General features: G+C 60.9%; 2 protein-coding genes across 2 annotated transcripts in view; both read left to right on the forward strand.

Moving 5' to 3' along the window:
• Window positions 1-38,616: 38,616 nt before the first annotated feature.
• Window positions 38,617-111,792, forward strand: SCARA5 (scavenger receptor class A member 5). The gene is made up of 8 exons (XM_044450306.1): window positions 38,617-38,734; window positions 54,141-54,263; window positions 82,759-83,430; window positions 89,097-89,177; window positions 94,768-94,866; window positions 104,940-104,990; window positions 109,747-109,944; window positions 111,656-111,792. Exons 1-8 carry the CDS (start codon window positions 38,617-38,619, stop codon window positions 111,790-111,792), a joined length of 1,479 nt encoding a protein of 492 aa, XP_044306241.1.
• Window positions 111,793-132,041: 20,249 nt separating this feature from the next.
• DRC1 (dynein regulatory complex subunit 1) overlaps window positions 132,042-138,772 on the forward strand; it is a 31,719-nt gene continuing 24,988 nt past the window's right edge. Inside the window, exons 1-5 of the mRNA XM_044450307.1 lie at window positions 132,042-132,205; window positions 132,757-132,844; window positions 134,021-134,133; window positions 135,764-135,947; window positions 137,653-137,790. Coding sequence (XP_044306242.1) covers window positions 132,042-132,205; window positions 132,757-132,844; window positions 134,021-134,133; window positions 135,764-135,947; window positions 137,653-137,790 — 687 coding nt within the window. The remainder of the gene's footprint in view (window positions 132,206-132,756; window positions 132,845-134,020; window positions 134,134-135,763; window positions 135,948-137,652; window positions 137,791-138,772) is intronic.

Below are 138,772 nucleotides of genomic sequence, written 5' to 3' on the forward strand. Positions count from 1 at the left end.
CCAGCCTCTCTCAGAAACGCCTGGGGAAACCCAGAATGAATGTTTCGCGACATGGGGACACGAAGGGAGGAGTGCAGGGCCCCCCATCAAACAATACTTCTTGCCTGTGACTCATCAGGATGCGAAACCAAGACGGACCAGGCCGGGCAGCCAGGCAAAATGCAGAGGCGTTGCTCTTGGGAGCCTTCTCCTGGCCGGCCACGTCTGGATGCGCACTGAGGGGAACCGGTGCAGGGAAGGCAGGGGCACTGCGGCACGCATGAACTGCGCGTGCCGCATGGGCCTTGGCCGGCCGTGGGAAGCGCACGTCGGGGCACAGCGCCAGAGCCACAGGTGCGGAACCCTCCCTGTGCGTGCAGCTCTGGGCCCTGTGCGCAGTGGCCCGGCCAGGCATCGCGGGCAGCTGTGAACCGGGCAGGTGCGGAAAGCGACTCTGTAGCACACCTTCCCCAAGCCCTGTGTGCGGGATGTGTGGGAATTAGAAACAGCACGTCAGAAGGGGGCCTCCTGGGCCATCTAGTCTGACCCCCAGGAATTCAGCTCCCATCTTCCCCAGTGCCATGAAGAGGGCAGTAGGTGAGCAGGGTCACTGTAGGATGAAGGATTTTCATACCTCTGAGCATCTGGTCTGATCTTTCCAGCAACTTGCCTTGGTCTCCCTGCAGCAAACACTGAGGGCCACACGTGCCCCAGGGTCCCCCCTCCCATGGCAAAGGGAGCTCTTCCTTGTCCCATGGGGAGGTTTCCCACCCAGGGCTCATTTTCCCCAGGGCTGCGGGGGAAGAGCCGTGGGTGAAAAGGCCTGCAGTCCTTCCACAAGGCCCACTCTGCAGGGTCGCTGTTTTGCTGAGGACCAAGCAGAGGAGCAGCTGCAGTGGGGGAGATGCTTTTTGCGCCATCTGGAGAGCAAGTGCCGGGCACAGGACGTCACGCACATCCCTTCCACAAGACCCCGCTGAGCAGACTCACCTGCGGCAGCACACCGCCCGGTATCTGCATGGACGCGCCACCTCCCGTTCACCCCTCCTGCAGCGGCCACGTCTGCAGGTGTAGCCAGCATACCTGCATCCCCGGTTTGGCTGGCTGAAAGCTGCGCAAACGGCAAGGCACAGGTGAGGGACAGAAAACGTCCCACAGCAGCAAGCCTGTCCCACTGTCCCAAGAGAGGCCCCGGCCTCTGCTGCTCCCCAGGACTGGCCCTCCCAGTGAGAGATTACTGGGGACCCCCTCTGTGGGTAGGGACACCGTACCCCCCACACCACCCCGTCTTGGCCTGGCAAAGTGGGGGAGCCGCGTGTCCTGCGGGAGGGGAGGCCCGGACGCCCACCTGGGGCCGCCAGCAGCAGCACGAGCCACGCAGAGCAGAGCAGGAGGAAGAGCTTCATGGCGGAATCTTCGGGTGGCCGGAGGGCGAGACGGCGAGGCTCTGGATGGGCAGGGCGGCAGCCCTTTTTATCGGAGTGCGGGGCTGATGAAATCTCACAGGAGGCCCGTGCCGCTGGGTGGGCGTGTGCTGCAGCCTCCTGAGGGCACGGCTGGCGAATGGCCAACTGCCAGGCTCGTCTCAGCGTGATGCGGCCCTCGCCCGCTCCCCTTGGCTCCCCAGGCGCCAGCCGGGCACTCAGGCGGCTTCTCCGTCCTCGCCCTCACCACGGTCTTGTGAGGTGGGCAGTCCTCAGGAAGAGCCCCTTCGGCCGTCTTCCCCCCCCCCCCCCACGCGTGTCTTCTCCGGATTCTGTCATGGGGTTTGCGGGCTCGGGGCTTCTGCAGGGGCTTCTTGGCACCCGGGCCACCAATCGCCACCCCCACCCCGATCCGGCTTTGGGGTGGAAAGCAGTGAGGTGGACCAGAGCCCCTTCACGGCCAAGAGGCACAGACGTCACAGGTGCCTCATAAGAGACGGAGAAAGATTGAAATCAAGATAACGGCCTTTGAAGCCGACTGCGGAGCCAGAAACCTGAACAATTCTTTCCTGCGAGACGAAGGCGGGGCGCTGGGGGCAGGAGCTCACTGTGGCGGGACGGAGAGCTCCATCCCCTGCGGGGCTCCCAGAATCCTCGCCCCAGTGCTGTGGGGCGTCCGGCAGTCCCCTGGAATTGGCACGCTGCTGCGAAAGGCTTGCCCGGACGGTGGCCCAGCAGCTGCGCCCGGTGTGTGGACAGCGCCAGGAGAGGCTGTGACTGCACTGACTTCTCTTTTCTGGCTGCCAGTGAAATTCCTGGCTCAGGTGCAGCATTAGGACAGGTGCCCAAAGGCCTCGGTGACACAGAACCCGGCACTTCAAGGAGCACCTGTCCCAGCACTGCCCAGACTGGGCCTCCGACCTGCCGGAGGGGGAGGGGGTTTTGCGGAGTGTGTCCCGTGGGTCGACCGCGTGTGGTCAGGCCATGCCCGTGGTGGTCGCTCAAAAGCTCTTCTGGATGAAATTTGTCTGCACCCACAAGGGTGTCATAGCAGCTGAACTGTGGTTGAGTTCTGCAGGCTCCAGGGACACAGGCAAGTGTGAGGTTGTTGACCAGTTGAGTGATTGTGTTGAGCTTTTGTCTTCTCTTTTGGTACATTTTTGTGGTATATTAGTGTTACCATTACTATTAGATCAGTATTACTATTTTTATTTATTTATGTATTTATTAAAACATTTTTATGCCACCCCATTCGCCGAAGCCTCGGGGCGGCTTACAACAATAAATTAAAACATCATAAATAACATTTTAAAATATATACATTAAAATAAGATACATATATACAATATAAAATTACTGTTTTACTGTTACTGTTCTGCCCAATACCTGAAGTTGCTTGGGTTACAGCCGAGGGTACTTAGAGAGTTGGCCGGGGTTCTCTCACGCCCGCTGGCATCCATTTTTGAGGCCTCGTGGAGAAGGGGTGAAGTTCCAGAGGACTGGAGGGTGGCATCAGTGGTCCCAATTTTCAAAAAGGGTAGTAGGAGGGACATGGGGAATTATAGACCGGTTAGCCTTGCGTCAATTGTAGGAAAAACAGTGGAAAGGCTCATAATAGAGAGAGATCTAGTGATGCTAGATAGGGAAGGGAGGCTGACAGCCACACAACACGGCTTCCGCAGAAACAGGTCCTGCCAGACAAACCTTGTGGGATTCTATGACAAGGTTTCGAGGTGGCTAGACAGAGGGGATGCAGTGGATGATGGTTTACCTGGATTTCAGCAAGGCCTTTGACAAAGTGCCCCATGATATCCTGGTGGAGAAAGTTTTGGGATGCACCAAAGCACTGTCCGATGGATTAGTCCCATTTTAGTATCATCTGTGAATCTGACCAGCAGACCGTTCACCCCTTCTTCCAGATCATTGCTGAAAAGGTTAAACAGGATCGGCCCCAGGACTGAGCCCTGGGGGACCCCGCTTGTCACTGGCCACCATCCCGATGATTCCCCACTAATGGCTACCCTCTGCTTTCGGTCAGTCAACCATGCCCTAATCCACCGGACAGTGCTTTGGTGTATCCCAAAACTCCCCAGTTTCTCCACCCAGAGCCCCTCCTGATCGCTCCGTTTCTATCTGTCTATTTCCCCCCACACTGCCCTCTGGATTGTGGGGGCTGGCAGTTTGGATCAATCACAGGGATCCCCCCAACATGCCGGCCTGGCCTGGCCGCAGGGGACCCCAGGGCTGGGGGCTGCAGGCTGGATGCTTGGTGGCCGAGGGCAGATGGGACAGAGGGAGGGACCCATCCAGAGCATGGGGTGCTCCTGGTGAGGGTTACACAGAGCTATGGGGGCCACCTGGGGTGCCCCACAACAGAGGTGGCCGTGTGCCGCCGGCCTTGAGGGGATGGAGGTGCACTGCCTGCCTGCTGGGCAGACAGGTGGGGCCGAGCAGAGCGTCTCCCTCCCTCGGGGGTCCCAGCCGCTCCTGGCGGTCCACGTGGGGATGATGGACGTGGCCAAGATCACCAGGGACTTTGAAGCTCTGGGAAAGAAGATCAGGCCCCGAAAGGCCCAAGCGGCCTTTTCTCCTGTAAGACTTTAAACTAAGCCGGGGCGGGGGAGGGTCTTTCAGGTCCCCCAGAAACTTGTCCTTATTGGAAAAGCAGCCGGCCGCCTGTTTCCTCCCTGCCCCGGCCCTCTGCTTCCCAGACGTGCCCCCACACCGGTGTGGATGCAGCCACACAGGCCAGACCGGTTAGTTGAGGCCAGTCTAGAGTCCACTTTCCGGAAGGTTCCTCCGAGTACGGCTGAGCCCCGGTCTTTCCTTTCTGGGGGTGCCTTGCGTGTTGTAATGCCAATGGGGTGAAGGAAGCCGGGGCACCCTTCTGCACTGGCGTGCAGAGCTGGCCCCATCCCCTCTCCAACGTGCCCCAGACCGTTGGGGGCAGCCTGAGGAGGCCCCTCCGTGCTGGCTGCAACGGGCCTCCGGAGTGCCAGCAGCGAGACCAGCGCTGGGAGGCTGCAAGATCCCATGGTCTCCCTGATGAGGAAAGGGAGGGAAACCAGCAGGAATTTGGCGAAATGCCTCCACACCCAGAAGCGCCTCCCTGGGCCTGCCCTGGGCATGCGGCCGACCCACATGTGTGAGGAGGGCCTGCACTGCAGCATCCCTGGAAGTCTGTTTGTCCAGCGCTGGTGCCCGCGAGGCGAGCATCTTTGGCTCTGAAGCCTCACTCCTGACTCACCTTGGATGCTCTCGGGGTGGCCCCTTATCTTGGGCGACGAGTCTGCAGCTCCCCCTTTCTTTTCCTCTCCCTGGCAGGAGCTAAGTGAGCCAGGCTTCGGCAGCAGCATCCGGGCACCCGGGACCAGGAGAGGCACGGGAACCGCCTCTCTTGGGGCATGCAGGAGACCCGCGCCAGGCCAGACCTGCATCTCCGTCCTCCACCCAGCCTGAATGGCAGGCATCCCCTGTGTGAACGCTCCCTTTGGGCTGGGGGCCCTGAATTTTCCTTTCAATAAAGTCAAGGCTGCTGCACTGTTTGGTCCATATGGAACTGGCTGCAGCTCAAGCACGCCTCACGTTCAGCCTCGGGAATCTCCCAAGGTTGGGCAGGGGAGGGACCTCAGCGGAGACCCCGGGTATCTGGAGGGTGTCCCCCAACAGGGCAAGCCCCAGAGCTCTTGCAGGGCACTGCAGTCCACATGCCTTTGGAGCGATTCCAGGTGCAGGATGGCTCAGCATCCAAGTTCGGGGGCGGAGGAAGCAAGCCAAGCCGAGCCCCCAGATTATTTTTGTCCTCTCCAAAGTGAAGGAGAGAGCCAGAATTCCCTTGGGAAACGTGGGACTAGATGAGCGTTTCCCAACAGGTTGCCTTCCAGATCAGTTGGACTACATCTTCCACCATTCCCACCCCTGTGGATGATGGGGGCTGTAGTCCAGCAATATGGCTAGTGCTCCCGCCCACCCCACACCTTGCTGGGGGCGCAGCCGCCGTGTGTCCCCCCGGGGACTCCGCTTGGTGGGCACGTGGTCTGCACTCAGTTGGGTGCTTCACTGCACAGCCGTGGCTCCACCGTGGCGCTTCCCTCCCCAGGGCAGCGGCCCCCAGCCAGGGTGGCTGCAGTGAGCAGACATCAGCCAGCTGAAGCCGCATCAGACAGCTGGGGCCTGGGGGCCTGCCGGGCGGCTTGACCCCTGGGCCGCCCGGGGTGGGGGCTGGCCTTCATGTCCCGAGACCGTGGGCAGGAACAGCGGTGCAGTGTGCAGGCACATCGGCCAGAGGGAGCCACCCCTGCTCTGTGGGGCCACCAGGGACCCCCCTCCCCTGGGCCTGCCTGCACGCCGCCCTGGCGGTGGGAGCCGCAGCTGTTCTGGGGCTGCGCAGGGCCCCCCACCCTCCCCGCCATGGGCAGGCTTCCCAGGGCTGCCGCTCGGTCTGGAGGGACAGCGGAAGGGGGAGGATCAGCGTCCCCCACCCTGCCCTCTGGATAGGGGGCTTTGGACCAGAGCGGGAACTGGCAACACCCAGTGCGAAGGCATCTGAGGCCCCCGCAGCAACGCCTCTGCCAGGGTCGCCTGCATCTCGGCGGTGTGGTGGCGCCAGCGCCGGCCTTGGGGGGGGGGAGATCCAGGCTCCAGTCCCCCCTCAGCTGCAGCACGTGGGCTGGCCCTTGCCACGGCTCGCACGATGGCGCCGCACGGGGAGCACTGGGCACGGATTGGGAGGAGTGGGTCCCGGCGCCCATGAGGCGCTCTGGGTGGGCTGGCACCCGCCCTGCAAGACTGCCATGAGGACCAGGAAGGGGAGGCCGCCTGAGTGGCCAGCTGGCCCCGGGGGGGGGGGGGGGGCGGGTGCAGGCGGGACGTGCGCTTGCAGGGGCGTGTGGGCGAGGGCCGCATGGCGCTGCGATGAGCCTGGCCGTTGGCTGCTCTCCGTCCCTGTGCTCCGGAGGCCGCACCACACTTCCTTCCAACGACATGGGAAACCCGCAGGATTTCCACACCCCGCACCCCAATAAGAACGGGCTGCCTCCCTGCCCCATCCAGAGCCTCGCCGTCTCCTCCTCCGGCCGCCAGAAGACTCTGGGAGACACGCTCCGCCATGAAGCTCTTCCTCCTGCTCGGCTCCGCGTGGCTCGTGCTGCTGCTGGCGGTCCCAGGTGGGTGTCCGGGGCTCCCCTCCCGCTAGACGCGCGGCTCCCCCCCTTTGCCAGGGCAAGACAGGCGGCGGGGGGGTTGCGTCCCTGGCCACAGAGGGGTCCCTGCGAATCTCGCCCTGAGAAGGCCTGCTCTGGGGAGCAGCAGGGGCCCCGGCCACGCGCCTCGTCCGTCAGCCTCTCCCGGGGCCTGCTCCGTGCATGCTTTCTCTGGCTCAGCTGTGCCGCCTCTTTTGCGCAGCTTCCAGCCACCTCTACCTGCCATGTAACGTCGTCCACAAGTGCAGGCCTGTCCGCTGCTTTTGGAATGAGGAGCGAGATTTCCTTCCGTGCCCCGCTGGACAGGTGTGCTGCCGCAGGTGAGTCCGCTCACGGGCGTCTCGTGGAAGGAACGTATGTGATCGCGTGTGCACGGCCGTGTGCGGGTCGGCTGCCGCGGAAGCGCTGCCTGGAGGCGCCACTGGGCCCCCTCCTCCCGCGCCGGCCTCCTGACGCGCCCCCCCCCCCGCGGTCTCCTTCAGGCGGACGTGGAAGGGATGAAGCTCCGACGAGTGCCGCCTCCGCCCGAGGAGACGCGTTTCGCCCGGGACCCGTGCCAAGCCGCGCGGCTTTCCTGCAAGAAGGATCCGGGCCCGCCGCCGAAGACCCCCCTGCAAATGCCCCTCCCCAGCGGGACCCCGCGCACCTTTACACGGAAGTAGACCTCCCTGCCTGCGGTGGGGCTTCCTCCCGCGTGAGCGTGCCGGGGATCCCCTCCCTCGACCTCCTCCTGAAACCTTCGCGCTGCCCGCTAATAAAAGCAAGCAAGGAAACCGTGGAGTCGGCGCTTTGTGTGCGGGGGGAGGGGGGAGGGGGGACGGGGGAGGAGGGGGTGGGGGGTCTCTTGCCCGCCAGGCCTCCCCCAGTGGCCAAGGCGGCTTGGGGTCTAGTCTTTTTTGCTCATAGCCATTGGCCACCCGGGCCATGCGCCTCCCCAGATGGTGCGGAGGACGCGGAAGGGGAAGCGCCTGACCGCACAGCTGGCTCCCGCGGGCCGAGGGGGTGCAGGTGGGCCAGGAGCTGGCTGGGGCGAGCGGGCAAGGGACACATCGCGCTGAGACGAGCCGGCCGTTGGCCGTTAGCTGCCCGTGCCCTCCGGAGGTTGCAGCACGCTTCCTGCCAACGACGCGGGCACCCTGCCCGATTTCCGCAGCCACACACCTCAGAACAACGGGCGGCCTCCCTGCCCATCCAGTGCCCCACCATCCTTTCCTCCAGGCGCCAGCAGACTCTGGGAGACACGCTCCGCCATGAAGCTCTTCCTCCTGCTCTGCTCCGCGTGGCTGGTGCTGCTGCTGGCGGCCCCAGGGGGGCGTCCGGGGCTCCCCTCCCGCAGGACGTGCGGCTCCCTCCCTTTGCCAGGGCAAAATTGGGGGGAGGGGTACTGCGTCCCTGACCACGAAGGAAGCCCCCATTAACCCCACGCTGGCCAGCAGCGACAGCCAGGCCCAGACTGGGAGGCGTCTCTGTGTGGGTCCGACCTGCTTCCTCCCCACGGCTGGGCCTTCTCTCTTGCGCAGCTTCCGGCCAGTCGCTCCAGCTGTGTGGGGGCCCCCGCCACATATGCAGGGGGGGGCTGCCTGTGGGACGAGGTCCCGCTTCCGTATCGATGCCCGTTGAGGGTGCAGTGCTGCTGCAGGTGAGTCGCCCATGGGGGTCTCGGGGAAGGAGTGTGCGTGACGCTGCGCGCCCGGCCGTTCCTCTCCACAGGACGCGAACTGCTTCCCTCCCGTGGCAGCCCCTCCGCTCCCTTCTGCCTGGTCCTTGCAAAACAGCGGCCCTGCGGGGTGGGCCTTCCGCAGGGCCACAGGGCTGCTCTTGCGCCTCCGGCCTGAGGAAAATGCCCCCGGGTGGGAAACCTCCCCAAGGGGCAAGGAAGAGCTCCCTCTGCCGCGGAGGGGCCCTGGGGCAAGTCGGCCCACCAGGGGTCAACAGCGCCCCCAGAGTCCAGTGCAAGTGGCCGGAAGGACCAGGCCAGGTGCTCAGGGGTGCGAAGATCCTCCCCCTGCAAGCCCCCCCCGGAGCGCTCTGCACGGGGATGGGGATGATGGGAGTTCCGTTCCCACACGTCCAGCACCCAGGGCTTGGGGAAGGTGTGCCACCGCCTCGCTCCACGCCCGCGCCGCTCACGGCTGCCTGCAATGCCCGGCCGGGCCACTGGGGGCGCCGTGCGGCCAACGCGCGGAGAGAACTCTGCACGCGCGGCTTGGGCGCCCCGTTCCCGCCATGCGGCTCCCACGGCCGGCCGAGGCCGATGGGACATGCACTCTGCTGGCTGCCGGTCTGCCCTTCCCTGCACTGGTTCCCTTCACTGTGTAGTCAGACGCGGCTGACAGGCAGAGGGGTCCTAAGGGGAACGTCTCCAGAGGAGAACCCCCGCCCCCGCTTCCCCTGGTTGCTCCACCTTGTTCTCCCTGCGCTGATAACTCTGCAAGTTGCCACGCAACCGAGATCGCGTGATGGGGCCGCCTGCCGTGCTCCCTCTGAGTCGCCAGTGTCGATGCTGGGTTTCCTCAGGCGTTTCTGGGCGAGGAGCACAGAGGCCTCGGTGCAACACGGCGCGAGAGGAGCCGGTTCCAGCGTGGCGGTCCCGTGGAGCCGTGCGCCTTTCGGCAGAAAAAGATCCAGGCCTGGAGCCGAAGACCATCTGCCATTGCCTCTTCCCCGCAGAACTCAGCATGCCTTTACACGGAAGTAGACCTCCCTGTCTGTGGTGGGGCTTCCTCCCACGTGAGCGCGCGGGGATCCCCTCCCTCGACCTCTGTGCTAAAATGCTTTGTGCTGCCCGCTATTAAAAGCCAGCAAGCAAAACCATGAAGTTGGTGCTTTGTGTGAAGGGGGAGGCAGAAGGACCGTCCCAGTGGCCCCCTTCCCAGGGCGCGTCCTCCTTTTCAGGGGGAAAAAAAGGATCCTCACAATTCAGGCATGGCAGATTCCAAACCTGACCGAGTAAGTCATTTCCTTGCAATGTTTTCTCCTTTCCTGATGCATGGACCCAACAGAGCCATGCATATCCCTTTGGAATGGGCGCAGTCCTTCCCGTAGACGCTTGGCTCAAGAATGCGGACCGGGATCCCCGGATTCCGTCCGTTTCCAGGGAAGCGGAGGCACAGCCTCGCAGAACAAGGCTGGTGCAGTGAAGGGCAGAGAGCCTACCAGGCCCCCACAGGGATATCAGACGTCTGCGGGCAGCCTTGCCAACCGGTGCCCCCGTTGGGGTGCCTCAGCAGCATCCACGAGGCGGCACGACCGGGTTCCGTCAAGAAGGAACCCTGCAGCCTTGAACCTAAGCGGTTCGTTGAAACACAGAAGCATCACGACATAGAAACAGAGTGAGCCATAAGGGGTCTCCAGGGCCATCTAGTCTGACCCCCAGCTGCAGCCGACTCAGCTCACAACACGCCCACCAGCCTATCTTTGAACCCTGTCCCCAGTGGGGCCTCAGCCGCCTCCCGTGGGAGCCCGTTCCACACCCTCAGTAGTCCAGCAATATGGCTAGTGCTCCCGCCCAGCCCACACCGCCAGCTCTCAGCCGCAGGCCATTCCGGCGCGCCCTGGCCCTTGGTGTTCACGGCTGGGAGCATGACGGGGTCTCTTCCCGAGTCATGAATGCGGAGGAGGAGGCGCCAGCGACGCGGCCGGGCACTGGCGCCCCCCGTCCTCCCCAGGGGCTCTGCCCAGCCGCGCACCTTCGGGCGAGAGGCAGCCCTGCCAGCCAGGGGCCTCCTGCCAGCCGCACAGAGGCCTGGGCACCATTGCTGGGAAGAAGCAGGCAGCTGGGGGCATGTGCTGACGCTGCAGGTGGGGGCAGAGCGAGTTTGCTGGGAAACGGGGTCCCCTTTCCTGTTGGGTGTGGAGAAGGACAGAGGGCAGGGGGAGACAGGGCGGGGAGGACGGCGGATCCAAGGGCAAGGGAGCGTGGGCCGATTTCTGATCCATGGCCTCTGTGACAGGCTGTATCGATAAGTGGCACCGATCCTGCACTCTGCTGCATTGTGCACGTGCCCCCTGCTTGCCTGGGACTGGGCCAGTCCCCCCCCCCACCCCAGTGCCTTCCCTTGGCACTGCATCTAAGGCAAACAGCAGGAAGGAGCCGCAGGGCCGGAGAGGGGCTGCCCGCAGGCACCCTTCCCGTGCCCGATGGCCACACAGGGCGAACTGAGCTTCTGCGTGAGCTGCAGCCCACGCTGCAATCTCTCCTCCAGACATCGAGAACTTCTGCTCAAAGGTCAGCGGCGGAGCGTCCCCCCCACCCCCCGCGAGAGGCAGCCTGCACCCCATGCCTTTCTCTGCACTCCGCGGAGACATCCTGGCTTGGCAATCCCAAACCATGTGGACGAGGGCGGGATTGCTTCTCATTCTTTCGTTCTTTTTTATGCTACATTATTTATGTAATGCCTGCACAGGGCAGGGTGGACAATGAGACACTGATTGGGGGAAAAGGTAAGGACAATGGGGAAGTGCAAAATCATAATACAGACACATCGAGAAATCATTAGGGACATCAGGAAAAACTTCACGACATTTCAAAGGCTGGAATAAGAGATAAATAAAACAATCAGGAGTTACAGAATTCCAGCAGGTTACAGTGTTTGCTTTTTACAGTCAGAGATACAAAATTCCTTAAGGCAAAGCATGAGCTGGCCTGGTACTTTTGCATTGCAAAGGAAGTACATCTTGGAACTGTTTCCGTTTTGCTGACAGCATATCACAAGACCTGTGTGCATTCCAACAGATTAGAGAAAGAGACTATGTGTGGATTGGAGCTTGCAGAATTGTGTTAATTCTGTTTTCAGCTGGGGCTGGGCCATCAGAAGCTATCTGAGAGCAGGTAAATCATTTGCCTATCTGTGGCTGTTTTTTCTTTCCCTGGAGAAGCCACTGGAAAGGAAAAACGATGCAGAATGGAGCAGAGGGAGGAAGGGAAACATTAGAATATAGTTTGAATGTTTAAGTTTAATGTTGAGTATAAAAAGTATACCCTTTATGAGGGCATCTGCAACAAAAGAGAGACAGGCAGCCCCAGCAGGTAATTTTACATTAAAGAGTCTTTATTGTAGGTGCACACGAGCAATAGAGAAAGAACCCATCTCCAGTCAGGTCCAGGCAGGACCATCACACACCGTGTCTGATCTTTAGCTTTTTGCAGTGATTAATAGCAGAAAAACATCACAGCAGAAAGTATTCAGGGTCTTTTGTACATGTTTACCGAGACCTACACTTCTGGTGTCAAAGCATCTGCCTCCAGACTCACCTTTACCAATTACGTCCTTCCTGGCGGAGGTTTATTTTACATTTTTGGCCCTCTTGGGTCTCTCCGACAGAACATGACGCAACTGAACCTTGTTGTGCGATCATCAGGATGTTTGTGTTCTTCATTGTGGTGCTTTGAGTGGGACCTGGGTGTGCTGTGGGACAGATCGAGGAGAGCCGCTTCAGCTCGAGGAGGCGGTCCTTTGCTTCTCCAGACTGGGGGCTGGGGGTTTCCTCCCTGATCTTTTGTGCAGGCAGGAAGTGCAATGCCTAACTGAAGGGGTGAGTTAGCCAAGCGGTGGCCACCGCCAGGCCTGGGACGAGACCTGTGGCTTGCCGCCGCTTTCCTCACAGGGACTCGCAGGCGTTGCTCCATCTTGCCCAGGGGCCAGCTAACGACGGGCAGAAAAGCCAAGGGGGCGGGTTCCACCGCATGCTTCCCTAAATGAGCCCGAGACCCTCCCCTTGGCGAGGCAGCCGCACCAGGCTCTGCTCTCCAGGGGACGGGCTTCCCGAAAGTGGCGGGAGACGCAGGGATGGCCAGTCCGCAAAGAATCCCCCACCCCCGGGCCGGGCACAAACCTTCCCGCCAAGGCACGTTCAGGCTCAGTGCCGCCAGGGCAGATCCATCGCTCATCCAGAGCTCCAGGCAGGCAGAGGCCTCGTACACGGGCAAGCTCTCCGGGGGGGGGGGGGATGCAGAGGCAGGGTAGAAAGGGGGAGGCAAGGCTCAGTGGCACGAGAGATCAGGCCAGGGAGGCATGGCTGGGGGAGCCGGGGAGTGAGATCTGGGGCCCAGGGCGGGATGTCCTTCAGTGCCTGGCAGGTCTTAGGGGAAGCCACACTTGGCCAAGTCTCCCAGGCCCCTCCCAGGTGCCTGGAGGACGAACGTCTCGCGAGGAGCCCTTCACCCGCGAGGGGCATGCTGTCCCACGGGGTGCATCTGGTGTCTTGCGGGTGCCGAGCTTTTGGTCCCTCAGCACGCCTCCCAGGAGGGGTCCCGTCCCCCTTTGGCAGAGATGGGCCAATGGAGGAGTCCCTGGGTCACCCCTCCTCCCCCTGCACTGCCCCATGCATAGGGGCATTTTGGGCCGGAGGGCAGAAAGGGGCGAGTGCAAGGAACCCCCAACGCCCTGGCCTGGCCTGGCCTGGCCGCAGAGAAGCCCCATGCAGGGGGCTGCAGGCTGAATGAGCCGTGGGGCCAGGGCGGGGGCACTCTGGGGCACATGGCGACATCCGGTGGGAAGACAGTTTTTGCCCACCGCTCTTCCACTGCAGTCCTGGAGAAAATGCCCCTGGGTGGGAAACCTGCCCAAGGGGCAAGGAAGGGCTCCCTCTGCCGCGGAGGGGCCCTGGGGCAAGCCGGCCCACCAGGGGTCAACAGCCCCCGCCCCCCCGGAGTCCAGTGCAAGTGGCCGGAAGGACCAGGCCAGGCGCTCAGGGGTGCGAAGATCCTCCCCCTGCAAGCCCCCCCCCGGTGCGCTCCGCACGGGGATGGGGATGATGGGAGTTCCGTTCCCACACCTCCAGCACCCAGGGCTCGGGGAAGGTGTGCCACCGCCTCACTCCACGCCCGCGCAGCTCACTGCTGCCTGCAATTCCCGGCCGGGCCACTGGGGGCGCCGTGCGGCCAACAGACAGAGAGAACTCTGCACACGCGGCTTGGGCGCCCCGTTCCCGCCGTGCGGTTCCCACGGCCGGCCGAGGCGGATTGCTAGGGTCTGGCCAGCCCTGCTTCGCCCACCACGACCAGGGAAGCCCCTCTCCTGGAGAGCAGAGCCAGGTGCCACTGCCCCTGCAAGAGGGGGGCTGGGACCCCCGACCCCGGAAATGGCTTTTTTGCCCTTCTTCGGGGGACACCGGGGTCTGAGGCTGCCTGAGAAGGTCTGATGTCGCGGGGGGTGGGGTATCCCAGGCCCGCTGCTCCCTGCGGCTCCGCTCCGGTTGTATGCGGCAGCGCCTCCTTTCCCCTGAAATGGACCGAATCCGTGGATCCTGGTCCGGATAACTGGGCAGGCTCCGCACGGCAATGCCCGCACCCGTTCCAAAGGGAAGTGCAGGTCTCTGTTGGGTCCATGTATCGGGAAAGGAGGAAGCAGAGCAGGGAAACGACCAACTCTGTCAGTTTTGGGATCTGCCCTGCCCGAATTGTGAGGATCTTCTTTAGTTCCTTGAAAGGAGGACGCGCCCTGGGAAGGGGGCCATTGGGACGGTCCTTCTGCCTCCCCCTCCGCACACAAAGCGCTGACTCCACGGTTTCCTTGCTAGCTTTTATTAGCGGGCAGCACGAAGCGTTTCAGGAGGAGGTCGAGGGAGGGGATCCCCGGCATGCTCACGCGGGAGTGAGCCCCACTGCAGACAATGAGATTTACTCCAGTGTAAAGGTGTGCAGGGTTCTGCTAGGGAGAGGCAATTGCAGGAAGGCATCAGGCGTGGAGCGTTCATCCGAGGGAGGGTGCGCGGTTTGGCTGGGCTCCAGGGCCCTGAGCGGATCCGCCGCCACCCGTGCCAGCCACTCTCCACTGAAACCTGAGGAAAACCAGAATGAATATTTCGAGACGGGTACACAGAGGGGGGGCCGCAGGGGCCCCCATCCAACAGTATTTGATGCAATCCGATGGGCTGCATTATCGGGATGGGAAAAGCAGAGGGAGCTCACGGGGCTGCTGGGAACATGGGGCTCCTCCGCGCAGGCCTTACTCTCCGGGGCGCTCTCCTCGCCAGCTGCGTCTGAACACGCAGGGAAGGGAGCCGGTGCAGCGGAGGGAAGGCACCTGGCCGGAACAAAGCACCCAAGCCACGCATGCAGAATTTCCCCCATCCATGTGGCTGGAGGGGGGGGCATGGTGTGGCTGAGCCCTGCAGCCCCCCCTCCACCCAGCCCTGCGCTTTGCTGCCCCTGGACAGCTGGCCTTGCACACGGCCTCGGAGGAGTGGCGGATCCTCCCCGGAGGCTGGACCAGACCAGCCACGGCAGGAAGGATCATGCCCGGTGCAGGGGCGGTGGATTCTTCGAGGGCAGGAGATCCCTGCTTCTCCCCTGCACAGGAGCCAGGCTCAGGGAGCCAAGGTTCAGTTTGGATGCCAGGCAGCACTTCCTGACAGTCAGGACCCCCAGGGTGTGGAATGGGCTTCCTCGGGAGGTGGGTGAGGCCCCATCAGTGAGGGTGTTCAAGGACAGGCTGGACGTGCACATGGTGGGCTTGTCATGAGCGAAGCTGGCTGGAGCTGGGGTCAGACTAGATGGCCTGGGAGGCCCCTTCTGACTCGCTCTGTTTCTAGGGTTAGCACCCCTAGGATATGGCATGAGCTTCCAGGGGAGGCTGAGGCCCCATCAGTGAGGGAGATCAAGGAAAGATCGGACAAGCCCATGTTGGGGATTACCTTAGCAGATCTGGCTGGAGCTGGGGGTCAGACTAGATGGCCCTGGAGACCCCTTCTCATTTGCTTTGTTTCTGAGTTTCTGTGTTTCTGTGAGACATGCCAGCCACTGAAGAACATCCTGACCCCGGCCCCAAATTTCACTCCCCAGCTCCCCCAGCCATGCCTCCTTGGCCTGATCTCTTGCGCCGCTGAGCCCTGCCCCCCTCATCCGACCCACCCCCTGGACAGTGAGCCCGTACACATGGCCTCTGAGGAGGGATGGATCTGCCCCAGAGGCCAGTCCAGGCCGAACCTGAAGGGGCCGCGGAGGGGAGGTTTGTGCCAGGCGCATGTGCGCTGGATTCTTTGGGGACAGGAGATCCCTGCTTCTCCCACCACTTCTGGGAGCCCCGTCCCCTGGAAAGCGGAGCCTGGGGTGGCTGCCTCGCCAAGGGGGGTCCCAGGCTGGTCTGGGGAAACACGGGGCTGGGACCCCCCTCCACCTGGCTTCTCTGCTCTTCTTAAGGGGACACTGAGGGCCGAGGCTGCCCGCAAACGGCTGATATGGCTGTGGGGTGCATTGGGGTCTCTCTGCTGCTCCGCTCTTGTTGCACGAAGCGGTGCCTCAGTGTCCCTGAAAATGAATGCAAGCAACGGATCCCCGTCGGGATCCTTGGGCAGGCTCCACACGGGAATGCCTGCACCCGTTCCCAGGGGATGTGCAGGTCTCTGTCAGTTCCGTGGATCAGGAGAGTGGACAAGGGAGCGAGAAAATGCCTGAATCCGTCAGCTTTGGGCTCTGCCAAACCTGACTTGTGAGGAGCTCCGCTCTTCCTGAGAAGGAGGAAGCGCCCTGGGAAGTGGGCGCAGGGTCGGTCCCCTCCCCCCCGCCACACACACACACAAAGCACCACCACTGCTGCTTGCTTGCTTTATTAGCGGGCAGCGCGAAGCGTTTCAGGAGGAGGGCGAGGGATGGGGCCCCTGGCACGCGCAGGCGAGAGGACGCCCACCGCAGGCAGGGAGGTCTACTTCCGAGTAAAGGTGTGAAAGGATGACTTGAAACCAGGGAGTGGCAAGACTTAAAGAGTAACAAAGAAAATTACTTAGCCCAAGCGGGGTGGGGGGAATCAATCGCACAAGGTGTGAGAGAACAGGCACACAGGCAGGACGGCCAGATAATGACTTCCTGTTTATGGACAAGCTTGGCAGGACGAAATGAGCCTATCGCAGCCCACCGGGGACAGGGCTGGATTGGGGCCGGTACTGGAGCAGCGCGGAGCAGGCGTGCGCAAAATCGCAAACTCCCGGTACCCCAGCCAACGAGGGGAAAGGAGGAGAGAGAAACGGCTGGGAGCGGGGCATCACATGGGATGTGGACATTTATCTATTCACTTATCTCTCCAAAACTTTTATATGCTGTCACCACCTGCCTCGGCATCTCGGGACGGCTAACAAACATACAATTGAAACAATAACTTGGCCCCAGAGCGCCCCCCCCCCGCCCCCGCTGCAGAGAGAGGTCTTTCTCATGCTTTGGGAAAAAGCCTCAGGAAACCCGGATCCAACCCAAGGTTCCCACGCAGGGCTCCTTTCCCCCAGGAATTCCGTGGCAGAGCGGTGGGGGGCAACTGTGGGGTCCTGCGCAACGCCCCCTCCCCCCCCCCCGGGCAGGGCCGTTCCTTTGCTGAGGACAACGCGGAAGCGAGCAGAGGGGAGGGGCTGCAGCGGGAGGGGCACGTTCTGCGTCACCTGGCCAGAGACTGCCCCACACGCAACATCTCGCGCATGCGTCCCGAGCGGACTCACCTCTGGCAGCACTTCTGCCGGAATGGGCAGCGCTGGCGGACCCACCGTTCATTTGGCAGACAGCTGGTATATCTGCATGTGAAATCAAGGCCCCAGCATTGCCTGGACGGCAGGCAGGAAGCTGCACAGGAGAGACGGCACAGCTGAGCGGGAGGAGCCGCTCTGGAGCAGCAGGGCTGTCCCTCGCGGGAAACAGGGAAACAGCGCGAGCCAGAGGGGCCTCCTGGGCATCTAGTCTGACCCCCAGCTCCAGACGGCTCCGCTCACGGCATGCCCACCAAGGTCCCCAGCAGACCCAGTGGGTGAGACCCGGCCTCTGCTGCTCCCCATGAACCTCATCCTTCCCAGCATGAGATTAACGGGGGTTCCCTCCATGGCCAGGGGCACAGTGCCCCCTATGCCACCCCATCTTGCCCTGGCAAAGGGGGGGAGCCGCGCGTCTAGCGGGAGGGGAGCCCCGGACACCCACCTGGGGCCACCAGCAGCAGCACGAGCCACGCCGAGCAGAGCAGGAGGAAGAGCTTCATGGCGGAGCGTGTCCCCCAGAGTCTTCTGGCGGCTGGAGGAGGAGGAGATGGCGAGGCTCTGGATGGGCAGGGAGGCAGCCTGTGCGGGGTGTGGAAATCTGGCAGGCGGCCCATGTCGTTGGCGGGATGTGTGCTGCAACCTCCTGAGGACCGTTGGCCGGGCTCTTCCCAGCATGAAGAGGCCCCCACCCCCTCGCTCCTGCCAGCTCTTGGCCCCACCTGCCCCCTTGCCCCCCAGCAGCCAAGCGGTGGCCCGGCGGCCTCCTCCTTCCTCGTCCAACTGGTGACCTTGGGAGGTGGGTGGCCAGGTAGCCAGAGGGCTTCATGGGCACCCGACCCCACCCCTCGGGGCCCACATCCGTCCCTCCACACGCAGGGCCATCACTCGAGCTGCGCCAAGAGCCGTGTCGCGACAGGCGAGGAGCAGCTCCGCCGCAGGGCCCCAAACCGGGCCTCCCCTGCTCCTTCCCCCATCGAGTGGCGACCACACGTCTTCCGGTTGTGGGGCACGCGGGCAGCTTCCACGGGTCCATCTCTTCCTCGCCAGGACAGCCCCATGCAGTGGGGGGGGGGGCAAGGGCGAGTGGCTGCCCGCAACCCCTGCAGGGAGCCCCACGACCGGGGGGGGGGGGACTGGGGCCCGGATCCCCCCCCCCCCCCCCCACCATGCCACCACGACAAGGGCAACCCTGGCAGAGACATTGTTGGGAGGGGGCTGCCCTGTCTCCCTGCTTCATGCTGTCAATTGCCCCAGAGCATGACCCCACCTGGACGAGTGCCCTCCCCCCTCCCACCCGCCCTTGCCCCACTCAGCCTGCAGCCCCCCACCTGGCCCTCCTCTGCAGCCAGGCCAGGCCAGGCCAGAATGTTGGGGGCTCCCTGTGGTCACGCCCACCTGCCCTGTGGCCAGATCCCCTCCCCGTCCAGAGGGCAGTGCAGGGGGAGACGGAAACAGAGAAACGGAGCGAGTCAGAAGGGGCCTCCCAGGCCGTCTAGTCTGACCCCCGGCTCCAGCCTCCTCTGGCCCGGCTCCCCCTGCCCTTCCGCCGGGACGAGGGGGCTTTGGGCCAGTGGGACAGGGGTTTGGGGGGTGGGCAGAGGAAGTGGCATTCAGCCAGGCAGGGAGATCCGGGCTCAGCCGAGTAGCGCCTGACGGGGTTTGAGGGCAGTCACTTGCCCAAGCACAGGGGAATCCTGGCAAGGATAAGACAGAGCCGTGGGGGCCGCCCGGGGTGCCCCACACCTGGGAAGCACACGGGGTCTGCACACTACGTGGGAAGGGGAGGCGAAGGCTGGCTTGATGCCCTGGGGCTGAGCTGCTCCCCTCCCGCTCGTGGCCGTGGCTCCTGGGGTGGCTTGGAAGAGGGCCCTGCGCGTGGCCCGGGAGGGCCAAGCGCTCGGCACCCAGGAAGCCCAAGGGGGGCCTGGCCCCCCGCCCCGCTGGATCGCCACGAGGCCAGGAAGGGAAACGGCTTGACCACTGCAGGCTCCGGCGAGCGAGGGGGCACGTGGGACAGGGCCCTGCAGGAGCAGGTGGGCAACGCCACATCGCGCTGGGACGAGCCTGCCATCGGCCGTCACCCCCCGTGCCCTCCAGAGGTTGCGGCACACATCCTGCCAGGGACGGGGGCAACCCGCAGGATTTCCACACCCCACACACCAACAGGAACGGGCTGCCTCCCTGCCCATCCAGAGCCTCGCCGTCTCCTCCTCCGGCCGCCAGAAGACTCTGGGAGACACGCTCCGCCATGAAGCTCTTCCTCCTGCTCTGCTCGGCGTGGCTCGTGCTGCTGCTGGCGGTCCCAGGTGGGCGTCCAGGGCTCCCCTCCCGCAGGACACACGGCTCCCTCCCTTTGCCAGGGCAAGACGGGGTGGTGTGGGGGGCGCTGTGCCCCTGGCCACGGAGGGAACCCCCGTTAATCTCATGCTGGGAAGGATGAGGTTCATGGGGGGCAGCAGAGGCCGGGTCTCACCCACTGGGGTCTGATGGGGACCTTGGTGGGCATGTTGTGAGTGGAGCCGGCTGGAGCCGGGGGTCAGACCAGATGCCCAGGAGGCCCCAGGAGAGGCTGGGGCAGGAGCTGGGGCTTCCTCATGCGGGGCAGCTCCACAGCCGTTCCTCTCGTGCCGCTGTGCCTTCTCTTCTGTGCAGCTCTCAGCCAGCGCTTCCTGGGCTGCGCGGCCTTTGGCCACCTCTGCAGACCTGGCCAGTGCCTGCGGAACGAATGGCAGGTTTTCTTCGCATGCCCCTTTCGGCAGGTGTGCTGCAGCAGGTGAGTCTTCCCATGGGGCTCTCCTGCAGCAAATGCAGGTCCTACCATGTGCCTGACCGTTGTCCTACTGATGACTCAAGTGGCGTCCCCACCGCTGTTGCAGCTGCTCTTCTTGCTTCTGCTTGGTCCTGAGCAAAACAGTGACCCTGCAGGGTGGACCTTCTGCAGGAGCACAGAACTTTTTGCTCATCTTGCTCACACTGCAACCCAGGGGAAAATGACCCCCAGGTGGGAAACCTCCCTGTGGCACAAGGAAGAGCTCTCTCTGCAGCAAGAGGGGCCTTTGGGCCAGGCAGAAACCGCACAGGGTCAGGTTTGTTGCCGGGAGAGAAATAGGAGTCCCCAGAAAGACAGAGACGCAGGGTGCCAAAATTCTTCGTCTGACAAGGACCCGCTGCACCTGGAGCCCTCTCCACAGGGCTGGTGAAGGTGGGGATTGCATTCCCACAGCTCCAGCACCCAGGGCTTGGGGAAGGTGTGCTGCAGAGCCAGCTTCCTCGCCCGCACTGCTCACAGCTGCCTGCGATGCCTGGCCAGGCCACTGGGGGCGCCGTGCGGTCCCCTATCTGCCCAGACGGGGCACACCCTGCATACGTTGACACTTTGCTTCCGCCATGGGGTTCCCAGGGCTGGCCACGGCTGATGGGACATGCACTCTGCCGTGTTCCACGTTGCCCTTCCCTCCCTGGCACCGGTTCCCTTCACAAGCAGAAAGGTCTGAAGAGCAGTGCCTGGCAGGGGGGGCCCCGCTCTGCCCAGAAGCCCTGCGTGCTCCGCCTTGCTTTTCCCGCCTCGATAACACCGCCAGCCCCACTGCGAGAGACACCGCTTGATGGGGCCCCTGCAGGCCCTCCCTGGGTACGCCTCCTCACGGGAGGCTCTTTCTGCGTTTCCCCAGGCACCTCTGAGCGAGGCTGGCCGTGGGCGACGCCTCGCGGCGGGAGCCTGCTTCGCGCGGAACCCCTGCCGGGCCGTACGCCCTTCCTCGGAAGAACGGATCCGGGCCTGCCGCCGAAGACCCCCCTGCAACCGCCTCTTCCCAGCAGAACCCTGCGCACCTTTGCACGGAAGCAGACCTCCCTGCCTGCGGTGGGGCTTCCTTCCGCGGGATCCCCTCCCTCGCCCTCCTCCTGAAATGCCTCGCGCTGCCCGCTAATAAAAGCCAGCAAAGAAACCGTGGGGTCGGTGCCGTGTGTGCAGAAGGACCGCCACAGGGGCCGGCTTCCCTGGGCCCTTCCTCTTTTTCAGGAAGAAGAGGAGATCCTGGCCGTTCACGCCTGGCAAATCCCCAAACTGGCAGATTCAGTTAAGTCCTTCTTTGACCCTCTTTCCTGATGCACAAGCCACATTCCCTTTGGAACGGATGCAGGAATTCCTGCACGAAGCCTGCCCAAGTATCCAGGCGAGGATCTGTTGAGTCCGTTCGTTTTCAGGGAAACTGAGGCACCACTTCGCGCAATGCGAGTGGGGCCGCCGTGAGCAGAGAGACCACAATGCACCCCACAGCCATGTCAGACGTTTCCTGCCAGCCCCAGCCCTCCCTGTCCCCTCCGGAAGAGCAGCGCATCTCCCCGTGTTTCCCGGACGAGCCCGGGAGCCCCCGTCCCTTGGCAAGGCAGCTGCAGCAGGCTCCGCTCTCCGGGGACGGGCTTCCCGTGGCAGCGGGAGAAGCAGGGATGGCCAGTCTCCAAGGAATCCGGGGCCCATTTGCCAGAAATGCACCGTCCTACCACGGCGCGCCCAGGCTAAGTCTGGACCGGCCTCTGGGGCGGATCCATCACTCGTCCGGAGGCCAAGGCAGGTGGGCACGAGCCCAGCGGGAGCGTCGCGCGAGGGACGCTGGGCTCGTGGCACAAGAGACTGGCCAAGCAGGCACGGCCGGGGGAGCAAGACCCGGGGGAGGGCCAGGAAGTCCCCCAGCGGCTGGCAGGTCTCAGCAGGAGCCCTACTTGGCCACGTCTCCCTGGCCAGACCTGGGCAGATGCCTGGAGGACGGACCCCTCGCGAGGGGCCACCCATCCCATCAGGGGGCGGCAGGCTGTCTCTTGGGGGACAGCGTTGTCCTGGCCAGGTTGAGGCGGGGCCATGGAGGCGTCCTGGGGTGCCCCACAAGGGGAAAACCCTGTGATGCCCCCCAGCTGAGCTGCTCCTCTCCCGCTCGGGGGGTGGCTCTTGGCGTGGCTCGGAGGGTGGCCCTGCACGTGGAGAGCAGGACGTGGACGGGGAGGAGCGGGTGCCGGCATGCATGAAGCCCCCTGGGCAGCCGGCCCCCCACCTTGCTCGATCGATCGCCGTGCAGGCAAGGAGCCTGGAGAAGCCCCGTGTCTTCGGGTCAGGCGGGGTGGGGGGGCCGGGAGCGAGCGGGAGGGGGACACATCGCGCTGAGACAAGCCTGGCAGCTGGCCAGCCACCAACCGAGCCATATGGAGGTTGCAGCTCACTCCCCTCCAGCATCACCCATCCTGGAGGATTTCACCAATCAGAACGGTGAAATCGTGCACCCCGATAAGAACGGGCTGCCTCCCTGCCCATCCAGAGCCTCGCCGTCTCCTCCTCCGGCCGCCAGAAGACTCTGGGGGACACGCTCCGCCAAGAAGCTCTTCCTCCCGCTCGGCTCTGCGTGGCTCGTGCTGCTGCTGGCGGCCCCAGGGGGGCGTCCAGGGGGTGTCCGGGGCTCCCCTCCCGCAAGATGTGTGGCTCCCCCCCTTTGCCAGGGCAAGATGGGGTGGCGTGGGGGGTGCTGTGCCCTGGCCACGGAGGGAACCCCCGTTAATCCCTCGCTGGGAAGGGCAGTCCGGGGGAGCAGCAGAGGCGGGGCCTCTCTTGGGGGGCTTCTCCTCGTGGGACAAGCTTGCTGCTCTGGAATGTCGTCCCTCCCTCAGCTGCGCCTTCCCTTTCGTGCAGCTTCCAGCCAACGAGACTGGCCATGCGGGGGCGCGAGCCCCCGCTGCAGACGTGGCTCTTGCCCCAAAATGGGCTGCCTCTGCAGGTGTGCTGCCAGAGGTTAGTCTGCTCAGGGGACGCATCTCCGTGAGATCGTGCGCTGGGCAATCGCTGCCCAGGTGACGCAGAACGTGCCCCTCCCGCCGCAGCCCCTCTTCCGCGTTGTCCTTAGCAAAGGAGCGACCTGCGGGGGGGGGGGCGCAGGACCCCAGGGTTGTCCCCCACCGCTCTGCCACGGAATTCCTGGGGGAAAGGAGTCCAGCGTGGGAACCTTGGGTTGGGTTCGGGTTTCGTGAGGCTTTTCCCCAAGGCACGAGGAAGGGGGGGGTGGGGGGGGACTCTGGCGCCAAGTCGAAGCTGCGCAGGGCCACTGGAGCCCCCAGAGTGCTTGTGCAGGAATCGAAACAGGAAGCATCAGGAAGTCGAGGCAGAAACGGCCGGATGCGCAGAGGTGCTAAAGTCCTTCTTCCTGCAATGACCCTCCCCCCCAGTGCCCTCTTCCTTGGGCTGGGGATGATGGGAATTGCATGCTCACAGGTCCAGCACACAGGCTGGGGAAGGGGTGCTATGGAGCCCCCTTCCTCACCTGCACAGTCCACGGACGCCTGCAATGGGCGGCCGGGACTCGGAGGCGCCACGTGGACCCCAGCCGCGCACGCGGAGAGAACTCTGCACGCGTCCTGGGGCACTGCGTTCCTGCCGTGTGCCGTGCGCATGTCCCATCAGCCGGCCAAGGCTGATGGAACATGCATCCTGCAGGAATGCCGCTCTGCCCTTCCCCTCCCTAAACCGGCTCCCTTCCCTGGGTCTTCAGACGCGGCTCCCAAGGAGAAGCTCCGGAGAGCAACGCCTCTGCAGAGGAGCCCCGCTTGGCCCCGAGGCCCTGCTCGCTCCGCCTTCTTTTTCCCACCCGGACAACGCGGCCAGTCGTACCGCAGCAAACGTGGCTTGGGAGGGCCCCCCGCCCCCCCTTTGCGTACCCGCGCCCTGAGATACTCGTTCAGGGCTGCCGCGGGCGCCTCTGAGAGGGGCCGGCCGTGGGTGACGGCGGCGCGCAGGGGGAGCCCCGCTTTGCCCGGAGGCCCTGCCAAGCCGCCTGCACAGGCCCCTCCCCAGCGGGACCCCGCGCACCTTTACACGGGAGTAGACCTCCCTGCCTGCGGTGGGGCGTCCTCCCGCGTGAGCGTGCGGGGATCCCCTCCCTCGACCTCCTCCTGAAACGCGTCGCGCTGCCCGCTAATAATAGCAAGCAAGGAAACCGTGGAGTCGGCGCTTTGTGTGCGGGGGGAGGCGGGAGGACCGACACAAGGACCGGCTTCAAAAGGGGCTTCCTCCTTCTGAGGAAGAAACGGAGCTCCTCACAATTCAGGTGTGGCAGAGCCCAAAACTGACGGATTCAGGCATTTTCTCGCTCCGTTGTCCCCTCTCCTGATCCAGGAACCGACAGAGACCTGCACATCCCCTGGGAACGGGTGCAGGCATTCCCGTGCGGAGCCTGCCCAAGGATCCCGACGGGGATCCGTTGCTTGCATTCATTTTCAGGGACACTGAGGCACCGCTTCGTGCAACAGGAGCGGAGCAGCAGAGAGCAGAGAGACCCCAATGCACCCCACAGCCATATCAGCCGTTTGCGGGCAGCCTCGGCCCTCAGTGTCCCCTTAAGAAGAGCAGAGAAGCCAGGTGGAGGGGGGTCCCAGCCCCGTGTTTCCCCAGACCAGCCTGGGACCCCCCTTGGCGAGGCAGCTGCACCAGGCTCCGCTCTCCAGGGGACGGGGCTCCCAGAAGCGGTGGGAGAAGCAGGGATCCCCCGTCCCGGAAGAATCCAGCGCCCGTGCGCCTGGCACAAACCTCCCCTCCGTGGCCCCTTCAGGTTTGGCCTGGACTGGCCTCTGGGCAGATCTGTCGCTCAGCCTGAGGTCAAGGCGGGCAGGGGCCACGTGCCGGGGCAAACGTTCTTGGGGCGCAGAACACGGGCAGGCTCAGGGTTCAGCTGCACGAGAGATCAGACTAGGGAGGTGGTGGTGTGGAAGCCTGAGAGTGGGATTTGGCGCCGGGTTCACGAAGTACTTCCGTGGCTGCCAGGCCCCCTGTGAATGCTGACATATCAAAAGATCGAAACATACGACATATGGAAAAAAAACCCATGCGAAGGGGCCTCCCGGGCCCTGGCTCCAGCCGCTCCATTCATGCCCCCCCCCAACACGCGGCTGTGGAATCTTGCCTGGAGTGCCCTCCCTGAGGGGCTGCATCCCCTCCTGTGGACGGCCGTTCCGTGTCATAGGGGTCCTAACCATTGGGAAGGACTTCCTGGCATCCAGCCTGAGGTCTGCTCCTTGAGCTTTGCCCCAGTGGAGCACGTCCTGCCCTGGCCTGCAGCGAAGAGCAAGTCCCAGCCCTCCTCCGCCTGACTCCACCTCACATACCTGTAAGTCTCACAGCTCAGGGAACTGAGGTTCAACTTGGGTGCCAGGAAGCACTTCCTGACAGTCAGGACCGCCAGGGTGTGGAATGGGCTTCCTCGGGAGGTGGTCGAGGCCCCATCGGTGCGGGTGTTCAAGGATAGGCTGGACGTCCACATGGAGGGCATGTCATGAGCGGAGCCGGCTGGAGCTGGAGGTCAGACTAGATGGCCTGGGAGACCCCTCCTGACTTGCACCCTTTCCATGTTTCTGTGTTTCTAAAAGACCCCTTCGCCATCTCCTCTTCTCCCGGCTGAAGGGACCCCTCCATCTCTCCTCATACCAACCCTCCCAAACGGGCTCCTGTTCCAGCGGCTCTGTGGTAAACCAGTTCTAACCAGGCTGAGTTTCTCGTATGATGTGGAGCGCAGAACTGCACGCAGAACTCCAGTTGTGGGCACCCCAGAGTCACGCAGAGCGGGATCGGCAGCTCCACTTTCTGCAGGCCAAGCCTCTGGCTATATACCCAGGGGCGGCATTCGTCTCCCGGACTGCGGCGTCGCACTGCTGGCTCATGGTCAGCCTGCCAGCAGCAAGGACCCCGAGGTCCCGTTCACACGTGCCGCTTGGTCACAGGCCGTGCTGGAATCGGGGCCACCCACATCCACTGCACCCCTCACGGCCCTGCCCTGGCATCCCACGAGGTTCCCTGGGCAGGGCAGCCTCATCCCAGCCAGGCCCAGGGGCAGGGCAGCCCACCCTGGAGGACGGGCGTCTGTAGAGGAGCCCCTCGCCCGCAAGGGCCCTTCTGCCCCAGCAGACTGCACCTGGGTGTCTCCTGGGCGACTGCAGGTTCCGGTCCCCCAGCTCACCTCTCAGGAGGGGTCCAAGCCTCTTCTGGCAGTGACCGGCCCAGGGACTGTCCTTGGGACACCCCGACCTCCTGCCCTTCCGCCAGGACAAGGGGGCTTTGTGCCAGAGGGCCAGAAGGGAATGGTCGCAGGGAGCCCCCACTTTCCTGGCCTGGCCTGGCCTGGCCACAGGGGAGCCCCGGGTGGGGGGCTGCAGGCAGGATGGTCACTGGGGCAAGGGCGGGTGGCCAGGGGAAGGGCACTCACCCCGGCGGGACCCTGCTCTGGGGCAAGTGGCCACATGCAGCGCGAAGACAGTTGAGGCCCCCCAGCAACGCCTCTGCCAGGGTCGCCCTCGTGGCAGTGGCATGGGGGTGCCAGCGCCAGCCTGGGGAGGCAGGAGATCCGGGCTCCAGGCCCCGCTTGGTTATGGAGCTCCCCACATGGTTTGGGGGCAGTCACTGGCCCGGGGCCCCCATGGCACAGCGCAGTCCTGGCCAGGTTAAGGTGGCGCCGTGGAGGCGTCCTGGGGTGCCCCACAATGGGAAAACCCTGTGATGCCCCCCAGCTGAGCTGCTCCTCTCCTGCTCGGGGGGTGGCTCTTGGCGTGGCTCGGAGGGTGGCCCAGCACGTGGACTGGTGGACGTGGACGGGGAGGAGCAGGGTCCCGGTGCCCATGAAGCCCCCTGGGCAGCCGGCCCCCCCACCTTGCTCGCTCGATCGCCATGCAGGCAAGGAACCTGGAGAAGCCCCACGTCTTGGGGTCAGGTGGGTCAGGGGGGCCAGGAGCGAGCGGGAGGGGGACACATCGCACTGGGCTGAGAGCGGCAGTTGGCCGTTAGCCGCCTGTCCTCCGGAGGTTGCAGCACACATCCTTCCAACGACACGGGCCACCCGCAAGATTTCAACAGGCCCGCAGGTCAATAAAAAGGGCTGCCTCCCTGCCCCGTCCAGAGCCTCCCCGTCTCCTCCTCCGGCCGCCAGAAGACTCTGGGAGACACGCTCCGCCATGAAGCTCTTCCTCCTGCTCTGCTCTGTGTGGCTCGTGCTGCTGCTGGCGGTCCCAGGTGGGCGTCCGGGGCTCCCCTCCCGCAAGACGTGTGGCCCCCCCCCTTTGTCAGGGGAAGACCTGGGGGGGGGGGAGGCGCTGTGCCCCTGGCCACAGAGGGGTCCCCGTTAATCTCTCGCTGGGAGGGCCGGCCCTGGGAGCAGCAGAGGGGGGCCCGCCTGGGGAGCCTCTCCAAGCCGGACTGACTTGCTGCCAGGGAAGGTTTTCTCTCCCTCAGCGGTTCCTTCTCTTTCGCGCAGCCTTCAGCCAGGCACGGGGGCCCTGCTATCTGCACGGCCACACCTGCCGATCGGGCCACTGCCGGCGGGGCGAGCTGCAGGTGCAGTACACCTGCCGATACCCGCTGGTGTGCTGCCGCTGGTGAGTCTGCCCACGGGGGTCTCGTGGAAGGAATGTGCGTGACTTCCTGCGCCCGGCGATTCCTCGACAAGGGACTCGAACTGCATCCCTCCCATTGCAGCTGCTCTGCTCCCTGTTCTTGGTCCTTAGCAAAACACCAACCCTGCAGGGTGGGCCTTCTGCAGGAACGCAGGGCTTTTTGCCCACCGCTCTTCCACTGGAGTCCTGGGGAAAATGCCCCCGGGTGGGAAACCTCCCCAAGGGGCAAGGAAGGGCTCCCTCTGCCGCGGGAGGGGCCCTGGGGCAAGTCGGCCCACCAGGGGTCAACAGCCCCCCGGAGTCGAGTGCAAGCGGCCGGAAGGACCAGGCCAGGCGCTCAGGGGTGCGAAGACCCTTCCCCTTACAACCACCATCCCCACTGGGGCGCTCTGCATGGGGATGATGGGAGTTCCGTTCAAACATGTCCCGCACACAGGGCTTGGGGAAGGTGTGCTACAGAAGCGCCTTGCTCAGGTGTGCAGCGCACAGCTGCCTGCGATGCCCGGCCAGGCCACTGGGGGCGCCATGTGGCCCTCCAGTGGCACGCGCAGGGAGCACTCTGCACGCATGGTGTCGGCACTCTGTTCCCACCTGTGGCTCCCATATCCGGCCCGCCAAGGCCAACGGGGCACGTGGGATGCAGGCTGCCGCTGGGCCCTCCCTTCCCTGCACCGGCTCCCTTCCCTGCACCGGCTCCCTTCCCTGCGTGTTCCGATGCGGCTGACGAGGAGAGTGCCCTGGAGAGTAAGGCCTGCACGGAGGAGCCCCATGTTCCCAGCAGCCCCGTGAGCTCCCTCTGCTTTTCCCATCCCGATAATGCCGCCCATCGTGCTGCAACGAATACTGTGTGTTGAGGGCCCCTCTGCCCTCCCCCCGTTTGTGCACCCACGACCTGAAACATTCGTTCCGGCTTTCCTCAGGCGTTCCTGAGAGAGGCTGGGTGAGGGCGACTGCGGGGCCGCTGGGTGCTTGCCTTGTCGGAGGAGCCCCGCCTCACCTGTCCTCGGAAGAACGGATCTGGGCCTGCTGCTGAAGACCCCCCTGCAAACACCTCTTCCCAGCCAAATCCTGCATGCCTTTACATGGAAGTAGATCCCCCTGTCTGTGGTGGGGCTTCCTCCCACGTGAGATTGCAGGGATCCCCTCCCTCGATCCTCCTCCTGAAACGCTTCGCGCTGCCCGCTAATAAAAGCAAGCAAGGAAACCGTGGAGTTTGTGTGTGGGGGGAGGTGGGAGGACCGTCCCAAGGGCCCCCTTCCCAGGGCGCGTCCTCCTTTTCAGAAAGAAACGGAACTCCTCACAATTCAGGTGTGGCAGAGCCCAGAACTGTCAGATTCAGTCATTTTCTTGCTATGTTGTCCCCTCTCCTGATACATGGAACCGACAGAGACACACCTGTCCCTTTGGATCTGTAGATTCGGTCCATTCTCAGGGAAACTGAGGCACCGCTTCATACAACCGGAGTGGAGCAGCACAGAGCAGAGGGCCGGGGAGACACACCAGAGCAGCATCGTCCTGGGCAGCCTCAGACCTCAGCGTCACCTTAAGAAGAGCAGGAAAGCCGGGGGGGGGGGTTGTTTCCAGCCCCATGTTGCCCCAGACATGCCCGGGACACTCCCTTGCTGAGGCAGCTGCTCCAGGCTCTGCCCTCCAGGAGACGGGATTCCCAGTAGCGGTGGGAGAAGTTGGGATGGCCGGTCCTCACAGAATCCACCGCCCATTTGCCAGGCACGAACTGACCTGTCGCGGCTTGTCCAGGCCCAGTCTGGTGAGGCCTCTGGCGCAGATCCATCGCTCATCTAGAGGCCAATGCAAAGGCACAGAAACATAGAAGCAGAGCGAGTCTGAAGGGGTCTCCCGGGCCATCTAGTCTGACCCCCGGCTCCAGCAGGCTCCGCTCACGACATGCTCACCATGTGGACGTCCAGCTTGAACACCCGCACCGATGGGGCCTCAACGACCTCCCTGGAAGCCCATTCCACCCCCTTGGGGTTCTAACCATCAGAAGTACTTCCTGGCATCCAATTTGAACCATGGATCCTTGAGCTTGGCATGGGAGAACAGGTCCCCACCTTTTCTACATATCTTCTCAACAAGAAGCTTGAAAGGAAGCTGTTCAGACAAAATTGTTAAGTGCTTCTTGTTGTTGATGTTGTTAGTCGCAAAGTCGTGTCTGACCCATCGCGACCCCATGGACAACACTCCCCCAGGCCTTCCTGTCCTCCACCGTCCCCTGGAGTCCACCTAGGCTCATGCCGACTGCCCCAGTGACTCCATCCAGCCACCTCATCCTCCGCTGTCCCCTTCTTCTTTTGCCATAAATTGTTCCCAGCATCAGGCTCTTCTCCAAGGAGTCCTTCCTTCTCATCAGGTGGCCAAAGTATTTGAGTCTTTGTTAAGCGCTAGGCCAGAAAATATTGTTGTTAGTCACAAAGTCATGCCTGACCCATCACAACCCATGGACAGTGGGGTTTTCATGGCAAGAGTCCTGGAGTGGGTTGCCATTTCCTTCTCCAGTGGATCACGTTTTGTCAGAGCCCTCTGCTGTGACCTGTCTGTCCTGGGTGGCCCAGCACGGCAGAGCTCATGGCTTCCTTGCGCCACACAAGCCCCTTCGCCACGGCAAGGCAGTGATCCATGGAGGGGCAGAAAATATTACTGCCTTCTAAAGCAGAACTTACCAAAAAGCAAAAAGGATCACAGAGCACATCCATCAGACACCCATTAGGATGTGTCCTGACCTCCACTGCAGAGGAAAAAAGGTCATGACCCACCTCTGTGTGACACCCCCTCACATTCCTGCATGTCGCCAGCAGATCCCCTCTGAGTCTCCTCTTCTCCAGGCTGAAGAGACCCAGTTCCCTCAGTCTCGCCTCATACGGCATCCCCTGCAAACCGGCCACCAACCTTGTGGCCCTGCGCTGCACTGACTCCAACCTGGCTATATCCTTCCTGTAATGAGGGGCCCAAAACTGAGCACAATACTCCGGTTGCGGGCACACCAGAGTCGTGTAGAGTGGCAGTGATACCTCTCTCGATCCAGAAGCCACACTTCTGGCTATGCAACCAAGGGTGGCGTTCGCCCTCTTGACCACCGCGTCACACGGCTGACTCAAGTTCAGCCTGCAGTCAACCAGTATCCCAAGATCCCTTTCACAAGTGCTGCTCTCCAGCCACTTGTCCCCTAACCTGTGCTTATGACGCCCATTCCTATGCCCCAAGTGCAAGACCTTGCTCTTACCCACATGGAACGCCATCCTGTTGTCTCCTGCCTACTTCCATAGCCTGTCCAGATCCTTTTGGATCCAGAGTACCTGCTCCTAAGGTCCTGAGGTGGCTGGATGGAGGGGATGCGGTGGACGTGGTTTACCTGGATTTCAGTGAGGCCTTTGACAAGGAGCACTTGTGAAGGGGATCGTGGGGCATGTGTTTGTTTATTTATTTGGAACACTCGTATGCCGCCCCATTCGCAAAAGCCTTGGGGTGGCTTCCAGTACAAATAAATAACTATACAATTACATTAAAAACCTGGAGACATCCAGCTTAGATATAAAATCAATAAATACATTCAACAATTAAAATAACATTTTAAAAAAAAAAAGGTCTTGGCCTGGTGCCAAAAAACAAATAAGAACGGCGCCAGGCGGACCTCTCTGGGGAGCGCATTCCATAAGCGGGGCGCCACCACAGAGAAGGCCCTCCTTCTCTGTCAATGGCGGGCTGACCGTGAGCCAGCAGTGTGTTGTGGTGGCTGAGAAGGCAAACGCCACCCTTGCATGTCTAGCCAGAAGCGTGGCTTCCAGACCTCGGGATCCATTGGCCCCGCTCTGCCTGACTGGTGCGCCCACACCTGGAGTTGTGTGTCCCTGTCTGGGCTGCCCATTGGAGCGGAGACAGAGCCAGGTTAGAATCGGTTCAGCACAGGGCCGCAAGAACAGCACATAGGCTGGGAAGGATGACATATGAGCAGAGATAGAGGGGGCTGGGTCTCTTCAGCAGGGAGAAGAGGAGACCCCGAGGGGATGATCCCGCACAGGCCATGTGAGGGGAGGCCATGTGGGGGAGGGCCGCGAGCTGATGTTCCCGGCAGTGGAGGGCGGGATGCATTCCAGTGGGGCAAGGCTCAAGCAACAGGCTTCAGCTGGGATGGCAGGAAGTCCATCCTGAGGGTTAGGACCCCTAGAATATGGAATGGGCTTCCAAGGAAGGTGGTTAAGGCCCCATCAATGAGGGCAATCAAGGAAAGATTATTTCACACCAAAATGCTTCTACCTGCGACAAGTTATCCAGGTGTGTTCTAACGATCCTTCCTCCCCCTCCCTAAAGAGATTCCTCAGACAGCCTTGTCGTGTACATTTCCAAGCACCCCCACCTCACCCAGGTTGCTCTTCTCTACTTTATTTATTTAAAACATTTTTATGCTGCCCCCATCGCAACAAAGCCCCGGGGCGGCTCACAACAAAAACAAAGTTATACAATAAAAATATTAAAACCCGGTGCATCTCGGCTTAAATTTTTTTAAAATCCTACAAATAGCCAATAAATTAACACTTAAAATAAGTTTTAAATAAAAAGGTCTTGGCCTGGCGCCGAAAAACAAATAACGACGGCGCCAGGCGGACCTCTCTGGGGAGCGCATTCCATAGGTGGGGCGCCACCGCAGAGAAGGCCCTCCTCCGGGTCCTCACCCTCCTAATATCCTTCACGGAGGGCTCCCGGAGAAGGGCATCTGTTGCTGATCTCAAGGGACAGGAGGGCATATATGGACGCAGGCGCTCCTTTAGATACCCAGGGCCCAAGCCGTTGAGGGCTTTGTAGGTCATCACCAACCTATGGTCTAACCACTTTTATTGTTCTCCTGCATAAAACGGGATACCCAGAACTAGTCACAGGGTTCGGAAAAATGTCTAGGGACTGCAGGATACAAAAGAACCGTGGCAGGAAGGTCCCTAGTCGCAAGGGTGGGCTAGACATACACACGGCGGGCAGAACCAGGGCCGTGATTCTGGCACTTGCCCAGCAGAGGGCGCCCTGGAGCTGCCCAGATCCTGGCGCTTGGTCTGGTACCAGAGGAAGAGAACCGCTGCCGTCATTGTCGCATTTCACTTGGCGGCATCTGCTCGCCTTCTCTACGGGCAAAGGCAGCTGGCGCGGCATGATTTCGTTTTATTCTCGCCGTCCTTCGGCGCTGCGGCTCGAGGGAGTCCCAAACGCGGGAGGGCGCGTGCCCAGAGCCAGGGCGCAGCCCCTGCCTGCAAGGCTGCTTCATCAGGCTTCGCGAACTGGGGAGGCACGAGCGCGGGAGCCCCGGCAGGGCAGGGGGCGCAGAAGCGCCATCCACGCGCTTGCAAACGGCGGCTGCGCCTGAGGCGCTGGAGGAGGGTCCCCCGAGGCCCAGAGCCCCAGATTCCCCAGCTGCGGCCCCGGGGGACTCCCCAGTTTTCACGTTTAGTTTCGTGCTCGACTTTTATTGTGCAATCGCTCTTGCCTCATTCACAGAATTTTGCGGGGGGGGGTTACCTCAGATGACACTGTCCTCCATTGTAGCCCCCCTGTGCCCCCCCTCCATCTTTCTTCCTATCAGGAAAAACCCCATTAAGGAAGAAAGGCTGAAGGGGCGCAGCGCAAAGACTCTTCTGATCGCTAGCACTTGCGAGCCCTCGCCCAAGAGCCCCTCCGGAGGGGCCGTCCCGAACCTGGCTGCCCGGCCGGCTGGGGATGCTGGGTGGGAAAAGACGCCCCGGGGCGCCCGCTCCTAGGACGCCGTCCTTGCGCGGCTGCTGCGCGGCACCTCTCGCCAGCTGTTCGCCAGGACACACCTCGCCCCCCCCCCGGACCCCCTGACGCTGCTGCGCTGCCTCCGCGAAGGGGGGCGGGAGGCCGCGCCTCCGGGGCGCCGCCACCAGGGGGCGCGCCGCTCCTCCCCGCGCGGGCCGCGCTTTCCCGAGCAACTTTTAAAGGCGCCCCGCAACTTCTGCGGGCACAAGCGCCGCGCCGCGGAGGAGCCGCCGACTGCCCCGAGCGCCGCCCGCCGTGCCGGAGGGAGCTGCCCCGGGCGCCCGGCCCGCGGTCCCCAGCAAGGCGGCCGGACCCTCCCCGGCGCCCGGTTGCGCATGGAGGGGGCTGCCAGAGGTGCCTAGCTAGCGGCGGCCGGGAGGAAACCCCTTGGCCGGGAGGACGACCCGCCGATTGCCTCCGCTCGCCGGAGCCCGGAGCCCGGAGCCCGGCCCTTGGCAGAGACCGAGCGCCGCCCGCGGGTCGCGCGCCTGGGCTGCAGGTGAGTGGCGCCCCGGGCTGCCGCGGGGCGGGGGCGGGGGCACTGCCCCGTGCTGGCACCTGGGCGGCCTACCTGCGCTCGGAGGACTCACCCGGCCCCCGGGCACCCTCTGGCATGCCCTCGCGTAGCCGCACGCAGCCATCTGAGCGATGGAAGGACCCGCGGGGCGCGCCTGGAAGGGGGCGAGGGCTTCTCGCGGCAGCTGCTGCCTCCTGCACGCCCCTTCCCGGCACTGTGGTCACGCTTCACGAGGGCGCACGAGCAGGTGTCGTGGCACCTGGAAGAGCGGCCCGTGCGCATCCCCTCTCATTTCCTTCTCTGAGGATTTTGCGGCAAAAGGCCCCCCCCCCCACACACACACACCTCCTGCCAGGTGGAGCGGGGTTTTTCAGGGGAAACCTCAAAGGGAGATCTTTTAAGGGCATGATAACGCAAGAAGAGTCCTGCAGGATCCGACGCGAGGCCCACCCAGCCCAGCGCTCGGCACCCCCGGAGGCGACCCGGCTGCCCCCAGGAGCCCTGCAGCAGGACGGGTGCAAGGCCTCCACTGCCCAGCTCCCCAGCCACTGGCGTGCGTGGGCAGGCATGCGGCCCCCGGTCAAGGAGGGAGCCCAGGGCCAGCAGGGCTAGTAGCCACGGGCGGCCTCCTCCCTCATCAATCTGTCCCGTCCCTTTTTAAAGCCATCCAGATTGGTGGCCGTCGTCACTTCCCAGGAGAGCAAATTCCATAGTTAACTGCAACCCATGCCAAGAAGCGCTGCTTTTCTCTTTCCTAAACCTCCCAGCAATCAGCTACTTGGGATGATGCCAAGTCTGAGTGTTTGGGGAGAAGGGAAAATGTCTCACTCTCTACTTTCTCCACACCAAGCATTATTGTAAACACATTTATTTGTTTGTTTATTGCATTTGTATGCCACCCCATAGCCGGAGGCTCTCTAGGCGGCTTATAGTGCATTGTATACAAAATACAGATAAAAATAAATAACAATGGCAAACAACCATAGAACACAATAAAATTAAAATACAATATAAATACAGCCATATAGATAGGAAACAGGAGGAAAGTCCACACAGTCTAACCCGTAACATCTGTCCTGTCTCCCTGTCCTCACCCTTTCCCAAAGCTGAACAATTCCAGTTGTCGTAGCCGCTTCCCCAGGGGGGCTTCTGGAGTCCCCGGATCATTTTTGTCGCCCTTCTCTGTACTTGTGACTGACATGAGGGAACAGGCACAGAGGCTAAATGACTGTTTTGCCTCTGTGTTCTCCCCAAAGCAGGACGGGGGAGATCCGCACAGGAGATTAGATGAGGCCGGGGACTTAGGGGCACAGATAAGAGTCACCCCCCTTGAAGTCGAGGGGCTCCTCAGGGCATTGGACATTACAAAGGCGCCAGGCCCTGATGGGTTACACCCGAGAGTACTTAAGAGAGTTGCCAGGGGTTCTCTCACGCCCGCTGGCCTCCATTTTTGAGGCCTTGTGTAGAACGGGTGAAGTTCCAGAGGACTGGAGGGTGGCATCAGTGGTCCCAATTTTCAAAAAGGATAGTAGAAAGGTCAAGGGGAATTATAGACTGGTTAGCCTTAAGCCCATTGTAGGAAAAACAATGGAAAGGCTCATAATGGAGAGAGATCTAGTGATGCTAGATAGGGAAGGGAGGCTGGCAGCCACACAACACGGCTTCCGCAAAAACAGGTCCTGCCAGACAAACCATGTGGGATTCTATGACACGGTTTCGAGATGGCTGGATGGAGGGGATGCAGTGGATGATGGTTTACCTGGATTTCAGCAAGGCCTTTGACAAAGTGCCCCATGATATCCTGGTGGAGAAACTGGGGAGTTTTGGGATACACCAAAGCACTGTCCGGTGGATTAGGGCATGGCTGACTGACCGAAAGCAGAGGGTAGCCATGAGCAGGGAATCGTGGGGATGGCGGCCAGTGACAAGCGGGGTCCCCCAGGGGCTGATCCTGCTTAATCTTTTCATTAACGACATGGAAGAAGGGGTGAACAGTCTGCTGATCAAATTTGCAGACGACACTAAAACTGGAGCAGTGACCACAACTAAGGAGCAGGTACTCCAGATCCAAAAGGATCTGGACAGACTGTGGAAGTGGGCAGGAGACAACAGGATGGCGTTCAATGTGGAAAAGTGCAAGGTCTTGCACTTGGGGCATAGGAATGGGTGTCATAAGTACAGGTTAGGGGGCAAGTGGCTGGAGAGCAGCACTTGTGGAAGGGACCTCAGGGTGCTGGTTGACTGCAGGCTGAACATGAGCCAGCAGTGCGATGTGGTGGCCAAGAGGGCGAACACCACCCGTGGTTGCATAGCCAGAAGTGTGGCTTCTAGATCGAGAGAGGTATTACTACCACTCTACATGACTCTGGTGCGCCCGCAACTGGAGCCTTGTGCTCAGTTTTGGGCCCCTCATTACAGGAAGGATATAGCCAGGTTGGAGTCAGTGCAGCGCAGGGCCACAAGGTTGGTGGCCGGTTTGCAGGGGATGCCGTATGAGGCGAGACGGAGGGAACTGGGTCTCTTCCGCCTGCAGGAGACTCCGAGGGGATCTGTTGGCGACATACAGATATGTGAGGGGGTGTCACACGGAGGTGGGGAGAGACCTGTTCTCCCCTGCAGAGGAAGGCAGGACGCGCTCCAACGGAGCCAAGCTCAGGGAGCCAAGGTTTCGTTTGGATGCCAGGAAGCACTTCCTGACCGTCGGGACCCCGAGGGTGTGGAATGGGCTTCCTTGGGAGGTTGTTGAGGCCCCATCGGTGCGGGTGTCCAAGGACAGGCTGGACGTGCACATGGTGGGCATGTCGTGAGCGGAGCCGGCTGGTGCCGGAGGTCAGACTAGATGGCCCGGGAGGCCCCTTCTGACTCGCTCTGTTTCTGTGTTTCTTCCAAGTCAATGCCTTCCTTCAGGCAAGGTGGCCAGAACTGTATTCCAAGCAGAATCGCACCAATGCTTGGTGTAAGGGAAGTGGGATCTTGTCAGCTCTATTGTCTGCTCCACCCCTGAAGATGCCCAGTAGGGAGCCTGCCTTCTGCAGAGCAGCTACGCGCTGGGCCGACTTTTGTGCTGCGTTGCCACAACCGCCCCCAGATCCTTTCCCGCTCACTTCACTGCCGCAAAGCTCAGACCGTGAGACGCGCAAGTGGAGCCCTGCACGAGGTTAGGAGAAGTTGCTGCCCAGCAGCAGAACCCCAAAGAGGCCGGGTCAACAACAGCCTCCGGCCAGTCCCTTCAGTTATGGAACCGCAGAACCGCAGAGCTGGACGGGGCCAGGGAGGCCCGCGGGTCCAAGCCCCGCTGGTGCAGGACACCAGTGCACGCCACCCCTCTCAGAGCGCTGCCCCCTTTCGCCGTGGATGCCTCGTGTGAGAGAGCCCAAGGGCTCCCCAGGCGATGTAGCCTGAGGAGGACGGAAGGTCCTGCCGGGAAAACATGACCTGCGGCCTGACCTTGGCTGCTTTTCCCCTCTCCCCACTCTTTTCTTTTTCTGCCACGTCTTTTAGATGCAAACTTGAGGGCAGGGATTGGTTTAGGATTGCTCTGGGGCAGGCCACTCTTGAGGGCCTTGTTTGGGTGAAGAATGGGGTAAACGTTCCCTAAGCAGATTCATCAAATGAACGAATCTTCCCCTTTGCACTGGAGATGCCCAGGAGGCGAGGGTGAGCCCGGACTCCTGTGAAGCGCATGCTTTGCACCAAGCCACGTCCCCTTGCGCACCGGCTCCCTGCAGCCGCATAACAGTGGGGGGGACACGCCCCTGGTTCACCCCTGCCCCGGCTTGGTTTGGCTCCGTGTTGGTGCCAAGCGCCTGGGGGCTTCACAGCCCCTGCCCGGCCCGTGGGACACGTGGCTCCTCACGAGCGTCCGGCCCCCGCCCCCGCGGTGCTCCTGGCTGGAGGCGAGCGGGTGCCTCTCTCCGGCGTGCGGAACGGTGCCGAGCCCAGCCTGGCCGAGGAGGAGACTGCAGCCCAGTGTGCCCGAGGGGGGCTGGGGGGCAGGAGCGGCAGCCCAGCAAGGGGGGTTAAGGACTCCTGGATGAGCCTCCCCTGAGCGCTGCCCCGTCTGAGGTGCCAAAGCCCGCGTCCTAAGGGGAGGTCTTGGGGCAAGGCTTGCGTTCTGCGGCAGGGAGCAGCCGTGGCCCCGTGGCAGAGCACGTGATGCGCGCACAGAAGTGGGCGGGTTCAATCCACGTGCCTTTGGACAGACCGGAGAGTAGACGGCGGTGCGTGTGTGGCTCTAGGGGCTGCGGCCGCAGCGACAATGCTCTACCCTGCCGTGAGCTTCCGGGAGGTCTGGCTGGAGCCCAGCTGCCATACAGCCCGCAGGGCCTGATCCTGCCTGATCCTGGCCGCTAAGCAGGGTCAGGGCTGGTTAGCATCTGGGTGGGAGACCTGAGTCCCGCACAGGGCCGGGAGCGGGACCAGATGGCCTCCTGGGCCCCTTCCAGCACGATGATTCCGTGAAGGAGACATGAAAGAGACGCACCAGAGTGTGATGCTGTGCAGCTTAGATGGGACATGCCCAGCCCCCTGCAGCCACACGCCGGAAACATGCATTTGCCCGCGGGCTGCTCAGCTGGAAAGTTGCAGGCCTGCAGCCCGCTGGGTGGCCACACGCAGAGGAGGAGTGGGGGGGGGGTCTCGAGGGTCCTCTCGGCCCCCTCCGACTCTCCCTCTGTTCTCTTTGGGGAGCCGGGGGTCACCCACGTGCGGCCGCGTCCCGCGCACGGCATCGCCCTGACTCTTTCGCGCCCCTCGCCACCCCGAGCGGGCTTCTCAGCCCCTGCCTCACGGTCCCCGGGACCCCCTGCCAGCTTCTCACTGAGCGCTCTGTGTGCCACCCGCAGAGACAGGGATGGAGAACAAGGCCATGTACCTGCACACCTTGGGCGAGAGAGAGAACGGGTCCATCCTCGAGGAGCTGCCTGAGGGAAAGAACGCGTCCAAACTGAACCTCTGCGATGACGGTGAGTGCTGGGGAGATCCGAGGCCGTGGAGGCGGTTGAGGAGCTGCGGCAACGCACGGACGCTGCCCCAGGCCCAGAGGGGGGGGGCTAGGGGGTGGCGCCTTGGCCCGTCCCCACAATAGGGACCTGGGAAGCTGTCCTCCGGAGTCAGGAGACCCTTCCCAACCCTGCTCGGGAATGATGGGAGCTGTCGTCCAGCACATCGGGAGGATACCCGCCTGGGTCAGGCGGAACAGCTCTGGCGTGGCCCCAGGAGTCTGTGGCCTGCAGCTCCCTCCACACCTCAGCACAGGCCGATGGGAGATGCAGCACAAGCCCATCCGGAGGCCCACACGTTCCGCATCTCTGCTCTCCACAGACTCAGCTGCCTCCCAGGCCCATCTCTTCCTCAGGTTGGGCGCTCATCCGGCACCGGCTCCTTTCAGACACATTTCTTCCCGTGCAGGCGTTCCTGGGTTGTCTTGTGCTGCTCTTGCGGGTCGTTGCGTTACCTTTCCCGCTGTCTGTTGTTATTGTCACGATGGGTAATCGGTTGTTTTTAAAAATCGCCCTTCTGGTGCTGAATTCTTGTGCCCTGGAATCCCTCCTGGAGGAAGGGTGGTTTACGGTCTGTTTTAAAGGTCATTAAATAGCAATGTGACATAGCTATTAGCAAGAGCGACTGAACCCCAAACTCCGCACCAAGGAGGCTTCTTCCTGGGATGGGCAGGCAGACGCCCTTCAGTGGCCGCCGCGTGATCCTTCCACGGCAGAGCCTCTGGGGGCAACGGGATCCTGAGCCGGCGGCTGTGGCCGTCACCCCACCTCGGGGCCCTTCCAAGATGACGCAGATCCGCCTTTGCTCTTGTGATTCCGCACAGCTCCCCGCACCACCGGCCCCTCTGCTCCAAGAATACTTCTTCTGGCACAGAAGCGCCACCAATGCTTCCTGGGGCGCTGCCAGCACGAAGCCGACCGGCCGAGAGTCCCCATGGGTGTCGGAGGGCGGCAGCCCAGCCCGGAAGAAGTGCTCCCTGGCTGGCTGCCAGCCACCGAGCCAGTGGCATGCGGCGGGAGCTCGGGCGCCGTGCGCCCGGGCTGCCATTTTCTGTGCGAGGTGAGGCGGAGGTTGGCCCTTCTCGCCCGCACTTTATCACCCCGTCAGGCGGCTTGCATGAGGCCCAGGTGCCGGACGGGCCTCTCTCCGGCTGTGCGCTGAGCGGGAAGGTTTGCTCCCACTTCAGAGCCGTTTCCTCACTCCTTCCCTTGATTCGGACGGGAATCCATGCGCTTTCGAGCAGCACGGCGGCTGCTGGGCTTGCAGATTGTGCCTCCCCAGCACAGGAAGCGACCAGGCATTCCCCAGAGGTCTCCACGCCCATCTCTCTGGCCACGCAGCAGAGGAGCAGCTGGGGCCCAAAGCCCCGAAGCTTGTTCTTTGCAAGCCGTCCAGAGACTCTTTCAGTGATGGAACAGCACAGAAAAACTTTAAATGAGCGCATGAAGCAAGCAAGCTGGTGCAGTGGTGAGGGAGTCGGACTGGAGGAAGACAGTGCGTGCGTAAGACTGGGAGCGAGGAGATCCGGGTTCTAGGCTCCACTCGGCCACGTTGCTCCCCGGGGGACTCTGGGCCAGCCACAGACAGCCAGCCCGGCCCACCTCACAGGGTTCTTGTGAGGAGGAGGACCGTGTAAGACGCCAGCAATTCCCGGAAGGAAAACAAGGGGAGTATAAATGAAATACGCCAGTCAGGCGCAGTGGAGGGGGCTTGAAGCCGCTCGCTGCCAGCCTTGCCCAGGAAGAAGCGAGTCTGCAGGGCCATCCTGTGTGACCGCCCAGTTCGGTCTTCGTGGGTTCCCCATTTCCCACCCGAGGCTCATTTGGTCTGCGCCCATGTCAGGATCTGAGTTTCTGTTTTCCTTCTCTCATGACAATGTGTGTGTATTTTGTGGGTATTTCCCCAGTTGTGCACATCAGTTGTGGGTTTTGGGGGATTGTCTACATTTTCGTCCCATTGATTAAAGCATGTTTGTGAGCCATTTTGAATGTTTGCATCTTTCACATACATTTTGAATGCGTTGCTATTGTGGTGTGCATCATGTTGCAAATTTGGGAGGGTGCAGACGCCGGCCAACCTCCGGCTTGTGTTCAGATCTGCAGTTGGTCCTGCCCTCGGGGAGCCACAGTGGCTGGATTGTGTTCAAGACGTAGCGGAAGTTACTCCCCTGCACATGTCTGTCTGCCCACAGTTCTGTTTCTGGCCACCCCTTGGCAACGCGCCATCAAAGGGGGGCAGCGTCTTTCCTATAAAGAAAGCAAAATCTTGTGACCCGCTCAGGGAAGCTTCTGGCTAGCGGGTCGGGGCCCGAGCTCTGCCTTTCCCAAGAGTTCCACCCCCAGAATCCACTGGTTCCGATGGGGAAGTCTCCGCATGCCTTCCAAGTCCCCCGGCAACTCGTCCTTTTCTCCCAGCGCAGCCTGTCTTCTCAGGGGCCCAAACGATGGCCGTCTGTTCCCAGGCTTCAACAACCCTGCCTGACCAGCAGTCCGCCTCGCCAGCCAAGTAGCAGCCCTGAGTCCTTGCTGGAAGAGGCAGTCGGTTGCGGATCCCACACACGGCCTCTTCACTCAAACGTTGGTCTGGAACGTGTGGGTGTTTGGACGGAGGACCGGGTGATGTTTGAGACTGCCGGCACCGTCTCGCCCGGGTCTCACGCCCGGCCTGCTCGTGCTCGCAGGCACTGCTTGCTCTGTGTGAATGGAGGGCGCGCGGTGATCGGCCGGCCGAGAGATGAGCGCGGCTTTCCCCACAGAGCAGAGTGGGGCCGGCTGCGTCTGTGGGGGAGCTTGTGGCAAGTTAGGACGTTGGGCAGATGGAACTGGGAACAAGATGCATGTGAGCGTGGGTCTGACAGCTTGCAGGGAGTGTGGGTATACCTGTGCGTATGCGTTTGTTGGGCACCCTCGTATGTTCTGCAAGCAAAGAGCAAATTCTCACCCCTGCACCCCCAGCCGGGGTGCCGCGGGGCTGGCGCTTGGCCGCCTGGGAAATCCGAGAACGCGGCGCTCTGCAAGTGTCGCCGTGGCACATGTGCTTGGCGGCTCTCGGGAAGGCTGGCAAAGGCTTGGGCAGTCCTGCCCAGGCACGGCCCGGATGGCTGCACAGCCGAAGTTGTCCATGCGCACAGAAGTAGATTTTTGCAGTGATAACGTGCCCTCGCCGGGAACTTAACTCTGCAGTGGTGGCCTTCTGAGCCACAGACGTGGGCAGAGGATGTTCCTGCTTATGGTTTGATTGTCTGGCCCTGCAGTAGTGTGACCTCTCTGTCGGATGCTTGCGATGGAGAGGCTCCCAATCCGCCCCCCCACCGCCCCCGGAGGCACCTCCTCTGCTGGGATCTGGCAACGGGACCCCCTTCCCGGCAGCTTCTCCCTTCTGGCTTCATGTGGGCACACGGTCTGCACTTAAACCGAGCGTGCCTGGGCCTGCACAGCGCTCCTGCCTCAGCAGCGGGGCTGCTTCTCCCCACTTCTCCCCACACAGGGCTGTTGCCGCCTGCCTCCCTCTCTTGCACACCTGCAGGCGAGGTGGTCCAGGCTCGGTCAGGCCGCCCCGGGCCGGAGCAGGCGAGGCCCCCCTCCATGCCAGCAAAAGTTCTGTGCCTTCCCAGCACCCACCCCCAGCCGCACGAGAGGAGGGGGCTTTTTAACAGGGACCACACATCCAGCAAACGCCCCCCTGCTGCTCCTCTCACCACCCCTCCCCCAGGATTCCTTTGCTCAGCTCTGACCTTGCACTAAGGATGGGCAAAAATATTCTAAGTAAATAAATAAGCGCTCCCCTGGTTGAAGTTTATGTTCCTAGCACTAGTCCAGGAAGCCCTGCACAGCGTGGGACCAGGACCCCTGGACAGTCTGTCCCACGTGGACCCTTGGCACGGGGAGCTGCCAGCCGCTGGCCCCTTTCCGTGGAACTCCCTGCCTCTGGATGTGGGACTCGGGCGGGCCAGCAGAGGAGGGCTGCAGAGGCGAGTGGGACGGGCCCCACGGAGCGCCCCGCACCCTGCCGCGATCCCCTCCGCCGCTTGCTGGCTCGGCAGGGGCGGGTCGGAGGAGTGCCGAGGGGGCCGAAAGGCCGATGCCTTTGCAGTGTGGCCCCCGGGCTCTGGTTTGCCAGCCCGGCACTGGCACTGGCCGCGACTCTCTGTTCCGCCAGCCTGGCCGGCTCGTGGACTCCCACCTCAAAGAGGGGCTGCATGTTCTGACAAAGCTGCAGGATTTTGCACAAATGCCACAACTTGCACCGTTGAGGCCCCCTCGGTGCGGGGGCTCAAGGACAGGCTGAACGTGCACATGGCGGGCATGTCGTGAGCGGAGTTGGCTGGAGCCGGGGTCAGACTAGATGGCACCGGAGCCCCTTCTGACTTGCTCTGTTTCTATGCTTCTATGTACATTGGTAGAATTCGTGTCGTTTCACACACATTGTACAAGTCACTGTATTTTGCACATTTCTTCAAAGTGGCACGCAAGAAGCATCAAACTGGTCAGTTTTGTACAAACTGCCTGCTGCCACGGACTCATTGGCGCTGAAGTGGGCAGGAAGTCCGTCTTGCTCGGACGAGCTGCCCGCCCCACGTCAGCACACCCCTCAGGGGAGGCAGGAAACTGGGGAGCAAGCCAGCCAGGCCCGGGGCCCCCCCAGCTCCTCCTCTGCAGCGTTGCCATTGTCTGGGGAAGAGCGAGCGGCCCGCTGTGGAGGAGGGGAGGAGCCGGGCTCCTGCTGGGCCACGGGCCCGGCCAGGTGCCCAGCACGCACGCCTTTGATGCTGGTCCGGCCTGGAACACCTTGATCCTCCAGGTCAGACCAGCAGGAGGTAATATTCCGCTGATTAAAACATCACAGCGTCGTGGCGTCCCCCGATCTGAATTTCGTCGTCGGCATTTTCTCCACATCTCGGCCCAAGTGTGGCTTCCTCTGCTCAGATGGCCCTTAATACCGCCGTGTCTGCAGGAGAACGGAGGGATGCCACCACCGTTCCGAAGTTGGTCCTGCCTAGGTAGCGCTAGATGCTGGCGCCGTCTTTCGAAGCTTTGTTGCAACTGGCCAGGTGAAGAAAGCGAGATGCAGGCCACCCGCTGCCCGATCGTGCACTCGAAAAGTCAGCCGCGAAAGCAGCAGGTCGGTCTTACCCATAGCGCCTCCATGTTCCATTGCCCTGCCAGCAAAAGTGGAGCGCCCGCATTAGAATGCGCTCGACATGCCGGCCGCTGGCTTGTGGCTTCCGCCAGGACGTCGCCAACAGCCGGCCGCGTGTGCAGGCCGGAGACGCTTCGCTTCGGCTCGGCTCAGGCGTTTGGCAGCTGGGCCTTCCGCTGGAGACGCTCCCCGCGTTCTGTTGCCCGCGAGCAAGGACCCGGGGGGGCTGCCCCTCACACAGCAGCTGCCCCCTTGGGCTGGGAGCGGCTGCTTCTGCTGATCCGGCCAGTCTCGCTCGTGCTCCTCAAGGGCTCCCGCGTTGGTGGCGGGGAAAATGTGGCGGCTCTCCTCGGCAGGAGGCATCCGTTCCCATCCGCTTGGCCGGGGACAGGATGGGGAGGGGCTCCCCCTTTAGCACCCCTCCCCAGAGTTCCCGGTTGCAAGCGCAGCGTTTTCTCCGGGGGTGCCGCTCGGGCTGTGCTGGCACAAGGGTGACCTCGGCGCCCCGCGGTTTCAGCCCCAGCTGCAGCCCTTCACAAGCACCGTCCCCCGAGCGGCCGGCTCTGCTCACGCCTGACGCCCCGCTTGGCTTAGCCCGTCGGCAATGCAGAGGGAGAGGCTTTGTGCCGGGGGGGGGGGGGCTTTTCCTGAGAGCGCTGGCAGGGGCTGGGAGAAGTTTTGCTCCCCACAGTGAGCTCCGCACTGGGCCGGCAGGAGGCGCTGCACACGGGCCAGCGTGGAAGGATGCCTGCCCCCCCAGCCCCCCCGCTGCCCGACCCCCTGGCCTCGCTCCTCCTCTTCCCTGCTGCAGCCTGCCGGCTCCCTGCCTCTTGCTCCGGCCGGGACGACGGTGGAGGTAAAGGGGGGGGGGGGGGGAGACACTGTGGGCCAGCAAGCAAGGGAAGCCCTGAGGAAGAGGAGGAGGAGGAGGAGCAGGAGTGGCTGGTGAGGATGGCAGAGAGAAGGTCCACCCACGCCTTGCCATGGGCCTTCCAAGGCCAGTCATGTGGGGCAGGGGCTGTGAGCTTGCCCTCTGCCCCCTTTCCTTTTCATTGGTGTCCCCCTCGCTCTCCTTCCGGTTGGACAGAGATGCAATCAGAACTCGCTGCCGAAAGACAAACGCAACAGTCTTAAGCATGGCTCCATCAAGCTATGAGGAGAGAGGGAGAGAACGGCGCATGCTCAGCCTCGAGAAGAGAAGGCCGACGGGGGACATGATCTCCCTCTGGAAGTCCCTCCAAGGCTGCCCCAAAGAGGAAGGCCAAGATCTCTTCTCGCTGGTGCCGGAATGCAGAACGCGGAAGAATCAGTTCATGCTGCAAGAACCCAGATCCAGGCTGGACATCAGGAAAAGCTTCCTCACTGCCAGAGCAACACGGCAGTGGGACCAGCTGCCTGGAGGGGTGGGGGGCTCCCCCATACTGGAGGCATTCAAAAAGAAACTGGACGGTCATTTGAGTGGGATGGGGTGAACTGGTGTCCTGCAGCAGCAGAGGTTGGACTCCAAGGCCTTCTTGGCCCGCTCCAACTCTACCATTCTGTGATTCTCTGGTTCCAAGTTATACTTCATTTCGACGCGGTCGCTCAGGGATGTGCCGGCGTGCGTTCTTGTCTTAGCTGCATCTCCCTGCAGAAGGACCGTGACAGCAAGAATTCTGGGGAAAAGAAAAGACAAGAAGATAGAAGGAGCTTTGCTTAATTCCACTCTCTCTGCCCCTGCCGTACATTCCAGCCCCTCAAAACCAAGCCATGTGGCTTCTTTCCTTCCTTCACCCCTGAACCCCCAGAACGTGTGGCCAAACATCTGACATTTCAGCCCAAGCAAACTGTGTCCGGCCACATCGGTGCGAGGCAGGGCTGAACATCAGCGCTCTCGTCCGGCCAGCCTGTTGCTTGCCGGCCCGCCTCTCTTGGATTCGTGCCCCCAGTCGCAATCTGTGCTTTTTGTGCTCGCACAGAAAAGTTCACAAAGTGAACTCACTCAATCATGAAAGTTGTGAAAGAAAGCTCAGGCTTGCAATTTTCTGACGTCCAGAGGGCACTGGGCTGGGGAAAGCAAATGTAAACTGTGGTTTGTTGAAACAAGCCAACTCCATCAACCGCAGCCTGGCGGCTGCTTTATTCGAGGGGCCGTTGCTATGATTAAGCGGAGTTTGTCTGGACTCGGGCACCATGGAAAGCTGCGCTTGATCTAGAAGGGAAGCAAAACTGTCTGAGCTGCTCACAGCCATGCGCACGGCGGGGGGGGGGTGCACTGTGGATCCTACTTGTAACGTAGTGTAGGAACTGAGGAGGAGGCTGCCTCAGGAGTCAAGGTGCCGGTCCATTCAGGCCAGTGGTGCCAGCGCTGACTGACAGCTGCAGCTAGCCCTCAGGGTTTCAGGCAAGATTCTGGATATGTTAAGTTACGCTGTTTGTGCATGAACATGTGTGTGTGTGAGAGAGAGAGAGAGAGAGAGAGAGAGAGAGAGAGAGAGAGAGAAATTGGGCTTGGAGTTTATGGGGAGAAATAAAATCTGGTTTACAGGGAAAGATTACAGGATAAACTTTACCCCGTAAAGGCATCTGCCCAGAAAGCTCTTCTTGAAGCTGCCCGAGTGCCGTGGTCTGTGCGCCTCCCAAGCCCTTTGTTTTAACTGTGCTTTGTTTGGAGCGGTTCAAAACCGTGAACCGAGCAAGAGGCCAGATAGTAAAAGATCTGAGTCAGGACGCAAAAGGTGAAGAGGGGATTTATGTAATGCCTCGTCTGAGCATTAAAGGAAGCGTGCAGCTGGAGAGCTGAGAAGGCCGGTCCACACGGGTGCCTGGCGGCAGGGGAGGTGCGGGCAAGAGCGGGCCGCCTCGGCCGAAGAAGCGGGTCACGGCTCGGCCTCACCCACAGTTCCAGCTCAAAGTTGCCCCAGCTGCTGCCCCCCGTTGCATGCCTCGAACTACAACATTTATCATCCCCAGCCAGTGCAGCTGGCTGGGGATGATGAGTGCTGTGGTCCACCCCATCTGACTTGAAGGCACCAGCTTGTGGGAAGCGATGAGTTTGGTTTGGTGCGTTAGCTTTTCCAAGCATGCAAGAAAGTTGGAAGGCGTCCATCCCAAAATGCCCATCGCGATTCCGGTCCCTGCTGAGGGTGAGCCGCTTCCATACGATCAGCAGCAACGAAAGGACAACAGGAGGGTGGCCTCGTTTTGCAGCATCAGAGGCAGTGAAAACGGGCGCTTCCTGAAGTTGGCTCTTTGCGAATGGGCGAATTCCCAGGGCTCGGTCCTCTCCACGCAAGTTTTACAACTGCGGCAGCATTCCAAGGAAAAGATGCAGTACAAAATGCCAGAGATAAATGAGTAAAGAACTGGATTTTTCTGAAGTCGAATGGATGAAAACTGAATTTAAAGCATTTCATGTTTGGGATTGAAGGAATGTTTTATTTTTTAAGTCGGGTCTGGTTTGTTTCATTCCTTTGACCGAGTTGCTGCATTTTAAAGCAGGTTCCAGGAAAACTTGGATTCCCTTTTCATTCTGGAACTGGAGGTCAGCGGGGACTCTGCCTCTGGTGATCGAGGGCCAATCCTGCACATGCCTCAGCAGGAAAAGGTCCCGCAGCTCGCGGCATGCGCCCGCCAGTCGTACGGGGAACATGGATCGGGTTGCCCCTTCAGATGGCCAGGCAAGCTGTTCCAAACACGGTTGGATGCAGCCGTGTCGCCGTGGGTGGGAAGCCGTGAGAATCGCACCACGGCCAAAGCCCGAAAGGGCTGGATCCTTTTCCGTGTGCCTTCTTCCAGATCTCCTTGCCAAGGAAAACGTGCGGCTCTTGTGGGGCACGGGATGGGGCAGAGGGCTCGCCTCCCCCTTGGAGTGTGGCAGGTGCCATTTGAACGCCACAGTTGGAGAGCCACAGGCTGCAGCTCCTGGCGTTCCCCGTAACGGGGGTACAGAACCCCACTTGCCAGTGGGCTCCCGGGGGCCCCAGTCTGGCCTTCCAGGGGGGCCAGAGGGCCCCTGCCCCTCCCTGCTCCATAGGAGTGCATGGGGCCATTTTATGGGAATCTTGTGCTGCTTTAGGGATCCGCATGTGTGTGTGTGTGTGTGCGTGCACGTGTGTCTCTGGGCTTTCCTAGAGGAGGAATTTATAGTGCCTTCACTCGTGGCTGTTGGTGGGGCATTGGGGGGACAGCCCCCCCCCGTTTTCCTAGCACTTCCCCAGTTGTGGTCTGGGCGTGGGTGGGAGGGGATCCAGTATCCATGTAACCAATGGCAGCGCTTCCCCGGGGGGGGGCGGCGCAGGTCCTTGGTGCCACATGGCCACCCAGGTTGGATGCAGCAGAAGCCACGGAGAGGGAAAACGGATGGGGCAGAGATCAGACGTTAGTTTTGCAGACCAATGCTCACATTTTGCACAAAGCCGCCTCGCGACGCACCCCCTGCCCCTTCAGCACGGGTTGGACGGTGCCGCGTGCTTTCTGGTGGGAATGCGCCGAAACGGGCCCAAGAGGGAGAAGGAGGCTGCCGTCTCGTCTCGTCTCACCTCCTGGATTTCTGCCACCGCCAAAATGTGTGTGACACGGACACAGGAACTGCAGGAACGCGCCCACTGCCCTCCACAGATAAAAGCAGGCAGCGCACGGCCCCCGTCGCCCGGAGCCCACGACCCACGTGCGGCCTTTTCTTCGGAGGTCGTGGCTCTCGGCCTGCCCCCGCGATTAACCAACGGCCCGTGGTCTGAAGCCCCACTCGGACGCGTGGGGAGGAGATCGGGCTGGCCGCATTTGCCTGGGGAGGCCCGTGCAACTTGGGAGGGGGCACAGGGAAGCGCCACCGGTACTGCAGAGAGCCAGAGCGGGCTGGCCGAGGCTCAGGGCCTGCGCCCCTCCTGCCCCATGGCGTGCTCCCCACACACCTGCGCTCCCTCTGCCCAGACCAGGGCGGCGGGGGCAGCTGCCACGCAGAGCTGCAGCCCCTTGGCCAGTCCAGCGAGGATGAGGGGGCGCAGCGGCAGGGGCGGTGGCAGTGAGGGGGCAGACCCGCCCCAGGGCATCTACGGATCCGTGCAAACTCTGCGCCATTGGAAAGTGGGGGGCTTCCATTTCTCAGGGGAAGCAGGTCACAAACCATGTGAAGAGTTCAGGCGACAGACGTGATGACGGACAGCCAGACTCACCCTGGGGGCCCTCGAGCCGCCCAGTTCTTCAGGGAAGGGCTCAGGTCCCCCAGCAGCCCCCGGGTGCTGCTGTGATGGAGACGGCCAGTCAGCACCCCCCCTTCCCCTCCCAACTTTTAAGCCCCTTTCCTGACCATTCTGGCCTCCACAGAGCAAAGGCAACTGGATTGAGCTCAGCTCCTGGGGGCTGCAGGTCCCCCCGCTGCTGTCCCTCCCGCCTCCTGCACAGCTCCCACCCCACACGCCCCCTGCATTTTCTCCCGTTTCTTCCAGGGCCTCGCAGCTCCTCCTGGCCCCACTGATTTTGTACGAGTTCCAGCTGTCGGCATCTCGCTGACGTTCCTCACGGCTCCTGCCTCTTCCCGTCTGTCGAAGGCAGATGTGGGGGTGCAGCTCCCCCAGGCCGAGGGCAGCGGCGTCCCTCGGCCCCCTTTCACACGGCCCATTCGGGTCTTCACGGGCGTCGGAGGTGAATGGGCACCGGAGGGGAAAGGGGCATCGGAAGCAACGGCCGGAGGGAAGCAAGCGGGGCCCGTGCTTCTGTGTCTCGCCCCAGCCCCGATTTCGAGGTGGAAAAACCCGAGGCACGTCTGGCCCGGAATGGCCTGAAGCATGCCAGCCTGAGGACTAGCAGCCGCGGATGGCCTTCCCGCCCAGTCCCCGTCCACGGCCCCCCAACCTGGTGGCCCCCACCACGCCCTGCGGGGAATCCTCCGCTGAACCCCGTGCCCCATGGAGAAGGGCTTCCTTTCCTCAGTCCTGAGCCCCACCATCCAGCTCCACAGGAGGAGGCCAGGTTCCAGTCTCCGGGGGCAGGGAGACGAAGGCCTCCCGCTCTTCCTCCTCCACAGCGTGTGTGATTCTGGACCCCCCCCCCCATCGTGCCTCCACTGCTGGCCAATCTCCCGTGCCGAGCGGAGCCCAGAGGTTGTGCGGCCGACAGCACTGTCGCTCTCCTCAGAGCGCACTTCGGGAAGGAATCGGGCTGTGGCTGCCGGCGTGTGCGCTGCCCGCCAGGCGCACTCGGCCCCGTCGTTAGCAGCATCGTTGCGGAGGGGCCTCGGCCCCCAGGGTCAGCACACGAGAACGTCCAAGGAATGCCCCCCCAAGAGTATCCGACCGGGCCTTTTGCAGCGAGGGACTGTGCTTCCGGCACCCCATTTGGACGTGTCCTGTAATTGTCCTTTCGAACACACGTTCAGGAGCGTGTTGACGGTTTTTGAGGAGCGCTCTTGCCTGCATTCGGCTCCGCAGACATTCGCACGGGTTGCCGACGCGCGCGGGATAGTCCTGCAGGTGGGCTCGGAGCCGTGTCCGCGAGTGCGGAGCTTGCGACGAGCGCCCGCTTCCCCCTCTCGGGAAGCAGCCGTGGCTAGGCGCGCGGCTTGCTGCGGGCCCGTGGGGAAGACCCTCCTGCAAGCCCTCCCTCACGGGGTCTGCCCTCGGTGTGTCCTGTCTGTATTCTCATCGCTGCCCCACGGCATCCTGGCAGGGAAAGAGCTGGGCGGCAGGAGAGCCGGGTGTCCGCAGCGCTTCTCAGCACCACAGCCGGTGCCGGAGCGAGGTGCTGGCGACCCAGCGGGGGCCACGACGGGCAGAGGGCGAGTCCAGCCGCCTCTGCAGGGGCCTGGCCACGCCTGCCCTGAACCCCACCATGCTCCTGGTGAAGCCTCGCTTCGGTTCGGGCTCCCGCACTCCTTTGGGATGAGGTTCCAGGTTGTCGGCTCTCTGGAGGACCAGGCTGCCTTCCCGGGGCGGCTTGCAGACCCTCTGGTGCTGGTCTGTTGCTTGAAAGCACGGGGCGTCTCAGCTCCCCCGGAGGATGTGTGGGGCCGTGGCCGCTGACGTGGCATCATCCGCTGGGGAAAGGGGCCGAAGGGGTGGGCATTCGGGGCAGGTGTACCTCCTGCCTCACTGGCTTTTCAGAGGTCTTTGAGATGTGGACAGACAGGGTGATCTGGCGGGCGGTGTTCATTTGGACTTCCGAAAGTTTGGCAGGGCCCCTCTCCAGAGGCTCCTGAGCCGGCTAAGCAGTCATGGAGTAAAAGGGTGGCCAGGTGGCGGTGGGGGGGTCCTCTTTCGGATCGCTAACTGGTTCAAGAGCAGAAGGCCAGGTGGGAACAAGTGGCCGCTTCTCCTGATGGGGAGAGGACCCCCGTGGAGACCCGCAGGGCTCTGCGCTGGGGCCGGTGCTTTCCCGCCCATTCAGAGAAGGTCTGGAATCGGGAGCACCCGTGAGGTGCGGTGGGCCAGGTGCCGTACGGGGCCGGTCCCCACTCAGCCCTGAAGGCACAGCCGCCCAGCCCAACCTACCTTGCAGGGCTGTTGTTGTCGGGGGGGCGAATTACGTGAGCGGCCTCGAGTTCCTAGGAAGCAGAAAGGGCAGGAGATGAATACAGGACAGCCCAGGGCCAAGCGAGAGATGGGCCAAGGAGTCTTGCCCGTTCTCTGCGTCGGCCTCCCCCTGTCCCGCCTGCCCCTCTCCTTTGCTCTGCCTTGCGCCCGGGCCGGGCCGGGTACGTGGTGCAGCGAAGGCGAGCGAAGCAGCCATGTGGTCCTTCCGGCAAGGAGTCTGCGTCAGAAGACGAAGCCCTCGGTGGCCAGGTTTCCCCGGGGGCAGGCCAGGCTGCCGGGTGGCGCCTCTCCTCAGGGGAGCCTCCCTGGGCCAGGGCATGGCTCTGCCGTGTCCACGCAGGCCGGCAGCAGCGCTCCCCGCCCTGCCCGGAGACGCTGCCGGCACCGGGCCCGGGAGCGTCCATGCGCCGAGCGGGCTGCACCAGGGGCCACGGATCGTGCGGCCCGGCCCGGTTCCGCCAGGGCCACCAGGACGGCTCCCGAGGCAAGGCAGCCATGCACACGTTGCGGGTGCCCGGCGCAATTCCTTCGGCGGGGAGTTTCCGGGCGCAGGGTGCAGGCCGGTTGCCCTGACATTTACCCGGGAGCCGAGAGCGTGGGGCTGCGCCAACAGCCTTCCCGCGATGGGTTGGGGAGCTGCTCCAGTGTCAAGAGACCTCCAAGCTCTGGAGGCAGCATGGCGTCGTGGTGAAGAGCACGGGACTGGGGCTCAGGCGATCCGGGTTCGAGTCCCCGCTCGGCCATGGAGCCAGCTGGGTGACTCTGGGCCAGTCACAGGCCCTCAGCCCAGCCTACCTCACAGGGTTGTTGTTGTGGGGATAAGATGGAGGAGGAGAATGATGTCAGCTGCCTTGAGCCCTTTGTGGGAAAAAGGCAGGATACAAATCGGGGGGTGGGGGGTGAAGCTCCCAATGTGGTGTCTGCTAAATTAACTGTGACTTTGCAGGAACAGATTCCATTGCAAGCAGCTTCAAACTCTTCCCCGTTTCTGTATTTCCTGCCTGTTTTTCAAGCCGATATTGCTTGAAACGATATTGTTCTGCGGCAAACCTTGGCTCCGGAGCCACGCATTTGATCGCTCCTATAGGCAAAACATTTGTGAGAAATTTCTCCTGCCAGATTCTTTTTTCAAAGCATGTTTTCCAAGAGCTCTCGTTAAACCTTCTTCGTGAGCTGTTCTCTCCCCTGCTCTTGCCTCAGCCCCGGGGGTCCCACTGCAAGCATGCCTCCCCCTCCCTCCCTCTGATCCGGAGAGGGCCACCCGCCAAACTGATACCATCCCATGGGGAGCAAGGGGGGCAGCTTCCCTGGGCAGCGAGAAACAAAAGACACACTTGCTGAGCCCCAAAGTCACCCCCCTCCTCCCCATTCAGTTATTATCAAGCGATGCTGCAGCACCTTCCCGCGTGCAGAGAGCTCCTTCCCACGGACAAACAGCCTCACAATGCTTGCCCTCACAACAACCCTGCTGGGTGGTCCCAGCCCAGCTGAGTGGCTGGCACACGCCTCGTGTTTCTGTGAGCAGCGCCAAGACACTTCACACGCGGACACTGGGGGTGCGATGCCCTCCGTGAGCCGCTGCACGTGCCCCCGGGAAGCCCGTGGGCGAGAGCCCAGCGCCTGCAGATATGCTCAGAGGGCAGCCGGACTTTGCCCCGGTGCTTCTACGGCAGAACTAGAACGAGCGGGGGAAAGGGCAGGGGACGGGACGTGAGGATCGGTGCCCTGGCCAAGAGAGCTGTTCGGTCGTGGAACGCACGACCCCCTTTGCGAGAAGCATTGAAACAGCGTCCGGACTTGGCGTTCAAAGAGAAATCCGGAGTGGATTGAATTGCATTTAGATTTCCGCTAATCGAATAACATTAATTTGTTGACCAAAGTGCAGGTCTTTCTGAGTGTGTCCAGAAAAGCAGCACGCGGTGCTTGGGGCAAGATTGCTGAGCATTTATTTACGTAATTTCTGGAGTGGGAAAATCTAATTTCGTGGGGCTGTGAAAATGGATTGGACGTCTCCCTCCAAGCCGCACCGTTCACGTGGAATGGGGTCAGGGAAATCGGGCTGGGCCGGGCCAAGCCGCCGGGACCGGGCTCCGATCCTGCCCTGCAGAGCCCCGCGGAGCCCTTCCTCCGAGGAGCCCCCTTGCCGCTCCCTGCAGCAGCGGCTCAGGGCCAGGCGGCCTTGAAACGGGGCTCGCCTGGGCATTCGGAAAAGCCGCTGGCGTGTCTCCCTCAGTTGCTCTGCATCTGCAGGAAGGAACTGGAGCGCCGTCCTGCAGGGAGGATGCGGCCCCTGGGGGCACCCCCTTAGCTCTTTTGAGGAGAGGGGCTTTAAGACCCTCTGCGGGGATCCCCAGAGATATCCCAGGGCGTGTTGAGATGCGTCATCCGAAGCTGCAACGGGTCGTTCTGCTCGCAGGGTGGGGGGCGGTTTGGGTCGCTCCTTGGGGATGTTCCTCCCCCTGCGGACTGGGAGGCCTGCCTCGTACTGGGCAGGTGCTTCTGCTGCTCAAAGAGGGCCCAGCTTGAACGGCCAGGTCCGGTCTGAAAGGTCGGGGCCACGGGCGAAAGCCCCTGCCCTGTCCGAGGGCTGCTGCTGGCCGGGCCAGGAGGGCTTCCCATGCCTCGTGCCCACAAAATGAGGCGGGCACCCCGCCCGGAGGAGCCACGGAAGCACGAAGGCCCACGGGTTCTCCTAATCAGCCCCGCCTCCCGCCCCCCACAGGTGCAGGCAGCAGGAAGCGGTCTCCCGGCCCCTGCAGCCACCCCGGATCCTTGGCCGCCCTTAAATACGCCGTGGTTGGGCTCTACCTCCTCGTGTTCCTGATCCTCGTGGGAGTTTTCATCCTCGCAGGTAAGGCCGGCTGCGTGGTGGAAGGGGGCTGCCCCAGACCATGCCTGGGGCAGGTGTGGCGGTGGCGTCCCCCTGGCCAGCGAGGGCGCGCCTTGCCGGGGAGGCCTTTGCGGGGAGGCCTTTGCGAGCCCCTCAGCCTCAGCTGTGCTCAGAGCAGGTGGTCGTGGAGGAAGCCAGAGATGCGGGGAAGGGAACGCCACCCTCTCCCCGGAGACGGGGTGCTTCCTTCGCACCCGGCGAGGTTCCCGTTTCCCCTGGAAGCTCGCAGTGGCGCTTCTGCTGGCTGGGGAACGTTTGGCGAGCAGCACCAAGTCTGACGGCGCTTGATCCCCGGGGGCTCCCCATGAGCCAGTCCAGATAAACCGGGGATGAAGCCACGTGTGCCCCCTGGCCCTTGCTCTCGGGGCTGGCTGGGGACGCTGGGAGCTGGAGCCGGGCGCGCAGGGAGAGCGCCAGGTTGGGGAAGGCTGTGCTTGCACTTCCTGGATCTGCAACTGCCGCTCTGCTGCCAGGCTCCCCCCCCACAGCACGCACCCCCCTCCCCCTCCCCCGCCAGAGCCGCTGGCCGGTGGCCACTCCATGCGCTCGCGAGGACCACCACCCAGGCTCCCTGGGCGCCGCCATGGGCGGAGAGGCCCGTCCAGCCGAAGCCGAGGAGCGACGGCTGGCCCGGGGAAGGCGCGCCCGAGCCAAGCGAGGTCTGGTGGGTGGCCACGAACATCCGGCAGCGCGGAGTCGGGGTCTGTGGGCTGGGCAGCGGCCACCTCCACACGCTGCCAGGAGGCCGGGAGGGCTGGGCGAAGGGACGGCTGCCCAGCCAGGACAGGCCCCAACGCCGGAGATCCCGTGCCAGCCCTCTGCTTCCTGACCCTCCCCGGGGCTCTCCCCAGCTCTGCCTGGCTGCCCGTTCGGCCGGCATCCCCACAGGCGCCGAGGGGCTTGCCCCCGGGCTGAGACCCGGGCCCCGGGGCCCCGGGCAACTGCCCAGAGCGCTTCAGGGAGCGTGGAGGTTGTGTGGCTGCGCACAAGCGGGCAAGCGCTCAGAGCATCCCCGCTCTCCCGTATCTCGGCTGGCGAGCCATTTGTGGGTGCCGCTTTGCTCTCACGTGGGGATCAAAGCCTCGAACGGAGTGTGCCTGGAGAAGAGAAGGGGGCCTTCGTGCCCCCCGCGGCCTTCCGCCCCCCTGCCCCCCGCGGCCTTCCTCATGAGCCCGCTCGGTCCAGAGCCCCCAGGGCAGCCTCTCCCCGCCACCTGGCCGGCTTTCCCAGACCTGGCGGCACAGAGAGCAAGTGCAGCTGGAGGATGCAGGCAGGCGGGGTGTGGGGGTGTGGGGGGGCACAGCGGCGAGCCGAGTCCCCCTCGGGGAAGCTCTTGGCGGGGGAGGCCGGGCAGAATACCAGCCTGCTTCGGCTTCGCTGAAACCTTCGGCGAGGCATGTCGGCCTTTCCGAACATGAGTTTTCCATTACGGTTTCCCTTTCGCCTCTGCTCCGTGGCCTCCCCTCCCCTCCTCTTCTCCTCCTTGGCAAAGCTGGGAAACTAAATGATTGGCAGGTGAGAGGCGGAGGGCTGGGCCGGGGTTGGGGGGGGGGGCGTCTGGGCCTGGCACCGCCTGACCGCGAAAGGGGCCGGGGGCCGCAGCGCGCAGCTTGGTGGACGTGTCAGGCCGGTGCGCAGCCGAGCATTAGGAAAGGCACCGAAAACAGGACTGGTGGAAATCGCTACAAGTGCTGCCGCGTTTGGGATTTTGCCTCCCGCCCTGGTTGCCGCAGCCTCACGGAGCGGAGCAAGTGCAGAGGGATTGATCCGGGGGCCGCAGCGATGCCCCCAGGGGGACCGGGCCCCACAGCTGGGATCGCTTAGCTTGGAAGGGAGGCTGGAGATGTTTGAAAGGATGCCCGGTGTGGAGCAGGTGGAGAGGGAGCCAGATGGGGGACCGGGCAGGCTCGGGTTCGAGCCCCCACTCAGCCACGGGGCCCCCAGGGTGACCCGGGCCAGCCCTTCCCTTTCAGCCTGGCCTGCTTCGCAGGGTTGTTGCTCCGAGGATAGCGTGGAGCTGGGGAAGCTCCCTTGGGTTCCTCGCAAGAGCAGAACAGGCCCAGATGGGAACGGGCTGCCCCGTGGGGATGCGGATCAGGCAAGCGACCGGTGCGTCACCCCGGGGGCGGATTGGCGGGGGATTCAGGGCGGCTTGGGGGGACCCTTGACACAGTGCGGGGTTCTGCTGCAGAACTCGCTACCCCGGGGGGCGGTCTGCACATCCCCTCTGGGGGCCTTGAAGGCGGCTCTGCCCGGGTGACTCCAGCATCTGACTGGACGTCTCTGAGTACTGGCTGCTGGGGAGCATGGGTGAGGAGGTGCTGCGGCACCTTTGCCCAGCTTGGGCGATCCCTCCACGTGGACAGAACGCTGGACTCCATGCCCTGCTCTGAGCTGGCAGGTTTCTTCTGACGTTCCTAAATCCCAGAGGGCCGGATTGGGGCCCTATGGGGGGCTGGTTCAGCCCCCGGACCTGTGGCTTTGCACGCCTGCGGTATGCCCGAGCGGGGCCTTCGTGCCCTCCGGCTCCTCCGGCCCACAGCCGCCGCTGCTCCGAGGCTGGAGCCCCACGTTCCAGCCACTGTCCAGGCGCACCCCACAGCTGTGGGGCACTGGGCACACGCCACACTCGCAGCCGGCCGCAGAAGCCCCTTTCCTGTCGGGCATCGCTGCGCACCCCGTCGCTTTGCATGCTCCACGAACGGCACATTTTCCCACCGGAGCCCAGCTGGACAAGGCTCCCCGTCTCTCCCCCCGGTTAGGGAGGAGGAGAAGAGGGGCGCGGGTGCTGCCGGCTGCGCTGCCCCTCCCCACTCCTCCCCTCGTCTGCAGGGGGGGCAACGTCTGATCATGGTCAAGAAGGGGGCTTCTTTCGCAGGAGGGGTGTCGTCATGTCAATCTGTTTATTTTTCTCCCGGAGGAAAACGGGCGACTGTTGTTTCTGCAGGAGGTGGATGAAATTATGTACAAAAACAGCCGCCCACCCACTTCCACAGAGAAAGCGCTGCTGCCCAAAAGAGCAGATCGGGGGCGCTGGGGTGGGATGGTCCTCTTAAAAGGCTGCATCCTTAAAGGGGCAGCAGCAGGCAGCGGAGGCTCACATCTGGGGGGCTGTAAAGGACCCCCACTCTGCCCCCCTGGCGGCTGCGGGACCATCCCCACTTGCCGAGATGAGAGACTGGGGGCCCCTGCTCTTCACTCAGGGGCGTGTCAGGAGGTCTGGGGGTGGCAGGCGAGGGGACGGGTTGGTCCCGTGGCTGGCAACACCCATCAGCCACAAGGGCTTTGTGTGAACGCAGGGGAGGGGGCTTTCGGAAGGGCTGCTGCCCCATGCCTTGCCGAGGACTCGCCCCCCCCAGGGTGCCCCGACCCTGATCCTGGCTTGCGTCCCAGTCCAGTGCTTCGGATAAGAACCGGGTTGGCTCAGCCCAGTTCAGAGCCCTTTCCTCTGCGAGGGATTAGCTTGACAGTCTTTTAAATGGATAAACGTTTTCCGCTTGGTCAGAACAGAACAGAGCTGCGCACCCAGCAGCCCCTTAGGACAGAATCAGACCTGCTGAAAGAAAATTAGGGGGTTTTATGAATTTTTGTTCTTGGCCTGTTTAACAGATAGATAAATGTGTTAGTAGGTCCATCCTTAGATAAATATATGGGCTTGTTGGGAACTCCTTTAATTTCTTGGCAGAATGGAACAAAAACTGCAAGGAAAGCTTCCCGGGGGGGGGGGGTGGCCAGTCTGCTGACTAAATTCACGGACGGTGCCTAAGGGGGCAGTGGCCCCAACTGAGGAGCAGTGCTCCAGAGCCAGAAGGACCTGGGCAGGCTGTGGGAGTGGGCCGGGGACCGCAGGGTGGCCTTCAGCGTGCATAAGTGCCAGGTCTTGCACGTGGGGCCCAGGAGTGGGTGTCACGGGTACAGGTTGGGGGGCGAGTGGCGGGAGAGCAGCACTGTGGAAGGATCTTGCGCTCCTTGTCGGCAGAAGACCGAGCGTGAGCCAGCTGTGTGGTGCGGCGGCCGAGAGGGCAAACGCCACCCGCGGACACCTGGCCAGGAGCGTGGCTTCCAGGTCGAGGGGGGTGTCAGGACTGCTCTGGGTGGCACTGGCGCACCCTCCCCTGGGGTACCGTGGCCAGTGCTGGGCTCCCCGTCGTGGGGAGACACTGCCAGGTCGGGGTCGGCCCAGCGCAGGGCACAGGAATGGGAGCCGGGCTGGGAGGGCTGCCTGGGAGGAGAGTGGAGGGAGCGGGGTCTCTCCAGCTGGAGGAGGGGAGACCCCCAGGGGGCCTGTTAGCGGCTTCTGGGGGTGCGAGGGGGTGTCCTGTGGGGCAGGGCCCTGAGCTGTTCTCCCCTGCAGTGGAGGGCCGGACGCGCTCCAGTGGGGCAAAGCTCGAGGAACCGGGCTGCAGCTTGGATGCCAGGAAGGACTTGCTGGCGGTTGGGGCCCCGAGGGTGTGGAACAGGCTTCCGGGGGAGGTTGACTCCCCGTCAGCGAGGGGGTTCAAGGAAAGATTGGACAAGCACATGCTGGGGATGACATGAGCAAAGCCGGCTGGAGCCGGGGGTCAGACTAGATGGCCTGGGAGACCCCTTCTGACTCTTTGTTTCTATGTTTCTCTGTTTCCCCTTTGGAGGCAATCCAGTCTGCCCAGTTTTAGAATGATTGGGGGGGGGGGTTAAATGCAGAAGCACTTTTAATACACTTGGGGGGGTGTCTGCAGAAGGATCCAGGCTCACCTTCCACGCTGCTTGTGGAGCATTGTCCTCAGGATGTCAGGCTGCCCAGGGAGACAACTAAGTAAGGGGATTTCAGACGATTAGGCACACCGGCTTTGTGGAAGCAAGTGCAGCCCTGTATTCGGGATGGAGGGTGGGACTCATTTCCTCTCCCGCACCCTGTTCGGGAAGCATCACAGAGTCAGGAAACCCGCAGCGTTTAAGAAGGATCCATGCAGGGCATGGGCGCTTAAGCCGACCGAACATCCGTCAAATGGGTTTTCCATGGAAAGCACTGAAGGGTGCCCGCCGCCCCTTCCCCAAGGCACAGTCCTCGGAATCCCTGAGGAAACCTGCTCCGGGACTTGAGGGTGGGCTGGCAGCCCCCACAGCACCGCCTCTCCCCCTTCCGGCCACCCGTCCCCAGTTTTCAGAGAAAGAAAACCAAGAGACTCTGTCCCACCACCTCCCGCCTCTTCAAAACATGCCGGTAACGAAGCCACGCTCTGGAGCGGCTCTGGGGCCCCCGGCTGCGCGGGAAGCCCACTTCGTTGCAGGCCGATTCTGCCCAAGCGTTGGTCTTGGTCTGAATCAGGCACACGTCCTCCATCTCCACCGGGAGAGATGCTGGAGTGGACGGATCCAGCACTGTCCGCAGTGACGGACTCCATAAATTGTGGGCTTCATCCACTGGGATTCCTCTTTGGCTGCAGACCTTCAGCCCCACAGCTGAAAGTGACTTTGCACTTGCCCTCTGCACCCAAAGCTGAAGCGCTGCGTCGAAGCGGGAAGTTCTGCGTGTGAGGCCCGGCAGCTCTGGCCTCCCCCGAGGTGGATGGGTTTATTTACCACCAAGGATATCGTCACAGGACGCCGCTAAATTCCTATATCTTTGCAATTCTCCCCAGGGCCTCGCGTAGCAGGAAACTCGAGCTCAGATATGTACTGTATGTTGCTCAGAATTAGGCTTGCTTCTAACACTCTCCCTTTGCAGAGGGTCGAAAGGTGATGCATCCGCCTGGGTGAAGCCCCCGGCGGTCCTTGCCCAATCCGAGGCAGCGCTTGCACGGAAAAATCCTCCATCGGGGAAGGAATGAGCGCTTGGCTCGTGCCCAGGAAACACGAGGTGGATTCCAAGCCTGCTCCAGAATGATTCAGGGACACAAGGAGCTTATTAGGATCATGTGGTTTGACCCTCTGAGTACACACACGCTGCAGAAATCATCCCAGCTGGACAAAAACTCGCCTTGACAACCGGCCAAGCTGGAGTCGCAAGAAGCCAGCCGCCCGCCCGCCGAATCGGAGCACACCTCCTGCCCCATTGAACGGCCTGGGGGCTTTACGCCGGTGGACCAGAACAAGGCGTCAGCACTGGGATGGGCTGCTCCTCTTTTGCAGAGAAACAAAGCACCATTCTGCATGAGGGCGTCGGAAAACGTTCCGCTCAGACGTGATGGGTGAACAGAACGGATGTCCGGTTTTTGGTTTTAGTTGCTTTGTTTTTTGTAAGCCGTCCAGAGACTTGTAGTATTGGGACAGCATATAAAAACTTCAGATGAATAAATAGATAAGGGCAGTCAACCACGTGGATGCTAGTTGGGATGAGATGAATGTGCCCATCGTGTTCCTAGCCATGCACAGAGCTCCTTCTCTTTCGTGGCATCCCAGGGGGTCTTGGGAGAGGCCCTCCCCTCCCCTCTCTGGGGGTCTTTATTGTTAAGAGTGGTTCTGCCATGCAGTAGCCCAGTGAAGCATCTCATAGGGTGCTCTCGAAGCACGCAAAAGCATAGCAACATAGAAACAGCGCGAGTCAGAAGGGGCCTCCTGGGCCATCTAGTCTGACCCCCGGCTCCAGCCGGCTCCGCTCACGACATGCATGAAACAGGCTTTGTATGGGGCACTTGGCCAATGACCTACGGACCCTGCACACTAATGCCTGCCCCCCACATGCTCTGGCAGACCATAAATCCCCAGACTCACAGAGGGGGTGCTCTACACTCTCTCCTCCTGCATCTTAAGGCCTTTGGAGAACTGTAGATGCAAAGAGCATTCCTATCACCAGGGGGAGAAACCCAAGCCCGGGACCGGTCTGGCCCTTGCGGTGCCCAAAGGTTCCCCGTCTTCCGGTGCTGCTCCAACTGTGACTTCCTGCCCCCTCGAGCTGGAACACCCAAGGCCCAGCGATGGGCTGGAAAGTTTCCCGCACAATGTGCCGATTCTTTGCCGATGTGGCCCCACCTCTTGCCTCCAGCCATGGCCCACTGCTGCAGCGCACCTGCTGCCCTCCTGCACATCTCTGAGACGGAGGGCAAGCCTTCCATGCTATGGCGGGGGGATAACCATGCCAGCAGGAAGCCCCCCCCCCCCCCCCGGCTGTGCTCCACGCTCGACTGCCTGGAGCAGGCACGATCCAGTGGCTGGATGTGCCGAAAACCCCCCTTTGCATCACGCGCCAATGTGGCCGCCACAGCCCAGGAACTGCCCCATGGCAAACCAGCGCTCTCGCGATCCTGGAGACCAGAATAACAGAGGCCATGCGCTCCGAGCCTGCGGCTGCTCCGTTCATGTTTGTTTCCATTGGACTCCCTGAATGTGCTTTGGATGGTCCACAAAGACCTGGGAAGCATTTCCACTTCCTCCACCACTGAGAAGCTTTGTCAAAAGCAATCTCCTTCAATTAAGTGCAGCCTGAAACGGAGCACAGAGGAAAACACGGTGGAGCATCGTCTTCCTAGCAAAAATGCCGCAGAAATTCCTTTGGAAAAAAGAGAGCGTCGCAGGCCAGTGGGACTTGGTCAGAAAAACCGTTGTGATGGTCTGGAGCTTTTCTTTCCCCGTTAACACAGTCTTGTGGTGGAAGTGGGATTGAGTAGGACAGACATCGGAGAGAGTGGAAGTATTTCGGGACGGTTGGAATCCTGAGTGGGGCACAAGTCTCCAAAAGGGGAACCATCGCCCCCCGATCTTGGTAGCACAAGTCCCCGCAAACAGCTGCCATCGTCTCCACCGGAAAGGTTTCCCCGGGCAGTCAGCCTGCCGAAAAGCCTCCCTGAGGGCTTTCCTGACACCTTGGATTACCTGGGGAGCCCTGTCCTTGCTCCCCACGCCGTACCGTCCCTGGAGGTCCTGGCAGAGGGGCAGCAGGGGGAGGGCTGGAGACGCCCCCCTCTGCGGCGGCGGCAGCGTCTCCAGCAGCACCTGGCAAGGTGGGAATTCCGGCACGGAATTACGGGGTGTGGCGCCCAAGGCTGGGCTTCTGTGTGCCGTGGCCGTGGCACCCGGGTGGCCAGCTGTCCCCAGGTGGCAGTGCCTGAACCAAGGTCCAGGGGGTCTGCGTGGTCCCCGGCACGCCCTAGCCGCAGCAGCCTGCCTGCAGGACGTCCCGAGGAAAATGAATGTCCCGGGGCTGCAGACCACCCCCGTGTCCCCAGGGCAGCGCCAGCAAGATGGTGGCGGCCGAGGCCAATTCCCCAGAGCGGCCTCTCCTCCTCTTCCGGCATGAGAAGAGCTCCCAGGGGAGCAGCTCTTAAAGGGTGCGCCAAGCGCTCACCTCAAATCGAGGCTGAGGCTGCGTAGGGTGTGGCGGGGTGGTTTTCTGCCGTGGGGCCTCACATCCCGCTCGCCATGGACCAGTGTGGGGGCAAACTGTGCGCCCCCACCGATCCCTCGCTTGGCCCCATGTTTGTGGGGGTGCACTGGCGCCTCCGGGGAGCAGGGAGGGGAGAGACAGCTCCGCGCCCATGTTGGTCGTTTGTGCTTTCGCTGCCATTTTTCGTCGCTCGGCTTCCGGTTGTTTTGGAGAATTTTCATTTTGTGTTTCGGGACTCATGCACAGATCGCCTCGTTATGAGTGTGGTGCTTTTGTTTCTGCCTCGGCAGTCCCCGGGGTGGCAATCCTGCGTCGGGGTTCCCAGCTGTGGCAAGGCTGAAAAACACGGATGTAACTCATGCCAGCAGGAGCTGAAGGGCCGGACTGCAGCGTGGCTGATGGCATGGGCAGCTGCTCCTGGGAGGTCAGGATGGTGGGGGGCAGCCCCCCGAAGGCAAGCGTGACCGACAAGGGTGCTTTATCTCCCTCTCTGTTCCATCTGTATGCAGAACATATCGGAAGGAAAGCTGGATTAAGGTCAGAGGAAGGAGGAGTGAAGTTACAACCATCATTTACGGCATGCAGGTTAGAAACACAGAAACATGGAAACAGAGCGAGGTGGAAGGGGTCTCCCGAGCCATCTAGTCTGACCCCCGGCTCCAGCCGGCTCCGCTCACGGCATGCCCACCATGTGCACGTCCAGCCTGTCCTTGATCACCCTCATGGATGGGGCCTCAACCGCCTCCCGTGGAAGCCCATTCCACACCCTCGGGGTCCTGACTGTCAGGAAGTGCTTTCTGGCATCCAAACTGAACCTTGGTTCCCTGATCTTGGCTCCCCTGGAATGCATCCTGCCCTCTTCTGCAGGGGAGAACAGGTCACGACCCACCTCCGCATGACACCCCCTCACATACCTATAAACCCTGTTACTGGCAGAAAGCAGCAATCCACTGAAAGGACTCCTGCAGAGAGTGAAAGAAGAAAATGCAAATGCAGGCCTGTGGCTGAACATTCAGAAAACAAAGATCATGACTAAGAAGAATTACACAACTTTAATGTCAGCAATGAAGAAATTGAAATTGTGAAAGCTCATGTGTAGCCCAGCTCAGTCATCAGTGCAGAGGCTGCAGCCAAGAATTTTGAGGAAGGCTGAGCCCGGGAAGGGCAGCAATGAAGGAACCAGGAGAGAGCGTCAAATGTCGGATGTTTCACTGGCCGGGATCAGCTACCCTCTCACATTCTAGATCACCTGAAAGCTGGACTTGGAAAAAAGCTGGCAGCGGGGGAATGGATGTGTTTGAAACATGGCGCCAGAGGAGAGCCTTGCAAATACTGCCAGAAAGGCAAGCAAGCGGCTCCTAGACTCAAGTCAGAGCTTTCCATGGAAGCAGAGCTGATGAAGCCGAGGCTGCCTTGCTCTCCAGAGACAACCATCAAGCTTGGGAAAGTCGAAGGCAGGAAAAGAAAAGGAAGGCCAAGCCTGGGCCAGATTGATTCCCTCTAGGGGCCCCGGTCTGGCCTTTCCAAGAGCTCAGCAGGGCCGTCAAGCAAGGCCTTCCAGTTTGGAAGGTGCTCCTTCAAAGGGTCGCTTAAGTTCTGGGCGAATTGATGGAGTGTCCCAACAGCCACAAGGACCAACAGCAATGTTGCTTTAACCGTCGCCATGCACAAACCCTCGCAAGGTGGAGCCAGTCAACATGCGTGTCTTGTGTGTTTTCAGGAAACAACGCCTCTCCCCTTCCTCACAGGAAGCAGGACCCCGAGCCCCTCGCATGTCAGAAAGTTCTCATTGGGTTGCCAGACTTTGCATTTCCTGATGTCCCGTTTGGGTCCACTTACCATTTTGCGTCCAGACCAATCTGTTCCTTGGTGAGCCGTGTTTTCTCTGTGAATTGAAAGGCTTCCGGTTGCTTGGCCCCAGCATGTCACTTGCTGCGGATTAAAATACCCGTGTCCCTTCATGGGCTCTGTCCAGCCCGGTTGCGCGCCAAACTCTCGGCTTCCTTCCCAAGCAGCTCTTTGTTTGCTCGATTTGCTTTGGGCAGGAATCAGTGCTGGATCTCCAGGTTTGCCCTGAGCGGGTATTAACGCCAGGTGCTTCATCTGTTTCCTGCCGAGGCCAAAGCACACTGCCGCAGCCGAAAAGAGAATCCAGGCGTAGGTGGCCGTTACGGCTGTGCCGGGACGTCCTGAGCGCTGCCAAGTTTTGCGAGGCTCCCAGTAAAGTTCTGTGCACGCAGCTGGAGGCGGGGGGCTCGGCCGTCCGGGCACCGTGCGCCACGGTTGGACACGCCGCCGCCGGGCTTCACGCTTTCTGCTGACAGCAGCAGAAATTCGGCTCCGGGGACAATGGTCCTGCGGTGTGTCCCACGGCTTCAGCGCAGGCCAGCCTTCGATGGGCTTGGAGCCCGCCGGGTCCCGAGGGGGAATCAAGCTACCAAAAGAATGCAGCGTTGAAAATTCGAGTCGCTGGCTCTGCAGAAACGGCCATCCATATGGCCAACTGCGAGCGAGGGCCTTTGTGATTCACGCGCGGTTTAGCCGGACAAGAAAAGGTGCGATTGTCGTCATGGCCGCTCTGAGGAGTGGTAGAGCTGGGATTCGTCCGCTGCAGCCAGGCACCGATCCTGGGAATGATTAACTCTCCAGCGAGCGACGTGAGGGAGAGCGGGTTTTAGCGCTGGGGCTGTGTGTGCCATCTTTTTCTTATTGCTTTTATCCTCGGGAAATGCAACGCTGCTGGGCTGATCATCATGCCAAAATTTGCCGCCAGCCGCTAAGCGAATCACAGCAAAACTAGCCCCCAGGCTGTCGGGGGAAGTGCACGGGCAAGCCTTGTGCTGCGAGAGCACCCTCCTCCCATGCTCCCCAGCAGCCGATCCTGCAGGAGCGCAGAGAGATCAGGCCTACTATTTATTATTCATTACTATTATCACACTGCATTCCTCTCCCCCTTTTCCCCTTGTGATGCAGGATGGCTTGCATAGCTCCACATTATCCTCACGACGACGACAACCCTGTGAGGTAGGCCAGGCTGAATGTGAGTGACTGGCCCGAAGCCATCCGGGGAGCTCCATGGCTGAGCAGGCACTAGAACCCGGGTCTGCCAGGTCCCCAGTCCAGTTCTCAAGCCACCGCATCAGCTCTCACAGCAGGCGCAGAGAGCTTCCGCCTGCATGAATTTGCCAAATTCCCTTTTAAAATGTATCTAATCGTTAATGAAACAGGGGACAGATTCTTTTCCACTGTGCACCCTGCCTGTGTATGCACCCGTTCATTCAGTTTGACATTGCCCTGCACCCAAAATCTTTCAGGGTAACGTACATCAACCAGCTTCCACTCAGAATAAAACTCAATAAAATCAGTAAAATCCAGTAAATACCACCAAAATTAAGAACACCAACAACAATACAATTCACAGATGATGAAAACTAAAAGCATTGAAGTGACAACCACTAAAAATACCTAAAAATATAGAGCTATTGGGATGAAAGAGTTTGGAAGTACAATCGGGCAGTCAAAGGTCGACTGAGTTAAAAAGCAGAGAGAATTAGACTGCCCGGTGCAGGAAAGTAGGGCCTGAGCAGACTCCTCTGGAGAAGGAATTCTAAACCGGGGGCCAGCATGGAAAAGGCCCCCCGCGACTGGTCCCCCGCCAGGGCACGGCGTGTGGGGCTGTGCGGAGCAGGGCCTTTGGCGACGATCCCGGGATGTGGGCAGAACCACAAGCCCGTGGAATCCCCCTTTCACGGAGGCGTTTATTTGAGGAGCCACTTGCAGGGAACCTCATAATTTTCCCGGGCTTTCGAAATCCTGGATTTTCCTTTAGCCGTCTGTGGTTTTCGAACAGGACCGCTCTGCCGTTTCTGTTTGATTGGTTTGACTGGATAGGTTTGTGCCCGTCAGCTGCCTGGAGGAGAACGCTATCAAAGGGCTGGCTAAGACTGCTCTTGCTGTGAGTTTTCCACCGTGCAGTCAGCCTGTGGGGATTTCTGTGCAGCTCGCGCGCTCCCTCTCCGAGCTGTGAACTGCAGGATTGGGACGTGGAGGGGACACCCAAAAGTCCCCCAGAGGCGCTTTGCAACCGTCACGTGTGCCAAGCTGAAGCTGAACGCAGAGCAAAGGCCTCCTCTCTTTGGGCTCAGCTGCAGTTGCAGGCAGACGGGCCCTGCTGGAGCAGGGGGGGGGGGCAAGCATGCCGAGCGCTGCCCCTGCTGATGCCCTGTTCTTGGAAGGGAAAGATGGGGCTGGCCATTGAGTGGCAAGACCCTGCAAGCGGCCGAAAGAGGAGGCTGCCAGTGGCACTGAGCTCGGTTTTGGCCAGGGGGAAAAGAGCGAGGGGGGGGGGTGGCCGGGGGCAACTCAGTCTGGGTGCCAGAAAGAGAAGCAGGTCCGGCGGCCAGCGCTGGTCCACAGAGGGGCCCGTGCTGGCACAGGATGTGTGCACGGACATCCTGCGAGGATACACAAGGGGGGCCTCAGGCTGACCTTCCGGGACATCTCCCGCGCTCGTGGCAAGAGGCCGGGCCCCAGCTCAGGAAGGGCAGGGGTCCTGGTCGCAAGAGCGGCATGTCACGCCCTCTCCAGCCGGGTGCCCGATCCACTGGGCCAGTGGCACCTCTGCAGGGAGGCCCGCAAGTCTTGCGTGCCCCTAGCTCTGGTTGTGGGACCCCCTGCGGCACCCCTGGCCAGAAAGCCCAGGTGCTGGCCTTGCTTGCCATTCCCTAGCTCAGGGGAAGCCCTTCCCCCAGGGAGACAGCCCTGCAGAGCAGGCCGGGGAGAGCCGCTCTTCCGCCTCGCTCTGCCGGGCTGCGGTCCCCATGCCTGACCTCTGCCCAGGCGGTCCCTGGCCACCTGCACAGCAGAGAAGGGCCTTCAGCCCGGCTCACGCCAGGGGTCCTTCCCACCCCTTTCCCACGATCCGTGTTCTTCTCCGTGTTCATTCTTCTTGAAGTCTTAGTGCAGCCCGGGCAGGGCAGGGCAGGGCACGGGCTCTCCACAGCTGCTTGTTGGGAGGACGGACCTGCCCTCCAGCACCGGACGCACCCCGCCTCTGCGCGCCACTGCGGCAGAACACGCATGGGGGACTGCGGCCCTCGGGCCCCTTCCTGGGGCTCCCTTGGCTCCTCCAGAGGGCCCCTCCGGAACAGAAGGCTGAGCTGGAGGCCCCTGGGCCCGATCCAGCCGCAGGTGCTTCTGTGCCCTCGCGTGAGCCCAGGCAAGCCGGTGCGTGAGCCAGCGAGAGGTTACACAGGACATGGGGCGGCCCTTTGGATCGAGGCGCGGGAAGAGAGGAAGGGGTGCGCTTCTTCAGACCGTGCGTAACCGGCCTCCATCTTGGGGGAGAAGAGCGTCCAGCGCTGTTGGTCCTGGTGGCTTCACACTGACCCCGGGGCCCAGGCAGAAGGACTCTGGGCCCCGTTGCTGGGTGACCCCACAGCTCTGGGTGGTACCATCCTGTCCCTCTTCTGGGCCCCCTACTGGGCCGTCTGGGGGAGCAGAAGGCTGGACCGGGTGGACCTCGGGTCCGATAGGCGTCAGGGCTCTCCTTCGGCTCTGATCATCTGGCTCCCCGTCGCCAGCCCTGGCAGGCCACTCTGGTGGAGTCTGCGGACGCCGCCGGCCTCCCTCGACCTGGCACACACGCTCCAGAACAACGGCATTTCTGCTCTCTGCCAAGGGAATAACTTCATGAAAGTCCTATGACTCTGCCCTCCTTCCTCGGGATTCCTCCGCTACCTGGTGGACCCAGAGACAATCTTCGGCTAAGTCTCACTGGCTCCTTTTCCTTCAATTCTTTTTTCCTCTGCCCTGGATTTTTGCCCTGAGTTGCGCTTTCAGAGGAAACCGGGCTGCTGTTCTCTCGTGCAAAGCCCATCCCGTCCTTGGTCCCCAGGCTGGGGCAAAGCGGAGGCTGTGCACGGAGCTCCCTGCGGGTTAGCTGGAGCGCTGCGCCGGCTCCTGGCTGAGGCCTGCCCGGTTCCCCGAGCGCCGCACAGCCGACTGGCTCGGCAGCCTCGCTGTGCTCTCCTCTGGGACCGCGCTGGCGGGGAGAATCCGCTTTGCTAATTGGGTCGAGATGTTTGCCAAAGCGAAATCAGGGAAGATGTCACTCAAGCAGGATCGGCTGCGTTAAGTTAAGCGATCCTCAGTGCAAAGCGCATGGGCACCAATCCATCCAGAGGTGCGGCGCCCGCCGTCTCCGGAGGCTTGAATGGGGACAACGACTTCCTGTGTGTGCTTGCATGCCTGAGGGTACGTGTCAACATTTGCCGGTTCCTCTTAACTGGGCTGCATGAGTGACTCTACCCTCGGATGCGAGGATGTTTCTGTTACCGCCGACAACTCGTTTGTGAGTGGCCACAGTAATCAGCTAATCTTGACCGTCTGTACTTTCTGCATTTCAGCTTCTTCCGACCTCGGTGTTTACAGTCCTATGACCACCATCCATGTGTGAGTGTGTGTGTACAGTTGGCCACACAAAAACACTCCATGCAGATGATGATTGTGGGACTGTACTCTGCAAAATCCCCACTTTTGCCCAAAACTTAAAGGTTAACCTTGAAGGTGCCTCCCGGGACCTTTTGCTGCTGTGCGTCATCGAGTCTCTGGATCGGTTGTGCTCGGAGCAGCCCATCCGAAGCATCTGGAAGCCCCGCTCTGCACCTTTGGATTCGGTCAGCCATACAGAACCTCTCCACCCGGCCGCCTTCTCTGGGGAAATGCATGTGAGAAATGCACCTCGGTCCAGTCCGAGCAGAGTGTTCCCAGTGTGGGTCTCCCAAGAAGCGGCCTGCGGTGGAAGTTAGTCCATTTCTGAGCTGCTGAGACAACCCCCCAGGCAAAATTAAGCATACTGTTGCAGAATGTGCAAAGACGTGCTTTAAGCAAAGGGGTGACATGCACACATTTTGAAACGTGCACAAGCGATGCATGCATTGGGAAAACACGCTGGAGGGTACGCCTGAGTTCTCATGCCAAAAATAGAAAACAAAGCCCAACGCTCACCACCGGATACAGACGGGAGTCAAAACCAGCTCTGAGGTGGAATCTGAAGAACCTGGACATGTTCTGAGGAACCGTGTGTCTCTGAGAGAAGGCCCCCCGCCCCGCCCCCCACGTGCCTTGTGTCCTTGGATTTGGTGGGGCCAGCCCTGTGAGCAGCAGCGTATGTGTCACGGCAGAGGCTTGGAGGATTCAGCCTGTTCTCTCGGCTTGTTAGGCGCTGGTTCTTCTTGGCCCAGAGGACCAGCTAATAGCAGCCAACCTGCTTGAACTGGAATTTCTGACCGGACTCTGGTGGTTCATGTGCACCCTGCTTTAGAAAAGGATGAGGGGGCTTGTTTTGGACCTTGGGCTTCAACCACAGGTTGGAGAATTCAGCCCTCCTCGAATCCTTTCAAACTAACCGGGTTGCCAAGTGCCGGGTCCAATTGCAAAAACAACACAGACAAAGAGGATTCGTCCGGCCGATTTGGGAAGAAGGGCGACTTTTAAAAATAAACACACTGATAGAACAGAATGTGCAAACCCGCAATCCCGAGGGGAGGGCGCCTCACACTGCGCCACCGTTGTGGGGTGATGGCCTCGCCCGCGAGGGCCACGTTAGCGCCACGGCATGGGCGCGCCCCCTCCCCCCGGGCTGGCATCGGCGCGCTCAGCTCAGAGCAAGCTGCATGGCCTCGCCGGGGCAGCATGTATTCGTCACAGAAGCTCTCGCCCTTGCTTGTCCTCGCCCATCGTGGCGGGTTGCACCTGTAAGTGCGATCGGTCGGCAGTGAAAACCGCCCGTTTACTGGTGCTGTGGCTGGACATCTGGACCCCTCGGAGGCCCGGGCTGGGGCTTGCTCACGGAAGGGTCCACGCTGCCAGGTGGCTCCGGCGCGTGGCTGAGCCGTGGTGAGCACTGGAGCTCTTGGGCTTACTGGCGCATAGGAAAAAACTGATCCCTGGGGTCCCGTCTTGGAGCCCTTAAAAAATGGAAATGTGCAGTAGTGCTCCTTGGGGCAAAGCATGCGGCACGTCACTGAGGCCGGGCCTTCGAAGCGGAGGAGCAGAGCGCGGCCCGTGCAATGCCCACCTTTGGAAGGAGGTCCAGGGAGACCTGTCTGTGCCGGCACATTCATGGGAAGCATGATTAAATGTTACATAGAAACATGGAAAGGGCGAGGCAGAAGGGACCTCCCAGGCCATCTAGTCTGACCCCCAGCTCCAGCCAGCTCCGCTCACGACACGCCCACCACGTGCACATCCAGCCTGTCCTTGAACACCCGCACCGATGGGGCCTCACCCACCTCCTGAGGAAGCCTATTCCACACCCTCGGGGTCCTGACTGTCAGGGAGTGCTTCCTGGCATCCAAATGGAACCTCAGTTCCCTGAGCTTTGCTCCATTGGAGTGCATCCTGCCTTCCTCTGCAGGGGAGAACAGGTCTCTCCCCACCTCCGTGTGACATCCCCTCAGACACCTGGATGTCACCAACAGATCCCCTGTGAGTCTCCTCTCCTCCTCTGCAGGGGGAACAGGCCTTTGCCATAACATAGCATGCACACCAAACTGGGGCCAGGGAGCTGACCGGGGTGGGGGCAAAGCCGCCTCCCACCTGGTCCTGCACGCTCGCCTCCAGTGGCATCATCTCCCGCCCCTCTTGGGCCCCTCTGGCCAGCTGCGGCTCTGGCAGGGCAGGGGCACCAAAAACAGGCAGTTGAAAGGGGCTCCCAGAACCCGCTGACTCGAGGGGGCCAAAAAGCTCCCGGTTGGTCCCAACAAAGCAGGAGCGGGCGACCTGTGGCCCCCCTGTGAGAGCGCCCCTGCCTGTGGCCAGGCAGGAACATGCGGGCTCCTGACGCACTGGCTGTCTTTGCACCCTGGAAGAACAGCAGCCTCCCCTCCCCAGCGTGGCTTTGGGTTGCTGGTTTCTGCTCCGTTTCGTTCTGCCAAATGTCATTCCACTTGGATCGCATCCGGGACTCGCATTGTGTTAAAGCAACGGAGCAAAGGAGCGTTCGGATCCACCTCGTCTCTCCTGACGGAATCCTTTGGTGAAACCTCCACTTTGGCACAGCGTAAGCCCCTCCCTGGGAGACGAAGGGACTCTGCTGGTTATGAGGGGGGGGCGGCTAGGAGAGTTTGCACCACCTCGCAGGAAGGAGAGGACCAAGGGATGCTAGCCAGACGGCGCTCTGAGCTTGCTGAGAATCGCACCATCCCAGCCCTCTGCCCAAGCCGCGACGACCCCCCAAGGGATCCGTAATCCAAGCTAAACGTGGATTAGCCGGTTGTGGCAGGAGCTGTGATAAGGGGGGAGTTGGTGAGGTGCCAAGAGACCCCCATGGGGGCAAGCCAGTATGTGAGGAGGGTGCTTTCTGGGTGTTCCTGCCCCCTCTGCAGCTGCCCTGGGTCTTGGAGGGTGCTGGGCCCAGCCGGCCTCCTTGACACCCCCCCCCCCCCCCCCCCCCTCCCCCCCCCGGCCCCTCCCCCCCTCCCGCGGCTTCCCCCCCCCCCTCCCCCGCCTCAGAAATGGCTTCCAGTTTGGCTGAGATGGGGACCTGGCCCGATTGCGCCTTCCAGCGGGAACGCCGCCTCTGGCAAGATCCGGGGTTGGACTCCGCACGTTTCCGAGCTTGCAGTGTGAGTTGCAGGCCGAAGGAAATGAGCACGAAACCCCCCGAACATTCAACCGCATGCCTGTGCCCGGAAAACGTGCGTGAAAAATGCAGCTCAGTGTGCTTTGCTTGGTGGAAGGGAAGAACATGCGAACACTTCTAGGCACGTGCATCCACCCAGAGGCCGTTTCTTCAGGAGGAAAGAGAGCTGCACGTCTCACAATCTGATTCGGACGTGAGTCGGGATGGGGCTCACGGCGGAACCCAGACAACCGTGGTTTGCCGGTTCGCCCCTCTGTTCCCTGGCCAGGAGAAGAGGCGACGAGCGCGCAGGGGCCCCTTCTTGCCCCCACCACTGCCAGCTCCAGAGCAGGGGCAGCCCCCGTGGGCTATTGTCCGTGGGGCCCGGCTCAGCGGGGGCCCCTGGCAGGTGCCAGGTGATGCTTGCTCTTGCGGCGCCCCTTCAGGTCCTAAGCAGGGTGGGCCCTTAAGGCCATGGAGCTGAGCTGCTGCCAGAGATGGGCCTGGGGGCAGGGCTGCCGGGGGGGGAGCCCTTTCTGAGCTAGGCTGTGGGCGTGGGGCCATGGCCTGGCGCTCCCCTCTGCAAGGAAAGAGTTCCCTAAACACCCCTGGGGAGTATTTGCCTGTGGGCTGCTCTGCTCTCCTCCCTTTTCCTGGACTCATTGTCCTAGCAGGGATAATTCTGCACATGCCCAGGTGCCTCCGACCCCACCTGCCAGCCCTTTTCTGATCCACAAGCAAAGGGCTGCAAGGGGCTTGCCCCCCCCCCCCCGGGCTGCTCGCCTGCTCGCAGGACTTCCGATGCTGCGTTTGCAAGGCCCCGCTGAGAACCAGGAAGCAGAGCCCCCTCGTCCCCCAGGGCGTGGGGTCTCCTGAGGCAAGGCAGGTCCCACCAGCTTGTCTGGAGCCAGCAGGATCTTCCAGGTGCCTCTCCAAATCGGCTGCAGACCAATATTGCATTTCATTTCTTAAAAAATGCCGCATCCCGCTCTTGTCTTCGGTCCAGACTCCCCGCCCCAGCGCCCGGCGTTCCAGCCCCGCAGTTTGGAGCCAGGGAATGTGGAGAGAGCGAGGCAGCGGGGGCGCGAGCTGCTGGGCTTGGGCAGGGCCACGCACGGCCCTCTCCGCGGGATGGCTCTCGCCTCTCCGAAAAGCCCCTTCTCCTCCCCCGGCCCTCGCCTTTCTGCACAAAAAGCAGCCATGCTTCCGCCTCGGGCAGATGTGCTGAGACTGACAAGATGGTGCAGACCCCCCCCGCCCCCCGCAGGGTTCTCGCAGAGCGTGTGGCGGGGCTTGCGGGGCTGGCTTCTCTCCTTTCTCGCGCCCTGGCCGATGGCTCCCTGCCCTGGCCCGGCTCCGAGTGAAGCCACCTGGAACCAGAAGGCAGCCCCATCATCCCGGTCATGCGTCCGCGGGACAGACGCTGCTCATCGTACGCAGAAGCTGTGATCCCCACCGTGCCAGCTTTCTGGTCTGATTATCATCAGGGGAACAGAACTTCAAGCTCCGGGCCAAATCCTCCCTTTTGGGCTCCCCATGGAGCCCCAAGAGGTGCCCCGGTGGGCACACCCCACTTCTGCTCACCTGGGGACCTGCGGATGCTTTGGACGGATCCACACCCCCGAATCCTGTCACTGGCACCACCTGGTGGCAGTGGGGCAGAGGTGGGGCTGGCGCTCTTCTCCGGGGAGCGAGCGGGGAGAGGTGCAAGATACCACAGCTGCCTGCCCTGGGCGAACAGATTCGTTTGAGAAGGACCCGAATGCAGGACGGCAGGGTTCCTCCGAAGACAGATGCACTCTGAAAGCCCCAACAGTACTGGGGATTTACTGTGGAAATAGGTGGAAGGAGATGCTGCCATGATCCTGCAGCGTCAGTCACACTCATTGTGTTGTTGTTCAGTCACAAAGTTGTGCCTGACCCTCCGCACCCCATGGACCTCAGCACGCCAGGCTCTCATCTCCTCCACCATCCCCCGGAGTCCACCCAAGCCCACTCCCACTGCCCCAGTGACCCCATCCAGCCCCCTCATCCTCTGCCAGCCCCTTCTCCTTTTGCCCTCAATCGTTCCCAGCATCAGGCTCTTCTCCAGGGAGTATTTGGGCTTCATCTCCAGGATCTGGCCTTCCAAGGAGCAGTCAGGGTTGATCTCTAGGACTGACCGGTTGGATCTCTGCACTCTCAGGGGTCTTCTCCAGCACCACAATTCAAAAGCGTCAATTCAGTCATGCTTAGTAGGTGCCAGTGCTCAAGATGCAAGAAAGATACAGGGGAATCCGCCCAGGAGTGGGGCCAGGGCAGGAGGTCCACGAGGCTGGCAGACCACAGAGGACAGTCTTGTTGGCCAAGAACCACCATGAGCTAAGTTTGCCCAGGCTTCTTCCCGCCCCATCATGCACTGCCCTGGGAGGAACATGTGGCCTAGGAGGCAGTCACGCAAGGGTGTGAGCGCAGGATCGTTTCCACGGGGCTGCCCTGGTGGGCGGTGGTCCCTTGGCTCGGCGCAGCCCCTGCAGGAGAGCTGCCCAACCTGATGCCCCTCGGATTACTGGACCACAACTCCCATAAGCTTGGCTGGCTGGAGGATTATGGGAAGCGTGCTCCGGCACATCTGGCAGAAGGTGACTATAGAGTACGGACCCCCGTGCTCTGCAACGGATTCCTGCATGGTTGCGGGTTGGTGGCATGACCAGCCAGGGCCAGCCAAAGGTTTGCACAGGAGCACATGCAATTCCACAGGGCTTGGGTGGCCTGAAGTTGCCGTGCACACGTGCCTGTCACACAGTCAGGACATGCGTTCTGCCTCGGGTCACTCATCCACTTGGGAATTATGCTGCCAGCTTTCCAGGGAAAAGTCTGACAAGCGCAAGGCAAGGCGTTATAAGGGCAGCTTGCACTCATTCATGGGTGGGATGTGTGTGGCCCCCGATTAGCCGTGTCAACTAAATGGATGCACGGGGTCCGGAGGGCAAGATGCTGGGTGGCCAGCGAGCTTGCCGCACAGTCTGCTCCCCAGGTGCTTGCAGCGGCTCTGAGGCCTTTTATAGCTCGTTACCGTTATCGTTAAGATGGTCTTGGACCGGACAGTGTTCCCGTTTGAGGTCCTGGGAGACTTGCAGGGGAACTGGGTACCCAACTCAAGTCAAGAAGAAACTAGGACCTTGGAGAGCGCCATCTGGATCCTGCCGGCTGCAGCTTCGCCTTACCAAGGCAGCAGGGCAGTGTTGTCTCAGCGAGGTGCCAAAGCCGGCGGAAGCCATGGGCAGGTCAAGGAGCACTGTAGGTTGGTCACCTCAGAGGAGCTGCCTGGGTTGTCGAAGGGCCCCACCTGAGTTTGATACTGGTGAGGCTAGGAAGATGCAGGTTCTGATGGTAACTTACCTCTGAGCCAGAGGAACCACACTGAGGCTGCCTCCTCCAGCTGAAAGGGCCCCGGAGAAGGCACTGGCCGTCCTGGATCTGCACCCAGAATCCTCTGCTACACACTGGGAGGCCGGGGGCTGGTGGTCTGGACAGGCAGCCCTTCAGCTCTCCAAAGAATGCATGGCACTCAGCGAAGTGGGATGCATGTAGGACCTCCAGAAGGTGGAGGGGTGAGGGCCACGTTGAACTGAGTCCAAGAGGTGTGACAGGAGCAATATCGATTAAAGATCCCCAGCAGCCATAGAAGGTTGTGGGAGAAACTGAGGCAGTGACGTCTGGGAGGTTTCAATCAAGACTCAGAGGGCAGAAGATGCTTTGGAGATTCTGCGGTCAGGGTCAGGACTGGACTTCAAAACCATAATGCTGATGGCGGTGATGTGCTTGCAACGCGATGTTGGAAATTCCCCGGGGGAACGAGGTCACAGTAGCAGGTGGATGGAACGGATCGCTGGGCTGGCCCTTCGCCATCCCTCCATAGCGATGGCGATCCCCCGGTGAATCCTCTTGGTGACCCACGGCATGTTCGGTCCTCGAGGGGAAGCCAGGGCCCAAACCCTGTGGCCTGCCTTGCGCGGCAGCGCCGCCGAGAACAGCGGAAGGGCTTGCGCACCGGTGATGTCGTGTGCGCGTGTGCACGCATGCATGAACATCCTCTGCGTGCAGCACCCCCACGGGCTGATGTGAACCAGATGTGCTCCAGGAATATCTTCGCTTTCTCTAAAAACAAGAGCGCGCCTCGCCAGGAGCTGGAGGCCGGGTCGAGTCTAATAATCTTTTCAGTAATTACCATTTTATTATTATTTGGTTGGGCTTGGCTTCCATCCCAGCCTGCCCCAGGTTTGCTCTGGGGAATGGGCAGTAAATTTCAAGCCCCCCAGAAATGAAAGGGGGGTGTATACCATGCGCCTTCTGCAGCTGGCCCTGTATTATGCGCAGGGAAGGGGCTGCATTGGAGCGCGGCGGAGCGATGCAGGCCGACCGGGATTTGGAACGATGGGACAAATGTGTTGATGCCCCTCCACTTAAGCTGTGTCTAGTTTTGGGCCTGGATCCTCGAGCAGCCCCAGGGGAGAGCCGCGCCCCACCCCACGCCCTTGGCTCTCCGTCCTCGGCCTCATTTCTTAGAAACCCTCCCGGCACGACATCCGCCAGCACTGGCCCAGCTGCTCAACACACAACACTGGTTGCTTAGCAGTGGCTTCGGTTCCTCCCAGGTGGATCCCAGCCCGAAGCACCCGGGGAGGCCCTTGAAATCCGGCCTGTGGACTCAGAGCCGCCTCTCTGCTGGACTTGAAATCGGCCGTGCTTTCTCTCCTCGTGTCGCTCGCTCGCTCGCTTGCTCGCTCGCTCGGGGCTGGCGTCGTGTGTGTTTGCTGTGTCTCCAGCCTCTCAAAGCCGATGCCTCAGGCGGCTTCTCCCCATCCCTCAGCAGCTGAGTCCGTTTCTCTGCTGGGAAGGCCAGAGCTTCTGGGGGTGGGACAAGCAAGACCCTGGACAAGGGCCTCCGAGGAGGGACTCTCCCTGGTGCCCGCCTTCCGTGGGGCGTCCTTCTCAGCGCCACTCCAAGCTGGCACGCCGCTTCTCCCCACCGCCTCTGGGCAGCGAAGGGGCAGCCTGCAGGGCTCTTGTTGGCAGGCTGCTGGTCGGTATAGAAATTCAGACAATAATAGGACACAAGAAGGACCCGGGTCTCCTCCACCACACCCCGTTATTGGCCGGAGGAGGAGCCAGGGAAGGATGCGTCCCCAGCAGCCCTGCAGATGGCACCAGGGACCAGCTCCGGGGGCCCGTGCGTGGCCCTCACTGGGAGCTGTCAAGCCATTTTGCTGCCGAAAGGTGCCCAGGATTGCAAGCATCGCTGCTTGGCAGCACTTCTACTCCTGGCATCCTCAAGTTAGCTGTTGTTGGGAAAATTCAGAGAAATCCTGGTAGGAAAAGGTTGCTTATATGTTCCTTTGGGTTGTAAAATCAGAGCTGAACCCCTTTCTCAGGAAACTCCCCAAAAAATCCCAAGCCAGGTGACCGTTCGGCATTTGCTGTTACTTCATCAGTGGGACCCGATGGCTCCCCCAGGAGCTGCCAGGGCTGCTGTTTTGCCCATCAGTGAGAGCTGGTCAGGCTGCCAGGTGAACAGCATTGCCGTCCCCCTCATTTGCATGCCGAGACCCACGGGAATCCCCGTGCCTCAGTGGTCCCTATGTTGATCTCCTGCAATCAAACGCCATTGCATGAGCCCCCTCTGCAGACCCCTCACCTTCTCCTGACTGTGCCCCCTTGTTTCATCATCAACTGCCCAGCTGCTGGGCCCATGTGACTCAGAATCCATAAAACACTCTGTATATGTTCCAAAAGCTTGTGGTTGGCGGTGGAGACCACAACCTGGGAGCAGGCTGTCGGAAGTCACTGCAGGGGGCCTGGGTGGTCTTTCCACAAAACTGCGGAGGTCCAAGGCGAAAGGGGTCTTTCCTGACTGAACCCAGGTGTCCTGTCCCGCGGCTCCATCGAGGCTCCCCGACACTGGACATCTACTCCAATGGCTCACTCTGCCCCCTTCAAATTAGTAGGACTACAGATCCCAGCATCCCATGGCGGGCAGATCATGGGCACTGCAGTCCAGTGCATCTGTAGGGAGGCTGCTTGAGTTCTTACTGGAATTCTTCTCTGTCCTGGAGGGCGAGGTGAGACGTCTATAATTCCGGAGAAATGGGCTTTTTCTGGTATAGCAAAATGTGCTATTTCTGCACATCCTAAACTTCCGTGGGGAGTCACACCCTGTATCCATTCCTGTTTATTGTCAGTTTCCATTTTTTACCTGCACCTCCATTGACCCCCACAACCTCCCGTTAGAGGAAATTGTGTGCGTGTGTTGTGGGAGGGCATCCGGAACGTGAATGAAAATAGTATTGCGTGGCTGGCTTGCTGAGGAACGGAAGGGCGAGGCTGCCTCCGGACAAGCGCATCCGAAGGCATTCCCAGTCCTCCTGTGCAAGCCTTATCCACATGGCCAGGAGCGGCACAACCATGCCGTATTGCCAAGAGCGTAACAGAGAAACCTAGGAACAGCGCGAGTGAGGAGGGGACTCCCGGGCCATCTAGTCTGACCCCCGGCTCCAGCTGGCTCCACTCACGACATGCCCACCATGTGCACGTCCAGCCTGTCCTTGAACACCCTCCCCGATGGGGCCTCAACCACCTCCCAGGGAAGCCCATTCCACACCCTCGGGGTCCTAACCATCAGAAGTGCTTCCTGGCATCCAAGTTGAACCTTGGCTCCCTGAGCTTTGCGCCATTGGAGCCCCTCCTGCCCTCCTCTGCAGGGGAGAACAGGTCTCCACCCATCTCCATGTGACACCCCCTCACATACCTGCATGTCGCCAACAGATCCCCTCTGAGTCTCCTCTTCTCCAGCCTGAAGAGACCCAGTTCCCTCCGTCTCGCCTCATACGGCTTCCCCTGCAAACCGGCCACCAACCTTGTGGCCCTACGCTGCACTGACTCCAACCTGGCTATATCCTTTCTGTAATGAGGGGCCCAAAACTGAGCACAATACTCCAGTTGCGGGCGCACCAGAGTCGTGTAGAGTGGTAGTAATACCTCTCTCGATCCAGAAGCCACACTTCTGGCTCTGCTGGAAGAATGCAGTGCCCCCAAAGCTGAGCACAGCTCTGCCTTCTGCTGTGGCCCCCGACTTACCACTGAAATTTGGTGGTGCCGGGAAAGTGTACTGCCCATGTGAGTCCTGTGTAGAGCAGATCCACTGGACTGGATGGGGCTTCTGGGACCTCCCCCAGGGGCCCCTGCGCTTGCAGCTGAGGGGCTTGAAGCAAGATTGCCTTCCCAGGAGGTCTCGGGGGGGGGGTGCTGCTCTGCACACCCCGTTTTCAGGCAAAATTGCCTGCTCTGCCACCACCACCCTATTGACTTTGGGGGCAGCAAGGAAGGAAGTGGGGGTCCCACGAAAGGCCTGGGGGGCCCTGCAACCCCCCCCCAGCCCATCCAGGCCAATGCCCCAGCTCTGTCTCTTGGGATGGAGGAGTGCAGGCGTGTGGAAAAGGGGCTTCCTTCTTGCGCCCCAAACCTCCCGCCCAGGACCGGGCGCAGATGAAAGGAAGGCTGTCTTCACACAGCACAGGGGGCGCCCCAGACTCTGAGGCCCCAGGGTGTGGCGAGGGATGTGGAGAGGCTTCTGGAGGGGATGAGACCTGTCCGGGGAGATGGGGGGGGGGGCGCGTGCCAGCCGCTCGGGGCACAGAGAGGGAGACGGCCGGCTCTCGTGCCCCGCTTGCTCGCTCGCTCTCTCGTGGGCCGGACCCGGAGGGAACTTTCCTGGGAGTCTGGCCAGGCAGACAGGGACCCCCCTCCCTCGAGCTGCAACAAAGGCCCCCTTTCTCTGCTCTCCCTGGGTGGGGGCGCTGGCCTCCCCGTGCGCCCCTCGTCCTCTAAATATTTGAAGAGACGTTCCCTGCCCTTAATCCTTTCCCCCAGACTAAACATGCCCCACTCTTTCCGCTCTTCTTTCAACATCCCCGCTCTGAGACAAGGCAGTCTGCGGCTCCCCAGCCCGCGAACTGCAATGCCCATCGCCCTTGCTGGCTGGGGCTAATGGGAGCTGGAGTCCTGCACCACTGGAAGGGCTGCCAGTTCCGCTCCCTTCTAACGGGGCAGCTGATGGCGCCCGCCCCCCCGCATGGCTTGGCTCCGACGCTGAAGTCTTCCGTGCGCGTTCCCAGGCCAGGCGGCCTGCAGGCGCCGTGGTGCAGTCCTGGCACCTCAGAGGGTCGCCGTGGGGGGCAGAGAAGCCTGTTGGAAGCAGAGCCCGTGGCCCCAGCTCCACCTGGAAGGACCAGGTAGCAGGTGCGGGAAAGGCTCCAGCTAGCACTGCTCAGAAGCAGCTGGGGCGGGGGAGAAGAGGGGTGCTGAAATGGAATCCGGCCCTTGAGCAGCAAGGGGCCGAGCACGCCTGAGCCCCCTCTTACCCTCTGAAGAAACGGGGGGCCACAGTCTTAGAAAGCCAACCGCACCTGGGCGCCTGGCACCGTCCTTATTTGTTTTTTGGTGCCAGGCCAAGACCTTTTTATTTAAACACTATTTTAACTGTTAATGGTTTATTTGACCAGGCTGGATCCTCTATTCTATTCTATTCTATTCTATTCTATTCTATTCTATTCTATTCTATTCTTTGTATTTATTTATGAATTTTTTGTATTTTATATGCAATTTTAATGATTGTAAGCCGCCCCGAGGCTCATGCGATGGGGCGGCATATAAGTTGTTTAACTGCATGAATGAACAAGCACGGAGAGAGCAAGAGGGGCCATCCTGCGCTGCCTCCTCGGGAGAAAGGCGGCTTGGGCAGCCTCTGCTGCTGGGGGAGCCTCCCGTGGCCGGTCGGGCTGCCCCCCCTCCGCTCCCTTCCACTCTTCGCAGGCAACGAGCCAGTTCACAGGGAGCAGCAGCAACCCACGGGCGTACACACGTCTGAACCCAGGCACCCTGAGCTGCTTGGGGCTTAAGCAGCCTGCAGGAAGCCATGGTTTGTTCCTGGGTCAACTTTAGCTTCCGTAAGCCGTAAACAACCCAGGGTGCCCAGCCTTGGACGTCACGAGAACAGAGGAGGAGCTTGCGAGTTGCACAGTGAAGGCAGAGCAAGGCGCGTCCCGCAGGCAGCCTCCTTCCGGCCCCTGCGCGCGCCTGGCCAGGCGAGGGTTAATCGGGGTCTGCGACAGGCGAGCCGGCTAGGCTGCAGCTGGAGAAACTGAGGAAGCGACGCTTCACCCTGACCCTCTGGCACAGCACGTGGGCATATTTCTCTGCAGACGCTAATATTGCAAATGCCACTGCGCCACGGAAGCCGCGTGCAGACGCAGGCGACCGGGATCGGACGGGCTCGCACGGCTCGCGTTGGGGTCATCTCTGCCGATTCCATTGCTGGGTCGTCCCTGCTTCTTCAGGGCTCGTGACTGGCAGCTCCCGGGGTGTGCAAGCCCTCGTGCCAGCCAGCCAGCCAGCCAGCCAGCCGCCCACAAGCGGCAGCTGGACTTAATTACATCGAGGAGAGCGCAGTGCTGGCCCCAAATTGCTGGTGCAGAGAGCACAGCCGGTTATTAAACCATTAGGAGGAGGAAGCAGGCAGGGCCGGGTGGGGTGGGGAGACTTGGCCTTCTGAGGCTCGGCTTTTTTAAGGATGCGAGTGTTTTCCGCAGGTGGGCAGCTAAACAGCAAAAGACGTGCTCAGACTCTGGGGGGCTTGCTTCGCACCCAAAAGCCAGCCCAGCGGAGCCAGAAAGGAAAACAAACCAAAATTATACCCCAAACTTGGCCTGGGAGTTACGCTGGGTGGAGCTTTAGAAGGACTGCAGTCTCGAAAGGAGGCCGGTGGTGGCCACCCTATGGATGCCCAGCCTGGGAAAAGAAAGGCCTGTAACTCTCGGGGAGCACCTCCTCCTTCCAGCTAAGCATGTGCAGGATGGCAGCCTTAAGATTCACTAGGACATCTCTGAATGCCGAGGAGCCCACCCAAAGCAGTCTTCTTGTTCATAATTCTTCGCGAGATGTTTTCACCTCTCGCACCACCAGTGCGAATTACTTCATGGGGCCACACGAACTTCCCCAGCCAATTCGTGCACCAGGAAATGCAACTGGCATTAGCCAAGGGCCGTTTGCTCGCTGCGAATTGGTTGTGCCACCCTGGACAATGCTCCACCGCACGAAGGGCACATGTGCAGAGAAGGTGTGGGGGAAGGGCTGGGGGGACGTCCTGCCCCCTGCGGACTCCCGTGTCTTGGCCACGGGGTTGCACGGGAGGAGAGAGGCCTGCCGCTGGGACAGGCCACCCCAAGCACCTCCCTCCACCCCTTGCTGGTGGCGGGGGGACATTCTGGAGGGGCGCCTGGGCGGGCAAGGGCGGGCTTGGAGGCGCAAGGGCAGAGGCAGCCTCTGAGGCGGACTCGGGCAAGGCGGTGCCCTCCTGCGTGCGGGAGGACAGCGCCCATCCTCCCCAGGCAGCCTGGCTGAGCAGGCGGTGACACCCGCTGGGCCGGCCTGCTCCCGGGGAACCTGCGCCTGTCCCGCCTGACGGCGCCCGGCGCTCTGCTCTCGCCCTGCAGTGTCCCGGCCGCGGAGCCCTCCGGAGGACCTGAAGGAGCTGCTGGGCGCCGTGAACCGGCTGAACGAGAGCCTGCGGGAGCTGCAGCCGGGCGCGCCGCCGGCCGCCCGCGGAGACTTCCTGGAGCACCTGTGGCGCCTGCAGGAGCTGCTGCAGAACCACTCGGAGGCGCTGGCGGCGGCGGGCGGCTCGCTGCGCGCCCTGGACGCGGCGCTGGGCGGCCTGCGCGCCCAGGCGGCCCGCGCCGAGCGCGCCGTGGCCGGGCTGCGCGACGGGCTGCGCCAGCAGGGCGCGCAGCTGCAGGCCGAGCTGGGCCGGCTGGCGGTGGAGGGCAACAGCAGCCGCCTGCGCCTGGAGCACCACGAGGCGCGGCTGCGCGCGCTGGCGGCGCAGGTGGAGCGCGTGGGCGACCAGCTGGACGAGGTGGGCGGCGAGGTGGGCAGCCTCAACCGCAGCCTCTCCTACGACGTGGGCATCCACCACTCGCGCATCCAGGACCTGCAGGTGCGCATCAGCAACGCCTCCGAGGACGCGCGCCAGATGCGCCTCGTCCACATCGCCATGGAGCGGCAGCTCAAGCACGAGCTGGCCCTCCTGGGCAACGTGACCGAGGACCTCCGGCTGAAGGACTGGGAGCACTCCGTCGCCCTGCGCGGCATCTCCGTCAAGCGAGGTGAGGCGCGGCGGCGGGCGGGGGCGCGGCGGGCGCCTCGGGAATGGCGGGGGGGGGCATTCAGAGCGCGGGCCTGAGCCCTCCCGTGAGGCCTCGCTGGTCCCGGGATGCAGCCCTGCTTCCCACGCGCTCGGTGCAGGCGGCCTTCCCCCCTTTTCGCGGCGTTCTTCCTCCGGCTGCGCTGCTTGGGAAGGGGAGGGAGCAGGCCTCTTGCGCAGAGCAGCGGGCCGAGCCCCTCACGGGGGTGCGCAGCGCACACACAGCGACGCGCCGCAGAGAAGCCCCGCCTGGGGATTTTGGCCCCCTGCGCTTCCTACTGCTGCTATCCTGCACGGCTCGCCTGGACACATCGGGCCACACAGAGGGTCGCCGTCCTCTCCCCCTGAAGCCCGCCCCATAGCGAACGCTTCGCCTTTCTTTCAGAAAGAGGGTGGGTGTCTAATCTTCGAATGTGGATGTGAGGCTGGGATGTCCATCAGCACAACATAGAAACATGGAAACAGAGCGAGTCAGAAGGGGTCTCCCGGGCCATCTAGTCTGACCCCAGCTCCAGCCGGCTCCGCCCACGACATGCCCGCCATGTGCGTGTCCAGCCTATCCTTGAACACCCGCACTGAATTCCACCTCCAACCTCATTGCAGTTCCCTGTCAGATTGCAAGCTTTGCTTCTGTCTTCACAAAAACGGATGTGTGTTTTCACGGGCATTTCCCCAAATGTAGGCAGTGCAGGCATCAGGTGTGCACGTTTCCTTCTGTACCTCGGCGTGTGTTTGTGTGCATTTTTCATGCACTTTTCCAAAGAGCTGTTAAGCAATTTTTCACTGTTCCGCTGATCCCATCACAAACTTGATAAACATACGGACTTTGGTTCTTGAGGTTGCAAAGTGGATTCATTCTGGTTAAAGCTGAACTCTCTGCACCGTTTGTTGTTACAATAATTTAAAGAGACAAACATCCCCTCAGTTGATTCTCAACATCTGGATTATGCCACCTCGTGGTGAGAGAGCAGGTGTGCAGGTTTCTGATACCCAAACACAAGTTTGGTACCCGAAGGGTGGTCTTTTCCTATATTGCTGCTGAGAAAAGAAGACCATCTAATCAAATTAAAAATTAGTCCCATCTGAGATACTGCTGCGATCAATTTCATAATTTAATCAAATTGTATACTTGTTAGTGTGTGCCTTTTTGCAGTCTCTCACTCTTTCTCTCTCCTGGTAAAGCGGCACTTGGACCAGCCAAACCAGGGCTTCAACTGGAATTAAACTGGAGAGTGTTCCTTAGGGCCAGGCAGACGGATCAGTTTACTCCCGGCCTGTATCGATGTGGCATGTCCACTCCACCTCATTTCCCTATTTCGCGTGTGTGACTAACTATTCATTATGAACATGCTTTCTCATAGGATATGCACTTATAAATGCGTTTAGGTACAGATACGCATTTATAAACATATTTCATTCCAGAATACACATTTTAAGATATTTTGGTGCATTTTTGAGCCAAGGATTCCATGCAAAATCTGTGTACATGCTACTGCCGAAAGACGCTAATATCCGTACAGGTTCAATTAGGCTGGGTGCTGGTCAGGCCAGGTTGCGTAAAAGCTTGCAGGGAAAGACAGCCCCCTCGTCCTCCCCTTCCGGTGCCGCTTTTCCCTCCTGAGGGAAGGAAGCAGCTTAAAGGCGTCTGTGGGCCGGAGTTCCAGATTCGGTGCAAGGCCGAGCCAGCCCGGTTCTGGAGCACTCGCCACCGGGGTCCTCCTCCTCCGGCCCGCACATCGGAGCATTTTTGCCAGCTGGGGAGGGAATGCGCTCTGGGGGCACCAGTCCCTGTCTTCTCTGCTCACCGTGCTCCCAATGGCATGGAGGAAAGTTTGGGGGGGCGTCTCATAGCCACCCCCCCCGGAGAGTCCGAACAGGCAGGCCGCTGTGTGGATCAAAGCCATGGCCCCAAGCAGTTCTCGCAGGTTCCATCTCCAGCAGGAGCGGCTCTTCAGCAACGTGAGACAGTCTCCACTGTCTGTTCAAAGCCAGATATTTTGCAAATTGTTGTTGTTGTTATTCTGCATTTCTACCCCGCCTTTTTTCCTCTTGCAAGGAACCCAGAGCAGCTTTCATAGAATCATAGAATAGCAGAGTTGGAAGGGGCCATGAAGGCCATCTGGTCCACCTCCTGCTGTTGCAGGACACCAGTTCACACCACCCCACTCAGAGGGCTACCCGGTTTCACCTTCAAGGTCCCCCGTGTGGGAGAGCCCCCCACCTCTCCGGGCAGCTGGTTCCTCTGCTGTATTGCTCTGACAATGAGGAAGCTTTTCCTGATGTCCAGCCTCGATCTGGGTTGCCGCAACTTGAACTGATTATTCCGTGTCCTATGCTCTGGCATTGGTCTTCCTCCACTCCCTTTTATCCTCACAACAACAGCCCTGTAGGGTAGGCTAGGCTGGGGCTGAGTAACTGGCCCCAAGTCGCCCGGTGAGCTCCATGGCCAGGTCCCCCGTCCAGCACTCCCAGCCCGCACCACACTGGCTCTCGAGAACATCTGAGAAGAGGAAGAATGCCAGGACTCCGGAGATGCCGGAAGCCATCGGGCGGATCCTGTCGGTTCGCAGGCTGACGCAGCAGGAGCGAGCAAGCCGGGGTGGGGAGTGGCGTAAACATGCCCTCCCCGGCCCCTGGCCCCACTGCGCTGCCAAGGTAGCTTCCCAGTGAGCTGCTGGCACCCCCATGTGCAAGAGAAACACCTTGCTCGCTTCTTGGCCCTGGGCCACCCTGGGCCAGGCTGGGCCACCTGGATCGCCCTGTGCAGCCCCCCCCCCCCGCCCCGAGCGAAGCAGCTGGTTGCCTTGCTGGGGAAAGCCAGGCGTCCTCGAAGGCGCCGGCGAGGGCAGTTGACCCCCATCAGGAAAGCGGCGGTTGGGGACGTCCCTGCCCCCCAGCCCCGTGGCTCCAGCCAAGTCCCCCGGCCCGTTGCTGCTGCTGCATAATTCCAAGAGACAGAAAACCCCGGGAGCTCCTCCGTGTTGGCCTCCTGACCCTTTCCTAGCAGCATTTTAGCAGCCCACAACCTGAGAGCCAGTGTGGTGTCGTGGTTAAGAGCCTGGGACCGGGACTCAGGCGATCCGGGTTCGAGTCCCCACTCGGCCATGGAGCCAACTGGGTGACTCTGGGCCAGTCACAGACTCTCAGCCCAGCCAACCTCACAGGGTTGTTGTTATGGGGATAAGATGGAGGAGGAGAATGATGTAAGCTGCCTTGAGCCCTTTGTAGGAAAAAGGCAGGATAGAAATCGCAATATAAATAAAATAAATAAACCTGGGGAGTTTCTGATGGCCCAACGTAACCCTTCAGGTCCCCTTCCTTCCTGGCAGACCAACCCAGCCACACCCCCCTCGGCTCTCTCGTCCGGCTTTCCGGCTCTGCCCCCTTTGCTCTGCGAGCAACCCAGACGTCGCTGTCCAGGCCAGGATTCAGAAGAGCGTCCTCTTGGTTTCCGGGTCCCTCCATCTCCTGATGGGAGGGAAGCCTTTGCAGAGGAGAATCCGGGCTCTTCCGTGCCTGCGCCACGTCCCTCCTGGAGACGCAGCTCTGAGCGTCCCTCGTTCCTTGGGGTGTCTCGAGCGGGAGAGCCCACCGCCTCTCGGGCAGCTGGTTCCACCAACACCTTGAAGCTGTTGAAGCTGCGGGCGGCCTCGCACTGGCCAGGCCCGCCTGCGGATGGAGAGCCCTCTGACGCTCAGTGCGTGGGGAAGGGGCGGGCGCGCCCCTCGGACATGGGCCTGCCAGCGCCCCTCGCTGCCACACGCCACGCGGCGCGGCCGAGCCTGCCTTCCTTGGCGACGCCGCGCGAGCGCCGGTGCGGAAGGGGGCCAGGTGGCAGGTGTGGCTGCGAGGTGAGCCGTGCGCAGCTGGCTCCACGGGCAGGCGCACGTTGCGCAGGCCGGTCTTGCTAACGGCGCATCGTGGGAGTGATGCCACCGCCCGGCCGGCAGCTGAATGCGCGGAGCACGGCTGGACCCGGACGCACCTCGCTGGGCTCTAGAGGAGTTTCTGCCTCGCTCACCTCTGGAAGGGGATTTTCTGGAAATTGGGGTGTGTGGGAAGGAGGGGAGCTCGGGAGAGCCGGGCATGTTCAGCCTGGGGAAGAGAAGACGAGGGGGGATTGGAGAGCACTCTGCAAGGGCCCCAAAGGCCACCACAAAGAGGGGGGACACGATCTCTTCTGCCACCCCGGAGCTCAGGACACGGAGCGATCGATCGGCTCAAGGTGCAGGAAGCCGGGGTCTGTGAGAGGGCAGGAAGAATTCCCTGAGCGCTGGAGCAGCACGGCCGGGAGCCCTCGAACCCGGGAGGCGGGCGGCTCTCCCACACCGGGGGCCTTCGAGGTGCGGCTGGGCAGCCGTCTCGTCTCGGGGGTGGTTTGGCCCAGAGTCCTGCGCTGAGCGGGGGTGGACCTGATGGCCTCTGGACCCCCAGCTCCGCTGCTCTGCGGGATCAAGACCTGAGGCTGGGCCCAGCGAGGGGCTGCTGGCGCTTGAGCAGGTCCCGCCCCAAGGACAAAATTGCGGAATGCGCTCCCCAGGGGTGCCCGCCTGGCGCCGACTTCATATGCTTTTCAGCACCAGGTCAAGACCTTTTTATTCAACCATCCTTTTAAGAATTAAGGATTTTAGATGTTTTAAGATTTAAGATTACAGTCGCATTTTCCTTTCTCTTTTCAGTTTGGCGGAATTAGGATTATTATTTATTATTGCTTGTTATTTATTGTTTTAATCATTGTACTGCTACTATTGTTGCCTATAATTTTACTATTCTCACTGCTTTTCATTATTGTAAGTCACCCTGAGGCGTTTTACTGGGAAGGACAGGGTAAAAATGTTTTAAATAAATAAAATGCTCCGGCTGAGGAGCAAGCTGGGAGGCGTGAGCTTTCTAGGGCCTGGGGACGGGACTGGCCCGTGGCGGTCGCTGGCTGGTGGCCCAGCGGGCTGGTGCTGCAGCCTAGTGGGGGCCCTTAGAGCGCAGAGCTCGGTTGGCCAGGCTGGGGGCTTGTCTGCCAATCCCACCCCCCCGGCAGGATGGTCTTTGCCCCAAGAGGCCCTGGAATGCCAGAAAAGCCCTGGGCAGCTCATGGTTTGGGTCCTGCCCATGGGCAAGGCAGGCCTTAGGCGCTGCAGCAGAAGCTAATTCTGTTTTGCACTCCGTCCAGAAAGTCAGCTTTGCAATCCCAAATGCAAGACCGCGTGCGAGTTTGATGTGAGATGTCCAAAATTCAAGAAAATCGCAATTGGTTCAAAAGACACACATCTCAAAAAAACTAGGTTTTAAAAGGCACTATTTTATACCCTAGTCAATGAGGGAAACCAGACACATTTGGCCAAAAAACATACAGAAATGCACTTTTCCTGTTGTAACAAGCCAAGAAAGTGAATGTAGGCGTGAAACAAAGCCAGCGTCCCACTCCATTTCGGGGAACGTTGGTGAATTCCTAACTCGGGATTCTTCCCTCCCTGTTTCTTCAGTCACGGGGAACTTTTTACACAATGCGGCTGGCATGAGCCCCGGCTTGTGCCGCCCGTCTGAGATCCCGCGCGCGCTCGCCGTGCGGGGCGGGGGGCAGCCTTGGTGGCGTGCAGTGGCGCCCCTCAGCCTCTCCTCTTTGCCTTCCAGGGCCCCCAGGACCAAAAGGGGATCCAGGCGTCGAAGGGATGGAAGGCGAGCCCGGCCCCCCCGGCTTACCTGGACTGCAAGGTAACACACCTGGAGCCTTGTGATGGCGGGGAGAGGGAAGCCGCGCTCAAGCCGTCTCGCCTCGGCACTTCTTCCTGCTCGGGGAGCATCAGGTGGGGTGGGGAGGCTGCGCTCCGCCTGGTGAGTCGCTGCCTGTCCAGACACACCTTACATGTCCAGCCCGTCCTTGAACACCCGCACCGATGGGGCCTCACCCCCCTCCCTGGAAGCCCACTCCACACCCTGGGGGTCAGCCCAGCTTCAATCCAGCCTTCCCAACTTGGTGCTGGCCAGGGCGGATGGGACACGTAGTCTGACGCCACGGGGTCTCTCCACACCCTGGCGCTTGGGCGTGGCTCCAGCACCCGCCTCTGGGACTCCAGCGTGCCACGGCTGCTCCGGCCGTGCAGCATGGAACCTCAGCAAGCGCTCGCTCCGTGCTCGGCTCCCAGTCGCCCCCGGACTGTGTGCAGCCCCCTCCCCGCCTCGTTGCCACAGTTGTGTGTTCTGTCGCAAGCTCCCTGGCGCGACGGCCCTCGGGGAAGGCCTGGGGCGCACCCGCCACCGATCTGACCCCTCTCCCCATGGCTTTGGGGCAGGACAGGAAGGGTTAGCCGGAGGGGAGGGGAGGGGAGGGGAGGGAGGGGCGGACAGGCGGCTGGGGGCTCTGTCTTGGAGGAGGGCAGGCCTTCGAAGGGGCCCTGCCGGGTTGCGGGGGAGTCGGTGGGTTCTCAGCGAGTCCCTTGGGGCTTCGGGAAGCCTGCCTCCCCCTCCACCGAGGCTGCCGTCTGTAGAGGGAAATGGAATCAAGGGAAGCCGCTTTTCTAGCTAAGTGGAAGCTGATGCCGCTTGCTCTCGGGAGGCTTTTGGCTGCGGGACCCCGTGCCCCCCAGCCCTCGAGGGGCAACAGATGCTCCTGGCCTCATGCGAAGCTGGCCCTCCCTGCGCACCGATGCGAGGCTTTCCCGGCCCGCCCCGTCGCTCGGCTCCCGGTGGCCACGGGGGCGAGCTTGGCCAGGCTGGGGAGGCGTCCGGCCACGCCTCCCTCACCGTGGCTTGGCTGCCTCGTCCGGACTGCTGTGACGGCTGCCCTTGAAGACGGCTGGGCCCTTCCCCACCCCTACTTCCCGGGAGAATTGTGAACACGTATTAAATTTAAATATTAAATTGAGCACAGGAAAACAAGAACAACACCAGCCCAATAAGCGGCCAAATTCCCCTGATTTTTTTCTTACCCTTACATTGATAAAAATGGGCTACTCGGCATTCAAAAATGCTTCCACCATCGCTCAGACCCCCGCCCTGCTCTCTTGACGGAAGTTAACTCGTTTAGAGCTGAAAATCCCCAACCATCATGGACTCCAACTCTAATTCTGGAAGTCTGACTCAGTTTCTGGTGCTTTCCGCATTGTACTGCAGGTATGCCAGAGAAGCATTTCTTCCTCCTTGGAATCAACCCTTTAAAGTTTGCCAATTTATATTTGTTATAGCTGCTGACCAGTCTTAACGTCAAGCGGGCACTTTCCTCCGATGCTGCTGCTGATTGCCAAAACCCAGCAATGGTCCAAAACAGAAGATACCCTTCCCAGTTCCCTCCCTGAGTATTTACCGTCCTCCCTTGAGCTGTTTGTGACTGGAACCCTATTTTTGCGCAATTTTCATCCTGAGGTGCAGCTGTGGTGCATCGGCCCCCCTGTCTCCAAGGAGAACCCCACGCTCCATTCTAGCTAGAATTGGCCCCCCAGTAGCCAAAGGTTTTCAGCCCGTGTTTGCAAGTCCTTGTTCCGTTTATTGATAGGGCTACGTGACTGAAATGAGGACTCTGCAGACACTCCCCGGGCTGACATGGCAATCGCGCAAAACAGATAAGCCACAACGAAAAGGGCTGGTTTTGAAAATATGCAAAAAGCGCCATTGGACCAGCATGCATTTCTTCTGGTACTCGTGTGGAGGCTGAGCCCTGTCCGTTTGGGATCCGGGGTCCATATTAGCAAAATCCCTGTTCGTTCCGGGTTTACAAAAGCTCCCTCTTTCCATCCCTCTCAATCAATACGTGATTCATGTATTAAAACAGGGCTCAGAGAAGATGGGGGAAGGGGTGGCATCCACAGGGTGGCCACGTGAGATCGCAGAGCTAGGCCCTTGGCGGGAGGGGCCAGGGCCACGCAAGCTCCGCCACGTGGCACATGCCGTGGCAGCTGGGACACGGGGCACGGGACCCTGGTTTTCTGCAGCATTTGGCAGAAGGAAACAGTTCTGGGTCCAGTGGAGGCCCAGCAAACAGAAGCAAGCCCAGTGGCCCCAGGCCGGCACAGCACGGGGCTGGATCCAGTCGCGCCCTCGGGAAGTGTGTCCACACGCAGAGAGACGGACTTGCCGGAGGCGCTTCTTGTGCCTTCCTGGGTGCCTCTGGGACCTAGGCACCAGGTGGGATCCTGCCCTTCGGATGGGTGGAGGAAGCCTTTTCTCTGGCAGGTGTCCGGCTTTAAGAGGGCAGGTCCTCCTTTGTAGGACCATCCACTCTTTGAAGGGCTGTCCAGATAAAGAACCTGAAAAAGGAAGCCGAGCACAGCCTGGGCCCTTTGCACAACGCATCTGGTTGGGGCGCCACCTTCCCTACCTGGATAAGGTGAATTGCATGTCCCTTTAAAGTCACTCTGCTCCTAAACATGCACAAATGCCCCCCGTCAGCAGAGGCAGGTTGCAGGGAAGTCCGCAGGTTGCTTTCCGTCCTTTTTAGCTGCGCAGAAGTGACCCCTGCGGCCTCCTGCACTCTGAAGGCGCTTCTTGCCCGGCCAAACAGCATGGGCTTTAATTTTGCTTTGTTGTCCCCGTGAGGGTTTTGGGTCTTGCTGGCTGTTTAGTCTGGAGCTTATTGCTCCCGGGCTGTTTTGTGTTTTAATTGTTTTGATATATGCCCGTGTTCCCTTCGAGGCCACTTCGAGTACTGCAGAAAACATGGCACACCCCCTCCCCTGATGAGACAGGGCTCCTTCCTAGGGCCGGGGTGGGGGTGACATAAGCCCCCACCCCCATTTTCACCTATGAAATCATGGACTGTTTATTTAAAAGATTTATAGCCTTCCTTTTAGTCGGGCTTTCAAGGCAGCTCACAATAATTATGATCGATGCAAGCCGTCGATTAAAATGTCTAAAAATAATTCTGTAACAATAAGCATACTGAAGACTCTGGTGAAAACAGAGGAGGTGGGATCTTGTCTGCCAAAAGACCCAGGCCTCCCCAGCTGGTTACACGGTCCCCCTGCAGGCTTGTTCCTCTAGCCCACTTCATCCTGTCGGTATTTTAAGTTAATTCGTTTTTAATTATTTTATCTATTGAAGACTGTTTTATACCGACCCCCACCGAGGTCTTGGTTTATTTTATGCGTCAGCCCGAGTTCTGCAGCGAACGGCTGGAACGGGCACTGCTGGAGGTGCCGTCCCGAAATGGCTGCTGGCAAGCGGGGCCACTGCAGCGCCCGCGGCGGCTGGCTTGCCCGAGGCCATGGCCACGGCGGCTGATGGGGACCCCACGCCCAGATCCTGGGGGCTGCGGTCCAGCCTGCAAAGGCATCACGGCAAGGGGGCACGCGGGAAGGAGGGACGACGGGGCGGGGCGGAACTCGGGGGGTGGCAGGATTCGGGGAGCTCGGGGATGGGGCAGCTGCGGGACGCCCTCTCGGGCGCCTTCCTCCCCAGAGGGGTCCAGAGGGGTCCACGGCCTGGCGGCAGGCCGTGTCATGCAGGAATGATGGGAGTCGCAGTCTGGAGGGCACCGGCTGGGGGAAGGCTGGACCAGAAGGCTGCCGGAGCGCAGGGGCTCCCGAGAGCTGTTCCTGGGGCCCTTTGGCAGCCAGCAGGCCGTCATCCCCAGCAGCTCTCCCAGTGTGGGGGCTCACCTGCGAGAGCAGTCTTCCTGTGCCAGGCCGATGCCCATGTGGCCGGGCCCCGCAGAGTGCCAGCTTTGGGACGGCCGCCCTGAGCTGGGCACTCGCTTCTCGGCCTCCAGTCGGGCATCTTCCTGGGCGGCAGCTCTTCCGAACAAACGATGCGTGGCCACTGTGCCTGTTCCCACGGCTACGTGGGGTGGGGGGCTCGCCTGAGCATGCCTTGGGCCTAACGAACCCACCGCCACCTCCAGGACTTGGGCTCTTGGCAAAACCAGAGGAAGCTCTGGCCGCGGGGTGTCTGCGGTGGTCAAGCAAGCAAGATTCCAGACGGGCCCCAAATCCGACAAGATTTAACTTCGGTTCCTCTTAACCATCTGCCGGGGATGCGGAGCATTTCTCTAATCCCCTGCACTTAACAGCTCCTGCCCCTGTCAGAACTGGGCTGCCCTGGGGAAGAACTCTTTCTATGCTCCAGAGTTAACCATCAGGGAGCTAAGCCCCTGGCCATGTGTCTGCCGAAGGGATCAGAGGCCCCCCGAGGAGCTGTCAGCCCTCTCGAGGTGGAGAAATTTGGGGCAGGACGCTAGCGTCATGTTGGGGAAAAAACCCTCCGCGACCCAGATCCCTGACTGGCTCCCAGGGAGGCCTTCCCTGAAGGAGGGTCCACGTTACGGATGGCAAAAAACCAAGTCCCCCTTGGCTGTTGGCCCGTGGGACCGGCAGGCAGGCAAGCCCAGCGAGCCGCCGGATCCTTAAGAGAGACTCTTGTGGGTGGCGGCTGAGCCCGTCCCCCATCTGGACAGGCTGCCACAGTCGTTACGCACAGCCAGGTGGTACTTTTAGCATTTTGCAACGATTAATAGCAGAAAACACCATAGCAAAAAGCATTCCATTCTGTTGCACGTGGGCATCTTGACCTGCACTTCTGGTATCACAACACCCGTCTCCCAGCAAATTCTGACCACCTCGTTTTCTATTTTCAGCCCTCCTGTGTCCCTCTGACAGAACCCTAAGCAAAGGACCCTCACTGTTTGGTCCTCAGGAAAAATTAATGTTCTCTGGGGGGGGGGGGGTCCCTCTGGAACTCCTCGATGTGATGCCGGTGGATTTTGACATGGCTTGCCACTAAAATTTGGCAGCATTTGTAGCAGGGGCTGCATGAGGCCAAACTTGTGTTTCCGACGAGCCAGAACTGGCCCTTCTGGGCCACGGCTGCAGGGTGGCCAGCCACCAACTGGGGGGGGGGGGGGGCAGCAGGGGCTGCATTCAGTGCCCACATCCTCCTGCCATGGGTTGCCCCCCGTCCACCGATCCCAGCATGCCGGGGGAGGGCACGGAGAAAGACGGCGCTTCCTCAAAGGCAGCGTGGCTTGGGCCAGGCGAGGCTGATACTATGCTGTGCCTCTGTCACTGGACCGTCTGGAGACTTTCATGCATAGGGTACAAAAGCGTTAAATAGCTAAATAAATAAAGCAAGAAGCCTGCAAGGTGGACGAGTGACTGGCCACCAGTCTCTCCCCCAGCCAAGGAGTTTCAGAGAAACAGAGGGAGCCAGAAGAGGGTCCGGGGCCATCTAGTCTGACCCGCGGCTCCAGCCGGCTCCACTCGTGACGCGCCTGCCGAGTGCGTTCCTTTCGGGGGGCCCTCCTGGGGCTTGCGGCAGCACTGAAGGTGCCCAGCTGGCTCCGGGGCTGCTGACGTGTTTCTTCTCCCGCCTCCAGGGTTCCGTGGGGAAAAGGGACCCATGGGCCTGCGGGGAGCCAAGGGGGAGCAAGGCGACGTGGGCCCGCGAGGCTTGCCCGGACCCCGCGGACTCCCAGGTATGGCGGCTTCCTTCTTTTTCTCTTTAACGCGTGTCTCCTCCTCTACCTTGGCCTCCCACTCTGGGCACGCGGTGCCGGTGCGGCCCTTGCAGGGCACGACGGAATGCCAGGTCCCCACGATCGGAACTGGAAGCCGGCGGTGACGGCTCCGGAGCTGCTCTGGGTGCCCTCCAGGGATCCCCTGCAGCCCAGAGGCTGGATCCCTTCCGACTCCGGAATTCACGGTCCCAGAGTTTCTGTGAGCAGACCTGTGGGGGGGGGGGGGAGCCCCTGAGCAAGGGGGCAAAACACGGCACGGGATGGTTGGTGGCCGGGAACGGAGATGGGGCTATGTGGTGCTGGGTGTGCAGGGAGGCGGTGCTACGGAAACATTTTGGGTGGCTCGCCCTTGACGGCGCAGGGAAGACCCGCGAGCTCCTGCTTAGGACTGGCTTGTCAGAACAGCCCCTCCCTGTTGCCCCAAATCGGGAACCTGCTTTGGGCTCACTGGCGCTGGGGGCTGCCGACCCGGATGCGACGCCTCACCGGCTAGAGACATTCGGTCCCGTGGGAGGCAGGATGGTGCAAGGAGGCCGAGGCGGTGGGTGGAGAAGGCCTGAGTCCCCCCCCCCCAGCCCCCCCAGACAATGGGAGGCAGGAGTCAGCTGCAGGAAGTGGGCCTGTGCCAAGCTGGAGCAGAAAAGGGGGGGCGAGCACGGACTTTGCTCTCCGTGGGGAATCCCATGGCTGTGCAGCTTCCCCCAGAAATCTGACAGGGAGTAAACTTCTCCTGGAGAGTTAATGCTGGAAATCTCACCCCCTGCTCAGCCTGTGTAGGTGAGAAAACGTGAAACCACAAACATGTCCTAAATCTTTAGGGGTCTCCCTCCAAAGAAACTGAAGCCTGCACAAGCCCCCCAGACCTCGAAATGCCTCACCACTGGGAAGTGGGCAGCACAAGGCTTTTCCCGTGAAGCCCCCACCGGCGGGCAGAGGCGTGGGTGGGCCGGCGCCCAGGAGCCACCCCGCTCCCCTGGGCACAGCTTTTCTCCAGCCTGGGCCGGCTGGGCTCCGGCCACGTCTGGTGCGGAGCAGCTCTCTGGAATCTCTTCGAAATTCATTGAATGTTCAGGAATGTTTGCTCTTGGAAGTTGGCAGCCAAATTAATTCCCCAACTAGAATTGCACATCACCCTTTGATGTGTGTTTGCTTTGATTAGCCGAAAGAGCGAGGCTAAGGTTAAAAACGCATCGCCTTCGCATGCCTGCCAGGCCGCAGGTCCAGCTCCGCTCTGAGGCTTCTGTAGAATCTGGGAAGGTCACGTTTCAGTGCAAAATATCACATTGTGGAACCAAAGGCATGTGCAGAGGAAGTTCCCAGACCTCCGCACTATCCAGATCGACAGAGGTTTTGCAGGTGGGGTATCGTTTCAGCGCCGCTGTGAAAAGGTCTCCTCCTGAACTGGCCGTTCTCCAAGTGCAGCTCAGGCCGGTCGCTTTCTCCGCCTGCTCAGCCGTTCTGGAACCGGGCAGCGGCTGGATGCACTGCTCGATTGGTCTTGCTGCTGCAGTATTTTCTGAGTCCGTTTCTCCGCTGCATCCCCTGGGCTGCTTTTGTGGGTGGAAGGGGATCGGGCCCGCCTTTGACGCACGGCACGTCAAAGGGGGCTGCCCAGGGCGGTTCCACGTGCCCGCCTCCTCCGTCGCGTGGCATCCCTCTAGTGAGGATGGCCCAGGCCTGAGGGTGGGCCACATCCCCAAGGCACCCTGCATGAAGAGGAGGCCGGCGTGGCAAAGGGGGCCCCTCCTGGGCTGCCCGGCTGCCCGGCCAAAGGGTTCTGCTTGAGCATTTCAGCGGCCAGAGTTGTGTGGTTCGGGCGCAGCTTCCGTGTCTTTCGGAGCAGGGACACCCCTGCTTTTCTCCTGCAGCCCCCCCCCCACCTTGTCCACAGCCGGCCTCCAGCCAGGGATCTCGGAGGTCTCCCGTCCCAGAACGTACGGTCAGATCTACTTTTCTGCCAGTCCCAGACAGGCGACCCTCCCCTCCTTTACCCACATAGCCCATTAAAAGCACGTGTTTCCTGAGCATGTGAGGGCAGCCAGCAGTCACCCAGAAACCCCTCTGGAAGGAGCTTTTGCATGGGGTGGGGGAATCAGGGTCCTGGTCCCATAAAAGCAAAGAACTGTCTTGCTGCGTGGGACTGAGGTGCGTCAACGGGGCCCGTTGCTCCGTTTGCAGCATCTGCCTGCCCGCGGAGTTCAGCGTATCGGGGGCAGGAGGAGAGAAGATGAGACCCCCGGCCCCGGCCCGTTCCTCCCAGCGTCAGCGAAGCTTAGACCTCTTGGAGCTTTGGAAAACAGTCCCGGGGGGGTTGCCACGAAAGGGGCCGGGGTCTCGCCATCTCCCCAACCCCCGTGCAGTGCATTCACAGGGCGGCCGCAGAATCTGCCGGTAGGTACGGGGCCGTCCTGGACCACTTGGGGGCAGAGAGAGAAAAGGGGGAGAGAAAGATTTGAGGGGGCAAACAGAGGAAGGGGCCGCCTCCCCCTCCTCCTGGGCCTGGGAGAAGGCCGCGCATCTGGCCTGGCTCCGTGCCCGGATCCTAAGCCGGCATTCCCAGCATCGTATTTCCTGGCCGGCCCCTGCTGGAGCCATTAAGCGCGCCGAGCCGCCGGGTGTGTTCATGTGCCTTTCGCGAGCCGCTCCGCCCCTCGGCTGCATCTCTGGGGAGGCGCGCCTAGGGACCGAATCAGCCGGCCAGCGGGGCGGGCCGCGCGGGTGCCGAAAGAAGCGCTGGGTGGGCGTTCTTGAGGCGGGGGGTGGGGGCTACAGGGGGGCAGCATTCCTGAGCCGGCCCGTTGCACACAGATGCGCCACGCGTGTGCCACGAAACAGAGAGGCAAGCGAGGGGGACTGGAGGCACGTGGCGTGCCGCACAGGGTGCAGTGGCCCCCGGGCAGGGCGGGAGAGCAAGAGCGCCCACCCACCCATGCTCCCCAGCAACCGGCGTGCTTGGCAGGCGGCCCCTGGAAGTGTAAGTGCTGCCGGGCCGGCCGGACACGGAGAGCCGACTCCCCAGGCTGGCGGCCGCCCCGCCTCCTACGGCACAGCGTGACTCCACACGGAGGGGCAACACCCGTCCTTCGACCTGCGTTATGTGGGACTCCTTTGGATGGGGGGCGCCCCCCGCCCCTTCAGCCGTGCCAGGCGCCATTTTTTGAACTTCGCCCCTTACCCGCCACCTTCGCTAAGCTAAACAGTCCCGGCTGTTATGGCCCCCCTTGCACGAGAACTGCTCCAGCCCCTGGCTCCTTTGACTCGTGCTTCCCGGTGCCTCCTCCGTCTGCTTAATGCCCCCCCAATAAAAGTGTGAGACAAACCGGCAGTGCCCAAAGCGACAGCAGCAACAGTCGAAGCGAAATGTGCGGATCAGAGCAGAGGAAAGCCGCACAGGCAGCTTTAGCAAGAACGGGGGAGCCGAGCTGGGGGCCCTGGCGAGAGACGAACCGGCTGCGGGAGGGAAAGCCATGGCCTGTGGCCACTGCGGAGGAGGCCGTGGACGGAGCCGGGCGCCTGTCGCTCCCAAGCGTGTCCTCCGCCTTTTAGCAGGGCACCTCCAAGGCACTCGACCAGCTCCAGTCAGGAGTGACCACGCTCCTCCCAGTGCGTGGCATGCTTACTCAGGAGTAGGGGAAATGGCTGGCCAGGCCTCAATCCACCCTCCCCGCTAGGGACCGCCTGGGACACAATTCAAGCAGTATTTCCATGTGCTCGTGTGGCCCTTCCCCGGGGTTTGTGGCACAGCTGTGGCCAGACCCCAGGGCGAAGCTGAAAAGGGGGTTTTGTGGAAAGGACTCCGGCCAGGAGGAAAACCACGAGGGGCGTGTGAGAGCGCCGGGGGGGCAGGTGCAGCAGCGAGGGTGCGGGACTGGGCGAGCGCAGGCGGAAACAAGACCAAGCAGCCTTGAAGACGGACAAGGGGGGCATCGCCACAAGTGCGTGCAAAACACACGTGCCCCTTTTAGGAACAGGAGGGACTCTGCCCGGCCAGGGGGGCTGCAGCCGGCCAGACACGGAAAAGGGGGGTGGAAAGGCCACGAGTGAGGTTCCTGTGTGGGCTGGGGGGTCAGTCACAGGCTGAAGAGTGAAGGGGTCCTGCCAGCTCAGCCATGGAGACCCGGCCCCTCTGGACAGCCTGTTCTTGCAGTGCGGGACGCAGGTCAGCAGGTACAGGTGCATCCCTGACGGGCAGCTGGGTTGGCATTTAGCAGCTGCCCTTGGGGACATGGAAGCGTCAAGTGTGATCCCCCCCCCCCCGCCGAATAATTGAACAGTAATTTGCCTTGTCAAGCAAAGCACAATCGGGTTGTTTTGCCTCTGTTGAAACCAAGCAGAGCAGTCGCAGGTCCAGCTGTATTGGGGGGGGGGGATCCTATCCCAACAGTGCCGGTGCTTGGGCTGAGGCGCCCCCCCTCCCTGCTGCCCAATTTCACCATCTTACTTGTGGGCAACGAAACAGAGGGGAAATTTGGCGTTTTTTCAGGAGGAGCCAAAAAGTGCCCAGAACGCGGCACTCCCAATTTTCCCCATCCCGAATCTGCCTGGAAATGACACTTCTGAGCACTTGGAGTTGGAACCCAGATGTGGCCATCCTTAGAGTAGACCTATTGCACTCAATGGGGCAACTCAGGACCACCCGGAGTCCTGCGGATTTCAAAGGCCCGACTGCTCCTGGCATTACGAGGCCTAGATCCACCCACTGCGCAGTTCTTCAGGGGCTGGGGGATTTGCCGGGTGCGGATATCGAGTCGTCTGGGGGAACTCATTATCTTGGTTACACCTGGACAAGGAGATTATGAATGAATTAGCTCACATCCCGTGTGTGCCAAGAGATAACCGCTACCGCTCAGCCCCGGTTTGAGCACAGCAGTGGCTTTGAAAGATGAGGACCCTCTGCAGGCCAGGCGTGCTGGAAAGCGAGCCCCTGCCTGTCCCCGGGCTGATCTGCTTCCAGGGAAAGGAAAGGGAGATAAAACTTTGGGGGGATAAGAGAGCCCAGGAGGCGGCCGGCCACTCCAGGTGCCAACGCAAACAGAGGCAGGGAACGCCGGCGGGCCAAGATCAACTCGAAGGGGAATGCGCTGCCCTGGCCACGGAGCGATTCCCAGGCGCGAGGGGCTGGGGCCTTGAGCAAGAGCATCCACGGATGCGCATCCCGCATTGCAAGATTATGCACGGTCCGTGTTTCATTTCCTGGGCTTTGGCTAACTTAGTCGTTGGCCCGTATTCAGCAGAGTTAGCGTCCGTCTTGGGCAGCTGCAGAGTTTCTTGGCAGTGCTGGATGACCATGCTGACTGGGAATGATGGGAATTGCAGTTCAACACTGTCTGGAGGGCACCAGCTTGCCTAGGGGGCTCTAAGGCCTTCACAGAGTAGAGAAACATTACTCTGTGCAAGAAATTATACCATGCACCAAATACACAGTGCTGTGAAGTAGATATGATTGCCAGACCAAGATGTGTAAAAAGAAGGAGATTAGAAACATAGAAACAGAGCAAGTCAGAAGGGGGGGCCTCCCGGGCCATCTAGTCTGACCTCCGGCACCAGCCAGCTCCGCTCACGACATGCCCACCATGTGGACGTCCAGCCTGTCCTTGAACACCCTCACCAATGGGGCCTCAACCACCTCCCAGGGAAGCCCATTCCACACCCTCAGGGTCCTACCCGTCAGGAAGTGCTTCCTGGCATCCAAATTGAACCTTGGCTCCCTGAGCTTTGCTCTGCTGGAGCGCATCCTGCCTTCCTCTGCAGGGGAGAACAGGTCTCTCCCCACCTCCGTGTGACACCCCCTCACATACCTGCATGTCACCAACAGACCCCCTCTGAGTCTCCTCTTCTCCAGGCTGAAGAGACCCAGTTCCCTCAGTCTCGCCTCATACGGCATCCCCTGCAAACCGGCCACCAACCTTGTTGCCCTGCGCTGCACTGACTCCAACCTGGCTCTATCCTTCCTGTAATGAGGGGCCCAAAACTGAGCACAATACTCCAGTTGCGGGCGCACCAGAGTCGTGTAGAGGGGCAGTGATACCTCTCTCGATCGAGAAGCCACACTTCTGGCTATGCAACCAAGGGTGCGCTCGCCCTCTTGGCCACCGCATCACACGGCTGACTCATGTTCAGCCCGCAGTCCACCAGCACCCCGAGGTCCCTTCCACAAGTGCTGCTTTCCAGCCACTTGTCCCCTGACCTGTACTTGTGGCGCCCATTCCTGTGCCCCAAGTGCAAGACCTTGCACTTCTCCACACTGAGCGCCATCCCGTTGTCCCCAGTCCATTTCCATGAGAACTCAGGGCTCCAGGGCAGACCTTCAACGGCGGCTACCGCATTTGAGGGCGGGTCTTGCTGCGCTTCTGTGGGAGGCAGACGTCCGAGACGCCTGCGAGGACCATCCTGAGAGAGGCGCTGAGAGTGAGGAGTGTTTCCTGACGTCGCTCAGTGTGCTGTGACCCGCGCCGGCTCGGGTGCCAGGGCCCCTCAGGCCGTGAGCCTTCCCTTCGCCCTGCTCCACGCCCAGCTGCAGCCGTGGTCCTTGCTGGGTGGGACGCGGGGAAGGAGCACTCCCGGCTGGGTGGAGAGACTGGAGCGGGGCGCTGGCGGAGGAGTCCCTGAGCAACCCAGGCCTCGCCCACGAAGCTTCAGGAGGCTCAGAGCGGCACGGGGGCAGCCTTGGTGGCAGCAGGACCATGGACGTGGCAGCCCCACGTGGCCCTGGAGGTGCCTGATCCACACGAGGAAAGGCCTTCAGGCAGGCAGGCAGGCAGGCAGGCAGGCAGGCAGGCAGGGTGGGGGGAGCCCCACGGAGAAGGCCTTGCAGCCGGCTGGTGAGCGCAGGAGGGCACGGTGGCCCCTTGGCAGGCGAGCGGCTCCTCTGGGGCAGGGAAGGGCGCGTGGGCCCCATTTTCCTGAGAAGCACCCGGCCTGGGCAGCGATGCCGGGCCTCCTCTGGCCCCCTCCCAGCAGAATCCCCTCCCTGTGACCTGCCCAGGCAGGAATGGCTCCGAAGTGCCCCGGCTTTGGAGCAGCGACCCCGGGCCGCCCGGCACACGCGAGCTCCATGGGAAGATTGCCGCCCGGAGCTGCTTCCCACCTCGGGCACCCTTTCAGGCAGGATCAAGGCACAAACACTGGGGGGCTGGCAGGGAGGAAAGCCGTGGGAGGGGGGCTAGCGGGATGCAAATGCCGCCGAGTGCCATGTGCGCCAGATCGCGGGGCTGGGCATGGTGCCAGCGGAAGGTGGCAGCCGGGGATCTGGGCAGGCAGCGGAGGGGGCCTGGGGTGGACGGTTGCAAAGAGGGGCTCCGGAATGGCTGCTGATTATCCCCCGAGATGTCGTGCACGGGGGGGGGGGGGAGCCATTGTCATTCACCCGAAGCAAAGAAACGAAGAGTTCTTGACACCTGGCATCACGCTGCCAATTATTCAAGGCCTGCACCTTCCGCATCCGCAGGAGACGCTCCCCCCGCTGCCTTGGGCCCGCAGGCTGTTGATCGGCAGCGTTTTAATGTCATTTTTCGCTTACATGTCAGTGCTACTCAATAGCCAAAGCTCTCGCAATGCACAAACACGGGTGCAAGAATAAACCGCAGCATAAATACAGAAGCGATAATACACAGCATAAAAGTGCTGTAGACAAAATTTCAAATGCTGCAAGCAGTTCCATTTCCATTTAAAATGTTCAAATATTACATGCTTGGATAAGCGGGTTAGGCGGTATTTCAGATTTTTCCAAGTGCAGCTGGGAGGACTGGGAGCAGACGGATGGTGTCCGTCCAGGCCAAGGCTCGGGCTGCGTGGCTCTTGGGAACGTGGGGCTGCCTTTACGGGGCCCCGTCGGCCCAGCCAATTCAGACCCGCTGGCCACGGCGCTCGGGGCTCAGGGGAGGAGACCTGGACTTGGTTGCGGGTCATTTTTGATCCAAGCGCAGCGAAGTGCACACATTCCTTCACAGACAGAATGGAGAGGGTTTTATTTTTTAAGAACTGGGTGCAGGGGAAAGCGAAGGGACACCCAGGCGAGGGCGGAGGGGCAGGCAGGCCCACACCGGGAGGAGCCGGCGGAGCCCCGTGTGAACGCCGAGGCAGGCGCCATCCTGAGCGTGGTAGAGCGGACACGCGAGAGGAGCCGTGGCGTCACCCGTGGCCCGGCCGTGGGGCCTTCCTGGCTGGCCGCTTCTGCCACGGATGCGGGCCGGAGGGTGGAGGAGGGAGGCAGGCCGAGCGTCACCGGCTGCCTGGCCGTGGTGGGTCTGTGGAACGGCTCAGGCGCCAAGCCTCCGCCAAAGAGCTGGACTGACCTCACAGCCCTGCCTGAAGCGAGCCGCTGGCCAACTCGGCACGTGCGTAGAAGAGCCCTTGTCTCGAGAGGCGCGGAACTCGCTGCGCAGCCTCGGCGCACAGGCAGGCCGTCGGAGCAGGCGAGCTCTGGAACCTCCCTTAGCCAGAGATCCCAGAGGACTCGGGGTCGGAGCAGCTTCCCTGCCTCACTCCCAGGTCAGAGGCGGCCCGTGGGCCGGGGCGACGGAGTGCTTGGGGCGCACCGAGGCAAGCGCATCCGCCACTGCCTGGCTGCCCACATCAGTGGGGTGGGAAATGTGGCCACAGCTCAGGGCTCCTCTTCCTTGTCCCTCCCGGAGACCCCACATGCCAGGCCCACACCCCACGGGTCGTGGTCGCGTTGTCCCTCTCCTTTTACGTGGAACGTCCACGACCGGCTTCCCACGCTTCCGCCGGGGCCCAGCGCCCCAGGGCTGCCCTTGCCCTCCCAGCGGGGTGTGGGGGGACGAGCCATGGGGCGGCAGCTCCAGGAGCCGTCGGTGGCACCCTGCCTCCCCTGCTGCTGCCCCCCGACTTTCTTTCTGACTTGCAGATCCACCCCCCCCCCGAAAAAGATATAAAGTTTGCGTGTCTTTTCAGACTTTCCTGATTGCGGTCTTTGTTCTCTGCTCAAGGAACAGCTGGCTGAGCGCACACACGTCTACTCAGAAGTAAATCAGATGACGCTCAATGAACCTTCTCACCACTAAATCACGGGGGCTTCAATGGAGCTCGGCCGTGGGAAAGGCCGCATGGGAGGGGGCTCGGCCCGCTGGTTTCTGGGCAGAGAGAAAGGGCTGGTCTCCTGCTTGATGAGCTGCCAACTCCCCCCCCCCCAATATATCTGCCCTTTCACTCTCTTGCACCTGTGCATAGTGAGCGCATGGGAAAGTCTGGCGGGGCATCCCTGCTTGTTTGGGGCACAAAGCGTGGGGTGCCGGGTGCCTCCCTGGCTCCACCCACAGGGGTAGGGAGAGGGCCAGGTCGAGGACCCCTTCTCTTTCCCCACAGTGTGGGGACCAGGGGAGCTGTCTCCCCCCCCTTAAATACATTCACTCTTTGAATGAAAGGCACACACAAATGCGGGGGGAACTTAAGGGGCCTTTTTGCTGCGCCCGTTCGCCTGCCAGCTCCCCCGGACACGTTCTCACATGGCGGGTCGTCCGGCGAGTGCACAAAGGAAGGCCTGGCCCAGGGTGGAGGGCCGATCTGTGGGTCCGACCCCAGGCAAGCCACGTAACATATGGACTAGCAACTTTTGTGGGCTTACTTTCAGGATTGGACTATGGGCAGCTGAGGGGGAGCCTGGCGGATCCGGCCGGCAGTGCCCACGCCTCCTGTGCAAGCCCCGAGAAGACCAGCCGTGCTGCGCGAGGGCATTTCCTGCCTGGCCGTGCCCCCTTTGCCCTTGGGGCCGAGCCCTTGGCATTCACCAGCTTTCCCTGCTCTGAGCACAGAGATGCCTCCCGCAGCCCCGTCCTCCTCGCGGTTGGAAAATCGGGCTTTAGCTGAGATGAACCACCCAAGAGAGAGAAACCAAACTTGGCATCCACAGGCAGCAGCGAGCTTGCGAAATTCACGTGCTCCAGCGTCCCTCACAGCCCGCCCCGGCGCTGGGGCTCCAGTTTCCGAACGAAATGCAACGGGAGGGTCCCAGGCCCCCGCCAGCTTCACCTCCTACCGCCCCGAGAATCACTTTCCCCCTTTTCCGTTTTCAGGCGCAAAGGGCGAGAAAGGCGAGAAAGGCGACCGAGGCCAAGGAGACACAGGTAAGAGTCGTCCCGATTCTCCCAGGCGGGCTGCCTCCGTGCTGTGCTGGCCGCTCGGCCTGAGCTTGCTCCAGGAGAAGGCACTGCCTTCCCACTGTGCCAGGCAAAGCTGCCCCTGTTGAACTTCTGCCTGCACAGCAGCCTCCCTGGTGCACCGGCCCATCCTGCCGCGGATGTTTGGGGCACAAAACGCGGGCGGGGAGCGCAACCTCAGTGTGGTGGCAGGTGGAACGGGACGCGAAGGGCCGCTCTTGAAGGAAGGGGCGGCTGGGGAACGGAGGGGCTGGGGGCGGGGGTGGGATTCGCCTGGCCCTGCTGTGCTGCCACGGGGAGGGGGCACCTGGCAACCCCTTCCCTCCTCCAAAGCCGCCCCTGCAGAACAGTGCTTGCCTTCCCCAAGACAGACGGCCCGCCCGCAGGGACCAGAGTCCCGGTGCGCTGTGCCTCGAGCTTCATCGCGCTGCACCAGTCCGGGGGGTGGGGGCTGCCCTGGAAGTCCTCACCTGGCCTCAAGTGCCTCCCCTTCCCCTGCAGGTGTGACTGGGAAGAGTCTCGGCTGGTGGAGTTTGCCGGAGGGCTTGATGACCCCCCCGCCCTCTGCAAGGGCCCCCCTTGGGGGAGCCCCCTTGCCCCAGAGATAGCGTGAGGGTCCTCTCCCTGCCTCCTTCCCAGCCCCAGGCAGAGAGTGCTCCCCCAGAGCAGGGGAGGGGTCCCTGCGGGGAAGTAGGGGCCAGCAGAGGGAGCCTAGACGGGCCCCTGTGGCCAGCACGGGCCAGTCCCCCACCCGAGGGGAGGGCGCCCTAGTGATCCTTACAGAGCAGGTGGCCTCCTCCCACGGGGACCGTCTGGGGCCCGGACCAAACCCACAGCGGCTGCCGCCTGGGCTGCCGAGGGGCCACCAGGGCTGGCCTAGAGTCACCGTCCACCGGGATCAAACTGCCCAGGCCTCAGCCCCCCCACACCCTTTTCCTTTCCCTTTCGGGGGGGGGGGGGTCCTTCGGGGGCTGCACACAGCAAGGGCAACAGGGGCCCTGGCGGTGCCTGAGGAACGTGGGAGTCTGGCACTCTGGAGCGTGACCATTCCCTGGAATGAAAAATGGGCGCCTTCCTTCCTTTCCTCCTTCCTTCTCCCGCGAGCGAGCGCATAAATCTTCCACATCCCGAGCTGACACATGGTCCCAATTAGCCCAGGCGATGGTATCTTTGCGCAGCTGCAGCGGCCTGAGGGGTTGTTTTCCTAAGCAATCGTGTTTATTTCTTTTCCTTCCATTTTCCCTTTCGGTAAAGGGCTGGAGAAGCAGTAAGTGCCATAAAGCACATCTGCGAGAGGAACAAAGGCCACTGGGACCCTCGGAGTAGTTGGGAGAGAGGCTCGCCCACACATCTTTCTGCCACAGGCTGGCTCTTTCCAGGGAAAGCGTCCTGGAGAAATGGCCAGCTGGGGGTGGTGGGGGGGCTGGCCATGAACCGAGGGGCCCCGGCCTCGTGGCTGGCGTGGTGTGCATTGCCCCAGGGGCCCTCAGCTTCCCCATGCTCCCCTGCATGGAAACGTGCACACAGCTATCCATGACCCGGGTGCATGAGAAGCTCAGCACAGCGCTGCACAGCGCTTCCATCTCTCCAGATCTGGGAAGGCAGGAACACGAGTCGCTTTTTCTTTTTAAGATTCTGAATGTGGAGGTTCTGCCTGTGCCTGTCCGATTTGCCTGCCCAGGCCCCAGGCGCTGCCTTCCTGTGCATTTCACCGTGTGTGTGGGGCAGAACTGGGGTTGTCCTGGCTCTCTGCTGGCAGGTTCCTCACCTTCAGGAGTTATCGAACTCGGCCGGTACGGAGTTCTCTCCACGCCGGGAACAGCTGTACCTGCTGCTCTGGGCCTGTGCAAAGAGGGTGGAGTTTCCATTACGTTGACTTTTCAATAAGAATTTGCCAAATTTGCAAAGTTCCTCATATGGAAAGCACAAAAGCTCTTCATATGGATGGAAAGCATCACCCTTAAATCAGCGTTGTTACTTTGGTTTCTTCTGCCTGCGCAATTGGAGATCGGGATAGAAAAGGCTCGGTGACATTCCCAGTTTCTCCTTGAGCTTCAAACAAACAAACCAAAAACCCTCAGTCTCCAGTCATTTGGGTGAACAAAAAGATACTGAAAGTTTAATTCTGTACCGCCCGCTAGCAATGTTCTCAGGATAGTTCGCATAACAACATTTGTATATATTCCTGCATTTGTATGGAATATGCATTTTCTTGTTCTATAGTAAGCCATCTGGAGTCCTGTGGGCTGGGGGGTGGCAAACAAATATAACAACAACAGCAAATGAAGCCATAAAATACAGTAGCAATGTGTGCATAAATGCTTTATATTTAAAACAGAAAAAACTGGGCAAAGGCCATTGGCACTGCTAAAATCTAATAATGCACAAAGACGGTGTTTCAGGTAACATTCCCTAATCCAACTGCGCAGCAAGAAGCACAGCTGCCCCTGGATCACAGCTTTTTGGCCCAGGAGTGCAAAGCCAGTGGCCACCAACTGGCAGCCGTTCTCTTTCGCCGTAAGGTCAACCTCATTCTCTCCCAGCATTGACCGAACGATAAGCATCACTGGATAATCTCAGGTGCTTCCTCCTCTACCTGCTTTTCGGGATCTGGGCCTAATTTTCATGTGCTGCTATTTCTTCTAGCTTTTTGAGAGCTGACGGTAATTTGGGGAGATTAGTAAGCGCAGGGGCTCTAATTGGAAATAAACTGGAATTTAATGGAATGAAATGTAATTCTGGCCTAAACCCACTCACTGCCTCAGTGCAAGTGAAAGATTCTGGAGCATGGGCCACCTTAATGCTGGCCATCTGCCCCCCCCCCCCTCCAGTGCAAAAATAGCTTTTCTGCAGCCCGTTTCATTGGAAAGCAACGCGTTCTGTGTCCCAGACGACTTACCCAACTTCTGCACGGGCTGCTTGCATAATATGCCCATTCCTTACCTGGAATATGCCCAGCTGCACATTGAACCCTCTCCCAGCACATCTGCAGCCCGAAAGCCGTGCCGAGCGGACTTTGTGCAGCCCGGCCAAGCATGCCGGCACCCATCCATGCGGCCTCGGCAGGCGCGCGACTGGCGGTGTGGCGGGCAGGCCAGGTCAAGCCCGGGCGCAAAGCATCTCCCAGTTTCTACCGCTCTGGCAGGACCAGCACCCTCCGAGCTCTGCTACGTTCCCTGGAAGCCCCTCGGAAGCCCCTCTTGGCTCGTTCTCACTTTGCTCCTGGGACGATAGGAGGAGCAAGAGTGCCTCGTGGCGCATCTTTTTCAAAGGTGCACCTTTTATTTATTGAATTAATGCGCTTCTGTGCCGGCTTAGTCACATGGCCCTCCGTGCCAACGACCCGGGCACTTTTGTGCCTTTAAGGGCCGCCTGTCCGTCCTTGGCCATCTCGCAACTCCTCCGTTTTGCTGTGAGATTTATGCCCTCCCCGCCTGCCAGAGGGGCTCTCTTCGACCTTCCCTCCTGCCCACTGTTGGCCTTTGGGGGGGGCAGCTGTCCCCGCACGTGCCGTGCTGAACCGGAGCCGTGGGCAGCCAGGCCGGCCAGCGCCCTTCACCGCCTGACGTGGGCACTGCTCGTTTCCGCCTGCCGCTGACACACGGGCAGGGTGCCCGCCTCGCGGCTCGCCTGCAGGTCGGGACGGGCAGAAGCCGCTCTCTGGGCTCAAGCGCAGGGAATCGGAGCTGTCGCGTCAGACGGACGGCAGCCGCTGAAGGGCAGGCGCGTGGCCGGCTGGGCCTGTTCGGGGTGGATCCGCTCGGGGCCGAGTGCAGCGAAGAAGGGGCTTCCATCCGGAGAGTGCGCTGTGTCGGTGGGGGCAACCCACGCGGGCGGGGGGCCGCCCCTGCTCCCGCCTGCCCTCCCAGCCCGATTCTGGACGTGGGGGAGGCTGTTCAGCTCCTTCCTCCTGGGGGAAGGAGCCGTTCTGGCAGAACGGAGCGGCCCATGCCCAGCCCCTGGAGCTGGTGAGCTGTGGCCTGGATCAGAGCCCGCAGCTCACGGCCTCTGCGGTGCCGAGCTCAAGGCAGCCGCGAGGGAGCCCAGGGAGCCTCCGCTCGGGGGCTTGGCTGGGGGGCCGGGGCGGCAGGGGTGGACGCTTAATGGGCGAGGCCCTGGCAGAGCATCCCTCCAAGGAGTGGATCGCCCCCCCCCCCCGCGTGCACAGCACACGTTGCAAGAAGTTGCGGCCAAGGGGGGGATCGCCTCACCCACCGCGCAGTGGGATCCGAGCAGCTGGCACCACCGGCCCGGCAGCGGGACGTCCTCCACACCTGGGCTGGTGCCCTGGAGAAGGCCCAGGTGTGCGGGATGGGAGGGGGGGCGCTGCGCGGAACGCACCCGTGCTTCTAGAATTGCATGCCAGCCCGTCTGAGAAAAAGGGGCAGTGTGACGGCGTCCTGCAGGCCCCAAAGAGGATCTTTCCGAGAAGGTGTGAATGCTTGGAAATCCAGCCCCCCTTCTGAGCGATCCCGTCCCCGCCTGCAGCCGTTGGATCCGTTGGTCTCTCACCTGCGCCCTCCTCAGCCGGCTGGGCCGCTGGCCGGCTGTGCTGCCTCTGGAATGACGAGGGCTGCAGTCCCGGCCGGATCCATTCCTTCTCCATCTGCCCGCAGAAAAGAGCCTGGCAGGTTACGCCTGGGGGGGCCCTGGTGGGGGGCAGGCCCGGCCCTTGGGCTTGGCGACCCCCCACCTGGGCCTCCTGCTTTGCCTCCCCCCACAGCGCCCGTCCAGGAGGGGATGCCTGTCCGGCTGGTGAACGGCTCCGGCCCGCACGAAGGGCGTGTGGAGGTCTTCCACAACCAGGCCTGGGGGACGGTGTGTGACGACGGCTGGGACAAGAAGGACGGCGACGTGCTGTGCCGCATGCTGGGCTTCCCCGGCGCCGAGGAGGTCTATCGGATGGCGGCCTTCGGGCAAGGTAATGCGGGCGGGCCGGCTTCTGGGGCTTCGGCCAGCCAGGACGGGGGCACCACACAAGGGAATCTCATGGCGTGGTGCTTGGCCCAAAGGGCGACCAGGAGACAGGAAGCCGGGCGCTCGGCTCCAGCCGCTGACCAGAGGCTGGCCGGGGGAGTGCGGGGTGTCGGAGCAGCCCGACCGAGGAAGGCCGCAGCCAAGGCTGGGCGTTAGGGGTCCGGTTCTGGCAGCGCTCGTGTGTTCAGCGGCCTTTGCACGGTTCCCAGGCCCCGGTTGTTGAGATACCGCCGGGTACACGGTGGATCAGCAAGCACGCACGGTCCAGCATTGGTGCCAGAGGCTCCCTGTTCCCGCGGCCGCTCCAGGCAAGCCGCCCAGAATGCCCCTTGGCCAGGCGGTCAAGCGAAGCCGCCTTCTCCTCTCTGCATGACCCCCTCCAGTCCCGGCTAAATCGAGGGAAGCGCTTCCTGGCCAGGGTTGCTCGCTCTCCACTCTCCGCTCCATTGAGGGGTCCGTTGGCGAGTTCCCGGCATCGCCTCGCCTGCTTTCTTGGTGATTCACACGCTGGCAGGATGAGGCCTGACTTACCGCTCCCACGGGGAAATTCGAAGGACGGGGCAGAGAGCTTCCAGGGTGGAAAACAGAACAGTGTGGGATCAGCAGCCCCTGAGGGACCGTTTGTCGCCCCGGTGCCCGGGTCCCGCGCTTGTGCAGTGGCCTGGCTTGGCTTCCGTGCGGAAAAAGGGCACCGGCCACATGCCATCAGGAGCCAGGGGGCTCGCTGGGACCCAAGTTCCAGGGCGGCAGGGTGGCTCTCCCTAGGACTGAAGCCTCCCCGTCCAGCCCGGACTGAACCCCCCGTGAGGGTCGCCGGGACCACCGTGCCCATCCTCCGCTCTGCCGTGGCGCGCCCCCCTCCCTTCCGGGCGGCTGGCTCGGCCGCAGCGCCATGAGCAGAGCACCTGCTGTGCAGGTGGCAAGACCAGGGTCTCCGTGCAGGACCACATGGCCTGCTGGCCTGGCTCAGGGCGTGCCCCCCCCCCCCAAATGCAAGGATCACAGCCCTGAGAAGGCGCAGATGCTGGATGCCCCTCGGACTTCCAGGAGTGCTGGGGAGAGATGGCAAAGCCCACGCTTCGCCACAGAGCACGGAATTCATTTCTGGAATCCACCTCCACTAAACCAGGTGGCCGAACAGCAGAGCGATTGTGTGTGTGCGAGCACACGCGTGTGCCAGGGGTGGCAGCTGGCGTCATTTAGGCCAAGCTTAACAAAGCTCTATGTCGTTATCTGATTGGCCACGGCGAGAAACGGGCTTTTTGGACAAAGCAGCCCTTTGATCTCCCCTTCTGCGGTTCCTTTCCCGACGTGCCCGGAGTTCTGTTTGCCTCTTTTGATGTCCCATGAAAATATTTCAGGGCCAGCCTGAGCAGGAGCCTCCAAGCCTCCGTGGCACCAAGTCCTTTTATTAAAAACACGGCCCCTGCCCTCACTGAGGACGCCCCACTCCCCTCGGCGGCCAGGAGCTGCCCGTGCGCCCGGGAAGGGGCCGCCAGGCTCTGGGGCAGCCCCGGGAAGCGTCCCGGGGCCTGTGCTCACCGCCCAGGCTGGATGCGCCCCGCGTGGCTGCGGCCAGGCAGGACGCGCCAAGGCCGCGGGGGGCCATGCTGGGGCGGGATCCGCGGCTGACGCCCGTCCGATTCTTCGCACAGGGAAGGGACACATCTGGATGGACGACGTGGCCTGCAAGGGGACGGAGGACAGCCTGCTCCAGTGCAGCTTCCCCAGCTGGGGCAAGACAAACTGTGGGCACGCCGAGGACGCGGGCGTCAAGTGCTCGACGCTGTAACCAGCGAGGCCCGGCCGCCAGAGAACGGCCCCGGCACCTGTCGACGGGGAGACCACGGGACGCGCGAGGCCGGCCGCGCCTGGCAGACGCCTCTCCTCTCCCCCCGCCAGCTCCGGCTCCCGGGGGATGCCTCCCACGCCTCTGCCCCTGCCGCTGCCCCTCTCCGGACCTGCGGCAGAGCACCTTCCCCAAGCAGGCGCCCTCAGTCCGACACACCTGGCGGGCTCCGGGCTGGGGAAGGCGGCCGTACTCTACTGTAATGCTCCCACCACCCCATGACCCTGCCCGGGGGTGGACCTGCCCCCCCCCCACTGTACTGCGCTCTCTCCTCACGTGTAAGCCAAAGCGGCGGGAGGCTGCCAAGCCTGCAGGCCTTCCGCCTCCAGCAGAGCTGCTCCGGGTACCGGCCTTGCGCGGGCGGCGATCCTGGCTCGCCGGAGCAAGAGGCCATGCCTGACGCACGGGCCACAGCGGTGCTCGAGCCCCCCGGGACCCCAGCGCGCGCAGGGCGGGGGCTGCTGAGCGGCCGGGGGCGCGGGGGACCTTCTGCTTCGTGCAATGCCGCCTGTCACTTTCGCCATAATGGAATAAAAAGATGTTGTTGTTGTTGTGAGTCGCAAAGTCGCGTCCGACCCATCGCAACCCCACGGACAACACTCCTCCAGGCCTCCCTGCCCTCCACCATCCCCTGGAGTCCACTAAACCCCACACCCACTGCCCCAGTGACCCCATCCAGCCTCCTCATCCTCTGCCGTCCTCTCCTTCTTTTGCCATCTATTGTTCCCAGCATCAGGCTCTTCTCCAGGGAGTCCTTCCTTCCCATTAGGTGGCCAAAGTATTTGAGCTTCATCTTCAGGATCTGGCCTTCTCAAGAGCAGTCAGGGCTGATCTCCTCTAGGACTGACCAGTTTGATCGCCTTGCGGTCCAAGGGACTCACCGAGTCTCCTCCAGCACCACAATCCAAAGGCCTCAATCCTTCGGCGCTCAGCCTTCCTTATGGTCCAGCTTTCACAGCCATACTTTGCAACTGGGAAAACCATCGCCTTGACTATACGCACTTTTGTCGGCAGGGTGATGTCTCTGCTTTCTAGTATGCTGTCTAGATTTGCCATAGCTTTCCTCCCCAGGAGCAAGCATCTTTCAATTTCTTGGGTGCAGTCCCCACCTGCGGTGATCTTGCAGCCCAGGAAAAAAAATCTGTCACTACCTCCATTTCTTCCCCATCTATTTGCCAGGAAGTGAGAGGACCAGATGCCATGATCTGAGTTTTCTTGCTGTTGAGTGCTGCCACATAATTATCCAAGTCACCCAGAAGAAGCGCCCTGTGATCTTCTCTTTGGGATGTGCGGGGGGGGGGGCATCCCCCAGGGAGTGGGGAGGACCACTTTGGAGCAGAACGGGGAAGAGCAAGAGAGAATTTGGACTAGGGAAGGGGAGCAGATTATCTCCGGTTCCATTTTAGAAACTCTGAAACAGAGCGAGGCAGAAGGGGTCTCTCGGGCCATCTAGTCTGACCCCGGCTCCAGCCGGCTCCACTCATGACCTGTGTGTGACCTTGCTGTACACCACACTTTTGACCCAACACACAAACTGGCACATGATTATTTCCTCAACATTTGCACATCGCCAGATCTCACAGTGGCATCCTCCCATCAAAGGAGGTGCACAAAAATGCACACTTAGCAAAATGCACATCTGAACGTGGCTTTTACAAGGCAAGCGCTTCCAAACATGTGTCGGTCAGGCAAGGCTTTCTGCCAAAATGCATGAGAAAAGCACCAGAGATGCATATAAGTTTTCACGGCAAGTTAAATGAAAATTGTTTGATGCTCCAGATTAATCCAACTAGACTGGGAAAAATCTCAGCATCCCAAAAAAAACCCCAAACCAAATGTAAAATTGGGAAACGGGGAGAGATTAAGGGATGAATCAGTCCCTTATTTTAGCAGCAACGGCAGCCCCGTGGCGAGCAGGCATGATTCTGTCTGAAGATGTGCAGAGCGAAAACTATTCACACCACAGGCACCGGCAGCCACACAAACCTGAGTGCGTAATCGTCTGCCACGGGAAGGCACTGCATGGATGGGACATGCTTCTTGCAGTGGCAAATGGGCCCAGGGGTCTGCCTCAGCGGCCAGTGGGAGGGGCCCCGGAAGCGGCTTCCCACAGGAGAGGTGTGAGCTGACCCACGGCAGCGGACAAAGGCCTCGCCTGCTCGCGCTTGATTCACACGCCGGGCTGCGTGGGGCCGGGAGGGCGCAGGACCCCCAGGTCCAGCCTGCCCCGCCAGGGCTGAGCCACGGCAGCCCCTGAAGCTGGCAGTCATCTGTGGCCTCGCGGGGGGGGCGCACCCTGGAAAGGCGCCCCCAGAGTGGCCAGGATGCGCCAAGGTAGCAGCGGGCCCGGAGGAGTGGCGGCGGGGGCCGTTGACCTGCGCTCCAGAGCCCCGTTCAGACATTACCGGAGCGCCTGGGGGGCAGGGAGTGTGTCTGAGTGGTCCACACACACAGACTCACTGAGCCAAGAAAGACCCCCGGCCCCCCTTCCGGGCACTCTGAGCACTTCCCGCATGCGGAGGCGGCCAGGCAAGCATGCATCCGGCCCGGACATCCCCGTCGTGTCCGAACGCTCAGCCACGCTGGAGCAAGGTCCCCCTGGGGAGTCCGGGCCCGGAGCAAGGGCAGGAAGGCCGAAGACGCGGACGGGGGTGGCAGGAGCTAGCGCACCAGAGCCGGGTTCAGACATACATTTTAATTCCGTGCCGGGCCCCAGGACGAGGCCGCTGGGCCCCGCGCCGCCCCGGCCGGCCCCCCGCCCTCATCGGGCGCTGCTCTGCGTCTCCGGCTCGGAGGGCATCGGCTCGCTCTGGGTCCCGGCGTCGCTGCGCAGCTCGTGGTGGCCGCGGGGGTGGTGGTGGTGGTGGTGGTGGCAGCGGCACTCCCCGTGGCCCCGGTGGCCGCGGTGGGGCCTGTGGCTCCGGCGGGCCCGGCCCTCGCCCTCGGCTGCCGCCGCCGCGGCCCCCTGGGCTTGGGCACAGCCGTGCTCAGCCTCAGCGGCCTGCTGGTAGGCCAGGGCGGCGATGCGGGAGACGTAGGCGAGCAGGGTGTCCTCCCGGGCCTGGGCCGCCTCCGCCGACTCCCGGGCCTCCTCAGCCCGCCGCTGGGCCTCCAGGGTCTCCTTCTTGGCCTCGGCGGCCTCGATCTTGGCGTGGGCCACCTCGAGCTTGGCCTGGATGGTTTCCGTCAGGGCTTTGGTGGTCTCCTTCCTGGCCTCGGGGTCCGTGAACCTCTGCGGAGAGCAGCGGGGAGCAGGCGATCGGGGGAGCAGACCTTTGCCCGCGGGGCCCCCGACCCTCGCACGCCCGGCCCCTCGGCGAGGGGGCTCTCGGCAGCCCGTCGTGGCCCCCGAGAGCGCCGCCGCTGCCTTCCTGGGCGCAGGGCGCAGTGGGCGCCGGGCTGAGCCAGAACGCGGGTCGGGGGACTGGAGGGGCCCCGCTCTTCGGCTCGCCACGAGCCTTCTGGGCCAGCGCTCGCCAGCCGCAGGCGCAGCCCTGCCGAACCCTCCAAACTGCCCCACAGCTGGGGGCGGGCAAGGAAGGGAGGGGGTGCATTGGCCGCGTTCTGCCCTGCAGAGCCCACTCCGAGCCGGGCCTGGCTCTTGGGCCCCTTCCGGCTGCAGGATGCCGAGGCGCCACGTGTACGGCCTGATGTGGCCCCGACGCTCCAGTTGCCCCCCGGCCGGATGCGAGGGGCTTGTGGTCCTGCGGGGGCTTTGGCCTGCAAGTCCCATCCGCCCCCCCACTGGCCGATGGGAGCGGAGGGAAGACCCCCGGCGCCCCGGCACGCCCCACTCCCGCTCAGGCGCTCAAGGAGCAAAGGCAGCGGGGTGAAGCGCGCTCGAACCGGATCGGTGCATGAACGCCGGCACGAGGCCCCGATTCAGAGCACCCACCAGCTGCTCCCGCACTTCCTTCAGGAAGGCAATTTCGGTCAGGAGAGAGCCGATCTCGGTCAGAAGCTTTTCCTTTGACCTAGGCAGGGAAAGAGGGCGGAGAACAAATTGGGGCGGCCACTCCTGCCACGGGGTGAGGCCCGGCGCTCCAGCGGGCATGGCTTCGGGACTGACCTCTTGCAGTCTTCCGCTTCATAGTTATCTTTTTCTGGAAAAGAGAGTGAGTCTGTCAGCACCGGCGCCAGGGCCTTGCCCCCCGCCCCCCCCCCGCCTGCCGTTCGAGCCCTCTGAGCATCCTTCATGCGGGGCGGTGGGGGAGACGAACGTTTTCCACCGAGCAGGGTCTCCACGCGGCGTTTGGCGGAAGCACCGGGTCCCCATGCTTTGCACGGCTATTATGGGGCACCCCAGTGCCAGGAAACCGGCCCCCCGCCCCCTTGGATCTCTCCCCCGCAAGGGGGAGACGTGAAGCCGAGGGACTCATCCGCACGTTCTCTTGCCAGCAAAGCAACTGCACTTGCGGCAAGAACACGGCGTGGCAAGAAGCGAGGCCACGGTGGGGCTGCGGCTGAGCGTCCTCGTCGGGCGGGGGGCTTGCCGGAGCCACGGAAGAAGCGCCCGTCCCGTCCGTACCTTTGCTTTGCTGCCTCAGCAAGGTGACCTGCAAGAGAGGGCAGAGCTCACGCCGGCCGGGCTTCCGCCGGCTCCCAAGGAGCCGCTCTTTGGGGAGCGGGACCGCCTGGCCAGCAGGTGTGCTCGGGGGGCAGGAGAGCCTTGGCGAGCCCTCCCGACGGGAGCACCCGATCCCTCCCAGCCCCCCCGGCAGAAGAGGCCGGTCGATGCCCGGGGTGCGGGCCTGATGCAAGGGGGGGGCAGGAGCAGCAGCGCCCCAGGCAGCTGGGGCACCTGGCCGGGCCACCCACGCTTGCAGCTGCTCGGCGGGGAGGGCGGCTGCAGGCCCGGGCTAGGAGCCCTGGCCGACCAAAGAGCAGGCTCCTGCCCCGAGGGGCTTACAGTCCAGAAGCTGCCCCGCGGGACCCCGGGGCAGGAGCGGCAGAGGAAGGGGGGGCGTGTGGCGAGGGGCGCCCGGAGTGCCCCGTCCCCGCGGCGCAGCGACACTCCACTCACCGCGCTTTTCAGCCGCTGGTTCTCCACCAGCACCTTCTTCAACTGCAAGAGAGCGGGAGGGAGCGCTGAGCGGCCGGTCGGCGCTCCGGCACCTGGGTCTTTCCTGCCGGTCCGAGGCCTGTCTGTGCCGGCCGGGCTGCCCCGCCGGGAAGACTTCGCTTGCCCGGGGCTGGAGCGTGGCCGCTGATTGCCGCGGTAGCCGACGAAGGCGCGCTCATGGTCCCATCACGCTTCATGGGTGGCACTGCAGACTCCCCTGGAGGCCCCCCCAGGAGCCCCCGGCAGCTCCCATGGGCCTCTTCCTCCCCTGCTTGCTGGCCTCACAACAACCCTGTGAAGGAGGCTAGCCTGCGGGGCAGCGAGAGGCCCAGTGCCACCCCTGGCTGCACACCTGAGTGGGGAATCGAGCCGGGGGCTCCCCAGTCCCTGCCCAGCACTCAGACCCCCACACCGGCTCTCTCGCGCAGGGGGGGGGCACACGCTGACACTCGTCGCGTCGTGCATTCACAGCCTCTGCCGTCGTACTCTTCCCCACAATGCCTCTGGTCCACTGCAAGAGCCAGAGGCATTGTGGGGGATCCAGGCCAGGGCTGTGACAGGTCCCGTCTGCCCGGGGGTCCCGGTGCCTCCCCAGGCGGGTTTATTTTCCACAGGCGAGCGTGGTGTGCGAGGGTCCCTCTGCAGGCCAGTGCCTCCCGCACAGACACCCGTTTTCCCTTTGCACATGCCCAGCAGCAATGTTAACAGGGTCCGGGAATCTTACAAAATAACTTTTAGAACTGCCTGCCCTGCGGCCCTCATCCCGTAAAAATGGCAGGACCCCGGGATGCACGTCAAGTTTGGGGCTTCAGGTTGTCTCTTCCCCTCTCCATCCCTGTCCATTTTTCCTGCTGGGCCACGTCCTTTAGATGATCGGGGCGGGGAGAAGGGACGCTTTGCCTGGAATGTAAGAAAGCTGGTCCAGAACACTTTCTGGCCAAAGAGCAGGAAAAATGCTTCAAGTAAATGCATCCTAAACCAGCCCGGCCCCAGAGGAGGCAAAGGCAGATGAGCGATTTAAACGCACACAGGGAAACGCAGGGGCCGTCTGCCCCATTGAGGCAGCCGTGCTTCCGAGAAAAATCTGAAGAGCGAGCGCAGCCCAGACGAGAAACACGGAAACAGGTCGAGCCAGAAGGGGCCTCCCGGGCCATCTAGTCTGACCCCGGCTCCAGCTGTCTCCGCTCACGACAGGCCCACCATGTGCACGTCCAGCCTGTCCTTGGACACCCTGACCAAAGGGTGGGGGGCTCAGCCGCCTTCCGTTGCCCCAGTGCACTCGGACCGTCACCGCGAAGGCGGCAGCGCACAACGCTGCACCGGGGCTTAAGTTCTGGGCTGTTTCCCAGGCCGGCTTGCCAGGTCTGCTTGGGCACGTCCCAAGAGGGGCTTCGACTGCGGTTTCGACTGGCCGCATCTGTGAATCACCGAGGCAGGAGAGGGGCTCTGGCGTGTCCGTCTCGCCCGACCGGGGAGGGATGGACGGGCAGCGCGGCTGGGCGCCTCTGCACGCGGCGTGGCTGGACCCGCGCCCCCTGCTGCCCACGGCAAGGGATCGGTGCCGGCTCACGCCCTGCAGACCGAGACAGCTGGGCCCTGCGCCACGCTGTGGGTGAGGCGGCGTCCTCCAGAGGGCAGCGGGCATGCTGGGGGGCACAGCCCCCCCTCCAGCCCCTTCGCTGCCCCCTTCCAGCAGCCCGTGCCCGGAGCGGCGTTGTCCCTCTGCCCAAGGGCCACGCCGGCCCCACGGCCGGGCCTCTGGCAGAAGACACAGGCAGGAAAGTGCACTTTACTGTCAGTAGAAATGGGCACCCTCCGCTTTTCCCCACCTCTGTTCTTCCCACATCACTCAAGCGGCCTCTGGCTCGGGTGGCTCTTTACCTTGCAATTATCATGCTTGAATTGCATTTCAAAGTGCTTCACCCCCTTTTTAATTGTTTTGCAAGCCACCTTGTGAGCCCCTTTTTGGCAGAAATCCAATGTGTACCCACCAGACTTTCCATCTTCAACGTTCTTTCCCTGGAAAAGACAATTCCCGTGATTAAGACTGGATCTGAGGTGAAAACAAAACCTGCGACGCCTGTGCTGCTTCTTCCTGGGTGACGAGGGACACTCAGACATCATTTCAATTACAATAAATGTAATTGTACAACTATGGACATTTAACTACAATAATTACGTAACGCTCATCTGCACAGCAAATGTTGCACAGTTATTCAACAGTACAAGCAACCCCAAAGAACTGAAATAAGTCATACATAGGTCTATTCAGAAGTAAGGCCCACTGAGTGCCACGGGGCTTACTCCCAGGTAGGCATGTAGGATGGCAAACCAAGCACACGAATAAATGGGATGGGGAAGAATAAGGGATGATGCCAAAACCACACTGTCAGGACAGAGAGTTTTCACACTGTTGATCCTCGGTATTTCCAGACACTGAAATTCTCCCTGTTTGGAAAATCAGGCAGTACAAAGTCATGGGCGATTATTTTGAAAAGGTAGGTGCATTTTGAGGGGTTTAAGAACCAGGTGACTGCTTCAGGGAAGCCCAAGTGCTCCGTGGGGTTTTCTCGTGGGGTTGCAGGCTCCGCTGGGCGTCCCACCAGATACAGGCAGGATGTCTGGCGTGTTGGCAGCAGCCGGCAGCCAGGAATCACCTGTCGTGCGAGGTGGCTGCCTCTCTGCACATTTCCAGGTGTCCTCCTTCCCTCCCTCCCTTCTTGAAGGAGCTCCCACCTGTCACCTGGACGCGCTCAAGGGCTGGAACGGGGGAGGGGGGTCTGCTGAATGCCCAGCAGCCCCAGGGAACCCCTACAGCAGCCCCCAAGTGAGGAACCCTGCCCGGCCCTGGTGCGGGATTGCGGTGGGAACGTTGGGTGGCTTGCGACCTCTGGGCTCGGTTCCCCACGCGGCCGTGATGCTTGCTGGGGGGCTTTGGGCCGGGCCTGGCCCACCTCGCAGGGATGTCGCTGCGAGGGTAAAATGGAGCAGGCGGGACCTCCCAAGAGAACAGAATTGCAACGGGATACTCTCCCGCCTGCCCCATCAGAAACATCCTCCCGGGGCACTGCAACCACGGCACGCCCAGTTCCGCGGGGGGCTTCTCCACTGACCCCGAAACACTCACATCTCCGAGCTCCTGTCGCTCTTGCTAGAACTGGTTTTGCCTACAGAATCCGCCTCGGATTTTGACTTCCTTTCCATGCTCTGAGGACAAAAAAAGGGACATGTTTGTACGTCTCAGTCTGCATACGGGTCAGACTTTCCTCCCCGTGTTGCGGTTGATCTTTTGGCAAGAGGTTCAAGGAAGAGCAGGGCTGCCATGTTGGAAAAACCCCGCAGCAAACAGCTGGTCCCTGGAATGCATAAGAAAAACGGGGGGGGGGGGGGCTGCGTATTTCATCAGAACCTGCCCAGCTTTAGGAAACATCAAGGTATTCAGCCCCAAAATTTTCTCCTTTTGAAACAGAGCCCGAGCTTCATGTTCAAGTCTTTGTCTCGGCTCTGCTTACAGCTCAGAGGGCCTCAGACACATGTCCAAAAAGGAGGCCACAAATTTGCATAAAGTTTACCTAGGCTAATTAAGATGCAGAAATGCACCGCTAAAAGGAATGTGTCCAACAAGAACAGAACTGCAATATATTTCATGGCCTTGCGGAAGACTTAAACCAGGTCACGCCTGGATAATGATCACGTTTAGTTTGGCTGCAGGTACATTAGGAAAAATGCTGCAGGAGGAAGCTTCGGGGTGGGGTGTGAAGTGGAAAGCGGAGCCTGGGGTCCTCTTCTAAGCTTGTTGCTGCACAAGCATTGCGGTCCCTTTGTCGAGCGGCTCTGCGCAATTTGCTGCACACCCGATCCTAGCTTTATCGTGCCTTTTTTAGGAGCTTAAGCACAGTATCCCGCTCATCCAAGGCTGTCTGTGGTGCAAACGTCCAAGAGAAGCGTGTTGCTTAAGAAGCTTGTTGTCTGGGAACAAGGGGCTGTCTTTACACGGACTGATCTTGGCTCGGTTCTGCAAAAGTGCATGGCCAAGGCAGCCTCCCCAACCCGGTGCCCTCCACACCCCTGCATTTCAACGCGATCGGCCGCAGCCAGGAGGGCCAGCGGCCGGCAATGTTGTGGGGCTGGGGTCCTGGACGCGGAGGCGGGCTGGCCCTGCGCTGCTCTTGCTGAGCCGGCACTGCTGGGAGCCGAGCGCAGCTCCTGCCACGGGCCCCCGCTTCCTCCAGCACCCTCAAGGCTGGGCCACACCAGCTGCCTCTCGAGCGCAGGCTTCTCCCCTCCAACAGCCACCGCAGCTACTCTGGCCTCTGCTAGCTCAGCTGCGCGAGTGGAGCACGCCTCGGCGACGTGCCAAGCGTTTCTTTCTCCGCTGCCCACTGACAGCTGCTCGGGTTGTGTCAGGGCGTCCTCCCTGCGGCTCGCCAGAGGTGTGATTGTGTGCCTCGGGTGGAACGCTGGCCCTTTCCTGCTCTTTCCCCCGAATCCCAGCGGGGTTTTGTGATCCAAAACAGGAAATTCTGCTCGATCAGAATGCGGTCTCTTTACCTCCCTTCTTGCCTAGTCCAAAATGCTGGTGGCGGTGGGTTATTTCAGACTACGGGCTTTGTTTAAGTTTGGTTCCTAGGGTGACCAATGTTTCTCGCCTGAGCTTTCCCCTCAACATGCTGTACAGGGAAATCGTGAATTCTCTTAAAGACTCTTTTTACTGTGTCCCAGAGGAGCGACCACGAGATGTTTTCTGGCAGTTTGTTTCCAAGAATTCCGTGATATGGAATTACACTGCTTGGATGAAGGCCTCATCTCCTGGGAGGGAGGCATTCCGTCTCCGTGCAATGAGCTGGTTGGCTCTTAAATTCAAGGACCAGGAGGAGATAAACAAGAATTCTCAAGCAGAGAGCAATTTGCATGCATCTGTGGGGACAGGAGAGAGGGCATCCCTATATATCCTGGCGGGACATCCTAAATGTGCCAAGATAGCTCCTTGCCTACTAGATTTCTCTTCACTATGGCCCCCAAGCTCCACAGAGGCCACTTCTCCTGACCATGAGATAGGCCCCAGCCTCACGAAGCAGCAAGACAGCAGCCAAGAGATTGCAAATATTATCGATAGGATCCCATAGATTCGTTTCTGCTCTTGCTGTGCTCAGGCAGGAAGAAACGGCCCCTGCTCGTCCGTGGAAGCGCTCAACACGCCCCATGGTCTTCTTTGCCATTTCTGGTCTTCTCTTCCTGCATGTGGATTTCCTGGCACAGTGTGCTGCGGACTCGCTGCGTTTCGGGCACCTGGCTCTGTTGCTCCTGGGAATCCCAGCTGGTTATATATCCAGAGGACCAGTTTGCGGGCCTTTGCGTTACCAGTTTAAACTCGGTGTGCTTTAATGTGGTTTCTTGCGGTGACATGATGTCACTGTCCACATCCGGGAGGGAGGCTGCCTGGATCGTGTCTCTGGAAAAGCAGTTCGGATGCGCACCAACTGGCTTGGGCGCTGTGCCCAGGATGGCTGGGCCCGTGGCGTTCACCATGCAAGCTGCTCACAGGGACACAGGATGGAAGGTGGGTTCGGATTTAAGAGGGAACCCCCAAAGAGGAACGAAAGAGCGAAGTTCTGGGGTTGGCCAACCGGATGCGTCCTTTAATTTATGGCACCTCTGTGCTGAATGTCTTATCGCACCAGATGGTGGCGGTCTCCCCCGGCAACAGCTCATGGAGCTCCTTGGGCCCACAGTCCATGAGGAGATCGCAGGGGGATTTAAGCACACATGCAGCCCGATTCTAGGCAAGATGACACAGAAGTGAGTCCCACTGTGCTCAGCAAGACTTAACCATCCTGCGTGTTTGGGATTGGGGCCTTTGTCATAATGATGATGTTCCTTATACATGTCCACACAGAACGATTCTCTAGGAGTACATCCATTAGGTGTACCCCCGCGGGCAGCCTTTCCCTTTCCTTCCCCTGGGGTAGCATGCCTTAAATACATTGTGCTAACTGCAGAAGGTGGGATTGGCGCGCAAGAGACACGTGTGAAGGACTCCGGGGTCCCCTTCTGCCTTTTCCTGCCCTCCCCATACACGTCCGCCTCTCCTGACCTCTCTTTTGGTCCTTCCAAGAGCCTCGAGGCCTTCTGCCTCCGTTACAAAGCACAGACAGAAATGCGCGCGGCAAGACGCGTCAGAAGAGAGTGCTTTAGCTTCAACTCGCCTTGAGACTGAACTTGCTCTCATCGGATGCAAGCGGAAAGCAAATGGGCGTGAAGAAAGTGCAAGACACAAAACATGGCTGCGAGCTGCAATTGCGGAGCGGCCGGTGACGCCGGGATGCCGCGGAAGTGCGGGAAAAGTCCTCATAGCTCCTGTAGGGGATCATTGGTAAGGGGCACCATACCTCCAGGGCTGTCGGAAGCAGGATCCGCGGCAGTTAATCTCCGTGACAACTTCTCAGGGTGGAGACCCCCAACATTCTGCAGGCCGCGGGGGACCCAGAGAAGCCCGGAGGGCCCAAATCCGGATAGAACCATCAATCAATTCTATAAGAGGACAAAACGAGGCGGCACACAATGCCCCGATGTAAGTGTATCTCCTATATCAACAGACAAGGTCTTTGCGACGCTCCGCAGCATTTCACACCCAGCCTTCGGTTATTATCGTGTGTTTCAACACAGCGGAACAGCCCTGCTGCAAATCTCTTTGGAAAACGACCAGGTGCCTCCGAGGACCCAAACCGATGCCGTCCTCGATGCACTAAGGGTCCAGGCCGCAGGCGGCCGTGGCATCTTCCAGAAGAGGCTGTCTAAGCTGGGTGTGGCGGGACGCTTTTCTGGTGGTTCTGCTGTTCTGCGTGTGGCCACCTCGGAAAGGCGGCACGGGGAGACGTGTCCGAACTCCACTGCGCTTGGGCTCTGTGCTCCCCGGGATGCCTCTCGCCCCTCGTGCCCTTCAGCCTCCACAGGCAGCCCCATTCCCTCTCTCAGCGGACGTGCTCAATCCATCCTTGGCCATGGCAACGGACTGGGTGCGATCAGTCAATGACGGTCAGTCCGGACGGGACGGAGGGGCTCCTGGGAGGTGGCCGGCCGGTCCAGGTGAGCGGCATTCAGCCCCGTGCAGAGGGGGTCCTGCACCCTGAAAGAGTCGAGCCCGTAGCTTGTGGGTGCTTTGCATCCACCTTGGTCCCCCTCAGGGGTCCCCCTTCCTGTATCTAAACCCCTCTTGGTCCTGCTATTTTTTGGGCTATTTAATCCAAGTGTGCATTTGTTAAGGGGAGATGTTTTTCTGTGTTTAAACTTTTGCTTTGATTTGTGATATTATTTAGAAAAAGTTTCGAAATTTTATTGCACGCAGTGCTGATGTTGTATGCCACTTTGGCCGTGGCTTTCCCATGGTGAGGAGGAGGAGGAAGGGTGAGGAGGAGGAGGAAGGGTACGCTGCAGTGATTCATGCCCTGGTTAATTCCTGGTGAGATGAGTGCTGTGTGTTTATGTGTTGCTGTCCTGGAATTTCTGTGCTTATTCGCAGGGGCAGCAAGCGCCTTCTCAGTGGTGGGTCCCAGTTAGGGAAGGATCTCTGCAGAGACACCTCCTGGCACCAATATCATCGTTGTTCTAGACGTTTACGCTGTTTTACTTTTTTTATATATTGGGTTTTAAAGATGCATATTGGAATTATATATACTGTGTTTTATTGTATTTGCAATTTTATCGTCTCTCTTCTTGTTTTTTGAGAAATGGCTGTGAGCCGCCCAGAGACCTTCTGCTACTGGCCGGTAATTAATTAAAATACCACCCAGCGGCTGCAGCTCCCTGCGTGGTCAACGAGGTGGTGTGGAAACGCCACACGGGGCTGAGATTTGCTTCCGCCCGGCCACGGGAGAGTCGGCCTGCAGGCTGCCCTTGTGCCACCACGTCTCTCGGCTACACTGAGCATCTGACGGTGGTAAATCACCGAAGGGTTTCGGGCCGTGGAGCTCAACCTGGCGGCCAGGGATCGCCCTGCTGCTCAGATCCACCCCACTGCAGGGTCAAATCACGAGAAGTTGCAGTTCCCCCATATGCCTCACTGGTCAGGCCTCACCTGGAATTCTGTGTCCAGTTCTGGGCACCAAGATTTAAGAAAGATGCAGGTAGTTTAGAAAGGGTGCAGAGGAGGGCGACAGAAATGATCCAGGGGTTGGAAACGCTGCCCTGTGAGGAGGGACTGAGGGAACTGGGCATGTTCAGCCTTGAGAGGAGAAGACTGAGGGGGACATGGTATCCCTCTAGAAGGACCTCCAAGGTTGTCACAAAGAGGAAGGTCAAGATCTCTCCTTGCTGGTACCAGAGTGCAGGACACGGAAAAGTCAAGGTGCAACAACCCAGATTCAGGCTGGACATCAGGAGAAGCTTCCTCCCTGTCAGAGAGGAACCAGCTGGCCGGAGAGGTGGGGGGCTCTCCCACACCGGAGACATTCAGAAAGAGGCTGGGCAGCCCTCCGAGTGGGGTGGGGTGACGCGGTGTCCTGCAGCCGCAGGGGGTGGACTCGATGGCCTTCGTGGCCCCTTCCAGCTCGTCTATTCTGTGGTTCTGTACCAATTGAAGGAAGGACGGGGCTTCGGAGTGCAAACCGCAGGCGATGGCAGCTGCCGTACGGCGCGGCAACAAGACGCCACGTGCCATTTTCCAAGCGTGCTTGCGCGTCTGTACACACTCCAAGGCAGTCCACCCGCGGTGGCATCCAGCCTCCAGGAGGAGAGCCCCGAGGAGCAGGGGGAGAGCAGCTTTGGCTGGCAAGGGAGGCTGCGGTCCCGCTGGGACAGGTGAGGCCGCTCTGCCCCAGCCGCCCTTTGTCAAAGCACAGGTGTTTGCCAGCAAGCCTCGCACCACCCGTGGCTGCAGCTTCGGGAGCCACACCGCTTCCCGCTCTGTGGCAGACCGTCCTCGGAGACCCGGCTGGGAGAGCCCTCCGTGGCGAGAGGGCTGGCAGGCAGCTGCTTTGTGAGCGGGCCCCGCAGTGCTGGCTCCAAACCGCGTGACTCCTTCCCTGATTTCGCGGGGGCCGAGCAAAGGCGCCTTTACTCGAACTAGCTCTTAAAATACTTGCAACAGCAGTTTGCAGGATCTCAGATGTGATGTTGCCTTCTGAAATCATTCCCCCATCTTTTAGCCCAGCTTAAACATTTTTGCTGTTTTTAAAGCTTATTTTCAATGTGTCACCATATCAGTGTGTTATTGCATTTGCTTTTATTATGCATGTCGCCCTGAGAGCTTTGGGTGTAGAGTGACTCATAAATTCATAAACCAAATAAATAGCTGCATGAGACTCTTGGGTTGTTTTGAACGGCAACATTCTCTTCTGGAAGAAAAAATTAAATTAATGGCTGGCACTGAGCTTTGCCATGGAAGGCCGGTTCCAAATTTTTAGAGTGTTACAAGCCTTTTGCGGGTAGATTCCACAGCTGCCTGCCTGGAAAAGGTTTGATCATCTCCTCTGAGGACCATCGGTTCTCGACATGCATCCACACAGACTTGTTTTGAAAGATCCGCGCAGCAGCTGAGGTCGGGTGGCCGTGCGCCTGCTCTCCACTTGAAGGGCGGCCGCAGGGACGGTCCTCCTGCGAAAGCTTTCCCTTCGTGAATGGTGCTTCTCCGGCCCGTGGCAGCAGCTCCGTCGCTTTGCACGGGAGCAGCTCGTGGCACCGGAACCACGGACAGGGCAAGCCTGTGCTGCGGCGTTTCCCCTCATGTGGCGAGACGAGCTGCATTTCCATGTAATCGTTTCCAGATCTGAAAGCAGTTTGCCTCCTGTTTTGGGGATGCGCCGTGAGGGGGCAAACGCCGGCACCCCGAGTTCCTCCTACCCATGCAAGGACTGGCGTGCGGCAGTGGATGTGTATGGCTTGTGGCACATGGGCTGCCAGATGCCAGGGGACACAAGCAGGACGGTCTGCTGGAGGGCCCTGGGCAGCCACGGCATGAGCCTGGCGCTGCTCCAGAACAGCCTTGGTCCAATCCAGGCTTGGGGATCTTCCAATGCCCTTATCTCGGAACCTGCTTCTTGAGGGCTCCCTTCCGAGGGTGCGGAATGGGCTTCCTTGGGAGGTGATGGAGGCCCCATTGGTGAGGGTGTTCAAGGAGAGGCTGGACGTGCACATGGTGGGCATGTCGTGAGCAGAGCCAGCTGGAGCCGGGGGTCAGACTAGATGGCCCGGGAGACCCCTTCTGGCTCGCGCTGTTTCTATGTTTCTTCCCTGTCGCCATCATGCGAGCCCTCCTGTCTCCTGAGACTGCCGAAATAGAAATGTTCCAGAAGAGGATGCATGCTCGGCATCAGTTTTCCAAGCAAGGGGTCCATGGATCCGTTCAAGGAAGCGTAGGCCTTGGGGCGGGGGGGGCAAGAAATTTCCCTAGGAATGTAAGGATTGCTGACCATCTCTCCCCACCCATGGATCCCAAGTAACGTTAGTTCATTCCTGCAATTTGCTTCATGCTTGAACCACTGGCCTAAACTGTAGGGAGGGGAGTGAGCAACGTGCGAGCAACTCCCATCGACCCCAGCCAGCACAGCAAGGTGAAGGGATCATGGGAATCAAAGGCCAACCCATGTGCCACACCCCAAGTTGCCCACTTCTGCCAGACCCCCCCTCCATTTTCTGCACATTTCGTTTCCTGCCAGTCTAGATCAGAACATCTGGTTTCTGTCTCTCTCCATGGCAGAATTGGGACCCAGAGCCCTTTAGGCTGGAGTACAGTGAAGTTCCCTTTGTCCCAAATACCCCGCTGGGGAAGCCGTCATGGGTACTTGCCCACGAAGGATGCAGCTGCCACTTCAGGCAGGACCGTATGGTGGGGGCCGTTACTTTTCCTCTGACCCTTTGCCAGCACCTCCGTGAATCCACTTTCCAGGCACACGCGGGCGCTTGGGGCATGAGTTGGTTCTATGCAGGAGGAGCGGCTGGATCTTGAAGCAAGGAGTTTGGGAGAACCAGAACTGTGGCACTGGGTGCAAATCATGAAAGGGCCAGACTCTCTGGAGAAGACAATCACGCGAGGAGACCCAAAGGGAGGAGGAGGAGGTGCAAAGGAGGACCGTATCGAGGGGCAGTGTGGCGTAGCGGTTAGAGTGTGAGACTGGGACTCAGGCGATCCGGGTTCAAGTCCCCGCTCAGCCATGGAGCCAACCGGGTGACTCTGGGCCAGTCACAGACTCTCAGCCCAGCCTACCTCACAGGGTGGTTGTTGTGGAGATAAGATGGAGGAGGAGGAGGATGTAAGCTGCCTTGAGCCCTTTGTAGGAAAAAGGCAGGATATACATCGAAAAATGAATGCATGAATGACGGATTGACGTGGATAAAGGAAGACGCAGCCTTGAATTTAGAACCACTAAGCAGGGAGGGTGTGGACAGGTCATTCTGGGGGCTTTCATTTCGGGGGTCGCCCACAAGTTGGAGATGATGACACAGAATAGCAGAGGACTAGGCCTGCTTTACCCCCAAGACTGTTAGATTAAAAGCATTTCGCAGGGAAATGTGTAACGCTTGTGGGTGTTTATGCACAGAATGCCATGAAATTCAAGCATGGGGATGCGCCTTTGGTTGCAGTGGGAGAATTAATGCCATGCTGAACTTGCTAACCCTGTGCTCAATGGGGCAAAATCGTGACGGACCCCCCGGGGCAGATGTGCTGAAGCCCGGGTTGTGGAGGAAACAGCGGCACTTCGTGGCTCACAAAAGACAAGGCTCGGGGGGGGGGGGGGCATCATGCTTCCTCAGGTGTGATGAGCATTATGACCTGGAAGGTTCTCAGATTTTCCTTCCAGCTGAGAAAAGACCCACCTGGATTCTGTCAAACCATCGCCTGCTCCCTCCCACCCATTCACCTGTTCCACCAGGGGCTGAATGGAGGAAGGGGGGTCTTTTTTCTCCCCCCGCCCACAGCAGGCATCAGGGAAACCAGGAATTGGACTTGGCCTGGTACGCCAGCCATCGGGGGGCGGGGGGCGAAGCCCTCTCTCCTGGACAGTTACAGGTCAGCAGGCAGGTTCATGGGAAAGGGCCGGAGGGAAGCAGCCAGGTGAAGGCAGGCAGGTGGATGGGCTCGGCAGAGGGCTCAGACTTCACCACGGACCCCCGGGAGGCGACCGGTCCAGCCTGGCTCAGAGGCGAGCTGGGGGGCTGCCTGGTTTCCCCAGCCCTGCTGCCCGCCTGCCGAGGGAGTCTGCCCGTCTCAGCTCACCGACCCCCAGAGCTGCAACCCACGCCGCCCAGCTTAGCTGCCCACGCCACATCCTGCCTCTCCTGCCTTCTTCCTGCCTCTCCTGACCTGAACCCCCCCAGACATGAGGATCTGCCGAGGGAGGACGGGCTTCCCAGTGGCGGCCCCGTCCCGTCCCGGGACTGCGTGTCCAGGGAGGCCCGCCTGGCTCCAGCCCTGTTTTGAATGGGAACCAAGGGGCTCGTTCGCCTGAGGGTGCTCGTGAGCCGCATTAGCTCGCCGTCTGTGGCTTGGGGTGCAAGACCCCGGCAACGAGCGCTCCCGCCACGCAGAAGGAGAGAAGGAAGAAGTCACAACAGAAAGTGGCTACCCCAGGTGGCTCCTGGTCCAGGTCGTGCCAAAAGTCCTCCGGTTTCGCAGAGAAACGATGCACTGAAGGCGCCGCGTCGAAACCCTCGAGGGATCTGAGGAGGCGCCTGGCAACCTGTTCTAGTTCTGCGTGACATCACACTGGGCACGACAAGGCGGCCGGAGACCAGCCGGCCCCACGCCCACGCCAGCGCCGGGCTCCTCGCCGGACCGACCAGCCCTCTGCTCCCATGCCGGGCAGCCGCCTCTGGCTGAGCCTTCCCCGCCCAGGACCACCACGGACCATCCTCAGCCCTGGAAGAGAAAGAGTGCAGGGAGGGGGCTCATAGGAGCAGAAGCTGCCCCAAAGAGGCTGCATGGGAGGGAGGGGACCCCTCGGAGCAGACAAAGGAAACGGAAGGGGGAGCCGCGGAAAACCGCCACTCCCTCTGAACGGCTCCGGTCCCACGGGCGCTTCCGAGGACGTTCGGTTCTGCAGCATCACGGCCAGTCTGCAGATTTGCCTCCTTCCGGGATTCTGCTCTGGAGTCGAACCCCCAAGCCGAACCCCCTCTGCTTTGGGAAGATGAGGCGCCTTCGATGGGCCAGCGCAAGCTCCTTGCGGGCTGCGCGTGTCTGCCTGGGAGGTGTGCCTTCCCCGGCTCGATCCCCTTCAGATGCATCGGACAGCAGTTCCCAGCAGCCCCGGCCAGTCCGGGATGCAGTGCCCTCAAACCGCATCCTCCGCTGTGTAGCCAGGTGGCCTTCTTATTCATTGCATTTACACCCTGCCGCGGTCCTCTTTGCAGGAAGCCGAGCAGCTCACGCAGGCGCCGCTCTGCCTCCCCGCTGCCCTGGGCGGGGGGCCAAGGCTTTCTGGAAGGCCAAGCAAAGCCACGTGCCTCCAGGCAGATGGACGGATCCCTTGGCCTGAGAAGGCCGCCTGAAGAGGGGCTGGGCCACGCGCCCACCCCAGATGCCCGCCACGCTTTCCCACAAAGCGTAGGTCAATGGGGGCACCGACTCCAAAGTCACCTGGAGAACCGCTCGGTTCGCCTTAGGGTCACGTCAGGCCCAACTCGGCGATTGGCAAAATGCTCGTTTCGCCGTGGGCTCGCGTCAGCCCCACCAGTCCTCCACCAGCTGAGGGCCATGGGGCACGAGCAAGGCCGTGCCTCTGCCACAGCAGGACAAGCCCGGCCTCCGTCTGGCAGGCGAGCCGCCAGCGAGCCCAAAACCTAACCCTTTGCCCATCTTCCCAGCCAGGAGGCCTCGCACAGGCCTGCCTGCAGAGGTGCCAGAAGGCCAGCTGAGCAGCCCCGGGGCGGCACTGGGGCCCAGACAGCCTCACCACCACCACCCTGCGAGGTCGGCCAGGCTGAGAGGCTGCGGCTGGCCCAAGGCGGCCAGGGGGCGCCGTGGCTGGCTGCGGGCAAAAGCCCAGGCCTGGCACCCTCTAGCGAGCTGCTTTAAGGCCCAAGAGGGGCACGGGCGATGGATCAAGCCCAGCGTCCACCCAGTCCGGCCAGCCACTTAGAGCTGCCCAGCAGGAAGCCCACCGGGAGGGCTTGGGGCAGTCATCGGCAGGCAGAGGTAGCATTTGCGGTAGGCTTCGTAGCCACCAACAGCCTTATCCGCCTCCGTTTCCCTATGGTGTCCACTGCATCGCACCAGAGATTGCAAGCTCCTTGGGGCAGGGACCTGCTTTCCTCTCTAAAGCACTGTCCACACTGCTGGCAAGATACTGAGAAAGAAATAAAACTCCCGCTATTATTATTATTATAATTATTATAATAACATTTCTATGCCACCCCTTGCCGAAGCCTCGGGGCGGCTTACAACACAATAAAATACATTGAAATACAATAGAACATAATAAATTACCATTAAATACAAAAATACATTGAGTTACAAACATAGTAATATAAAATTAAAATTATCAGTATAAAATAAGTAAATAAATAATATAGGAGGAGAAAAGAGAAGGAAGAAGAAGTTGCCCTGGCCAGATCATATGTTTTAACAATTAAAATGATGTTTAAATAAAAAGGTCTTTACCTGGCGCCGAAAAACCAGTAACGACGGTGCCAGGCGGACCTCTTTGGGGAGTGAATTCCATAGGTTGGGCGCCACCGCAGAGAAAGCCCTTCTCCGAGTACTTACTCTCCTAATTTCCTTCACGGAGGGTTCCCAGAGAAAGGACTCTCCCGCAGATCTCAAAGGGCAGTCGGGCATATACGGACGTAAGCGGAGAGAGCTTGCAGGAGAGCTTGCAGGAGAGCTTGGTCGATTTACATGAACACTCTTCCCCGCAAGCCCGCTGTCCCTTTGTCTGGAAATGCGGGGCGCCCCTGCCCCCAGTAAAAACACCACGCCCGAGCAGGCGCCCACCTCTTCACTTTCTGGCTCTATGTGGAAATGGAGGGCGGGAGAGGGAAAGAGGCAACACGACCGTGGTAGGCATGCGTAGAAGCCGGCCGTCCCCGCGCCTTCGTCGCCAGGCAACGCCGTCGCCGCGCATGCGCGCGGGGAGCCGAGGCGGCGCCGGTCGCCTAGCGACGCGTTGCCGCGGCCCTCGGCGGAGCCTCCGCGATGGCCGCCGCCGAGGGCGAAGCGGGGCCCGAGGCTGACGCGGAGCCGGAGGGCGGCGGCGGCGGCGCCCGGGCCAGGCCCCCGAACGTCTCCTCCGACGACCCGCAGGAGCGCATCGCCGCGCGCCGCATCCGCATCGCCGCGCGCCTGGAGGCCAAGCGCAGGTCCGGCGCGCCCCGCCGGGGGCCCAGGGGCGCAGCCGGGCCCGGGAGCCCCGGGGACGGACGGACGGCCGAGTTGCCCGCTTCCCCCTGGAGCCGAGCCGGGCCGGGCGGAGGAGGAGCGGGCACCCGGCGCGGGGCGGGAAGCGGGTGCCGCGGGGAACGGCCTGGAGGCAGCTGGCCCGCCGCGGGCGCGGGGGGGGGGGGCGCCGGCGCAAGGGCTGCAGAACCTCGTGGATGCGGCCCGGCGCCCCCCAGAGCGCGGCTCCCCTGCCCCCCCCCCCCGGCTCTAGTGGCAGGTCCCCAGCTGCGCCCCCCTTGGCGCTTCCGCAGAAGGCTGGGGGCTTCTCTCTTCCTCCGGCTGACGCCGTGCCCTGCACTTCGGGGGCGCCCGCTCAGGGCCCCCGGCGGAAACATCCCCCACCTCCTCCTGGTTGTCACCCTGCAGAGCTTTGCCCCGGTGGTCCGCAGAGCCAGTGCGTGGCCTCCGCGTCGCACCGGGGAGGCAAGGGGTGCCTTGGCCAGGGGTGAACGTCGCTGATCCTTCTTTCCAGGGAAGCCCTTGCGGAAGATCCCGATGCAAAGAAGCTTGTGGAGGAGGAGCAGAGCAGGAGCCACAAGCAGATAGAGGACAGCAGACAGGTTGGCTGAGCCCGGACTGGGGGAGCAGCCCTTTCTGCGCATCCCGCCATGCGGCGGCCTCATTAATCTGTGCCTGAACAGGAGACACCTGTGTTACGCATGTTTTGCCCTCCGTGTTCATTCTGGGTCCGCAGGATACAGCAGTTAAGGGCCACGCTCTTAACAGGTGCCTCACTAAGGCTAAGTGGTGTGGGTGGCTGTCAGTGGTAGGTGCCGCAACAGACGCACAACTGAAGCTGTTGTGTAACTGACAGAGAATGCTGGAGTTGGAAAAGTCCAGCCGCAAACCCCTGGTTGAACATTGTAAAGCACCTTTTCTTTTGGTTAATTAAAGGTACTATCCTACACAAGCTCAGCAATGCTGGCTGCGGCATGCTGGGAGTTGTAGGCCTTTTTGTAGGCAAAAAGTGCTCATAGTACTTGGGCATTAAGTGAAAAAGCAGACAGGACGAAGAGCAATGTGGTAGTAGTGTTAGCACATAGTTATGCATTGAGGTAGCATTTCCCTCCAGCTTGTAGCAGTCATTTTCTGTGCTAGGGCCCTTTTTCTGTGGTACATAAAAACCAGGGATGGTACCACGAACAAGACCAATTTGATTTGTACTCCAGTTTTCCAAATACATGACACTTGGAATATTTTGTAACAGTGTGATAAAATTAGCTTTCTGTCTGTAATGTTTATATAAAGAAAATTCTAGAGAGCTTCAGAAAGATAGGATACATAGTAAAAGCCATCAAGTTCGTAATAAATCGATTAGTTACAAGGAAGAAGTGCAGTTCTTGCTTGGCAGTAACAGCTACCGTACCAGGAATGCCTTTTGCAGCCGGGGGGCAGGTGAGGAGCTTCAGCTGGAGGTGTTAGCAATAACCGTGCGAATGTCTCTTTCCTTTCAGGAGGGGATCAGACTTAAGGGTCTTTAGTCCCATTCCCATAGCTTATCCGTACAGCCCCTAATTTGGCAACCATAGACCCCCCCCCCCCAATCCCTTGCTTAGTTGCAGGTTTGCAAACTTGCCAGAACCAGCCAGCTTTGGCAAGCGGCACTTGCTCACAGCCATCAGTGAATTTTGAAAGGCTACCGGACCCTTCGTCGTTGCAGAAAAAGATACTGCTTCATTGATTCGTTGCTTTTATTAGCTTAAACTGATGGGCACTGACACATTCTTTCTGCTCAGAGACTGGCCAAGCTGCTCATCGATGGCACACAGCTAGTGACAAACATCCAGGTGGCAGCTGATTCTCGGGAGACACAGAGGAGGGCAGAGGAAGAGGAATTGACTCGGCAGAGGTCAGTGCTAAGCCTAAATGTCCCTTGGAATTGTGGGAAATGTGCAAGGGAGGCAGCCAGGCTTGGCACTTCAGGTGGCTTCTGGATGATTCTGTGAGATCCTAACTTTGAGGACAAGGACTCATCCGTGACAGCTGCTGGCCTGATCCTGGGTGAGCTGCATGTTTCCTCACAAATAATATACGAGCTGGAGATGGGTGAGGAATCCGTCAGCTTGCCAGACTCCAGTCTCTCTGCAACGAGTCTGTGTTCCTGCTACATGTTCCCAGTGCTGTGCAAGCAACGGCCATTTTCTGCACCACCCACAGCAGCTGTTTGAGCTGCTCGACCTGACATGGAGGAAGGTTACGAGTTGTGCGTCCTTCACCCCACAAGTGTTGGCAGACTTGCTCTAGGCTTGCTCCCCAAGTCTGACCAGGCACCAGAGGAAGGCCACACCTGCTGGAGGGACAGGTGCCAGTTGGGCGCATCCCAGCCCTGATGTGAACACATGAAGCAGTTTGAGTCTGAATCAGGTGACTGCTGCATTTTTCTTCACATTAGCATTTCTTTCTCACTTTTCTTCAGGGTATATATTTTCCCATTACAGCGGTACCTCAACTCACGAACGCATCAGTTCACGACCAAATTGGGTTGCGAACAGAATTTTTTTCTAAAAATGTTTGCCTCGGCTCGTGACCGCATCGGGTGACAATCGCAATCACACCTGCCTTCCCTCCCAGCGCGCCTGTGATCGCACCCACAATCGTGCCGATCTTATCCCCCCACCCAAGTGTGCCTGCTTCAAGTTTTTGTGATTTAAGAAAAAAATAGTTACAGAACGGACTAACCTTATTTACATTGACCCTTATGGGGAAATTTGACTTGGCTCACGGCCAATTTGGGGTGCGACCAGAGTCCTGGGACGGATGGAGTCCGTGAGCCGAGGCGCCGCTGTATGTCTTCACAGCACCCCTGTGAGGTAGGTTAGGCTGAAGTTTGTCCTTCCCAGCAGCACCCCAAAGTTACCTGCCTCGGACGGTTGCCCTGCACTCCCAGGGCGGGAACTCTGGAACGGAGCCCGCGCAGAGCACCTGCAGCTGTCTCCTCTAGAGGTGTCCATCGCGCTGTGTGGCGACGTGCGGTTTCCATGCACCGGGTCTGCCCTCCAGCAGTTCTCGTGTTGATGAGGGCGGCTTCTGGGATTTCCTTGCTCCGGACAGGATGTGGCCCCCGCAATAGCATTTCCACTCATTGCTGATTTAACACTATTTTGCTAAGGGGAGGTTGTGGAGGGAAAGTCTTCCAAATGGGGCCCCTGTCAGTGGCAGGACTGCACCGCACCCCCCTTCCGGGCTGCGCCGGTCACGCAGTCCTTGCCAGTCTCCAGCCTGCTGGTTGGACTGCCAGGGCCAGGAGGGGTTGCTCAGCATACGTATGAACAAGCCCTCGGGAAACCCTGCGTTGGGACCTGCCCGAGTTGTTTGTAGCAAGGATGGAGATCAAAGGGTAATTTGTTACGGAGATCCCTGCAGATCATTGCCAAGGTCTGCCAAGATCCGCAGCGCTCCTCAGGGCTTTAAGGTAGGACACGTTGAGAGGGGCACAGAGGCCTGCTGCGAAGAAACTCCCTCGGTGTGGTTGCCTGCAGGATTGAGAAGCTGGAGAACGAGGCCAGGGCCAACCAGGACAAGTTCGACGAGATCACGGCCAAGTGGGCTGGCGCCAAGCAGAAGGTCATCCCCCAGGAGCTCTGGGAGGCGCTCAGCCAGCAGCAGCTGCAGTGTGCCCTGCTGATCGAGGAGAAGAACAAGCTCATCAGCGAGCTGCAGCAGGTGGGGGCCGGGCCGGGCCGGGGGCAGCCGCTTGCAGCGGGGCCTGTTCCCGAGGGGCAGGGAGGAGCAGGCCGAACACTCCGCTGCCTCGGTCTCTTTGAAACACGGGGTTCGTCCCTGAGTTGACCGTGCTGACGCAGCTGCTGCTTTAACTGTGCCTGTTTTTAAGTTTAACGTACTGATAACAGTCAGTCCTCGGTGCTCAGGTTGACACATGCAGGCAGAGAATGCATGATGGAACCATTTGGATAGCATAGGTACCAAAGGAGGAATAAAATCCCATCACTCACAGCAGTTAGCACCGTCTTTCAAATACTTGAAAACCCCAAGGCACTTTAAATTGACGACAGGGTGCCTGCTGTAGAAGGGCTGGCCTCACTTGCTGGGAGCAAGCGGCACTCCGGAGCAGGGGCCCCACTCCCAGACGGACGCCTCTGTGTGTCCATGGCGTGGGCCAGGGTGGAGTGATGTGGTGGCTGGAGCTCTGGAGTCATGCTGGGAGACCCTGCTGGGCCCTAAAAGCGCTCTACCTGGGGCTGCCCCTGAAGACGGTCCGGATACTTCCAATGGTGCAAAGTAGAGCTGCCAGGCTGCTGACGGGGACTGGTCGTTATGTTCACATGACTCCAGTCCTCCGTCAGCTTCACTGGCTCCCCATCGAAGTCCGGGCTCAATTCAAGGTGCTGGTTATCACCTACAAAGCCCTAAACGGCTTGGGACCTGGATACCTGAAGGAGCGCTTACGTCCATATATGCCCGCCTGCCCCCTGAGATCTGCGGGAGAGGCCCTTCTCCGGGAGCCCTCCGTGAAGGACATTAGGAGGGTGAGTACCCAGAGGAGGGCTTTCTCTGAGGTGGCGCCCAACTTATGGAATGCGCTCCCCAGAGAGGTCCGCCTGGCGCCGTCCTTATTTGCTTTTCAGCGCCAGGCCAAGACCTTTTTATGTAAACGTCATTTTAATTGTTATTTATAGATTTTATATCTTTGGCCAGGATGTCTCTGACTTTATATAATTGTATTAATGATATTTATTTATTTGTGGTTGTAAGCTGCCCTGAGGCTTTGGCAAATGGGGCGGCATATAAGTTTACTAAATAAATAAATATAATATAATAAAAATAAATAAAAATAAATAAACATTGACTCTTGGCTGGCCAGTATTGCCTCACTTATGTACATACTTGCTTCCCACTCATTAGCAAAGAGTCTCTTCAGAAAAACATGTAAATCTGTAAAATACAAAAAGGCAAGATAAGCATAACATTGAAAACAAGGTAAAAGTCATCCAAATAAAACCAGTAGGATTGGTGCCCAAGGTCGAGAAACTGGGAGACTTACCAAGGTTTTCATCTGAGACCAAAGGACCACAGCGTTGCTTGCATGGCAGGCCTCTCTGGGAGGGAATTCCAGACCTGGGTGCTGCTGCCGGAAAGGGTCACGCAGTGTTACAGGGTGGCGACTCTGGGGAGGGCCAGATGTGCCGGCAGGCTCTGTGGGAAGGGAAGAATGACTGATTTCAGCTCGGACAGGGCTGCCTTGCTGTGCTTTCGGAGTGGGGAGCCAAGGGCTGCCAGAGAGGGCTTACCCTCAGCCAGTGGATTGTTGTCTGATGGTCAGCTCAGACTTCTGAAAATGAGGAACTTTGGATTGGCATACCCCAAAGAAAAGTGTTTACCGGACATTCTTGTCTGGTTTTGTTCCCAGGAGCTGAAGAGCAAAGATGACCAGTATGTGAAGGATCTCCGGAGGCAGGCAGAAGACATCAACCTGCTGCTGGAACGGATGGAGGAGCAGATCCGAAACATCACGAAGAACTACCGCCGAGAACTCCTTCAGATTGAGGTAAGGGCCCCCCTTTGTGAAAGCATTTCTCTGGCTGTGTGTTGTCTGGTGCTCCTGGGTGAGGAGGAGTGGGTCGGAGAGCAAACTGGCACGGCCAAGCATGGTCTGCGTGTTACTTCTGAAATGGGCATTTGTTTCTTTAAAGCACCTCTGCCTTTCCCCTTTGTGACTAACAAAATAGATTAAAAGGCAGTTGGATAAGGAATGAGAATACACATTGAATGTTTAAAATAAAGAATAGAGGAAAAGAGACTGTCTGCCTTAACTGCAAAGAGGACAGCCTGCCAAGTCACAAATCCTTGTAAGAGAGAATTCCACCTGTGCGCAATCTCCCGATTTCTCACGTGGCCAAAAAACTGGGATAGTGCTCCCTCCAGCGGGACTATAATGGGCGTTCCTGCAGTGGGCCGAAGCGTCCGCTCCTGGGGCATCACGTATATGGAGCACGTCTGGCTTTAGTGCACCTCAGAATCAATCTTGCTGTGTTCTCCTGTCCGTTTGCTTGACTTGCAGGCAGGCAAAGGCCTTAGCGCCAACCCCTTTTCGTTGGGAAAAAGAGATCCTTGTCTTCCTGCAGCTGCGCGGTACCCTCAATAGCCATTTCACAGACCTGGTGTTTGACAGAGCAGCCACGTCCACCTGCTCTCTAGTGCCTTGTAATCTTTGTTTAAAACATTTTATAATAGGACTAGAAGTACTTGGAGTCTCCAGAGTAAAACCATAGCTTAATAAAAAAAAAAGCAACTGAAAAATGGTAGAAGAGATTTTTCCAAGGTTTGGCCATCTGTCTGTTTAAGCATTTCCTTGGGAGCCCGACTCACTCGTTTGATCCAGCTCTCTCATCACTAGTCAGATACCCTATGATGCATCAGGTCTGAGACTGCCTGTAATCCAGCTTTAGTTGTGATTGTATGAACTGCTGTGAATCTCAACACATCTAAAATGGAATATGAAAACAGTTCTGGACCCTTTCAGTTCTGTT

The sequence above is a fragment of the Varanus komodoensis genome, unplaced genomic scaffold (genome assembly GCF_004798865.1).
Source record: "Varanus komodoensis strain SLA01 unplaced genomic scaffold, ASM479886v1 scaffold64, whole genome shotgun sequence".
Taxonomy (NCBI): Eukaryota; Metazoa; Chordata; class Lepidosauria; order Squamata; family Varanidae; genus Varanus; species Varanus komodoensis.

What these genes read in the sequence shown, in the direction of transcription:
- SCARA5 (XM_044450306.1), top strand. Translation starts at nt 38,617, where the DNA reads ATGGAGAACAAGGCCATGTACCTGCACACCTTGGGCGAGAGAGAGAAC. An exon ending in CGGCATCTCCGTCAAGCGAG is followed by an intron (nt 83,431 to 89,096) that starts GTGAGGCGCGGC and finishes TTTGCCTTCCAG; the next exon opens with GGCCCCCAGGACCAAAAGGG. An exon ending in CCGAGGCCAAGGAGACACAG is followed by an intron (nt 104,991 to 109,746) that starts GTAAGAGTCGTC and finishes CTCCCCCCACAG; the next exon opens with CGCCCGTCCAGGAGGGGATG.